The following is a 104,810-nucleotide window of genomic DNA, read 5'->3' on the forward strand; positions in this document are numbered from 1 at the left end:
GTGTGGATTTTCAGCCAGTAAAACCCCTCAGCACGTCATTCTCCATTCCAGGCACACTAATTGCTAATTGTGTGGGCCGTGGGGGCCGTTAACAGCCGCAATAGTTGCTTCTAGACTCTGTTATGTTGGCACACCTACCTGCAGCGTCATCCCCACCCTGGAGCATGGCAATGAAATACGCCACACCGGAGCTGCGGTCAAACACTTCTTTACTCCTCAGCCTACACTCACACTCTGCGCAGTATCTCATACTCAACATTAACCGCACCCTGACACCTCCCCACAGATCCAGAGTCCGCCCGGAGCCGCGAGGGTCCCAGAGCGCATAACGTTAATCTGCTACACTGCCCAGCGCAACTCGTGATGGGGGCCTCAGTATAATGAAGCTGGGTAACAGGGATACATTTTAGCCCCTCTGTGAGATGCAGAGCTTGTTCAGCCAATCCAGAACCGCACAAGGTGGCCATTAACTATTGCCGTGGGCCTGCATTCTGAACCGCCCTTAGCTGACTGAAAGTGCATGTGACATACCGGCTGGGTGCACACGTGGTGCCTGTGTGGAGGTGAGTGGCTAAGAGGAGGGTGCTAGTAAGCTGCTTCACCATATGACGGCGGGCCTTAACTGCTGTTAGATGCCTTTCCCCCTCATTAAGCCCTGACCTCCTCTCAAGCGCATACATTTGGCCTAGCGCTACGGTTTGACGCCATGTGTGGCGGGCGCTATACTATCACACCAGCCTGCAGACTGGAAGTCGTGCTTCGGCCTCACTCTTGTGAGTTCCTCTCCGTCCCAAGGACCGTGGTACCAGGGTGAACTCTCCAGTGACCCCACACGTCCCATTAATAATTTACCCGGGAAGAGGCGCTAGCTGTCAGCTGGGGGATATCTCCCTGGTAACACCGTGCCCCCACTTCCATAAACACATGAAAAGAGATCTCGGCGGAGGCACACATATCTGGGGAGCCAAGGTAGGTACTTCTTATATTTACAGGTTGTTACTGAACTTCAACGATAAATATAATACATTGAATAAAACTACGAACTGGGTACATTACAAAGTCAGATTTAAGGAAGATATTCCACCCTCTGGGAGCAACGACCGCTGGGAATAGCGCTGGAATGGAAGATGTTACCATGAAGGACATCTAGTCTGTGGGACTGTCACAGATCACGGGTGGGGAGAGGGGGTGCAGGGAGCAGTGTATTTTGGGTTCCCCTTGTGAAAGTAGACTTGCTCACGGAGATCTTGGGGCTCCCAGGATGGAGGTGGAAACGGAGATGGGGGGGGTGTGCACTGGTTAATGTAAGTAGAATGGAGAACGAGATGCAGTCCCAGCTCCACACGAGCACTATGAGTGATCTTGGAGTCACGTGCACACGTTTTGTGATGTTAATATGCAGCAGTATGGGCAAACCCCTGTCGTCTCACTGTTTGTGTCCATGCTCGAAATGACCTATTGGAAATGGCTTCCTCCAGGGCTTCAGTGAAAGTCTCCCGATGTCGGGTACCCGAGCCGGGCATTCAAAGGCTAGCATCCCTGAAGGGAACCCACGCGCCAGTCCTCGACGGGCCACTGGAGCTTCGTGGGAGGTCATCCGAGAGGAGCCAGAAACAGCCGAGGATAACATGGTGCTAACGGAGGAGCCGAGACCGGAATATGTGCGTCAGCTCCACAGGTGAGGGGATGTGGGGTCATGGTGTGGAGGGTGTGCGGATGCCCTGGTGGTGGGCAGGGGAGGTGGTGGGGTGGGGGTGGAGGGGTGGTGAAGGGGCTGAGGCTTGGGGTCTGCCAAGGGTCACTCTGTGCCAACCTGAGGGTAACTGCCTGGAACAGTCACTCGGTCGTGTGCCCTTCTGAGAGGCTTTGCGTGTCATCGGGACCTGTGGTAGTGCATGCGATGTGCAGCGCGTGACGTGTCAAAAGACTTGTTCGCAACAGGCCGGTCCCAGCTGGTACAGGGCAACCATTAAGAACCAAGGGAGGTTCGATTGTTCACCCCTATATGTTCACAGTCCATACAGGACCTGAAGGGGTGCGCGTGTGACTGAATGGCTCCCAGCTCGAGCTGCGGCATAACATGAAGTCCCAAGGTTCCAGAGCCAGACCCAACAGTCCCCCCTCTTCAGACCAGTGCATTGTCATATAGAATATTTCTCGAATCTGCTTTCATCTGTGGAATATACAGTCCATGTTCTATTTACAGCTACAGTTAGTTAATGCAAGTACCAAGAGGCTGTGTTCCTGCCTTTTATCGTTGCATTTACTAGAAGGTTCTGCACAGTGCGGCCAACCAGGCTGACCCCACCACAGACTTTATCTACCAGAACTGGTGCTCAGCCGGCCCTCTCCAACACCAAACCCATTGGTGGAAGAACAGAGGGGAGGGGTGGAAGAACAAGGCTGGCACTGTGGTGAGTGCATTGTTCACTTTGTAGCAGGTTAGGAACATTAATTGCCCTTTATTCTTCTTTGAACTCTCACCCGACACGGGGGTCCATAAGTCAGGCAAAGGCCAATAACTAGCCCTTTTCACAAAGGTAAATGTGGTTGTTAACATAAGTTTATGACTGAATTTACCCTTTTGTAAGAATGAATGGAATTCAGAACGAGAGTCTTAGGCATAAAGCCTTTTAGGCGAGACCTGTTGGCTTTACCAATGCTTGATATGGCATATGGTGAGTTATAATTATTTATATAGGGGCAGATTTATGAGCCCCTTGCGCCACTTTTGCGTCACTTTTAACATGGGAAAAGTGACGCAAAAGTGGCGCAAGGGGCTCATAAATCTGCCCCATAGTGTTTACAACAGCTACACTGCTAATGTTATAGAATGGGGAATACCCTTGCCAAGGGGTTAGTGTGTCCAGACTCAGAAGCATTTTAGGAACAGACAAAAACGGTGAAAATGTGCCACGTAAATGCGCAGAATGTAACATCGGCTGTTGGTAGGAATGACAGAGGAGGGTCGCCCCACTGCCCGGAGCCAGCAGATGATACATAAAATGATAATAAAACATTATCCTCATTTTATTTACTGCTGTCCGAGCCGTATAATAATTATTGGGTGCGGCGGGTCGGGCATGGCATGAAGGCGAAGTACTGTGCACTTCTAAGTACACAGGTCTGCTTGTGCCAGCCGTCCAAGGCCGGCCAAACAGACATGCGTACACAGCCGCGGTGCGTCCATTGGGGCGTAGGGGCGTAGCCCCACCAGCCAGCCCTGCTTGGACCCGCAGCTGCAGTGCTCACGTAACTAGCAGTGACGCAGCGCTGTCAGTTTTCCTTTCCTTACAATAGCGTGGGACCGGCCGATGAAGGGGGTGGGGCCGGGGGCGAGCACTCCGTTTGAGTGACAGTGCACACTGAAGGCCAGCGGCGCTTAGGCGCATACTCGAGTTTGGATTATGACCCTGCCAAACATGCGCACTGTCAGCCAGTCAGCCAGTGGCTAGGAGAGCGAGGGAGGGGGACCCGAGAGGCCGAGGGTTGCTTCATGCAGCAGCCCCCGGTCTCTCCTATGGGCGAGCCCTGTCTTTGCCCACGGTGCTGTAGCCAATGCAGGCGCTGCTAATGTTGCAGCGTCTCTGGATTGGCTGAGAGACACCGCGCAGCCTGCAAACCAGGCATTGGGTGCCACGCAGGGTATGGCCAATCACTGTGGCTTATGCGAACAGTGATTGGCCATCATCGTTAGCAGGTGCACACTGACAGTCCGTCGTCACCGCGCCACACACACCTCGCGTGGCGGTGTACTTAAAGGAATCAAACCGGACAACGGATTTCAGCCTCAACGGACTGTGGACGGAGGGAAATTGTGTACACGTGGTCATCCTACGACACGTGTGGCCTGAGGTTTTTCCTGAGGGCGGCCCTTGTACAGGTTGAACCGTAAGACGTGTTGCGTTGTTTTTCATCCATGACTGTCCAAACTAGTGATACCTGTTTTCTTAGCTATGTAATGGTCACAATAATGTATGCCTACAACCCTGCCTGGCATTTCTAAGAGTTCAAACTACAGAGCGCCGCGCGCGTCTTACCTTCCCCGCTGTCTGCCGCAGAGCACAGGCTGCAAAGCAGCGCCAGGAGGAGCGCCGGGGCTTTCATCACCAGTGTACCTGAGGCTTGTCAGTGCAGGAAGCAGGTTCAATGACGCGTTGAGTGTGGTGCGCGAGCCCTCTCGTCTGACTTTTTATAAGGGCTCGGACGGCCCTGCTAGATGTCAAGGTGAGCTCCTCCTCCAGTAGCGGCTATTTCCTCCCCCGCGGCGAGGCCTCCAGCCCCCCCACGGCCGGTGTCCGGTGTGAACATCTCTCAAGGAGCAGCACATCGAGTGTCGCTCGCATTCCTTTCACTTCCGATAAGCACGTATAAATAAATCTATCAGGGCGCTGTCACCTCGTGCCCTGTCAGCCTTGTACTGTACTTGCCAGCGCCGGGAGAGATCTCTGCCACCTTCATGGTTCAAAGACCGAAATACGACATCCCAGGCGTGAGACAGCACCATTAGGAACTTATCTGGGCTCCCAAGACCCTGGGTGACTTTTGTACTACTACTAATAAAAGCTGGCTCCCTCCTTGGAGTTACGTAAATGTTCGTTTCTACATCGTTTGCGTCTCCACTTTGCTGTCACACAGCTTCAAGCGCTTCGTAGCACTGTGAATTAAACATGATACTACTAGCCTGCTCGGTTTATACTTTATAAGGGGTAGGTGGTCGCTATAAGCTTCCAAACCTTATGGCTGACTGGAATCTAAATTCTCAGAATGGCTCAGCGAGTTAAACTCTAGCTGCTGTAGGAGATGAGTTCAAACACTGTGAAAACAAACTCAGCCTTCCATCCTTCTGAGGTCGATAATTTGGGTGTCATGAAATAAGATCCGGCACCTAGAAGAGGCAGAACGGTTGCACGACGCGGTATATAAAAATACCTCATTATTTAGACATTCATATTAATATCAACGACTTTTCTGGTAATCAAGTGTGACTGGGGTTGTCTCTACCTAAATAAAATATCATTTGTAAGTGTTAGGAACCGTGCTTGGAAATGGAGGCAGGCTCAGGCAGCTCAGTGAGTCGATGGTCAGGGTGGAACCGCGGTGTCCGTCTGAGTTTCTTTGGACCGCGGGACGGGAGGGGGCGAGCTCCAGAGGGCCCCCTCCAGCACTGTGCAGGGACGAGCCTGAGAGCTCCTGTTTGGGTCCGGAGCGTGGGGGGGCATCCATGTACTTTGCATACCCCACCCACGTTCGTTACGCCACTGGCGAGAGGGAGACCGGCGCGGGGGGGGGGGGTTCACCCGGATAGGAGGGTCCCCTGCGACCCAGGTGATAGCCGCCCTTCCTTATAATGATTTCATCCTCGGAATGTTTACACTCGCGTTCCTCCGCAGAGGGTGTCTAGTTAGTTAAGATATTTGAAATATCAGAAACTGCCCTGCTCCATATGTTAATAATAACTGTAAACATGCTTTACCAGCGCGGCGCCCGTTTCACGAGCGCCGCGCTGCTTTTACTTTCATTCTCGTGTCTTTTCCCAGCTGCTGCATCCCACTTTCTCTGCTCTCCCTCCCGACTCGAGCCACACCTTTCGTAGCTCATCAAACTGTATTTTTTTAAAATAACTGTGAACATGCTTTACCAGCGCGGCGCCCGTTTCACGAGCAGCACCGTGCCGGTTTTACTTTCATTCTCGCACATACAGACAGGGCAACAAATAAGGTGACAGTAATGTCCACAGCCCCTGGGTGAACCTTGATGCAAAGCTATGGCCACATGAGACCAGCAATCAAAGGGAGTCGGAGCGCTGACCATGTGACAACCCCTTGCAGTGGTTGCTTTCATTTCAAAACAAAGAGCTGACTGCCCATTGTTATGCCTCCGTAATTGAACAGTTACATTCTTAAATCTTATGCATATTTTTATTCCACACGGGTTAAACGAATTCTGTGAGTCATCTATTTTTAATATGGGGAGTAAAGGCACTTTGAAGTTGCTGTAAAGGAACAGGTTTTGGCTATGTAATTATTTCTCGTTCAGCTATGCCCTTTGTTCGTATTAATGGTTTTCCGCCCGTGTTTTACGGCAGAATGTTCTTTGTTCGTAGCTCTCTGAAACTTCCATCAGCCCAAAGAATATTTTTTTTTTCCTGGCCCAGTGAAATTTCTTCCAGCCCAGTGATGCGTATGCCCAGCCCATTGACGTGTATTAATCAGAGTCCAAAATATTTATTATTCTCAACCCAGTGAAGTTTATGTCCCTCCAAGCAACATTATTCACAACCCAGTGGAGCATTTATTTTTATTCCATGCCAGGTGTCGCCGATCCAGTGACTTGTGTCTCTGGGCTAACTAACCGTGTCTATCGACATGTGTTTCCGGTTCAACAACTTGTCTCCCCCATGGCGCATCTATTCGAGGTCCAAGGATGTTTATTCTTGGCCCGGCGAATCTGTTTATGATTTTATTCTTGGTCCGCTGACGTGGGTCTTTTGGTAACATCCTGTTCCTCTGTGATAGCGCGCCTAGAGTGTTGCAATTCCATTTAATTTATTCCTGGCTCAGTGACATTTAATGTTTACTCTGGACCTTGTAAACTTTCTCCTGGCTTGGAGAATTTGTCATATGCTAGCACATGTATTCTCTTCCCAGAGCTGTTAATTACAATCCAGTGATATTTATTACTAGCACAGTTAGGGGCATATTTACAAGGGAATGTCGGAGCGTGGCGTTAAGCACAAAATGCTAATACCACGCTCCGCCACCTGCGGAACGAGCCTGGCAACCATTACACTGCTGTGCAACTTCTTCTACTCTTAGAGCTGAGATTTCCATGAGTCTTATATTCTGAATTCAGCACCTGAGCATAATAGGACAGAATGTATGAAGCTCTGTGGTAATACTGAATAAGCAGCTACCTATGTTATGCCATCTATTAATGTAATAACTGCACTTTCACAATTGCTTTATTAACCTTCCTGCTTTCTCAAATTTGCTTGAAAATGCACGATTTTTCTTCTTTTTTTTCCAAATTTTCTTGGGGGGGGGGGGGTAACCCCCCCAAAACCCCCTTTTGGGGTTCGGGCTCGCTCGCTGCGCTCGCTCGCTACGGTGCTGTATGCGAATTCGTTTGCGCCTCACCACTTTAAAATCTCACCCACCGCCCCTGTGCGTACATATGTTTCTCCAACTCAGCCGTGTTGCACAGCTGGGTTAAAGAAAAGCCACAGGCTCCAAGGAATAGTCTGAGTGTCAAACGAGGCGGCTCAGACCAATCCTGGCGCGGCTCTCATCGTATGAGAGCAGCGCCTGGATTGGGCGGGAAGCCTGTGCCTTGAGGTCCGTCCACATCTGGGTTGTATGAGAGGAGCAACGAGGCGGCCGGAAGAGTCAGCGGGAGTGGAGCAGCAGGTAAGTCTCTTTTTATTCTTATTTTATTGCCAATCCCCTACCCTCTCCCCCACCGCCTGTCCTACCACCCTAGATAGGTGGCGGCCGCCACTGATGTAGACAGAAAAGTCCAATTGGTTACAGCTTTTATTAGAGTGATGCTTTAGTCTAAGTGTTACTTTGGGTGCAATGCTAATAAAAAAAACAAAAAAGCACTCCTGACTGCTTGTTTTGTAGTAACATCTAGCAAAAATTGGTGTTCAATGGGTTTCCTGGAGTTTCAGCCCCTGTGCCACCGCATTTGCTGCACCATTCAAATCATGGCCCTGCTGCCTGCAAGGTAACTGCAGTTGTGATTGCTTGTTTAGTAGTAACATATAGCAATAATCGGTGTTCAGTGGGCTTCCTAGAGCTTTTGTACCCTGCGCCACTGCACCTGCTGCACCATCCAAATCATGGCCCTAGTGCCTGCAAGGCCTGTTGACAGGAAACTAGTTCGTGAAAGAATACAGTGAACACAGCTTTCTCATCAGGCGGGACAAACTGAACCTGGACAACCTAAAGCAAATAAAGCCAGCAAATGGGAAGCAAGAAAATGTGAGTTACACACCACAGAGCCAATGGCAAGCGACGGGCAGACGGCATTCCCAGGTCAACTTTCTGAAACTCCCTAAGATGTCTTTCGCTTACCACACAGCTGTGCTGCATGGTAGGCTGGGACTAAAAATGGGTTACAATCGAGATAAATGTTACAGCACTCTTGCAACATCAAAGTCGGGTGGGGGTATCAATCAAAGAGTGGTGCACCAGGGTTGTTAAAGGGGCAGGCTAAGACGAATGGATGACACCCTGACAGGCTACACAATTTCTTCCAGTGCCAAACTAATTTAATTGATATAACATTTGTTTTAATGGGATGTCATTTTATTTTCCTGCTTCCTCTGATTTCTGCGGGAGTGCGTTGCAGTGACCATGTGACTTACTCCGAAACTCAAAGGAGGGGGATGAAGTTTATTTACACCTGCTTTGACACTGTTAGGGCAGTAGCAACGCAAGAAGTGTAGTTTGTGAAAAACAATGGCCTTTCTCTTTTGTGGGGGTGCGTTTGTAGTAGCGTGCCCATCCATAAGCCCCTCCCCACATTTCCTTAAACTCCTTGGGCCAGATTTACAATAACTGGCGCATCCCTGCATATTAGCAGGGATGCACCAGTTATTTTGCGTGTCTCAGAAAACCTCTTGCGCCACCATGGATGCGACGCATTTACAATGTGGCGCACCGTGGCGCAAGGATAGACAGGTGCGTGACGCATCTGTCGCCGCAAGGGTGACACAGTTCTGGAGTTGTGTCCCAAGTGCGATGCAACTCCAGCACTGCTCAGGGGTGCCCTATACCTCTTATGCTGCGTCACTCCTTACGCCTGTTTCAAGCAGGCGTAAGGATTTGACGCAGCTGGGATGTGAAAGTGACTCAGGGAAATTTTGTAGATTTCTCTGCGTCACATTTACGAGGCTTTCTCACGTCGGAACGACCACCCTGCATACATTTTACCTGACGCAGGTATAATGTAGCGCAGGGCTTTACAACGTGACGCATCTCACTAAATGCGTCACGTTGTAAATATGTCGCATAGTGGGGCATTGTTTACGCCGCCACTGTGTCACAAAAGTGACGCAACAGTGGCGTAAAGGTGTCGCAAGGGGCTTGTAAATCTGCCCCCTTCAATTTAGTAGTACATATTCCCCATTTTGCCACCACTCCCCCTCTTCCCTCCCAGAGATGTCTGTGAATTTGGGCGAGATTTCCGCAGAAAGAAAAGGCAGGTGGAGGTCTTCTGCTGTAGGTTTGTGTATTGCATTTTGTAGTACTTGAGTTGTACAACTGTGGTAGTGCTACAAAACACAGCTCCTCATCTACATTGTACCTGAAAGGGCGCGGTGTTCTCCTCTGAACATTGCATCCAAATAATGTGCCATTCCAAGACCACTTTTGTTTTCTTCATTGACAGACGGTCTCTTACTCTCATTCTTCCTTCTCCAGCATGTTGGGTCCAGAGACGGCAGAATATTTTCTGAACCCCCCACCTCTAGAGATCCGGGCAAGACCAGAGATCCAGAAAATGATAGAAGCCATGGGAGGTAAGGGCGGCCAATGGACAGTTCATTTTTGAAATATACAAGGTGTTTGCAAAAAACCCTTCACCCTCAAATCCCAACACAAATATTAAGTCATTTTCTGTCTCATCTTTTTTTCAAATCGCACTTTAGCAACAAAATACTCCCAACTTCCAAATTAAGGGCCACATGCATCAAAGTAGGCAATTGCGAATCTTTAATAGTGAATATTAAGGAATCGCTATTAGGGAGTCGCAATTACCTATGCATGTAGGTTTCGCAACTAAAATTGCGATTCCTACATATTCCTTAATGGCAAATTGCGATTTGCTATTAAGGAATGTCTTCCCATTCATTCCTATGGGTCTAGAGGCCCATAGGAATGAATGGGAAGGCATTCGAAATTTGCGAATACCAAATAGGTACTCGCAAATTGCGAATGCAATTTTAAGGGTGATAGGGGACCAAAAGGCCACCCTGATGCACCCCCAAAACAGGTAAGTGTGCACATGGGGCGCACATACAGGCCCTAAGGGTATGTGTGTGCGCCACATGGCACTTAGAAAAATGCAAAAAAGTGAATTTTTGTAAGGATTTGCAAGTTACCACCAACTTGAAATTGGTGTTAAATTGCGATTCCTTAATGCAGGGTCGCAATTTTTTCTTGCTCCCTGCATTGCAGTTAGGGAATCGCAAATTGTGATTCCCTAAATGCATTTGCAAAATAGGTAATTGCAAATATTGCAATTCTGTATTTTGCGATTTGCTTTGGGCTTGATGCATCCCAAATGTATATGTATATGTTTGTATGTATATGTTTTGTAAAGCGCACTGCTGCCCTGAGGTGTCCTGGCGCTGTAGACCGCTGGGGAACCCGTCCTGGCTATCCCTGTGAGATGGTACCTCCAGGGTATCTCCAAGGTGAAACCAGGCATCCCCGGTGAATGTGGGGGGCCGTTGTGGAGATGAGGCAAGCTAATGCCCAGAGTTGCCGAGTGTGTTCCTGGTTAGAGTAGGTACCGAGGCGAGAATTATCAAGTCCGTTTTGACCCTGGTCCACGACCCTGCCGCGTCGGGAATTGAACCCTGATCCCTGGCCGATTCTCTGCTTGCGGATCTGCCGCCTCTAACCAGTGAGCCACACCTCTCCACACCTCTGGCAAAATACCGGTCGCAAAGGGGCCGATTCTGCGCATCGGCCCCTTTGCTTGATGCATGTGGACCTAAGCTTCTTAACTAGTTGGAGTAATTATTCACCAAAATACATCTGCTCTTTTTGAGTTTTATGTTTTACTCCATCAGTAGAGTGGAAATTGTTTTGTAAAACTACCAAATTCCCCTCCATAGGCAGATTAGAGAAAAGGGTGTATTCCATACCTGAACACTGAAAATGGCTTGTTTTCAGGCTGCCCACACCACTCTAAAATGTCATCCAGGGAGATGCAAGCTATCCAGAGCTGTTTCAGTCAAAACAGCTGGAAGAGCATGTTGTTCTGTTCAGCAATCTGTTAGGCTGTCTCCACAACCAATCAGAATACAGCAATGTGTTAAGACTAGACTGATGGGTTGCTGCTTGGACTCCACACGGATGCATGGGTATAAATGAAGGCAATTGTCGAATGAGCTCATAGCCAAAGTCCTCTCCAAGGCCTGTTGGATCCCACACATCTTTGCCCATGCTTATTCTTGGAAATATCTTTGTCTTTCCATGTTCAAGATCCTTCTTTGATGGGCATAGCATCATCTTTGGTCTAGATGCACAATGCCGCCTTTGCCACAAGTTGACAGCAGAGGCATCGATTAACACCTTTGTACTACATCTCCGTGGGGCGGCCATGATGGGACTGAGAGTGGTGTCCAGTTGTCCATGCATGGAAGGAAGTATGAATAGATGGCTTTGTACACGTGTTTGTGGAACGATTCGTTCTTTGGAGGGTCTATCACAGAGGCATTACCTCAGTGATAGGGATTTGGAATGCAGAAAAGGGACAATGAGGAAATGCTTAGATTGCGTGCATCTAATGTTCATTATTCTTCGATCTGGCCATGGTCCTGTTCTCTTCCTCCTTTGGTTTATCTTGTCCTTCGGGTTCGATGGCGCTTGGATATTTACCACAGGTTTCTGGACCTGCCGCAAATCTTATAGCATCCATATTGGGCGAGCAGGCAATACATCTAAATAAATTATCTAAAGATTAATTGTATGACCATTTCTCCTGTCTTGGAGATGGGACCTACCTTCTCTAAAAAGGACTGGGGTACTATGAGAGTAGGAGAGAAAGAAACAAAGTTCAGAGACAAATAATGTAGGTGGTGCTTGTTCCCTGAGCCCATCCGCCCAGAAAGGAGCCCCCTGCCCTTAACCTACAGCCACCACTCCCCAGTCCACAAACCCACAAATATGAACCAGATTTCAAATGCGAGATTCAGTTGCCCAATACATGAGTGCGCTGTATTCTAATAGTAAACTTATTTTTTTGCACCATCCCTCTTGTTTCCAGACTCTGTGGGCGCAGAGCTCCTCTGGACAACAATTCGAGCAGAGTCTCACCAGCGACTGCAGGCGATGGAGCCGGCGGGAGAGAAGGTCGGTGACTGTTTAACTTCTAATGCGGAGATGTGGAAACAAGACCCTTTGCATTAAATGGAAAAAGAAGCTCTAGACACAGCCTGGTCCACATTGACACATGTTTCCATCCTAAGTCTGGTAGCTCTACTGATGAAAGGTTAATGGCCAATGGACACACTATTAAAAATAAAGACTGAGGGGCATATCATCAAGGGCCTTATCTCCGCTTTTTTGGCTTTAAAAGCCAGAAAAGCGGAGATAATGTTTTCGCCCTATTAACAAGAGGGTGCTAACATGCATAATCGCATTTTAGCACCCTTTTTCCCTACGCCTCCCTTTGCATCTCTAATGAGATGCAAAGTGGGCGTTCCTTCCCAAAATAACTGGAGAAATGTCGCTAACCGACATTTCTCCAATTATCAATGGGCACGCCAACAAGCATAGCAATAAGAAGAGTAGCGCTAACCGCGGTTATCGCTACTTTCCTTACGCCTGCTTTTAGTTTGACTTAGCCATGATATCCAATGGAAGGTGAATATCATGGTTATGCCCTGCCCTATCAACAACGTAGCGCCAAACGTTGTGCGATTATCGCTGGAATCCCAGCGATAATTGCACATTTGGCAGCTAACTCGGTTATTTTTATCGCTCTGGAGATAAGCGTCGCTGATAGCGCGCTATCTCCGTGATGAAAACAAATGATAGCCGGCGATAATTATCCTAGCACTAAGTGCGCTTAGCGATAATTATCGCCGGTTGTTAATGATATGCCCCTCTAAGAGCAAAGCCACAAACCCGGCCCCTGCTCCCAGTCTAGGAGCATCGAGCACAGCACCTAGGTGTGCCTTGCACTCCCCCAGGGAGTCTTCAGAAGAGCTGACATTCATAAATGGTCACTGGCAAGAAGTCACTGCTCAAGGTTCACCAGTCACTAGGTGCCCCTTCGAGAAGTGACGGATGGTGATCATTGAAAGTGGTAGGGAATAATTCTCACTCCAGTAGGTTTATGGACCCCAATGAGAAACGTTTGAAGAAAATGGGGTCAAATAGTTCATTTTAAGGCACTGTTTTCATATAAACCTGCTTATAAACCTTAGACTCTGAAAGGGCGCTCATGAAATATCGCAATATGTTCTTTATGTGTCAAGGAAGCCTGGTGATCCCCAGAAAGTGGCTCCACTTTTTGACATACATGCTAAGAAATTCCCCAAGTGTGGCAGGCACAGATTTGTGACATAGGAGTTCCCAAATCCTTTAGGGGTCCCCAAATATCAAGAATACCCTCCAGAATGCCAGGGCAGCATTTTGTCAGTGGTGCCCCCCCCCCATATGCATGGGTGCCCCTTAATAAAAAAATTACCTGCAACTTGTCAGGGACAGAATTTCACCCACATGCTTCCCATATACCATGTGTGCGCCATTTGTCAAAGTTCACCATCAGTAGGCCAGGATCAGCATTTTGTTCAGGTCCTGAGAGGCACTCAACTATATGTAAAGATTTACCTCCAGTGTGTCACGACCAGCAGAGTGCCATGTGTGCTGGCTCACCCATATGCCAAGGTTACATTCCTATATGCCAAGAGTTACTTTCAGCGCAACAGGACCTGCTGCACACCCATATGCGTAAGACACCTACACCAACTCCTGCATGCATGCACTCACACTCCTACAGTCACACATACACACACTCGTACAATCATACACACATATTTACGCACACTTTCAAAGAACTTCTCTCTCTCTCACACGCTCACACTGTAACTCTCTGTCACTCTGAAGTACTCACTTATAGACCACTCTCACTCATCAGCTCTTTCACTCTCTCGCATACATTTTCTCACTCCTTGTCACTCATTCACACACACAAACACTCTAACATTCACTCTTCTTACTCATTCTCTCTCACTCACTCTCACTAATTTTCATTCACACACACTGTCTCTCACTTACACAGGACACCATTGTGAACATTGTGTTTACTTACCATGCTTCCTCTACTGGGGGGTGTCTTCTGTTTAAGGGGGTCTCGACTCATCCATGGCAGCAGCAAAGCAGGAATCTGCTGCTGATTCTAGGATCCAGCAGGCCAGGCTTACGTCTCTGCAAATGAGGACAGAGCCACAGGGGCAGAATAAATGAGGGAACGCCCTGCCTCAAGCTCCCTCCGAAAGACCTGGAAGCGCGCCCTTATCAGAAGGTTGGACAGAGCCTGGGGTAGAGTTCAGCTGGCCACACGGATGCGTTAGTTAGAGCCCTGATGGCACCATTTTAGGAGATCTGTCCTCTGCCTCAGACATGCGCAGTATGTCTACTGAACAATAAGGAGTGTACCTGAGTGTGAGGATGTAGTTGCAGTATGGTCTCACACACGCCCAGTCAAACATCATATTGATGAGGGCTCTGTTCTTAATGAGCACTTTGGAAATGGATCCTGGCTCAGACCCCTCATCCTCCTCCATCTGTCATGAGGATCCTTGAGAGGTGTGAAGGGCAGACTCACACTTGGGCAGTGTTTATCACACGTTGTGTTTTTATTAACACTGCTAAATGAAATACTGAGGAAATGTTGGTACGTGCCAGGGGTATTTGTGGAGGCCTGCAGGTGGCCGGACTCTGCCCTAATGCGCATGTAGAAGAACCACCGCTGCAGTCTTGAGCTGTGGAAGGGACTGGAAGGTGCAAATATCTCCAATTTCTCACGACTACATTTCCAGAGTTAAAAAGGCAGCTCAATGAGTTCCCAAAATAGCAAAGCAAGGAAGTTCAAGACAAACCCATGAATTCTTCTGGTGGTCCTTGAGCGACCCACCTCCGGGGAACATGAGGCGCACCTGAGGACTTGAGAAGAAGGCCTCCAGTTTTCCAGGGGCGGTCGGACAGCAGTCCAGTCGCAGCCCCAGTAGCGACCCAAAAGTGACCGTATAGTGTAATAAAGGGGCCCGACAAATGTTCTCTGTGGTGGCCTGGATGAGCCGCAGATGCAACTCCAGTAGGGAGAGGTATTATCTGGCTGAGAAGTAATGGGGAATAACAGATAGTTGTTGGTGCTCACTGTACCAAAAGCTGCATCTCCCAGTAAATAATGGACCTTTCCTCCCATTAAATATGATAATTATTGGGGGCAATAAGAGAGTTGCCAGGGAAGGAAGTGTAAATGTAATGGCAGCTTCTGTGAGTTAAACTCCCAGACTCAACCGACAAGAAGAGGAGCGAGCAGGTTATCAATCTGAGAACAACTGTGCAAGAACATGCCAGTACTAGAACATGTCAGTACTAGAACATGTCAGTACCAGAACATGGCAGTACTAGAACATGTCAGTACTAGAACAACGCAGTACTAGAACATGCCAGTACTAGAACATGTCAGTACTGGAACATGTCAGTACTAGAACATCGCATTACTAGAACATGCCAGTACTAGAACATGTCAGTACCAGAACATGTCAGTACCAGAACATGGCAGTACTAGAACACGTCAGTACTAGAACAACGCAGTACTAGAACATGCCAGTACTAGAACATGTCAGTACTGGAACATGTCAGTACTAGAACATCGCATTACTAGAACATGCCAGTACTAGAACATGTCAGTACCAGAACATGTCAGTACCAGAACATGGCAGTACTAGAACACGTCAGTACTAGAACACGTCAGTACTAGAACATGTCAGTACTAGAACATCGCAGTACTAGAACATGCCAGTACTGGAACATGTCAGTACTAGAACATGTCAGTACTGGAACATGTCAGTACTGGAACATGTCAGTACCAGAACATGGCAGTACTAGAACATCGCAGTACTAGAACATCGCAGTACTAGAACATGCCAGTACTAGAACATGTCAGTACTAGAACATGTCAGTACCAGAACATGGCAGTACTAGAACATGCCAGTACTAGGACATCGCAGTACTCGAACATGCCAGTACTAGAACATGGGAGTACCAGAACATGGCAGTACTAGAACATGTCAGTACTAGAACAACGCAGTACTAGAACATGCCAGTACTAGAACATGTCAGTACTGGGACATGTCAGTACTAGAACATCGCATTACTAGAACATGCCAGTACTAGAACATGTCAGTACCAGAACATGTCAGTACCAGAACATGGCAGTACTAGAACATGTCAGTACTAGAACACGTCAGTACTAGAACATGTCAGTACTAGAATATCGCAGTACTAGAACATGCCAGTACTAGAACATGTCAGTACTGGAACATGTCAGCACTAGAACATGGCAGCACTAGAACATGGCAGTACTAGAACATGGCAGTACTAGAACATGACAGTACTAGAACATGTCAGTACTAGAACATGGCAGTACTAGAACATGGCAGTACTAGAACATGGCAGTACTAGAACATGTCAGTACTAGAACATCGCAGTACTAGAACATGTCAGTACTAGAACATGCCAGTACTAGAACATGCTAATATTAGGATGTCAGTACTAGAACATGGCAGTACTAGAACATGTCAGTACTAGAACATGTGAGTACTAGAACATGTGAGTACTAGAACATGTCAGTACTAGAACATGGCAGTACTAGAACATGGCAGTACTAGAACATGACAGTACTAGAACATGTCAGTACTAGAACATAGCAGTACTAGAACATGCCAGTACTGGAACATGTCAGTACTAGAACATGCCAGCACTAGAACATGTCAGTACTAGAACATGGCAGTACTAGAACATGACAGTACTAGAACATGTCAGTACTAGAACATGGCAGTACTAGAACATGTCAGTACTAGAACATGCCAGTACCAGAACATGCCAGTACTGGAACATGCCAGTACTGGAACATGTCAGTACTGGAACATGTCAGTACTGGAACATGCCAGTACTGGAACATGTCAGTACTAGAACATGCCAGTACTGGAACATGTCGGCACTAGAACATGTCAGCACTAGAACATGGCAGTACTAGAACATGGCAGTACTAGAACATGACAGTACTAGAACATGTCAGTACTAGAACATGTCAGTACTAGAACATGGCAGTACTAGAACATGACAGTACTAGAACATGGCAGTACTAGAACATGTCAGTACTAGAACATGTCAGTACTAGAACATGGCAGTACTAGAACATGTCAGTACTAGAACATGTCAGTACTAGAACATGTCAGTACTAGAACATGGCAGTACTAGAACATGTCAGTACTAGAACATCGCAGTACTAGAACATGGCAGTACTAGAACATGTCAGTACTAGAACATGCCAGTACTAGAACATGCTAATACTAGGATGTCAGTACTAGAACGTGCCAGTACTAGAACATGTCAGTACTAGAACATGTTAGTACTAGAACATGTCAGTACTAGAACATGTCAGTACTAGGACATGGCAGTACTAGAACATGTCAGTACTAGAACATGGCAGTACTAGAACATGTCAGTACTAGAACATGTCAGTACTAGAACATGTCAGTACTAGAACATGTCAGTACTAGAACATGTCAGTACTAGAACATCGCAGTACTAGAACATGTCAGTACTAGAACATGTCAGTACTAGAACATGCCAGTACTAGAACATGCTAATACTTGGACGTCAGTACTAGAACGTGCCAGTACTAGAACATGTCAGTACTAGAACATGCCAGTACTAGAACATGGCAGTACTAGAACATGGCAGTACTAGAACATGGCAGTACTAGAACATGTCAGTACTAGAACATGCCAGTACCAGAACATGCCAGTACTGGAACATGCCAGTACTGGAACATATCAGTACTGGAACATGCCAGTACTGGAACATGTCAGTACTAGAACATCGCAGTACTAGAACATGGCAGTACTTGAACATGTCAGTACTAGAACATGCCAGTACTAGAACATGGTAATACTAGGATGTCAGCACTAGAACGTGCCAGTACTAGAACATGTCAGTACTAGAACATGTGAGTACTAGAACATGTCAGTACTAGAACATGTCAGTACTAGAACATGTCAGTAGTAGAACATCGCAGTACTAGAACATGTCAGTACTAGAGCATGTCAGTACTAGAACATGGCAGTACTAGAACATGACAGTACTAGAACATGGCAGTACTAGAACATGGCAGTACTAGAACATGGCAGTACTAGAACATGTCAGTACTAGAACATGCCAGTACTAGAACATGCTAATACTAGGATGTCAGTACTAGAACGTGCCAGTACTAGAACATGTCAGTACTAGAACATGTGAGTACTAGAACATGTCAGTACTAGAACATGGCAGTACTAGAACATGGCAGTACTAGAACATGACAGTACTAGAACATGGCAGTACTAGAACATGGCAGTACTAGAACATGACAGTACTAGAACATGTCAGTACTAGAACATACCAGTACTGGAACATGCCAGTACTGGAACATGTCAGTACTAGAACATGCCAGCACTAGAACATGTCAGTACTAGAACATGTCAGTACTAGAACATGTCAGTACTAGAAAATGTCAGTACTAGAACATCGCAGTACTAGAACTTGTCAGTACTAGAACATGTCAGTACTAGAACATGCCAGTACTAGAACATGGTAATACTAGGATGTCAGTACTAGAACGTGCCAGTACTAGAACATGTCAGTACTAGAACATGGCAGTACTAGAACATGTCAGTACTAGAACATCGCAGTACTAGAACATGGCAGTACTAGAACATGTCAGTACTAGAACATGCCAGTACTAGAACATGCTAATACTAGGATGTCAGTACTAGAACGTGCCAGTACTAGAACATGTCAGTACTAGAACATGTTAGTACTAGAACATGTCAGTACTAGAACATGTCAGTACTAGGACATGGCAGTACTAGAACATGTCAGTACTAGAACATGGCAGTACTAGAACATGTCAGTACTAGAACATGTCAGTACTAGAACATGTCAGTACTAGAACATGTCAGTACTAGAACATGTCAGTACTAGAACATCGCAGTACTAGAACATGTCAGTACTAGAACATGTCAGTACTAGAACATGCCAGTACTAGAACATGCTAATACTTGGACGTCAGTACTAGAACGTGCCAGTACTAGAACATGTCAGTACTAGAACATGCCAGTACTAGAACATGGCAGTACTAGAACATGGCAGTACTAGAACATGGCAGTACTAGAACATGTCAGTACTAGAACATGCCAGTACCAGAACATGCCAGTACTGGAACATGCCAGTACTGGAACATATCAGTACTGGAACATGCCAGTACTGGAACATGTCAGTACTAGAACATCGCAGTACTAGAACATGGCAGTACTTGAACATGTCAGTACTAGAACATGCCAGTACTAGAACATGGTAATACTAGGATGTCAGCACTAGAACGTGCCAGTACTAGAACATGTCAGTACTAGAACATGTGAGTACTAGAACATGTCAGTACTAGAACATGTCAGTACTAGAACATGTCAGTAGTAGAACATCGCAGTACTAGAACATGTCAGTACTAGAGCATGTCAGTACTAGAACATGGCAGTACTAGAACATGACAGTACTAGAACATGGCAGTACTAGAACATGGCAGTACTAGAACATGGCAGTACTAGAACATGTCAGTACTAGAACATGCCAGTACTAGAACATGCTAATACTAGGATGTCAGTACTAGAACGTGCCAGTACTAGAACATGTCAGTACTAGAACATGTGAGTACTAGAACATGTCAGTACTAGAACATGGCAGTACTAGAACATGGCAGTACTAGAACATGACAGTACTAGAACATGGCAGTACTAGAACATGGCAGTACTAGAACATGACAGTACTAGAACATGTCAGTACTAGAACATACCAGTACTGGAACATGCCAGTACTGGAACATGTCAGTACTAGAACATGCCAGCACTAGAACATGTCAGTACTAGAACATGTCAGTACTAGAACATGTCAGTACTAGAAAATGTCAGTACTAGAACATCGCAGTACTAGAACTTGTCAGTACTAGAACATGTCAGTACTAGAACATGCCAGTACTAGAACATGGTAATACTAGGATGTCAGTACTAGAACGTGCCAGTACTAGAACATGTCAGTACTAGAACATGGCAGTACTAGAACATGGCAGTACTAGAACATGACAGTACTAGAACATGGCAGTACTAGAACATGACAGTACTAGAACATGTCAGTACTAGAACATACCAGTACTGGAACATGCCAGTACTGGAACATGTCAGTACTATTTATTTATTTATTTATTTATTTTACGAATTTGTAGAGCGCGAACTGTCGCCATGGCAGGCATCCTGGCGCTGACAGAGTCTGAAGAGGGAGGGGGGAGTAGACAGGGGGGGCAAGGGCTATCCCGAGAAGAGCCAAGTTTTAATCTTTTTTCTAAAAAGTAGAAGGTCATTGGTATGTCTAATGTCTGCGGGGAGAGAGTTCCAGAGTCTAGCTGCAGTCACCTCAAAGGATCTGCCTCCTGAACGTACCTTCTTGAATCTGGGGATGACCACCAGTTTGGCATCCGAGGAGCGGAGTTTTCTGGTAGGAACGTACAACACAAACTTGGATTGAAGAGGGGCAGGACCGAAACCGTGGAGAGCCCTAAAAACAATACAGAGGGCCTTAAATTGCACTCTCTGTCTAAGGGGAAGCCAGTGTAGTTTTGCCAAGGCGAAAGGTCCATGAGATCTTGACGAGAGCCCCAAAGCAAGTTTTGCAGCCGCAGACTGGACTCTTTGTAGCCTATCTAGTAGATACTCCGGGGCCCCGAGCAGGAGGGCATTGCAGTAGTCCAACCTGCTCAGGGTAGTGCATCTAACTACTTGAGCGCGAGCCTGGGTGGGTAGGAGGGGTAGTACTTTCCTTAAAGAGCGCAAAATGGCGTAACAGCAGGCAGAGGTTTTCTGAACATGGGTCTCCATGCTGAGCTGGTGGTCAAACATGACCCCTAGATTACGGACAGAGACCGCAGGCTGTACCTTAGAAGCTGATTCCAGGGGCCAGAAATTGCTGGGGAATGGGCCGGGAATCCTCGAGCCACTGTTAAAGAGTACCTCGGTTTTCCCTGCGTTAAACTGAAGTGAATTCATCTTCAGACACCTTGATGTCTCCCGCAAGCAATTGTGTAAGGTCTCAATAGAGATAGAGTCCTCACCTTCCAAGGAGAGGATCATCTGTGTGTCATCAGCATAGTTAATGGTTTGGATACCAAAACTATTGATCAAACGAATAAGTGGTCTAAGGTAAATATTAAAAAGTATAGGACTAATGGCCGAGCCCTGAGGGACTCCGTGCGTTACCGGGGAGAAGGTAGATTGGAAAGGAGGAAGAGAGACTGCTTGTTGCCTGTCCTGCAAAAAAGAGTGGAACCACTGCAGTGCCGTATCCCTCACTCCCGCCTCCCAAAGGCGACTCAGTAGGATCTTGTGGTTCACCGTGTCAAAGGCGGCAGACATATCGAGCAGTATCAAAAAGGATGCCTGACTTCTGTCTGCTCGCCTTTGAAGTTCGTTCATGGCCATAATAAGGGCAGTTTCGGTGCCATGAGCAGGCCGGAAACCGAATTGGGCTCCATCCAAAAGTGCGTGCTGTTCCAGGTAGTTGGAGAGGGTGTTGCTGACCACCCGTTCCACTATTTTAGCAGGGAACGGCAGCAATGAGATGGGCCTGTAACTTTTTGAGCAGTCAGGGTCCAGGGAAGGTTTCTTCAGTAGAGGGGAGACTAGCGCTCGTTTCCAATGGCAGGGGACAGAGCCAGTCATCAAGGATTGCTGACAAATTAGATGGAGCGGGGGAAAAAGTTCAGTCTCGAATTCCTTCCAGATTTTCGGGGTTACCGGGTCCAGTGGAGACCCTGACACGATCCCTCTAGCCATCTTAATGAAAAGTTCGAGTGCGAGCGGTGGAAACTTGCAGAGGAACTCTTCAGGAGGCACCCTTAAGGGAGGTGCTGGATTCTCCAGAGTGACAATGTTCGAGGAAAGGGAATATTCAGCATTAAGAGGAGTATCCAGATCCTTAAGGATAAGTTTGATTTTCTCCTTGAAGAAGATGGCCAGATTGTCACAAAGATCTTGGGACGGGATGATCACATTTTTACAGGACTCCGGATTAGTGATGCTATTAAGGATGCTGAAAATGCTCCTAGCATTGTTGGTGGTGTTCCAGATCAGGGAGGCGTAGTGATCAGCTTTGGATTTTTTGATAAGAGTTTTATATGCGTGGATCTTGGTTTTCCATGTGATTTTGCAAGTATTATTGTAATCACGTCTCCACCTTCTCTCTGCTTGTTTGCATTCCAGCTTTAGTAGTTTTAGGTCAGCATTGAACCAGGGGGCAGAGTCTTTGCCCCTACAGGTCCGGTTCTTAAGGGGGGCGTGGATGTCGACCACCCTAGAGATCCTAGAGACAAGAGACTGGTAGTTGTTGGCTGTGCTTTTGTTCACATCAAACAGGTGTTGTAGATGGAACAGTTCACCAGACGGACAAGCACGTGAGAGGGCCCTCCAGTTTCTGCATTTAATTTCTTTGGCTGGGGCTGAGGCCTTGGAAGGGGCATTTGATTTGTGGAGTAGAAATTTAACCAAGGAGTGGTCAGTCCAGTCCATTGGAAGAGTTTCACCCATTACCACCAAGTCAGGTGCCGCAAATAATAGGTCAAGCCTGTGCCCTGCACTATGGGTGGCATTGGGGATCAACTGAGAGAGGCCGAAACTGTCACAGGTCGAAAGTAAGTTATTGAGAGCTGAATCAAGGCAGCCATTTAGCCATAAGTTAAAGTCCCCTAGTATCAGCAGCTTCTGGTGAGATAAGGCGATATTGGTTAGGGTAGTGATGAGTGCTTGTTGCTGTTGAAGGCTGAAAGCCCCTGGTGGACGATAGCACAAGATCCCTGTGACGATGCTACCAGCATGGGTCTGAATTGAGAGTCCTAATAGCTTGGTGCCCAGAATCGGGTCAAGGGTGAGGATTTTAATACTGCACGAGGCTCTAAAAATGACTCCAACGCCTCCGCCTCTGCCAGTGGGCCTAGGAATGTGAATAAACTTAAACCCAGAGGGGCAGGCGAATCCCGGATCGACCAGACAATGAGTACTAGAACATGCCAGCACTAGAACATGTCAGTACTAGAACATGTCAGTACTAGAACATGGCAGTACTAGAACATGTCAGTACTAGAACATCGCAGTACTAGAACATGTCAGTACTAGAACATGCTAATACTAGGACGTCAGTACTAGAGCATGCTAGTACTAGGACATGTCAGTACTAGCCACAGTCTAATCCAGCCCTCAGTCATCCGTGACTGCTGAAGCTCAAAAGAAGGATGATGTGAAACCGTCCCAAGGAATGAAGTTCACATTCCTTAGTTGAACAGCAGAGGACACGGTTCAAGCTTCTAAAGAACCGAGATGGACCACGTGACTCCTGGCCGGGAATGCATGTCAATATTAATAAATGACCAACTCTATCTGCGTGATCATGTCAAAACTAAGAGCGAATTGTGAAAATAAACATACGACCACATTCATAATCCGTACCTGATGAAGAGTCTCGTATGGGCTGAGATAATCTCAGAAGGTATCGTTCGGGGTAAATGTGTTTCTCTCAGGTGCAGACTGGGGGCTCTGTGCAGACACATGATGAAGGAACACCAGCTATTTAAATATAGGAGGGGTCACCAGATGGAAGGGAGTACACAGTGGAACCTCATCATGAGGTTACCGGAAGTAGCTGCAGGGAAACCGGAAAACTGTAATCCCTGAGTCTGGTTCTAATTCCCACACCAATTCCTGAAATTCCAGGTTTTGTCCCAAGACTGGGGAATAGCTACGCGCCCACTGGAATACCGGGTCCTGTACCCTATTGTTTACCCTATTTCAAGAACAAATCCATTTTCCACTGGTGGAAGATGTCAGCAGGAGGGCAGGTGGGGGTCACGAGGTGAAAGCGGGGTTAGGGGTGACGGGGAGAGGCACTGCAGGGCCAGGGGCGCATTCCCTGCTTCCATCTGTGGTACTCTGAATGGAGGAATATTGTAGAGGGTGCATAGACCCCTGGCACTGCCAGCCACACAGAGGCTCTGTTTATGATCGGTGCCTGGTAAGGAGGGAGGGGGACATGATACTGGAATGGTTAGGGTGGGCCTGGAGCTGGGCTCCTGCCCTCAGCCCTCAGCCTGCTGCCCTCAGCCCCTGCCCTGCCTACTGCTGCGCCCCCCCCCTCCCCCCAGGCGCACCCCCACACACAGTGAAACCAGGCCGAGTATATCCTGGTTCAAGGTTTCCGGGTCTGGATTTTGCAAGGTCCAGAATCTCCTGTACCCCCAGGCGCACCCCCACACCCAGTGAAACCAGGCCGAGTATATCCTGTCCAAGGTTTCCCGGTCTGGAGTTTGCAAGGTCCAGATTCTCCTGTACCCCCAGGCGCACCCCCACACCCAGTGAAACCAGGCCGAGTATATCCTGTCCAAGGTTTCCCGGTCTGGAGTTTGCAAGGTCCAGAATCTCCTGTACCCCCAGGCGCACCCCTACACCCAGTGAAACCAGGCCGAGTATATCCTGTCCAAGGTTTCCCGGTCTGGAGTTTGCAAGGTCCAGAATCTCCTGTACCCCCAGGCGCACCCCCACACCCAGTGAAACCAGGCCGAGTATATCCTGTTCGAAGTTTCCGGGTCTGGAGTTTGCAAGGTCCAGAATCTCCTGTACCCCCAGGCGCACCCCCACACCCAGTGAAACCAGGCCGAGTATATCCTGTCCAAGGTTTCCGGGTCTGGAGTTTGCAAGGTCCAGAATCTCCTGTACCCCCAGGCGCACCCCCACACCCAGTGAAACCAGGCCGAGTATATCCTGTCCAAGGTTTCCGGCTCTGGAGTTTGCAAGGTTCAGAATCTCCTGTACCCCCAGGTGCACCCCCACACCCAGTGAAACCAGGCCGAGTATATCCTGTCCAAGGTTTCCGGCTCTGGAGTTTGCAAGGTTCAGAATCTCCTGTAGCCCCAGGCGCACCCCCACACCCAGTGAAACCAGGCCGAGTATATCCTGTCCAAGGTTTCCGGGTCTGGAGTTTGCAAGGTCCAGAATCTCCTGTACCCCCAGGCGCACCCCCACACCCAGTGAAACCAGGCCGAGTGTATCCTGTCCAAGGTTTCCCGGTCTGGAGTTTGCAAGGTCCAGAATCTCCTGTACCCCCAGGCGCACCCCTACACCCAGTGAAACCAGGCCGAGTATATCCTGTCCAAGGTTTCCCGGTCTGGAGTTTGCAAGGTCCAGAATCTCCTGTACCCCCAGGCGCACCCCCACACCCAGTGAAACCAGGCCGAGTATATCCTGGTTCAAGGTTTCCCGGTCTGGAGTTGGCAAGGTCCAGAATCTCCTGTACCCCCAGGCGCACCCCCACACCCAGTGAAACCAGGCCGAGTATATCCTGGTTCAAGGTTTCCGGGTCTGGAGTTTGCAAGGTCCAGAATCTCCTGTACCCCCAGGCGCACCCCCACACCCAGTGAAACCAGGCCGAGTATATCCTGGTTCAAGGTTTCCGGGTCTGGAGTTTGCAAGGTCCAGAATCTCCTGTACCCCCAGGCGCACCCCCACACCCAGTGAAACCAGGCCGAGTATATCCTGTTCGAAGTTTCCGGGTCTGGAGTTTGCAAGGTCCAGAATCTCCTGTATCCCCAGGCGCACCCCCACACCCAGTGAAACCAGGCCGAGTATATCCTGTTCAAGGTTTCCGGGTCTGGAGTTTGCAAGGTCCAGAATCTCCTGTACCCCCAGGCGCACCCCTACACCCAGTGAAACCAGGCCGAGTATATCCTGTCCAAGGTTTCCCGGTCTGGAGTTTGCAAGGTCCAGAATCTCCTGTACCCCCAGGCGCACCCCCACACCCAGTGAAACCAGGCCGAGTGTATCCTGTCCAAGGTTTCCCGGTCTGGAGTTTGCAAGGTCCAGAATCTCCTGTACCCCCAGGCGCACCCCCACACCCAGTGAAACCAGGCCGAGTATATCCTGTCCAAGGTTTCCCGGTCTGGAGTTTGCAAGGTCCAGAATCTCCTGTACCCCCAGGCGCACCCCCACACCCAGTGAAACCAGGCCGAGTATATCCTGTCCAAGGTTTCCCGGTCTGGAGTTTGCAAGGTCCAGAATCTCCTGTACCCCCAGGCGCACCCCCACACCCAGTGAAACCAGGCCGAGTATATCCTGCCCAAGGTTTCCCGGTCTGGAGTTTGCAAGGTCCAGAATCTCCTTGTTGGACAGGCCTCACAGACGGCTTGCTCCCTCCCCGCACGACAGGGCCCGAACTCCGGCCCACCTGGCATATCCCCGCGACAAGCACCCGTACTCCGTCTCCCGACGGACCCTCTGCCCTCGGACCCCTACTCATCACGGGGTCCAGCCCCACCGGCTTCCCCGGCCGGGTCAAGCCGCCCTCTTGGGCCCTGCACCACGCGGCCGCATGGCCTCACCTCGACCCTAACCCCGGGCCTGGCCGGCCCCGACATCCCGGCACCACCATCCACCCAGGAGGTGAGCGGACCACTTGGCAGGTCAATGGGAGAACGAAGTGTCAAGGGCTCTCCCCCGCCAGGTGCCGATCGCCCCCAGCTCCCCCAGGCACTGGCTCCACCCCCTGCTGGGTGTCTGGACACCTTCATCCCGGACCCTCCGACCTCCAAGTGCGAGGGTCCGGACATCAAAGGGCACCAGCCCTATAACTGAGGCAGCTCCGGAGCAGGAAGGCAGTTGTATCCTGGAGTCGAGAGACACCGAGTGAACTCAACCTTGACGGTCTACTGGCGCTGCCGTAGCCGCTCTTGTGAACCATCGTCCTGCCTGCTGGCGCTGCCGCGGCCTTCTGCAACATTCATCTTCCTGGGACCTGCTGGCGCTGCCGCGGCCCGTTGTAACGACCATCCTCACCGGGACCTGCTGGCGCTGCCGCGGCCTTCTGCAACCTTCATCTTCCTGGGACCTGCTGGCGCTGCCGCGGCCCGTTGTAACGACCATCCGCACCGGGACCTGCTGGTGCTGCCGCGGACCGTACATCTTCCGGGGACCTGCTGGCGCTGCCGCGGCCCGTTGTATCGACCACCCGCACCGGGACCTGCTGGCGCTGCCGCGGTCCGTACCACCTAACCACCAAGCTCGAGGATTGTGAGCTCATCATCATCTCATCCGAACTACCTGATTGGTAAATAGACTGTCCCGCTACCCCCTTCCCTACCTTGCGAGACTCTAATCGAGGGGACCCCTGAGTCCAGACCTCCTTGTACCATTCAACCGTATCTTAAATAAGTGCTTATAAAGAACACTGAACCTTATCCGTGTGTGATATCTGTCTGTGGGGGGGAAGTTACTTGTCTGTACGATCGCTGGAGACGGCTCTCCCCGGAGACCTCTCCCCCTGACCCCGGCCGGCCCTCCCGGTCCGTCTACCTTTTCTAACATTGGTGGCCAGCGGCGCGATCCGAATCAACGCGTAATCGTACAGAGAGTAGCTCACCCCACGACATAAGCACGATGTCGACCAAAGATAGCAGCTCCACCGAGAAATTCCAAATGGAGAAATTAGAAGAATACAACCACCGCGAACTGAGACAATTTTGCATAGAACTTGGCATTGCTACCACCGGCCTGAGTACCAAGGATGATCTAAAGCACGCTCTTGAGTCATGGACAGAAACTGGGGTCACAGGACCCTCCGACCAAAGCAGCGTCACACCAGACCAAAACAGCATCACACCAGAGGGGAACGCCACGGCTCCCGAGGAGCGGGGAACGGGCCTCTCGCAAGAGGAGATCCGAGAAAGAGACAGAGTCAGATTACACGAGTTGGAGATGGCACGACTCAAGATGGATGGGGAACTCAAGTTAGCTGAACAGAAACTCAACCTCGAGCATATGCGGCTTCGAGAGGAACGAGAAGAAAAGCAGAGACAGAGAGAGCTGGAAGAGAAAAAAATAACGCTCGAGCACGAGCGCCGACTAGCGGAAATAGAACTGCGCAAACAGAATAAGGAACTGGGGGTGCCTGAGCGACCACACACCCCGGGGCCAAGTGAGAAAAAAGTTCACATACCCAAGGATGTTGTCCGCGAATATGTCCGAGAAGACGACATACAACAGTGGTTTAAAGCCTATGAGATCGCAATGACCTCCCACCGGATCGACCGGAGTGATTGGGGAGCCGGACTTTGGGGGAGATTTATCAACGAGGGTCGCGATGCCCTGCTGCAGCTCCCCGATCACCAAATGTCGTCCTACGACCACATGAAGGCTGCCCTCCTCACCCGCTACGGCCTCACGCCCGAGATGTACCGCCAGAGGTTCAGAGATTGCACCCGGATCCCAGGTACAACTTGGGTAGAATACGTGAACTATTTCAGCCGGGCCTTCGAGGGTTGGATCAAGGGAAGTCAGGTCACCACCTACGAACAACTCTTCAACCTTATGGTATGGGAGCACCTGTCAAACAACTGTTTCGTCGAGCTCAGGCAGCACCTACTCGACAGTAAGCTGACTGACCCCCGGCAGCTCGCCGCCGAAGCTGACCGGTGGGAAAGCACCCGAGTGGGCCGGAGAGGGCCACACGACCAGAACAGAAGCAACCAAGGCCAGCACCGTCCTCGGGGAGGAGGAGGGGGCCAGGGGCGAGGGAGAGACGCCTTACCAGCAACACCCGTGGCCAGCACCCCGCCTCCGGCCGGCCGGGGCAACCCCCCGTTGCGGCCTGGGTACCGAGCCAACGTCACGTGCCACCGGTGCCAGCGACTAGGCCACTACGCCAATGACCCGAACTGCCCGCTAAACCAAACACCCAAGCCCCGCCAGGTAGCTGCCGCTGCCCTAGGGGAAGAGCAATCATCGGAGGGACCCGAAGAGTACGAGCCGGCCCAGCAAGGGTGGGAACCGGCCGCCATGGTCCTGGCGTGCTTAGGGGGAAGAGACATGGTTCCGCGGGCTCCCCTACCCGCCAACACCAGAAAATACGGTCAGTGGGTGACCATTAATGGACAGAGAGCCGAGGCCTTGCGTGACACCGGCGCCAGCGTGACGGCCGTCCGCTGTCATCTGGTGAAGCCCGAGCAGATCCTGCCGAACATTCTCTGCCCCGTCCGCTCGGCAGATAACTCTGAGAGTATGTGTAAGATGGCCTGCGTCCCGTTTGAATGGGGAGGGGTCTCCGGCCTACTGAAGGTGACGGTCCGGGACGATGCCCCCGTGGACTGCCTCCTGGGGAATGACCTCGAGAGTTCCCCGTGGGCCACCGTCGAGAAAAGAGAGCACCTGGGGATGCTGGGCCTCCCGGACTGGGCCTGCATAACCACCCGATCCATGGCCGCCCGTGCCGCCCCCCGATCAGAAGAAACCGAATGGCCAGCACCTCCGCCCCCGGTTGCCCCCGTAGAGGACAACGGCGAGTCCGACCTCCCGGACCCGACTACCGAAGAAGACGCGCAACACCAGGACCTTCCGGATCTGGCTCAGTGGCGTCAAGAAGGGGGGCCCACCCAAGAACAGTTCCGCCAGGAACAAAAGACCTGTCCCTCCCTCGAGGGACTCCGCCAACAAGCCAGTACCCAAAACGCCGGGGACACCACCGGAACCCACTGGGTCTACTGGGATAACGACCTGCTCTACAGCGAGCAAAGAATCGCCGAGCTGGGGGCCGGTCGAGTTCTGGTGGTACCGCTCCGCTTCCGAGACTTTCTGCTCAACCTGGCCCACGATGTCCCCCTGGCTGGACACCTGGGCCAGGACAAAACGTACAGTCGCCTGGTGACCCACTTTTTCTGGCCGAAAATGAGGAATGACGTCCTGAACCACTGCCGATCTTGCCCCACATGCCAAGCCAGCGGGAAGAGTGGTCGGAAGCTGAAGGCCCCTCTGCAACCCTTCCCTGTGGTCACCACCCCGTTCGAGAGGGTGGGGATAGACATTGTGGGGCCTCTGGACCCCCGCACGGCACAAGGACACAGGTTCATCTTGGTACTAGTGGACCATGCCACCCGCTACCCCGAGGCGGTGCCCCTATGGACAGTGACAGCTCCGGTGGTTGGCCGGGCCCTGATGGGGATCTTCTCCCGGGTAGGCTTCCCCCGAGAAGTCGTCAGCGACCGAGGTACGAATTTCATATCTAAATACATGAAGTCCCTCTGGCAACAATGCGGGGTCACCTACAGATTCACGACCCCCTATCACCCCCAAGGGAACGGACTAGTGGAGCGTTTTAACCGCACTCTCAAGGGGATGATTGGGGGATTGGAAGAGCCTCTCCGTCGCCAGTGGGATGTACTGCTCCCGTGCCTCCTCTTCGCCTACCGGGAAGTTCCCCAGAAGTCCCTCGGTTTTAGCCCCTTCGAACTCCTGTACGGGCACCCTGTGCGAGGGCCCCTCAGCCTAGTCAAGGAAGGTTGGGAGATGGCCCCCTTAACGACCCCTCCAGACGTCTTCAAATACATCCTGGCCTTACGAAACCAGACCCGGCGCTTCAGGGAGATGGCCAAGGCGAACCTCGAGGCCAGCCAGGAGGACATGAAGAGGTGGTATGATCACAATGCCTCCTCCGTTGAATTCGAGCCTGGGCAGCAAGTATGGGTGATGTCCCCCACCGAACCATGTGCCCTGCAAGATAAGTGGACGGGGCCCTTCAAAGTGGTCGAGCGTAAAAGCCCCGTCACTTACCTCATCGACATGGGGTCCTCCCGGAACCCCCTTCGGGTCCTCCACACCAACCGGCTCAAACCACACTTTGTGCGCTCCGAACTAAGCCTCTTGATGGCTACAGACAGTGGTACAGAAGAAGACTCCGAGCCCCTCCCGGATCTCCTGAAGACTCAGGAGAAGGACGGCTCCGTGGACGGGGTCCGGCTCTCTGACGCCCTCACTTCGGAGCAACGCCAGGACTGCCGGGACCTCCTGCTGCAGTTCGCTGCCCTGTTCTCCCTCACCCCCGGGGTCACCCCTTGGTGTTTGCACGACGTAGACACCGGGGACAGTCCCCCTGTCCGGCACCGGGCCTACCGCGTACCAGATCGGGTACGGGCCTGCATACAGGAGGAAGTGGCCAAGATGCTCACGATCGGGGTCATCGAGCCCTCGGACAGTCCCTGGGCCAGTCCGGTTGTATTAGTTCCCAAGGCCGCTGCCCCCGGCACCGCAACTGAACTGAGATTCTGCGTCGACTACCGGGGCTTGAACGCTGTCACCCGGACCGACGCTCATCCCATCCCCCGAGCAGACGAGCTGATCGACCGGCTGGGGGCCGCCCGCTACCTTAGTATCTTCGACCTAACGGCGGGCTACTGGCAGATCGGCCTCACACCCAGGGCTCAGGAACGGTCAGCCTTCTCCACCCCCGATGGCCACTATCAATTTAAGGTCATGCCCTTTGGCATGAAGAATGCCCCCGCCACGTTCCAACGCCTTGTGAACCAGGTCTTGGCGGGGCTCGAAGAATTCAGCGCTGCCTACCTGGACGATATCACTGTATACAGCCGCCACTGGTCCGACCACCTCCGTCACCTCCAAGAGGTCCTACAAGCCCTCCAGCGGGCCGGCCTCACCATTAAGGCCGGCAAGTGCCAAATTGGCCAAGGGCCTGTGACCTACCTTGGGCACCAAGTGGGAAGCGGGCTGGTGGCCCCACTACAACTTAAGATTGCGGCCATCCAGTCCTGGCAGCCCCCCGTCACCCAGACCGAGGTCCGAGCCTTCTTGGGGCTCACCGGCTACTACCGGCGGTTCGTGAAGGACTACGGCAGCATCGTGGGGCCCCTCACGGGTCTCACATCCAAGAACCAACCGAAGCGGGTCAACTGGACTCCTGATTGTCAAGCGGCCTTCGAGGAGCTGAAGGCCGCCCTGTGCACCGCCCCTGTGCTCCAGGCCCCCGATTACAGTCGGGAATTTGTGGTGCAGACCGACGCCTCCGACCACGGCATCGGAGCCGTCCTCTCTCAGTTGAACCCCGAAGGTCATGACCAGCCGGTGGCCTTCATCAGTTGACGTCTCCTGGCCCGAGAACAGCGTTGGAGCACCATCGAGAGGGAGGCATTTGCAGTAGTGTGGGCCCTCAAAAAGCTCCGACCCTATCTCTTCGGTACCCACTTCCGGGTACAAACCGACCATCGACCCCTGCAATGGCTGATGCAGATGCGGGGGGAGAACCCAAAACTCTTGCGCTGGTCCATTTCCCTGCAGGGAATGGACTTCACCGTGGAGCACCGACCAGGCCAAGACCACGCCAACGCGGATGGCCTGTCCCGCTTTTTCCGCCTCGACGAAGAGAGTCCCCAAGGAGATGGGTGACTCTCCCCGCCTTCAGCTGGGGGGGACGCATGTTGGACAGGCCTCACAGACGGCTTGCTCCCTCCCCGCACGACAGGGCCCGAACTCCGGCCCACCTGGCATATCCCCGCGACAAGCACCCGTACTCCGTCTCCCGACGGACCCTCTGCCCTCGGACCCCTACTCATCACGGGGTCCAGCCCCACCGGCTTCCCCGGCCGGGTCAAGCCGCCCTCTTGGGCCCTGCACCACGCGGCCGCATGGCCTCACCTCGACCCTAACCCCGGGCCTGGCCGGCCCCGACATCCCGGCACCACCATCCACCCAGGAGGTGAGCGGACCACTTGGCAGGTCAATGGGAGAACAAAGTGTCAAGGGCTCTCCCCCGCCAGGTGCCGATCGCCCCCAGCTCCCCCAGGCACTGGCTCCACCCCCTGCTGGGTGTCTGGACACCTTCATCCCGGACCCTCCGACCTCCAAGTGCGAGGGTCCGGACATCAAAGGGCACCAGCCCTATAACTGAGGCAGCTCCGGAGCAGGAAGGCAGTTGTATCCTGGAGTCGAGAGACACCGAGTGAACTCAACCTTGACGGTCTACTGGCGCTGCCGTAGCCGCTCTTGTGAACCATCGTCCTGCCTGCTGGCGCTGCCGCGGCCTTCTGCAACATTCATCTTCCTGGGACCTGCTGGCGCTGCCGCGGCCCGTTGTAACGACCATCCTCACCGGGACCTGCTGGCGCTGCCGCGGCCTTCTGCAACCTTCATCTTCCTGGGACCTGCTGGCGCTGCCGCGGCCCGTTGTAACGACCATCCGCACCGGGACCTGCTGGCGCTGCCGCGGACCGTACATCTTCCGGGGACCTGCTGGCGCTGCCGCGGCCCGTTGTATCGACCACCCGCACCGGGACCTGCTGGCGCTGCCGCGGTCCGTACCACCTAACCACCAAGCTCGAGGATTGTGAGCTCATCATCATCTCATCCGAACTACCTGATTGGTAAATAGACTGTCCCGCTACCCCCTTCCCTACCTTGCGAGACTCTAATCGAGGGGACCCCTGAGTCCAGACCTCCTTGTACCATTCAACCGTATCTTAAATAAGTGCTTATAAAGAACACTGAACCTTATCCGTGTGTGATATCTGTCTGTGGGGGGGAAGTTACTTGTCTGTACGATCGCTGGAGACGGCTCTCCCCGGAGACCTCTCCCCCTGACCCCGGCCGGCCCTCCCGGTCCGTCTACCTTTTCTAACACTCCTGTACCCCCAGGCGCACCCCCACACCCAGTGAAACCAGGCCGAGTATAGCCTGTCCAAGGTTTCCCGGTCTGGAGTTTGCAAGGTCCAGAATCTCCTGTACCCCCAGGCGCACCCCTACACCCAGTGAAACCAGGCCGAGTATATCCTGTCCAAGGTTTCCCGGTCTGGAGTTTGCAAGGTCCAGAATCTCCTGTACCCCCAGGCGCACCCCTACACCCAGTGAAACCAGGCCGAGTATATCCTGTCCAAGGTTTCCCGGTCTGGAGTTTGCAAGGTCCAGAATCTCCTGTACCCCCAGGCGCACCCCTACACCCAGTGAAACCAGGCCGAGTATATCCTGTCCAAGGTTTCCCGGTCTGGAGTTTGCAAGGTCCAGAATCTCCTGTACCCCCAGGCGCACCCCCACATCCAGTGAAACCAGGCCGAGTATATCCTGTCCAAGGTTTCTGGGTCTGGAGTTTGCAAGGTCCAGAATCTCCTGTACCCCCAGGCGCACCCCCACACCCAGTGAAACCAGGCCGAGTATATCCTGTCCAAGGTTTCCGGGTCTGGAGTTTGCAAGGTCCAGAATCTCCTGTACCCCCAGGTGCACCCCCACACCCAGTGAAACCAGGCCGAGTATATCCTGTCCAAGGTTTCCGGGTCTGGAGTTTGCAAGGTCCAGAATCTCCTGTACCCCCAGGCGCACCCCCACACCCAGTGAAACCAGGCCGAGTATATCCTGTCCAAGGTTTCCGGGTCTGGAGTTTGCAAGGTCCAGAATCTCCTGTACCCCCAGGTGCACCCCTACACCCCGTGAAACCAGGCCGAGTATATCCTGTTCAAGGTTTCCCGGTCTGGAGTTTGCAAGGTCCACAATCTCCTGTACCCCCAGGCGCACCCCCACACCCAGTGAAACCAGGCCGAGTATATCCTGTCCAAGGTTTCCGGGTCTGGAGTTTGCAAGGTCCAGAATCTCCTGTACCCCCAGGCGCACCCCCACACCCAGTGAAACCAGGCCGAGTATATCCTATCCAAGGTTTCCGGGTCTGGAGTTTGCAAGGTCCAGAATCTCCTGTACCCCCAGGCGCACCCCCACACCCAGTGAAACCAGGCCGAGTATATCCTGTCCAAGGTTTCCGGGTCTGGAGTTTGCAAGGTCCAGAATCTCCTGTACCCCCAGGCGCACCCCCACACCCAGTGAAACCAGGCCGAGTATATCCTGTCCAAGGTTTCCCGGTCTGGAGTTTGCAAGGTCCAGAATCTCCTGTACCCCCAGGCGCACCCCCACACCCAGTGAAACCAGGCCGAGTATCTCCTGTCCAAGGTTTCCGGGTCTGGAGTTTGCAAGGTCCAGAATCTCCTGTACCCCCAGGCGCACCCCCACACCCAGTGAAACCAGGCCAAGTATATCCTGTCCAAGGTTTCCGGGTCTGGAGTTTGCAAGGTCCAGAATCCCCTGTACCCCCAGGCGCACCCCCACACCCAGTGAAACCAGGCCGAGTATATCCTGTCCAAGGTTTCCCGGTCTGGAGTTTGCAAGGTCCAGAATCTCCTGTACCCCCAGGCGCACCCCCACACCCAGTGAAACCAGGCCGAGTGTATCCTGTCCAAGGTTTCCCGGTCTGGAGTTTGCAAGGTCCAGAATCTCCTGTACCCCCAGGCGCACCCCCACACCCAGTGAAACCAGGCCGAGTATATCCTGTCCAAGGTTTCCCGGTCTGGAGTTTGCAAGGTCCAGAATCTCCTGTACCCCCAGGCGCACCCCCACACCCAGTGAAACCAGGCCGAGTGTATCCTGGTTCAAGGTTTCCGGCTCTGGAGTTTGCAAGGTCCACAATCTCCTGAACCCCCAGGCGCACCCCCACACTCAGTGAAACCAGGCCGAGTATATCCTGTCCAAGCTTTCCCGGTCTGGAGTTTGCAAGGTCCAGAATCTCCTGTACCCCCAGGCGCACCCCCACACCCAGTGAAACCAGGCCGAGTATATCCTGTTCAAGGTTTCCGGGTCTGGAGTTTGCAAGGTCCAGAATCTCCTGTACCCCCAGGCGCACCCCCACACCCAGTGAAACCAGGCCGAGTATATCCTGTCCAAGGTTTCCGGGTCTGGAGTTTGCAAGGTCCAGAATCTCCTGTACCCCCAGGCGCACCCCCACACCCAGTGAAACCAGGCCGAGTATATCCTGTCCAAGGTTTCCCGGTCTGGAGTTTGCAAGGTCCAGAATCTCCTGTACCCCCAGGTGCACCCCCACACCCAGTGAAACCAGGCCGAGTATATCCTGTCCAAGGTTTCCAGGTCTGGAGTTTGCAAGGTCCAGAATCTCCTGTACCCCCAGGTGCACCCCCACACCCAGTGAAACCAGGCCGAGTATATCCTGTCCAAGGTTTCCGGGTCTGGAGTTTGCAAGGTCCAGAATCTCCTGTACCCCCAGGCGCACCCCCACACCCAGTGAAACCAGGCCGAGTATATCCTGTCCAAGGTTTCCCGGTCTGGAGTTTGCAAGGTCCAGAATCTCCTGTACCCCCAGGCGCACCCCCACACCCAGTGAAACCAGGCCGAGTGTATCCTGTCCAAGGTTTCCCGGTCTGGAGTTTGCAAGGTCCAGAATCTCCTGTACCCCCAGGCGCACCCCCACACCCAGTGAAACCAGCCCGAGTATATCCTGTCCAAGGTTTCCCGGTCTGGAGTTTGCAAGGTCCAGAATCTCCTGTACCCCCAGGGGCACCCCCACACCCAGTGAAACCAGGCCGAGTATATCCTGTCCAAGGTTTCCCGGTCTGGAGTTTGCAAGGTCCAGAATCTCCTGAACCTCTCATTAAGTGGTTCTAAATGAGCATCTCAAGTTATTATATTTAGTGAGCGCTGGAAGCAAAGTATTAATAATAATAAAAGAAAAAAGGCCGCAACCCTATTAGAGCTGTCCAAAAGATGTGGGGATATATGGAAGCGTTCCTTACTATCTACGACATCCTAATACAAAGCAGCTCCTTACACACTTTGCTATATTCCGACCCCGCCTTTCACCATGAGGCGACTGACACAACAATGTGATTAACTTTCAGGACAGTTGGAGAACTCGCTCATTACTCATGAAAGCCTTTCTATTCCTAACTGAACCGTGACTTCAGCCCACCTCTAGGGAGACTTGAAAAAGGTCATTGGCAGATCGGCCTGAGCGAAACACGTGTCAGCTGAAGCGTTTTGACGCTGAAACCAATATAAAGAAATATAACAATCCCAAAGTTATGTTGTATTGGTGTGTCATTCAATAAACCTGTTTGGAGTGTGGGTCCATCCTTACCAATATCATGCACAAACTGTGGAGAAAGGTCCTACCAAGGGATGATATTGGAAGAGGAAGGGTTACATTCTGCTATTTGTGCCAAATGCTTAAAAAACCTGCCTTCTCCTGCAGTGTGTTCAGGAACTGAACTCTGGGACGAGCTCCCTTTCAAAATAAGAGCCTCATCCCTCCCTCCTGAACTCTGGGACGAGCTCCCTTTCAAAATAGGAGCCTCATCCCTCCCTCCTGAACTCTGGGACGAGCTCCCTTTCAAAATAGGAGCCTCATCCCTCCCTCCTGAACTCTGGGACGAGCTCCCTTTCAAAATAGGAGCCTCATCCCTCCCTCCTGAAGTCCAGGAAAGCCCCATGAGTATCACTGGCCTCATAAGACCATGTGTGGAGAGGCAGTGAGTGTGCCTTCCTTCTGTATATATGATGAGTAGTCTTGAATGCAGGATATGTTTTGGATGGACTGTTGGCAAGGATTATCACACACCGATGTCTGTTATGATTCCCTTTGGCCACCGTCTTATAGCAGCCTCAGCACTATTGGTGGTAGTCGGTACCTCATTGAGGGGCACGTGCATCATTGGAAATTGCGCTCGCAAAGGGGCAGATTTGCAGAATCAGCCCCTTTGCGACCGCAGTTTTTGCATTTGGGATGCATCATCCCAAAAGCACAAAATCGTAATTTGCGATTGCATTTAAGGCATCTCAAATTGCGATGCCTTAAATGCAATGCAAGATTGCATTTACAATAGCGGTTTCGCTATTATGGACCGCTAAATATCGATCCTTTCAACCTGATGGGATGTAGCGGAAAATTTGAAAAATGCACTAAAGTGCATTTTTCAAAGTTTGAGGTTACACACACACATGCCCTTGGGGCATGTGTGTGCGCAACATGGGTGCACATCACTATTTCAGGGGTGCAACAGGGTGTCCTTTTGACACCCTTGCACCCTTGAAATTGCATGCGCAATTTGCGAGTACCTATTGGTACTCGCAAATTGCGCATACAATTTCCCATTCATTCCTATGGACCTGTAGGCCGATAGGGATGGATGGGAAGCCATTCCTTAATTGCGACTCACAATTTGCAATTCGCAATTAAGGGATGTTTAGGAATCGCTATTTTAATAGTGATTCCCAGATGCATAGGCTTTTGCGAGTCCTTAATTGCGATTCCTTAATGATCGCAATTAAGGACTCGCAAAAGCCTACTTTGATGCATGTGTCTCTGAATTCTGCCGTGGTTGCATCTCTATCGTCACTTGGCTCAGACATTATAGGCCTCATTTATGAAAAGTGTTGCATCGCTGCAGTGAAACAGTGATGTAGCACTTTTCAGTGCACCCTCGTTGCGACACCATGGAAGCGCCGTATTTATTGTACGGCGCTCCATGTTGCAAGGATTGACAGATACGTCAGGAATCTTGACGAATCTGTTGGCGCAACAATGGCGCATTGCGATGTGTGTCTGGAAACAGACCCAGCTCCAGCAATGTGTCATTTCACATGAGGCAAGCCCCATGTGAAAAGGCCTGCGTGACCTCATACGCCTGCTTCAAGCACAGTAAGGATTTGATGGAGTGGGGCCGTAGAAGTGCCTCAATGAAATGTCATAGATTTCACTGCGTCACTTCTACAAGCCTTTTCTGCACCGGAACGCCCACCCTGCATACATTATACCTGTCGCAGGTAAAATGTAGCACAGGGGTTTACAAAGTGATGCATCTGCCTAGAGGTGCCACTTTCATAATATGGAGCAAGGTGGCGCATATTTTATGCTGCCGCAGCATCACAAGAAATGACGCAACAGCGGCGTAAGGGCCTCATAAATACAGCAGCCTGTGGCATATAACCCTGTTCTTTACTTGCATTCTGCCACACCTCCATTGAAATCATTTACAGTATGGTATGGCATATAAACCTGTACTTTACCTTCATGCTACCACCCGTGCACAGCATGGTTGTCATTTAAACCTGTTGTTTACCTACATTCTAACACACCCCCATTGAAATCATTTTCAGAGTGGGATGGCTTATAGGCTGTTCTTTACCCCATGCTTCTTCGAATCTACAGCATGGTTGACATACAAACCTGTTCTCTACCTGCATTGTGTCCCACCATCATTGGAACCATTTACAGTGTGGTAGGGCATTTAAACCTGTTCTTTACCTGCATTCTACTACGCCTCCATTAACATAATTTACAGTGTAGTTTGGCAAATACACCTGCTCTTAACCTACATTCTACCAGGTCTTCATTGAAATCATTTACAGTGTAGTTTGGCATCTCAGCCGACTCTCGAGAGCAGTGCCAGGGCTGGACCAAGCCACTATTGAAGATCAGCCGACTCTCTACTCTCAAGAGCAGTGCCAGGGTTGGACCAAGCCACTATTGAAGATCAGCCGACTCTCTACTCTCGAGAGCAGTGCCAGGGTTGGACCAAGCCACTATTGAAGATCAGCCGACTCTCTACTCTCAAGAGCAGTGCCAGGGTTGGACCAAGCCACTATTGAAGATCAGCCGACTCTCTACTCTCAAGAGCAGTGCCAGGGCTGGACCAAGCCACTATTGAAGATCAGCCGACTCTCTACTCTCGAGAGCAGTGCCAGGATTGGACCAAGCCACTATTGAAGATCAGCCGACTCTCTACTCACAAGAGCAGTGCCAGGATTGGACCAAGCCACTATTGAAGATCAGCCGACTCTCTACTCACAAGAGCAGTGCCAGGATTGGACCAAGCCACTATTGAAGATCAGCCGACTCTCTACTCACAAGAGCAGTGCCAGGGTTGGACCAAGCCACTATTGAAGATCAGCTGACTCTCTACTCTCAAGAGCAGTGCCAGGGTTGGACCAAGCCACTATTGAAGATCAGCCGACTCTCTACTCTCGAGAGCAGTGCCAGGGTGTGGACCAAGCCACTATTGAAGATCAGCTGACTCTCTACTCTCGAGAGCAGTGCCAGGGTTGGACCAAGCCACTATTGAAGATCAGCCGACTCTCTACTCTCGAGAGCAGTGCCAGGGCTGGACCAAGCCACTATTGAAGGTCTGGGTCTGAAAGGGATGTGCAGTTGCAGACACCTGAGCATTGATCCTTTTGAACTTCATCTGCAGGAAATAAGGACGGATTTGAACATTTCTCTCATCTCATAATCATTAACTGTTGAACTGTAAATGCCAATCCTGTCAATACTCCTGTAGGGCTTGGAAAACGTAAAGTAAATCATATTCCCACATTGCTTCTCTCTCTCGTCGGCTTACAATCAGAGCCTCCTTGTGGTACTTTAATGTGCTTTCATATTGACATATGGAGATCAGAGGCTGTGCTCAGTAATCACAAAGTCGAATGCACTCACAGTTCAAGCCCTTTCTTTTCTTCCATCCCTGGTTCTTTCTCCCAGAATGCCTTTCTCCTGGATCCTGTTGGCCACAGTCAATGGATGGAGAAGGCGGCCGAGAGGAGGCACCTCGTACGCCTGATTGGATGGTCTGCTCAGCGCCAGCAGGACAGGACCAGTCTCCTGCTAGCCAACAACACCTGCCCTAGCCTCCCAGAGAGCTGTGGGGAGGACTGCCCGGCCAGGTTCTTCCCTGGGGCACTTTGAGTCAACGGTGAGTAGCTGCCCTGACAGATGGAGTCATGAGCTTTATAACTTTATATGAGTCTCTTTTTTCATGTTGTTTAAAATCCCTCTGTCAGAATATAGCAGAGCCCTTCAAAAAAGCAAACAGTCAGGTCAGTGTGAGGGGTGGTGCATGACTAGATGCTTTCTGATCATGTAGTTATGGGAGTCTACGCTAGTGCTTTAGATATTACACTCACTCATCTCTTAATGGAAAAAGGCCATTTGTATCAAGTGATTTTTCACTGTATACCCTTTTGGTTACCCCGATCTCATTTGCTGCCACCAAACATACATCGACACAGTTCCCTCACTATGTCCCATGTTTTAATGAGATAGAGTGATCTCTGTTCCTGGGCTTGTGCCCCATATCATATAATATTCATTCTTTGTGCCCACTCATGCCATTTTCTATGCCTGTTAATCAGCATTATTTAGTGTTTTCTTTGTGACCTCCTACTTCTCCTACATGTTAAAACCATCTAAAAAACCCTATACTTTAAACTCATAAATGCATATAAAGATCCTCGTCGGAGTTGAGTCCAAACGGGATTTTGGTGTTGAAAAGTATTATGTACCTAGATTCAAGTTGGCGTAGTCTTCTCTCCCGATTACCACCCCTCCTATTCTTGGGTACCTAGTCAATTACACAGTAGGTTAGATCCTGGATGTTGCCATTATGGGCCTCATTGACATGTCTTGCTGCCGGGTCAGCTTTTGTCTTTATTAGTGACAGCCCACATATGTTGAAGTATTCGAACATATGTCATATGGATCAGTCAGTTCTGCAGGTCAAGTGGTTTCACATTGTCCAAGGGCATTTGCATAGTGGGGACATCATCTGCTTTGTATTCTGTCCTATTGTGCAGGCTTTGCATTTTGTGCATTTGTAAAATCCTGCATGTGCCTGCAACCACCCCTCTGTTGTCTTTAACTCTGGACTACTATTGACCAGATCCTGTCTCATTGACCGTGCTGTGGAAATTTAGCGTGCAAACTGAACATTATCTGCGCCATCTTGCCTCTCCCCAGCGCCACGCATAGCAAATGCACGGCCGCCATTTTAGGCACCCCACTCTCTCTCCCCGCTCACTCTCGATCGCCAGCGCTTTCCCCCGGCGCTGCGAGCATCCCCCGCGCGCCGGCCACCCCCGCTCTCTCATACAGGCCATAAACCCTCTCCTTCTGCGCGACCCTGCTACGGAGCCACATCCGACCGACATCCCATACATGGTCATGCCTCTCCTTTGATAACCCCCTTCCTCTGCGCCCCATTGTCCGAACTGGTCCCAGGCCATCACCTAGCCCTGCGGATGCAGTTTATTGCCCCTACTGTAAGGGAAACACCCCGCATCAAAGGGATTACAGTAGATCAAAGCCCCTGCCCCCTGAGACCCGGCCGGTTGCACACAATTAGCGGAATTCCCTGCTGCGTGATAGCCATCTCCCACTGCGGGTAGGGTGGGAACCTCTACTGTAACCATGTGTGGGATCGGATCTGAGCCGGGGCTTCAGGGGATGTTCTTTCAGGTATCAAGAGAATCTCAAGAATGTACTATATGTAATAAAGCAATAAACCAGTGTATAAGAGACCAGGTCTCAGAGATGCGGTTAGAGCACCTCGTGACGATACCTTGCTGTCTGATCTGATGTGTTCTGCTCCGACGGAATAAAACTTTGTTTACTGCCTTACAGTCTCCGGCGCCTGCCTCTTTATTGGTAAATTATCGAGTGGTATGAGAGGCGATTACCGCCGGGCAAATACTTGAAAGGTTATCGACTGAAACTGCCGCTACCATTTAACAATTGGCGTCCCAAACGTGGGGCCCATCAGCGACACGTGGATCCAGTGGGAGAGGTCCCGACGACAGAGTGAACGACTGCAACGATCGGGAGAGCTCCTGCCCAATAGACCCTCGTCTGGCAGCCGATCATCCGAACTTCACTGGTTCCGAGCAGACCTCTCTCGAGTGATCTACGGTCCTGACTGGGAACCATCAGGAGTGCCGCGGCAAATACGGAGAGTAGAGGACGATCGGGCGCTGGAGGCGGAAGACGAGAAACTGTCCACGCGGTCCGGGTAAGGTCGTGATACACGACAAATTGAGAAATAATTGATTGATTGTTTGATGCTTTGGAAATACTAGTATTGCTCATTGATTGTGCTCATTGATTGTTCTCTTTGAGATATTCGCTGCCTACAAACGGGGAGGAGTAGAAATACTCTCTCTCTCTCTCCCTTTGCAGATAGTGAAGGGTAGGTAACGCAGACTTTTGTCCCCGTTGAAACCCGTCGTGCCTATCTTTATCTCCCCATTGATTGATTGTCCGAACATTGATAGTTTTGGAGAATAGTGCTTTTTGAGATATTCTCTGTTTGCAAATAACGTAGAATAGGAATATTCTGTCTAGTCTTTGCAAATAGTGAAGGGTAGGTAATGCTGACTTTTGTCCCCGTTGAAACCCGTCATGCCTATCTTTATCTCCCATTGATTGATTGATTGATTGATTGTCCGAACACTAGTTGTTCGATATTGGTTCTTTGGAGGTATTCTCTGCTTGCAAATAACGAAGAATAGAGATATTCTGTCTAGTCTTTGCAAGCAGTGAAAAGATAGGTAGTGCTGACTTTTGTCCCCGTTGAAACCCGTCATGCCTATCTTCTCCCCACTGATTGGTAGTTGGTTCTGCCCGGACCGCTTATTAGAGGTGAACCATCCGGCTCCACTGGAGGGCACCCCTAATAAGGACATGTTCACTAAATATGGACTAGTCGCCGTAGCTTATACCAAGCTATGGCATAAATATACAAAGAAGGACCCCGAGAGTCAGTGGCCACTGATGGGATCCTTCGACGACCATAAGATAGAGGTGCTAGAAATAGCTCTGCGTAGCAATAAGACGACGCCTACTATGCTTGACAGTATCGGCATGTGGCGCAAAGAAGCGACGCAACGGAAAAAGAGGGAAGAAGTAAAAGCAGAAAAGGAATTACGAAAGGCAGCTCACCTTGCCGCTAGAAAGTTAGAAGAAGACATAAAGGAGAGAAGGGAAACTAAACTGAGACAGGAGCCCGAAACCTCAGGCCAGTACGCTGTTAGGACCCCTTCTTTGCTCTACCCTGAGTTGTCCTCCAAGCAGCGAACGAATGACGAGTTACTGTTAGGTCCCCCGATCATTTACATGCCCCCTCCGTATGCACCCTCCCAATCAATAGTGCAACACCCACACCCCCCGAACACGAGCGAAAGCAGTACAGGGGCCTCGGCCCTCACGGCCTCCGCGCCGGCTGAGCCTCTTGTGCCGAACCCAACGTCGACTACAACGCCAGGCGACCATGAGATAGGAAAGAAAGAGTCCACCAGAATGAATCGATTAACTAAGGATGAACAAGCAGGAATTGACAAGATAGTAGGGACGCTAGTGGAACGAAAAGAAAGTGAGGAGTATATAACAGACGTGTATAACTCGTATGCCGACAGCCGCAGACGACACTTCGTCGTACGGCTCTGTTATCACGCCCTGAATGCATATGAGGATAGGTACCACGATAAAGGTCCCGAAGGCTTAGCGGCCCTATATAGGAAGGTAGACATTGGGGAAGAAAGAGAGGGCGATGTAACGAACCTCTTCACTCGTACACTCGAGGTCTACCGACACCTTAAAGAACATGGACAGACCACCAAAACAGAAACCCCCATAGCAACTAATCCCCAGGGGGGAAGGGCCGATGCCATGATGCCCATTAAAGAAGCTGCCCCCTACTGGGTCCCCCCACGGGGTCAGGGAACACATGACGACATCAACAACCCAGATGCGAAGGGAAGGGTTGTATATAACTGGGTCTATCAGCCGTGGGACCGACAAGATATTTTGACTTTTAGAAAGACTCTACCCGACTTAAGAAAGAACCCGACTGCCTTCTACACGGAATTGGGTACAGCCTTAGGCTCAACGATAATGACGTTAGCAGATATCGACTTGTTCTTTGGGCTATGTCTGCCGGCTGATGTGTGGAAACAAATCCGGAAAGTTGACCACGCTGAGCCGTTCGGATATACCTGGGTACAACTCGATACCATAGATAAACAGCGAGAGCCAGGACAGAAACCCCCGAAAGCCATCTTAGAGCTCCCAGACAAGATTGTACAAAAGCTGAAGACTCTAATCCCAGAAAGAAAGGTAGACTGGTCGATAGTGACGGCTTGCCGTCAGAAACCCCAGGAAGATGTGTCTGAATACTTCTCCCGATTCGAGACTGTGTTTTCCGATTACAGTGGCCAAGACATGACCACCGCAACCGGACACCACCTCTTTGTCCAGAATTATGTAAAGGGTCTGTCACAAGAAGTTTCCCAGAAGCTACAGACCAGCGAGAGTAGTTGGGCAGCCTCCAAACCCGCAGCAATTCTCCAGATGGCCCAATACTACGAAAACCAGAAGAACGAGAACGATAGGGCGTCAGAGAAGAAGAAAAAGGAACTAAAGGAGAGGGTAATGATAGCACAGTTGCAAGGGGTGACCATAGGAAGAGAACCTCCAAAAGAGAATTACCAACCAACCGCCCCTAGAAAGCTACCCCCTAGAGACCATACACCTACACCCTACAACGGACGGAGGGACTTAGATGGGAATCAATGCGCGTTCTGTAGAGGGTTCGGACACTGGAAATCCCAGTGCCCGGTCCTTCTGGAAATGAACAAGAATAGGGACCCCAGAGACACAGCATATGACCCCAGAAATAGAGGACAGGGACGAGGGCACACGAACAACACCATCAACGACAGGCCAGGCAGACCAAACACCTTTGATCGCCCCCGACAAACCCAGTGTCAGCAGTCCGACTATGAAAGCACCCATGACTTCGCATAGGACCGCCAGGGGCAAGGGAGGGATCCAGTCGAACTCCGTGTTGACCAGCAAGGCCCTTACGTCACTGCTAAGGTCTTGGGCACAAAATCCCCATTCCTGGTAGACACTGGGGCGACACGTAGTGCGTTATCCAAACGACTGATCCCTAGGGCACCCTTGTCTGGCTCACATGTAACCTCAATAGGCTTCGATGGAACGCCCTCCACTAACCCCTTATCAGCACCAATCTCCTTTGACTTAGACGATAACACCACTGACACGACCTTTCTGCTCTCCTCCAACACCCCCGATGCTATTATGGGACTTGATTTGCTAAAACATTTTCGAGCTACCATCAGATGCTCCCCAGACGGAGTTCGAGTCATCCTACACGATAACCCAGATCTATCCAGACCCTGTCACACACGGCGTATGCTCTCTATAACCGATGCTGACATGTCCCTACTCGACACATTACCTTCACATCTATGGGCTAAAACCGACTCAGATGTAGGGCGCATGGTGATCGACCCGGTACACATAACCGTCCGACCGGACGCAGTGCTCCCAAAGCTTCCACAGTATCGGATATCACCCGAAGGCGAGAAGGCATTGGTGGAAATCATCGAGTCCCTAGTCGAGGCAGGAGTGGTAGAAGAAGTAGTGAGTAATGTTTGCAACAGCCCTATCCTACCCATTGTAAAGAAGCAAGGCGAGGGGGATGAGAAAGCCTACCGTTTCATTGTTGACTTGCGAGAGGTTAACAAAGTAGTCATACCCCAGTACCCCGTGGTCTCAGACATCACCACCATCCTCACCCTGATCCCATCCACTGCCACCATCTTTACTGTTATTGATCTCAAGAACGCATTCTTTTCCATCCCCATCCACCCAGACAGCCGCTACCTGTTCGGATTCACTTTAAAAGCCCGTTCATACAGATTCTGCAGGGCACCCCAAGGCTACACTGAGAGTCCCAGTATTTACAGCCAAGCCCTCAAGAGGCAACTGGATGCAGTCCAACTACCCGATGGAGTGGTGTTGATACAGTACGTCGATGACATTCTTTTGGCGGCCGACACCGCTCCACTTGCCGTCACAGCCACCATTCACCTCCTCCACTTCCTTGCGGAGAACGGTCACAAGGTCTCCAGAAAGAAATTGCAATTCTGCCAGCCCCAAGTAACGTATCTAGGCCACCTACTATCCAAAGACGGGAGGAAACTTACCCCTGACCGAATTCAAACCATTCTAGAAACCCCTGTTCCCAAAACTCAGAAGCAAGTGCGGTCCCTAGTGGGCCTCACCTCCTTTTGTCGACAGTGGTTGCCAAATTTCAGTCTTATCGTAAAACCTCTGCTTTCCCTGCTGGCTAAAGATACCCCCTTCCCCCTCCCCTGGACACCCGAATGCCAATCCTCCTTCAAAGAATTACGAGACGCCCTCTGCTCGGCCCCAGTCCTAGGAACCCCAGACGACACTAAACCTTTCTCCCTCTACACCCACGAAAGGGAGGGATGTGCGTTGTCTGTCCTAACCCAGTCCATAGGCCCTAAGCAACGCCCTTGTGCCTACTTCTCTGCCACTCTTGACCCCGTAGCCAGAGCTTTGCCCGCCTGCCTTCGAGCAGTAGCCGCCGCTGCTGTCTCTATCCGACAAAGTGAGGGGATCGTGCTCTCGAACCCCCTCACAGTATTGGTACCCCATGCTGTTGATACCCTCCTGAACCAAACCAAGACTCAACACCTGACTAGCGCACGACTGACTGGGTATGAACTGACTCTGCTTGCACCCCATATCACATTGAAATGATGCACCACTCTGAATCCAGCTACTCTACTACCTCTCCCTGACGCTGACCCCAATGCATCCCCTATACATGATTGCGTGACCCTCACCGACAAACAAACCAAGAGTAGGGTTGACCTCCGGGATACTGCCTTCCCGGACCCTGACGGAGAACTATGGGTGGATGGCTCATGCATCAAGCTCCCTGATGGCACCACCTCAGCTGCCTATGCAGTCACCACAGCTCGAACAGTTGTTGAGACAGCCCGCATCACACAGCGATCCGCACAGGCGGCTGAACTAATTGCCCTCACACGAGCCTGCACCCTGGCAGCAGGGACAACCGCAAACATTTACACAGACAGTCAGTATGCCTTTGGGGTAGTTCACCACTTCGGGCTCTTATGGAAAGAGAGGGGATTCTTGACTTCTCATGGCACACCCATCCTGCATGGAGATCTAGTCTCTGCCCTGACCGAAGCAGTCCTCCTCCCCACACGGTTAGCTGTGATCAAATGCCAGGCACACAAGAAGGTGACAGACATTATAGGACAGGGAAATGCACTGGCTGACATTACTGCCCGAACCACAGCCGAAAATAGGTCCACGACCCGTATGTACGTGACCAGGTCACAAACTGAGAAATGGAAGGATACTAGGGAAACAATTAGGGATATCCAACTAGCCAGCACACCACACGAGTTAACTAAATGGGCCCGGGTGGGATTGAAGGACGATGACGGTTGCTGGCGAACCAAAGACTTGAACAAATGGTTGTTACCAGATTCCTACTTGATCCCCATGCTGACCATGGCACACTCCCCCGCACACATAGGGTCTGCCCCCATGATCGAACTCATCTCCAAAGTCTGGCACAACGACAGAATACCAGACTCAGCCAAACGTCTGGTCCAACAATGCCTAGTATGCCTCCAACACAACCATGGGAAAGGAACTGCTGTACCCCGGGGAGGGTTTGGGGTCCCCAATCACCCCTTTGAAGTCCTACAAATGGACTATGTCCAGCTAGAAAGGTGCCAAGGTTTAAAGTATGTACTTGTCGTTGTGTGTGCCTTCAGCAAGTGGGTGGAAGCCTACCCAACCCATGACAACACCGCTATGACTACCGCAAAAGTACTGCTGAAGGAATTCTTCCCCCGATACGGCCTTTGTCGAATTTTGTGGAGCGACAATGGCCCCCACTTCGTAGCCGAAGTTATCCAACTCATCCTAAAAGGGTTGGGTGTAAAACAGAAGTTCCATGCGGTCTTCCATCCCCAATCTGCAGGCCTGGTTGAGCAACACAATGCCACATTGAAGCTTAAGATAGCAAAAATAGTCGCCACCACAGGACTAAGATGGCCAGACGCTCTCCCACTAGCATTGCTATCAATGCGTTCCACCCCCACCAAACACCACTTAACCCCCTACGAGGTCGTCTTTGGGCGGCCCATGAACCTTTGGACTGCACCAAAACCAACATCCATCCACGACGTCCCGGACGTCCTCATGTCTGACTATTTGTATAACCTAACTAAGACGTTGTCTGTTATCCATCAGCAGGTGCTGCACGCCATTCCCGATGTTTCCAGGGGCCCGGGACACGACATCCAACCCGGTGACTTCGTCTTAGTGCGTAACTTCCAGCGAACCAAGAGTCTGGAGCCCCGGTGGACGGGCCCCCTGCAAGTCCTGATCACCACCCGAACAGCTCTTCGAGTGGAGGGGAAACGCAATTGGCTGCATGCACACCACTGCAAGAAGGTATCACCGACCCTGACAACCACGGACAACGTCACCGCCCAAAAGGAACTTCTGGACAAAGACCGACCATCCCTGAGCCGCTGCCCGGATACAGAGACACTTGAATTGATTGAATATCCAGATCCCACTGTGCCATCCAAAGAAGGGTATAACTTGCGACGAAAGGAGAGAACTTCGGCTAAGCAGACCACAGGCTGAGTGGAAATCTCAGAACGGTAGCCTAGTCACCTCAAAGGCCACCAGGAGAGAAACTAAAACAAAGTCTGTGGTTCTGCCCGCTACCGAGTCTCTTGAAGGTGATGGAAGCGCCCGACATGAAGATGATGGAAGCAACCGGACGTCCGAAGATCCACTACAAAAACCCAAAGACTGACAGAATGCACAGCTCAAAGACTATTGCACTTTTCATTACCCTTCTCTTTTGCCTTCTCCTCGTGATCACCTTCTGGATCATGGAGGAGAGCACACCCGCTCATAAGACATTGCTGACTACCGTTCAACCTACCACCACGAAAGAACACCATCTGATCTCGCTTTCACCCCAACTCCGAGAAAGGCGTAAGGAGTTCTGGAATAACTCTTTTGTGCAGTTGCTCCACCAACACAATCTTGCCACCAACGCCACTAACTGCTGGATCTGTGGATTGCTGCCCCATGCCACTGGGCACTCAATCCCCTTCATTCCTTCACCTTTTTCTGTCCATGGTTCCTGCCTCGCCTGGCTGATCCTCCTGCAGGAGAGCTACAAGGACAATGCCACTTCCGGCAGAACCATGTCACACTTCTACCATGGGTTCTGGCTGAACAAAACTGGTAGAACCTCTGCCCTCTTCTGCCCTCTGAGATCGAACACTTCCTTTCACATGGACATCCCCGCCAAAGAACGAATTGAAATGCAAGTGTTCAACAATCCAGCCAGACCCACCTTCTCTTACCTCCGAAAACGGACAGCCGCCACCCTAACAGTGGCCCTGTCCGTCATCAACATCACTGGATCTGTATGCCTCGAAGGCCTGGGGGCACAGCTGGTGGGCCACAGCTCCTGCCTCATCACCCGAACATTGGACTCAGTTGACCCACCCTCCTTTGTTGCCTCCCCGAATATGTACTTCGTCTGTGGTACTAAGGCCTACACCTGGCTCCCGAAAGGTTGGGGAGGCACCTGCTACATCGCCTTTGTCCTTCCTCCGACGTATGTGGCTCCAGCAAACCATCACCGACAGAAACGTGCCAAAGACATTGTACAAACCGACTCCACCGGAGCACAGTTCATGGACGCAGTAAAGGGTCTTGTTCCGCTCTGGGGTCCGATGGCAAACAGCCGTGCCATCCGCCACTTAACCCAGGCAGTCGAAACAGCAATGAACATTACAGCTGGCGCCCTCGCCAACAACACCGCTGAGCTTCAGGCCGTCCGCCTGGTGGCTCTCCAGAACCGCCTTGTTCTAGATGTGGTTCTGGCTGATCGCGGAGGAGCATGCCACATCATTGGGTCCAGCTGTTGTACCTACGTACCGGATAACTCACCCTCAGTCTACAAAGCAATTGAACACCTCCACAGACTGTCCACAGAGGTCCATCAAGAGCAAGAAGAATGGTCACTGGGGAGTTGGTTTTGGGACACTATTAAAGGTGGGGGATGGAGGCTGTTTTCATTTATCCTCATACCAATCATGATACTATGTGGATGTTGCTTGGGGATTCAGTGTCTGCCACCTTTATGTTCGCTTTTTATGAACTGCATCTGCCCTAAGACTTTGGACTTTGAAACTGAGCGGATGAAAGCTCTGAATGAGGTGGAGGTACGGGGTATTATGGGGATAGATCCAAACTAGGCAAGCTGGCGAGACATGTTAAAAGGGAGGACTGTGGAAATTTAGCGTGCAAACTGAACATTATCTGCGCCATCTTGCCTCTCCCCAGCGCCACGCATAGCAAATGCACGGCCGCCATTTTAGGCACCCCACTCTCTCTCCCCGCTCACTCTCGATCGCCAGCGCTTTCCCCCGTTGCTGCGAGCATCCCCCGCGCGCCGGCCACCCCGCTCTCTCATACAGGCCATAAACCCTCTCCTTCTGCGCGACCCTGCTACGGAGCCACATCCGACCGACATCCCATACATGGTCATGCCTCTCCTTTGATAACCCCCTTCCTCTGCGCCCCATTGTCCGAACTGGTCCCAGGCCATCACCTAGCCCTGCGGATGCAGTTTATTGCCCCTACTGTAAGGGAAACACCCCGCATCAAAGGGATTACAGTAGATCAAAGCCCCTGCCCCCTGAGACCCGGCCGGTTGCACACACCCCCGGGAATTAGCGGAATTCCCTGCTGCGTGATAGCCATCTCCCACTGCGGGTAGGGTGGGAACCTCTACTGTAACCATGTGTGGGATCGGATCTGAGCCGGGGCTTCAGGGGATGTTCTTTCAGGTATCAAGAGAATCTCAAGAATGTACTATATGTAATAAAGCAATAAACCGGTGTATAAGAGACCAGGTCTCAGAGATGCGGTTAGAGCACCTCGTGACGATACCTTGCTGTCTGATCTGATGTGTTCTGCTCCGACGGAATAAAACTTTGTTTCCTGCCTTCCAGTCTCCGGCGCCTGCCTCTTTATTGGTAAATTATCGAGTGGTATGAGAGGCGATTACCGCCGGGCAAATACTTGAAAGGTAATCGACTGAAACTAGGGGTCTCCGAGAGACCACTTTTCTCAGTATGGGATCCTTCCTTACCAAGTACCAATGCCTATTCAGGCAGTCTCTCACCCTGCTCTGATAGGCATTGTAGGTGGTAATCATCCTAGTTTTGTCTTTGTTCTCCCTTGTCCGCAATGGGAAGACTCCTCGTTTAGTGTGGGATTCGAGGTGTTGAACTCAATCACACCAGGACTTAGATAACTGAGTCTCTCACTATTCCTGTTCCTCTGTGAGGCGTATTTTTGCCGTATGATGTAACAGGGACATTTTAAGGATTTTGGGGGCCGTGGGCTGAGTGTATTTTGGGGGCCCCTGTTCGGAACAGCTTTTAGTTTATAATCCAATTTCTGCTCTTTCATGCCCTCTTTAGCCACGTCACTGAGGGGCTTATTTATGAGGCCTTGCGTCACTTTTGTGCAGCCAGTGCGTCACTTTTTGTGATTGTGAGAAGTTCGCCTTGCATATGCTGGTCACTAGTTATAGTGGCCACCTTGCACCAGTCCAATTCGACTCTTATGGTAGATAGGTTTAAGACAACCTTTTAAAGAAAGCTATCCTAGTGGTAGCTGTGGAGAGCAGCCTTCAGGCTAAGTCTCTGAGGAATATAAAGCAGCTTGGTTTACCTTATAATCTCTTGAATTACCAAATGAAAGGACACCACACAGGTATATATATCAAATATATATGTATTTATTTCTAGATACACTCTACTAATCTCTTTATGAGATTAGAACCCAGATACACATTCAAATATCAACAGTTCTCAATAAATTAAGCACAAATATGGCTGGAGCCCTAAGGGCGTACCAGACCATATACTATAATAATGATTTAACAAAGTCGACTTGAAAAATGACAAAGCCTAGGGCCTTGGAAATCGCTGGGGCTTCACTACTGCAGTGTTAGCAGGTAAGTAACAAGCCCACGGGTGACGCGTGCAGTGTCTAAACACAGCCGCGGGTTTCCTATAGGTTACAATGGAGCAAGTCGCGGTTTGTATTTTAAAGTTTTAGGGCACTTCGAAGAAGTCAACAAGCAAGCCACTTACAAGGTAAGTATTTCGAGGGCCAACACACACTTTAGCACCAGAGTGCATGAGTTACCTCACCCAGGGAAGCCGGGTGCATAGGTGTCTTTTGGTGTCGAGTCGCGATGCTGTTTTCATTGGAGACCAATGAAGACTTGCTGCTTGGGACGACTGAAGATGTGTCCGCTGGAATCCGAAGGTGGATTGAAGATGAAGAGGACCTGAAGATTGAAGGGACAGTGTTCAAGGTCACTTGCCAGTGACCGGTGGCCAGCAAGATGGATGACCACAGATGTTGTGTCGCTTGAGGTTGTCGATGGTGTTTTGTCTCTTTGCTCACAAGGTCCAGGAGGGATCGACGATAACCAGCAGCTGGATTCTGAGTGTGCCACAACGTCTGCAGCTGTTGACGGTGTCGGCAACCGGATTGGAGCCAACAAGCCTTGGCAAATGCAAGTCTTGTGTAGACTGAAGATAGTCGATGATGCAGACCAGCAAGGTCTGATGGACTCACCCCTCGAAGGTGAGTGAGGGCAAGTCCGGAGCAACCAGGATAGCCCTTTGAATTGTTGAAAAAGTCTTTGGGGGACCCACTAGCCAACGGGCAAGTGATTGCAAAGATGCCGCCACAGGAAAAGTTTCACAGGAGCCCACGGTCACTCAGGATGGGGTAGGCTGCTGATTTTTGGGACACAAATGGTCCAAAGCACAAGTTTGTAGAACGTTGTTTAGGGTTTGCACTTGAAATTAGTGCGTGGTTCCCAGGTATTGCAGTTCCTCGTCACTCGTGGGGTCCAGATGCCACAGCTTTGCTGGGGACGCAAAATGGCTGTCGAGAGGTCAGGAAATCTACTTCTGGGGCTGCAGGGACTTCGGACTCCGGCGGGAGCTGTGAAGTTTGCAACCGTTGATTGAGGTTTTTGGTGCCTGCCAAGCAGGGGAGTCACTCCTTGACTCCAAGGGAGATTCTTCAGTCTTCAGTCTTCCAAAGGTAGTGGAACGTTGAAGGGCCTGGATTCTTCTTTGTAGAGCGTCGTCCAGGGTTATCTGAATTGCATTGGCAATGCTTGCTATCTTATAGTGAAGATAGGGGAGGGACTAGCTCTATGACCACTCCTCTAGGAGGGTCAGGGTAGTGGGTGGTTACACCCACTTCCCTTTGTCCAGTTTCGCGCCAGAGCAGGGGCAGGTAGCCCCTGAACCGGTTTGAGCTGGCATATGCACAGAGGAGCCTACTGCTCCCCCAGTGCAGGACTTCAAAGCACTCCAAGAGTGCACCCACCCAGCTCCAATACACTAAATCCTGTCTGGGAGGTGGTGACACCTCCCTGTGACAGGATGCCTTTTGTTGGGCTTCCTCCACTGCGAGTTTCGGTCAACAGCGGAGGGCAGCCCAGTGTCTGCATTGGTGGCATCCATTGTTTGATGCCAGGGCTCTTGGAGATTTCTACCGTTTAGTACAGTGGGTACATGTCATCCCCTCTAGAAGGGTGGGATCATACTCCCACGCCAGTTACTGGTGTGGAGGTATGATTCCAAGTTGTTTGACACCAAACACGACCTGTTTTGAAGCAGTCATTCCAAAGTTAGCACCCTGCTCTCAGGATTGATAGGGCCTGCAATAGGGGTGGCTGATAGGTTTATATGTGTGTGTATGGTGAGATATAGGAACCTATACCTCAGTGAGGAGTGATAACACTACCTCACACAGGCTGCAGTAGCAGGCCTGTGGTGTCAGATTGATAATGCTTCCCAGGGGCGGCATAATACATGCTGCAGCCCCTGGTAGGCCTGTGAAGTACCAATGCCCTAGGTACCTAAGGTACAATATACTAGGGGATCACAGTATCCAATCACTAGTGCATCTAATATGCACACCAAGTTGTTTAGACAGATCAGTGAGACTGGGGCCCTGATTAGCAGGGACCCAGCTAGACTATAGCCAGAAACCAGTGTATACATCAGAAAAAAGTGGGGGCAACATAAGTGCAGATCCTACTCTCCTACACAACCCCCCCCCCCAAACGCAGGGACATTAAACTAACCTTGACCAGTTGAGTCTTCATGTTCTAAGTGGAAATACCTTGAGAGTCCATCTGCATTGGCATGTTGGGTCCCAGGTCTATGTTCCACTGTACCACCTGAGCAGTTTAGGATTTTCACCTTTCATCTGTTTGAGCCATAGGAGGGGCTTATGGTCAGTCTGAACTATGAAGTGAGTGCCAAACAAGTATGGCCTCAGCTTCTTCAGGGCCCACACCACAGCAAAGGCCCCCCTCTCAATATCTGACCAACGTTTCTCTCTAGGGGGCAGCCTTCTGCTTATGAAAGCTACTGGCTGGTCTTGACCTTCATCATTAAGTTGAGACAGTACAGCTCCCACACCCAGCTCTGAAGCATCTGTTTGAACAATGAACTTCTTTTTGTAATCTGGACGCTGCAAGATGGGGGCAGTGCACATTGCCTGCTTGAGGTCATCAAATGCCTTTTGACAGCTACCTGTCCACTGAACCTTTTTTGGGATTTTCTTGGAGGTCAGATCATTTGAGGGGGTCAGTATAGATCCATATCCCTTAACAAACCTCCTGTAATACCCAGTCAGGCCCAAGAAGGCTCTCACCTGTGTCTGGGTGGTTGGAGCTACCCATTCCATTATTGTCTGGATCTTGCTCTGCAATGGTTGAACCTGGCCTCCACCTACAAAGTGGCCCAGGTACACAACCTGACTCTGCCCTATCTGGCACTTAGTGGCCTTGATAGTGAGGCCTGCTTTCTGCAGGGCCTCCAGTGCATTCCTGAGGTGGACCAGGTGAACCTGCCACGTGGAACTAAAGACAGCAATATCATCAAGATAAGCTGAGCAATAGGTTTCCATACCAGTCAGAACTTTATTCACCAACCTCTGAAATGTGGCAGGTGCAGTCTTCAAACCAAAGGGCATTACCACAAAGTGATAGTGCCCACCAGGGGTCGGAAATGCTGTTTTAGCCTTGGCATCATCAGCTAACTTGATTTGCCAATAGCCAGCTGTAAGGTCAAATGTACTGAGATACTTGGCTGAGGCCAAAGTGTCTATTAGTCCATCTGCCCTTGGTATTGGGTAGGCATCAGTACTGGTGACTGCATTGAGGCCCCTGTAGTCAAAACAAAACCTCATCTCTTTCTTACCACCCTGGGTGTGAGGTTTTGGCACAAGGATTACTGGGCTAGCCCAAGGGCTATCTGAGGGCTCAATAACACCTAGCTCTAACATTTTCTGGACTTCAGTCCTGATACAATCCCTGACATGGTCAGGTTGCCGGTAGATTTTACTCTTTACAGGCAGACTGTCTCCAGTGTACACCTCATGGGTGCACCAGGAAGTCTGACTTGGGGTCAGGCTAAACATATGTCGAAACTGTTGCAGAACTTGCCTGCATTCAGTTTGCTGATGGTCAGTGAGGCTGCTTGCCAAAGCAACACCATCAACTGACCCATCATCAGGGTTCTGTGAGAGCAGGTCAGGGAGAGGGTCACTCTCCTCCTCCTGGTCCTCATCAGTTGCCATGAGCAAGCTCATGTCAGCCCTGTCCACATATGGCTTAAGTCTGTTGACATGGAGCACCCAAAGGGGGCTCCTGGGAGTGCCAAGATCTACCAAGTAGGTGACCTCCCCCTTTTTCTCAACAATTGTATGGGGCCACTCCATTTGTCTTGGAGAGCTGCTGGGGCCACAGGCTCCAACACCCACACTTTCTGGCCTGGCTGATAAAGAGTCAGGACAGCCTTTTGGTCATGCCAAGCTTTTTGTAATTCTTGGCTTGCCTCCAGGTTTTTAGTGGCCTTCTTCATATACTCTGCCATCCGGGTGCGGAGACCAAGTACATAGTCCATCACATCTTGTTTGGGAGGTTTGAGAGGTAACTCCCACCCCTCCCAAACATAATGGTACTCTAACAGGGTGCCCAAACAGAAGTTCAAAAGGGCTGTAGCCAACCCCCTTCTGTGGGACCTCCCTGTATGCAAACAAAAGGCAGGGAAGTAAAAGGTCCCATTTTCGCCTAAGCTTTTCTGGGAGGCCTTTAATCATTCCCTTTAGGATTTTGTTGAATCTCTCAACTAACCCATTGCATTGTGGGTGATAGGGAGTAGTGAATTTGTAGTTGACACCACTCTCCTTCCACATTGCAGTTAGATATCCTGACATGAAGTTAGAACCTCTGTCAGAAATGACCTTCTTAGGAAACCCACTCTGCAGAAGACTCCAATGAGGGCTCTTGCTACCACAGGAGCTGTGGTAGTCCTTAGGGGTATCGCTTCTGGATACCTGGTGGCATGATCCACTACCACCAGTATAAATCTGTGCCCAGATGCAGTTGGTCGGTCAAGGGGACCAACAATGTCAATCCCTACCCTTTCAAAGGGAACCCCCACCACAGGAAGTGGTATCAGGGGGGCCTTTGTTGTGCCACCTGACTTGCCACTGGCTTGGCAAGTGACACAGGAGCAACAAAACTCCTTGGTGTCCTCATACATGTGTGGCCAATGAAAATGTGGTACAAGCCTGTCCCAGGTCTTGTTTTGGCCCAAGTGTCCTGCTAATGGGATGTCATGTGCTAGGGTCAAGAGGAAACCCCTAAACTTCTGAGGAATTACCAACCTCCTGGTGGCTCCAGGGGTAGGATCTCTAGCCTCAGAATATAGGAGCCCCTCATCCCAATAAACCTTATGGGACCCACTAGCACTCCCAGCAGCCTCAGCAGCAGCCTGCTGTCTGAGGGGTTCAAGAGTGGGGCAGCACTGTTACTCTTTGCTCAGATCTTCCCTGGAAGGTCCCCTGCCCCCAAGAACTCAACCTGACCAGGCTCAAGTTCCTCTGGGGCAGTTCCTTCTTCAGGATCTACTTCTCCTCCCTCAGGAGGGGAATCTGAGATCTGAGCCAGAGGGGAAGGCCCAGCCTTAACCCTACTACTCCTCCTCTTGGGTAGCATCTGGTCCATAGTTTCAGGATCCAGAGCTGGTTCAGCTTTATGCATTTTGGCTTGTGACCTGGTCACAGCAAATACCTCTGCAGGTATGCCCAACATCTCAGCATGAGTCCATAATTCTACTTCAGACCAGGCTGAAGTCTCCAGGTCATTGCCCAACAAACATTCGACAGGGAGGTCTGCACTGACTACTACCTTTTTGAGGCCAGTTACCCCTCCCCAGGAGAAATTCACAACTGCCAGGCTATGGTTGGTCCTGGTGTTGCTTGCATTGGTTACCTGGTACATTTCACCTAGGATAACCTGTGTAGGGTCCACTAGGTCCTCTGCCACCTTGGTGACACTAGCACCTGTGTCCCTAAATGCCAATGCCTGTTTGCCATTTATGATAGGCTGCTGTTTGTACTTGCCCAGATTACTGGGGCTCACTAGGAAGGACATATCAAGGTCTCCCTCACAAACTAGCAATGCCTGTGTTGGTACTCTGACTAGGCCAGAGTCCACATCAGAACCCAGGGTCAACCCTACTACACCCTTATTCTGAGTATTACCTCCACCAATGACTGCACTAGGGGGAACAGGCGCCTTAGGGGCTGGAGTGGTGGTGGTTTGGTCTTTGGACTTGGTACAAACAGAAGTCCAGTGCCCATTCTGTTTACAGAATTTGCACCAGCAGATGCAGATTTTTGGGGCCCTTGTGAAGACTTCTGGTCTTTAGATTTATCCCCACCTTTATCTGAGCCTTTAGGATCTTGCTTCTTAGTGTCACCACCATGGTTCTGGGTTTTCTGCCTCACACTGGTTCTGACCCATTTGTCTGCCTTCTTTCCCAATTCTGGGGGAGAGGTCAGATCAGAGTCCACCAAGTACTGATGCAACAACTGGTTCCGGCAATTATTAAGGATCTGTTCTCTCATTATAAGACTATACAATCCCTTAAAGTCAGTTACTCTACTACCAACGAGCCAACCTTCTAGAGCTTTGGTTGCACAATCAACAAAGTTAGTCCAATCCTGAGTCTGTGCTTTCTGGGTGTCTCTGAACTTCAACCTGTACTGTTCAGTGGTTAAGCCAAACCCATCTATCAAAGCACTCTTCAGGGCTTCATAATCATTAGCATCCTCTTCTCTAACAGCGAGGAGCTTGTCTCTACCTTTGTCTGAAAAGGAGAGCCACAAGATTGCTGCCCACTGTGTCTGGGGGACCTGTTGAACTCTACAGGCCCTCTCCATAGCAGTTATCCATTTGTGGATATCATCCCCACTCTGGTAGGGAGGAACAACCTTGGACAGGTTCCTATGGTCTGGAATGTAATCTCTGCCTCTAGGGACACTGTTGCTGCCACCAGGGGTATCTAACCCCTCCTTCTTAGAAGCTCTTTGGAGCTCGAAGGCTTCCCTATCTAAGGCCAATTGCTTGGTTCTGAGGGCAAGCCTAGCTTCCTCATACTGGAGCATCTTGAACCTTCTGTCAGAGGAGGTCTCTCTGGGATATTTTGAGTTCCTCTGCTGAACAGATTCTCTTCCAGAGTGATTTGAATGGACAGAGTCCCTTGAGAGGGACCTAGGCCTTTCTTCCACTCTGTCAGTTCTCTTAAGGAGAATTCCTCTGTTCTGTTCAGACCTTTCTGGCTCTGGCCCTTCAACCAAAGATTCCAGGTCATCTTGATTTTTATCATCAGACCCAGAGACTATGGTTGACCCACCCCCTGATCCAGATCCACTAGCTCCTAGAGCTAGATGTCTTTCAAAGCATAAGGCCTTCAGGTCAGTGTAGGCCATGTCTTTGTACTGAGGTGGGGTGGACCCACTGGCTCCACCTTGGTAGGCCATACTAGTGTTGTGCAGTGTTGCACTACCTACACTAGTTGAGGCCTACTGAACCTAGCTTGAGCTGTAGCAAGGGTGTGCTTATCCCTTCACAAACAGCTCTAAGTTCAGTAGAACTTATTGATACTAGCTTGACTTTATATGTACCTTGAGTACCTTTAGTGGTTTTCAGTTAGTAATTCAAATAGAGATTTTCTGGTAAAACAATGGCAAGCTGGAATCCCACACGCTGCCCACAAATGTGAGAAGTTGGCCTGGCATATGCTGGTCACTATTTATAGTGGCCACCTTGCACCAGTCCAATTCGACTCTTATGGTAGATAGGTTTTAGACAATCTTTTAAAGAAAGCTATCCTAGTGGTAGCTGTGGAGAGCAGCCTTCAGGCTAAGTCTCTGAGGAATGTAAAGCAGTTTGTTTTACCTTATAATCTCTTGAATTACCAAATGAAAGGACACCACACAGGTATATATATCAAATATATATGTATTTATTTCTAGATACACTCTACTAATCTCTTTATGAGATTAGAACCCAGATACACATTCAAATGTCAACAGTTCTCAATAAATTAAGCACAAATATGGCTGGAGCCCTAGGGGCATACCAGACCATATACTAAAAAAATGGTTTAACAAAGTCGACTTGCAAAATTACAAAGCCTAGGGCCTTTGGAATCGCTGGGGCTTCACTACTGCAGTGTTAGCAGGTAAGTAACAAGCCCACGGGAGACGTGTGCAGTGTCTAAACACAGCCTCAGGTTTCCTATAGGTTACAATGGAGCAAGTCACGGTTTGTATTTTAAAGTTTTAGGGCACTTCGAAGAAGTCAACAAGCAAGCCACTTACAAGGTAAGTATTTCGAGGGCCAACACACACTTGGGCACCGGAGTGCACGAGTTACCTCACCCAGGGAAGCCGGGTGCATAGGTGTCTTTTGGTGTCGGGTCGCGATGCTGTTTTCAATGGAGACCAATGAAGACTTGCTGCTTGGGACGACTGAAGAGGTGTCCGCTGGAATCCGAAGGTGGATTGAAGATGAAGAGGACCTGAAAATTGAAGGGACAGTGTTCAAGGTCACTTGCCAGTGACCGGTGGCCAGCAAGATGGATGACCACAGATGTCGCGTCGCTTCAGGTCGTCAATGGTGTTTTGTCTCTTCGCTCGCGAGGTCCAGGAGGGATCGATGATGACCAGCAGCTGGACTGGGAGTGTCCCATAATGTCTGCAGCTGTTGACGGTGTCGGCAACCGGATTGGAGCCAACAAGCCTTGGCAACTGCAAGTCTTGTGCAGACTAAAGATAGAATATGATGCAGACCAGCAAGATCTGATGGACTCACCCCTCAAGGGTGAGTGAGGGCAGGCCGGGAGCGACCAGGAGAGCCCTTTGAATTGTTAAAAAAGTCTTCAGGGGACCCACTAGCCAATGGGCAAGTGATTGCAAAGATGCCGCCACAAGAAAAGTTTCACAGGAGCCCACGGTCACTCGGGATGGGGTAGGCCGCTGATTTTTGGAAAAACACCTGCTGGGGACTTGGGCCACAAATGGTTCAAAGTACAAGTTTGTAGAACATTGTTTAGGGTTTGCACTTGAAATTAGTGTACGGTTCACAGGTATTGCAGTTCCTCGTCACTCGTAGGGTCCAGATGCCACAGCTTCACTGGGGACTCAAAATGGCCATTGAGAGGTCAGGAAATTTGCTTCTGGGGCCACAGGGACTTCGGACTCCGGCAGGAGTGGTGACGTTTGCAACCGTTGATTGAGGTTTTTGGTGCCTGCCAAGCAGGGGAGTCACTCCTTGACTCCAAGGGAGATTCTTCAGTCTTCCAAAGGTAGTGGAACGTCGAAGGGCCTGGATTCTTCTTTGTAGAGCGTCGTCCAGGGTTATCTGAATTGCATTGGCAATGCTTGCTATCTTATAGTGAAGATAGGGGAGGGACTAGCTCTATGACCACTCCTCTAGGAGGGTCAGGGTAGTGGGTGGTTACACCCACTTCCCTTTGTCCAGTTTCACGCCAGAGCAGGGGCAGGTAGCCCCTGAACCGGTTTGAGCTGGCATATGCACAGAGGAGCCTATTGCTCCCCCAGTGCAGGACTTCAAAGCACTCTAAGAGTGCACCCACCCAGCTCCAATACACTAAATCCTGTCTGGGAGGTGGTGACACCTCCCTGTGACAGGTTGCCTTTTGTTGGGCTTCCTCCACTGCGAGTTTCGGTCAGCAGCAGGAGGGCAGCCCAGTGTCTGTGCTGGTTGCATCCATTTTGTGATGCCAGGGCTCTTGGAGATTTCTACCGTTTAGTACAGTGGGTTCATGTCATCCCCTCTAGAAGGGTTGGATCATACTCCCACACCAGTTACTGCTGTGGGGGTAAGATTCCAAGTTGTTTGACACCAAACACGACATGTTTTGGTGCAGTCATTCCAAAGTTAGCATTTACCGCGAGGTTATAATGCACTTAAGAGTATATGGTTTAACCGCATCCACAAACAGCAGCAGAGAATAGACTCTGCCAGCTGCAGAGGGGTCCTGCTCATGCAGAAGCACCCCCTCACATAGTAAACCAAGCACCCTGCCCTCAGGATTGATAGGGCCTGCAATAGGGGTGGCTGATAGGTTTATATATGTGTGTGTATGGTGAGATATAGGAACCTATACCTCAGTATGGAGTGCTAACACTACCTGACAGGCTGCAGTAGCAGGCCTGTGGTGTCAGATTGATAATGCTTCCCAGGGGTGGCATAATACATGCTGCAGCCCCTGGTAGGCCTGTGAAGTACCAATGCCCTAGGTACCTAAGGTACCATATACTAGGGGCTCATAAGGTACCACAGTATCCAATCACTAGTGCATCTAATATGCACACCAAGTTGTTTAGAGAGATCAGTGAGACTGGGGCCCTGATTAGCAGGGACCCAGCCAGACTATAGCCAGAAACCAGTGTATACATCAGAAAAAAAGTGGGGGCAACATAAGTGCAGATCCTACTCTGCTACAGTGATGCACCAGCTGCGTAAACAATGTGCCATGTTGCGCCATATTTACAAAGTGACGCATCTATGTAGATGCGTCACTTCGTAAACCCCTGCGCCACATTATACCTGCGCCAGGTATAATGTATGCAGAGTGGGCGTTCCGACGCAAGTAAACCTTGTAGAAGTGACGCAGTGAAACCTATAAGATTTCACTGCGCAACTTCTAGGACGCAAATGCGACAATATCTTATGCCTGCCTCATTGCAGGCATAAGACTGACGCAGGCACATTTCACATGGGACTTGCCCATGTGATGACCCATTGCTGGAGTTGCATCACTTTTCTGACACACTCCAGCAATGTGCCATTTTTACAGATACATCAGAAATACTGACGTATCTGTAACTCTTTGTGACATGATGCGTCATACTGTAAATATGACGCATCATTGGTGTCGCAAGGAGGGCGCAATGAAAAGTGATGCAACGTTATTTTCTCACAGCGATGCGTCACTTTTCATAAATGAGGGGCTGAGAACGCAAAGGTACACTCGTCCAAATTCTAAATGTGTTTACATCTAATATTTAAGGAGGTGAAAATATTGTAACACAGCATCAGTTCACTAATATTACTGCATGTAATCTCAGTGACACCCTCCCATTTCTCACATGAGAGGTCATGTTTTGATCTAAAAGAAACTTTTTTGCATAAAACATAAACACATTTCTCTGCATAATGTCTGTAATAGACTCTCACACAGAACCCATATTAAAAATAAATCAAAGAAAAACGATATTTAAAACAATCTGTTTAAGAATTATTCAATATCAACAGGGCAAGACTCTCTACAGAACAGAGGTGGGTCTAACAGCCCCATCCCCGAAAGGCTGGGACCCTGGCCTAGAGCTCACTTTGTCCATGCCTTAAAACGTCTCTGTGATGTACCCTTCCTGAATACTTCCATTTTTAAGTGTGCACTTTAATTTTAACTCTTCACAGCACATTGATGTGCACCTGGAGGTGGGTGTGTCAGCTTCACATTAGGGTGAAGATAATAGGGTCCTCCCCCCATCCAAGAGGGTGTGTGGATGGAGCACAAAGGATATTTAAACTAGCGGCCCTTGTCCTCCCTATGGCACACTCTATCAAGTTCCTCTGTTTACGTGCCCCACCATCCCACTGATTGGTCTCTTTCACTATGGCGCCCGGCACCGATTGGTTGAAATTACCTCATCCCCTAAACTCCAACCTATGTATCTTGGAGCACTTTAATGTGTCCGGCTGCCTGTACCCATTTCTCAAAGACTAGCACCAGGGCGTCCCGGTTAGTCTCTCACTCACCGTTAAGAAATAACAATATTGTAACAACAAAGAGTTGCTTACTTACGCGTACAGGTGCTTTCTTACTCCTTACATGCAGGAGTAGCACTGTCTGTACCCGCTGTCAGTCCTCAGGCCCATCATGGTGCTGAGCCTTCTGTTTAAGTAAATCCAGGGCCCTACAAACAATAGGGGATTCTTTAATTGCCTCCAATATAACCATCCAGTCCAGATGGTAGGGACTACTACCAACTATTACCCCAGTCCAATTAATGCATCCACTTAACACATCCGAAGGTCTAAGAAGGTGTAGGGAACTGCATGGGTACTCTGAGTCCTTCTGGTTCATGAGTCTGCATATGGCCCTGCCCCATCATTTAAAGAAAAGACCATAGTGGGACTCCTAGAATCCTGTTGTTCCTCCTCCATCATGAAAATGTATTAATTTTTACAACAAAAGGCATGCATGTAACTATGACGAATTTACGATTGTGCCTTTTTTTTTGCAGGATTCCCAAGGAGGAAGGTTGACACAAAGTCCCAATTGAAACATCTCTCCATTGGCCTCACTGTCCATGTGTGATCTGTGGCACCAGGGTGATCCTCCCCACTGAGCTGGAACTAGCTTTCATCTTGACGTCTGATGTCTGTATGAGTGATCGACGCTCTCTATCTCCCATTAGTTCTCTGGACCCCACATGCGCACTGTATGTCTTCAGACAGCACCGAGCCTGGTGATGGACTAGCGAAGGAACTGCGCAGTCGGTACCAGCAAGCAATAGCGGAAGCATAAGGCGCTGCCCCGTGCCTTTTTTAGGTCTACTATACCTCTCCGCAGCACTGGACATGTTACTGCGGTACTCTAGCTGTCACATCAGTACAGTACCTACCCCATCATTACCCTGAGTCTTGCTTGAAGTGTCACATACATATTCTTGATCACACATCAGTACTATAGGTCTCAGTTCTGTACGCTAGATGTGACATCAGTACAGTAACAACTGCAGACTCCTGCGTCGCCAGGGTCCCAGGAAAGTAATATTAATGCAACAAATTACTGGATCATTCCGGTTCATAAAAGCAATCATTTCAATATTAATAATTCAAGTTTCAATCAGTCAGTATATCATTCATCATAAAACTAATCGTTCTGAATTATTCAAAATCACACAATAATTTTAAAATACATATCCAATGGTAGCACCACCACAAGTACAAATCCCATTGCAGCAATAATGCTTCTATTGGTTTGGCTCTTTAACAATTGCTGTAAGCTGGGCTTTAAGTGGGATGAAAAAACTGGGGGGTTTCATAAAGGTGCGTGGCTAATGTAATTAAGGGCGTGGCTTAAAACATGTAAGCTAAAAATCTGTGTTTTGCATAGTGTGCCGCCCGACTTGTATTTTGCTGTTTCTGTCATAGCATCCAGATAGGATACAACAAGTAACATCATATCTACAACACCTCAGGGCTATTGGCTTTGTCAATGGTTGTTAGTTGCATAAGATAAATAAGCAGCAACTATGTATATAATATTGGAAAAGCTTCCACTTACAGCCCTGGCACCACAACAATGTTGCTGCTCTTGAGTTTTTAAAAAGAGAAGAGAAATCCAGAGAGAAAATGAGTCTTTAAAGGATTTCCCTTCCCCTAGAACTTTCACCTGGCATGACGTCATGCTGTAGCTTCTCTACTAGTGAGAAGTGAGCAGTGTGAATACGCGCACATCGATGTGCCTACTGTCACTGCAGTCCGGACACAAACAGACCACTGTGCCAGGGCACAAAACAGAGCCCAATAAAGACACGTTTCGAGGCCCCCTGTAACAAGCTGCCAGTGCTCAGCACCGGCGAGACCCGGCCCACTTTAAGCCCTGACTGCAAGTAGATTCGACGCACGTTTAAATATTTTAGAGAAGGAAGTAAAATATGGGTCAACCAAATCAGTCCTTACATTGGAGAAACACAGAAACCCTAATACTATTCCAGATCTTATCACAATAGATGGCTAAACCCATTCATGTTCTTGAAAAATACCCTCTAATCCCTCGGTCCAGAGATACCAGTAAATGCCAAACACATTTTTACCAACCAGTTACATTTTAATGCTTTTTTGTCTTGACATAATCACACCCAGCTTAGTTAATGTAAGAATTGCATTTTCCTTCAATTTAGATTTTGTTACCCAAAATAGCGTTTGCCATTCTGAGCATATTGTAGTGGAAGCGTTCATATTCAAATGTAATTCAAATATTGTACCTTGGGTCCCTGCTGTTACATTGAGGCCCCGATTCACAAAGGTAAACTTAGACCTGAAGCCTAAGTTTAGACCTAAAGTCTATCTTTACACATGAAGCCTAAGTTTAGACCTAAAGTCTAATTTTAGACCTAAAGTCTAACTTTACACCTGAAGCCTAAGTTTAGACCTGAAGTCTAAGTTTAGACCTAAAGTCTAAGTTTAGACCTAAAGTCTAACTTTACACCTGAAGCCTAAGTTTAGACCTGAAGTCTAAGTTTAGACCTAAGGTCTAATTTTAGACCTAAAGTCTAAGTTTAGACCTAAAGTCTAACTTTACACCTGAAGCCTAAGTTTAGACCTAAAGTCTAAGTTTAGACCTAAAGTCTAACTTTACACCTGAAGCCTAAGTTTAGACCTAAAGTCAAAGTTTAGAGTAGACCTAAAGTCTAACTTTACACCTGAAGCCTAAGTTTAGACCTAAAGTCTAAATTTAGACCTAAAGTCTAAGTTTAGACCTACAGTCTAACTTTACACCTGAAGTCTACGTTTAGACCTAAAGTCTAAGTTTAGACCTAAAGTCTAACTTTACACCTGAAGTGTAAGTTTAGACCTAAAGTCTAACTTTACACCTGAAGTGTAAGTTTAGACCTAAAGTCTAACTTTACACCTGAAGCCTAAGTTTAGACCTAAAGTCTAAGTTTAGACTTAAAATCTAACTTTACACCTGAAGCCTAAGTTTAGACCTAAAGTCTAAGTTTAGACCTAAAGTCTAACTTTACACCTGAAGTGTAAGTTTATACCTAAAGTCTAACTTTACACCTGAAGCCTAAGTTTAGACCTAAAGTCTAAGTTTAGACTTAAAATCTAACTTTACACCTGAAGCCTAAGTTTAGACCTAAAGTCTAAGTTTAGACCTAAAGTCTAACTTTACAACTGAAATCTAAGTTTAGACCTAAAGTCTAACTTTACAACTGAAGTCTATGTTTAGACCTAAAGTCTAAGTTTAGACCTAAAGTCTAACTTTACAACTGAAGTCTAAGTTTAGACCTAAAGTCTGTTTAGACCTAAAGTCTAACTTTACACCTGAAGTCTAAGTTTTGACCTAAAGTTTAACTTTACACCTGAAGTCTAAGTTTAGACCTAAAGTCTAAGGGCCCAATTCACAAAGGTAAAGTTAAACCAAAAGTCTAACTTCTTTTGGTATTCACAAAGGTAAAGTTACTACTAGTACCAGTTACTAGTAGTAACCTTTGTGAAAACTGAAAAGTAGTAAAGTTAGACTTTTGGTCTAAGATAGACTTTTGGTCTAACTTTGCCTTTGTGAATGGGGCCCTGAGTTACTATAATCCCAGTTCTACACCTAGCACTTGATCACCTTTTGCCACGGGCTGGATGTTTCTTTCAGGTTCGCTTTAAGAAGACCCTTCCACTACCAAGGGGCCACCGAGCAGAGTACAAATACCCAGGAGGTGACCACAGCTTTCCAGAATGAGCTCCAAAGGAGTTAAAAAGTCAGTGGCAGTGAAACCTCCTAGACAGGCTTGACATCTTCATTGGTGAGAGATGAGGATGGCTTACAGAAGCTTTGAAATGTTTGATGCAATTGGAGACAGAAGAAAGCTGGAATAAACAATGGACTGAAAAAATGAAAAAAGCAGCTAGTATATGTGTTCCAATAAACAATGGTCGATGAACATGTTGGTAAAATGCTCTGAATGTGTTGCAACACGTGGGTGTCTTCTAGGCTTGGGTAGAATCACGATTCCACTGGAATAATCTGAGTCATTTTGGTAACTTCGCATTACGCTTTGACACAGAATTACCAATAATTACACAATTACTCCTGCTTGCGTGATTGAGTAATTTGGGGGGGGGAAAATCCTACTGCGAGAGCACATTTGATGAGTGCAAGCAGCCGTTTGCATGCTCTATTTCTGTTCTGTTACATTTAGCACTGTTTCTTAGCACAAAATGCCTCCTTGGGTCCATTTTGGATGTGAGGGTGCATTTTGTGCTATGAAAATAGAGCTAAATGTGGTAGTAAATTGAGAGACAATCCTACACCAAGAGCACATTTCGTGAGTGCGAGCGGCTGCTCGCTATTTGTGTTCTGTTGTATTTAGCCCTATTTCTTAGCGCAAAATGCATCCTTCCATCCATTTTGGATGTGAGGGGGCAGTTATTTCCTAAGAAATAGCTCTAAATGCAGAATTACTCTTCTAGAGTAGTTCAGGCGTAATCTTTGGGAATGCTTAGAATTCCACATGATGACGCTACACGGAATATTGCAAGTTATACCCACCCCTAATGTCTTCTAGCTGCTGGAGGGTGGAATGAGGTGCCACTGAACAGGCCCAAGGCACTACATGACACAAAAAACAGGATATAATGGCTACAGAGTCTCTTTTTGGACCTGACACGGTGGCATCCGGATCCCTTCCTGCCCCCCGATGTCTCTACGTGGGGCGCGTGCGTCTCTGCCCATGGCACCCACAATGACTGCATAAGAAGAATGGGCAAATGCTCTTATTAATATGCCGCCTGCCCCAATTTTCCAGAATTATAATTTGAATGTAGATTAGTCAAGTGGTGACCATGAATCACAACATGCACTGTTTTTTGCATTATATGATCTCAAGAATTGAGTCAAAGTAACCCCCCATATTAGGCATCATATCTTAATTGGCCGCCAAAAGCAGGCTCCGCTTTACCAAGTGTTGCTTGCTGTGGGTCTTCTACGTCAAAGATCTCAGAAGACTAACCCGAGTATTTATATTCCTGGACCATTTCCAATTTTTCACTATCCAGGCACTCGCTTTCATTCATCTTAGTATTTCGACAAATAAAAGTGTTTATTTTGTCTATTCATTTCTAGCCCACCGGTAGCCAATAGCGTGACGTGGGTGGTGGAGTCTTGCAAGATGCGCCTCCCCCTGTTTGCCGCCTTTATAATCCACTCCCAGTGATGAAAGCCCTCTTGGAAGCAAAAGGCAAAAGTAAAACATTCAATTGGCCTGAAAGTCAAATGTCTGGGTGGGAATTTTGACTGCAGGCTCTTTCTGGAAAATGAGAACCTTCTGCCTTAGCTGGATACTACACAAAAGGATGTCTGGAGTAAACGTATCTAATGTGGTCTGCATTGGCCTCTTTGGCTGTTCGATCTATACCTTACGGAATGTCCTGAATGAGTTTCTAAAAGTCCGAGGGCCATATTATCAAAAACGGCGTTAAAATTATCGCCGCTTTATGGGTACCCCGCCTGTGCACCCACACCCCCCCAACACATTAGGAGCCCGCAATGGGCCCCCAGATACATTCTCGGCATGCTTTTCCATGGCGGTTCCACCGCCGCGGAAAGGCTGGCTACCGACGGCATCATAATCATGCCGGTGGAGCCTGGCCCTTCACCGGCATCATTGTAGCGGTCCAGTTCCGCCCGCTAGGCATGCGTGCGGACTGGTACCGGCAGAAAAGTGGCAGGTGGAGATTCTCACCACCGCGGTCGTCACTGCCATGCTAATGGGACCGGCGGTTTTCAGGGTTGCGATCACGGGCGGATGTCCGCCGCGGTCCGGCGGCTGCCACCGCAGGCCCGGCAGCGGCCATCCGTCCGCCATCCTAATAGACCCCTAAGTTTGCCCCCCCTCTTTGTTTCGTTCTAAATGTTTTTTTAAAGAGATTCCACCCATTTCTTTAGATAAAGCAAGCTGTCAGAAATACATGTAAATTCAATTGCGATTTTATGCTCCAATGATATATTGAAAAACTATAGTAGTTTAACTTTTGTAACAATGGTTTTACTCTTTTACCTTATTTTTATCATACCCAGCATAAAGTGTATTTCCAATTGTAATGATTTTTTAATAATAAAACAATAAAGTTTATATTAGGTAAATATTTAACTTGCTTATTTTCTACAACAATCTCAATTTATTATTACTATTTATTTATTATTAATTAATATTTACTAATTTATTATTAATACTATTGGTAGAGGCACTAGGTCTCACCTTTAGAAAGTGAAGGCGGACCTTTTGGCTTTGCCAGTGCTGGTTTTTATTGGTGTACTCAGTCTTGGCACATGGTTTATGATGCAATTGTTGCATGTGTCATGACGTGCGCATAGGATGGACATCGTATAAGCTTTCCAAGTTTACCTGTGTGCACACATGTGCACACTTGTGCCAAGATGCCCATCTTAGGACATTAACTGAAAAGGAACAAGCATTGGCATAGCCAATAGGCGGACCGTATAAGTGTTTAGCCATACAGCACATAATCCTAGGTGCTGTACCGCCAGGGATTGAGGAGCTATACAAATCTCATGTTTTAAGGTAGAATAGACATAACACAACATTGAACAGCATTTTATTTATCTATTCTAGAGATCGGTTAAAAGAGAGTGGGGTATATTCTCAAGGAGCCATTGCAGAGTTAACGGCACTTTATCGCAGCCAAAGTTGCGATAAATTTGTCTCCCCATTCACAAGCTGGTGTTAACAGCCCACAGCACCAGTTCAAAAAACATTGCCACAGAAGACCCCCACAACTATCGCTAAGGATATGCAGAGTAGGCGTTCCCGTGCCCAAATCCATGACAACACCACTCCACAACATTCACAACGACCAGACAGAACTGCGATAAGAACACAAAACAGGCGATAAGGCACGTTAGCAGCAGGAAAATAACACCTGCCCTGACCTGGTGCAAAGTTGGACCACAGCCTGCACCACAAAAGAGAGCACGACCCACAGCCACATCGGAAGGGCAACAGATGCCATGGAGCCACTGGTCATGCGGCCCGGACACCCAAGAGGGCCACAACACCCACCGCCACCACCCCAGGACCCCAACGCCCACCCGGACCCCCCCCCCCCAGACCACCACAGAGGCAGCGCAGACAAAACAGCGGACCCCCAGGAAATGCACCAGCCTCACAGACCCAACATCTGACAATGTCATTGCCCACTACAGACCCAAAAGGACAACCATCCTACGCATCTTGACCAACAACGCCCAACAGTCCGACTGAACCAACACAGCAGACAACCAACATCCCACCCCACACAAAGCTGCTGGCTGTGCTGTACCTGTTGGCCCCTGGTACCCCCCAACCAACACCCACCAGATTCGAGGAGTCACACAGCCAGCAACATCCAAGTCCCTCACACTTGTCCTGGACATCACCACAGCTTGGTACCCCAGTCCCCATACATCCAACACAATGCGTAGGATCCCCTGGTCACCAAGCAGGCACCATATGCCATAGCTGGATGCACGCATGTATCGGGGCAATCCACAGCACACATGTCATACCTGTGCCCCCTGCCGACACAGCACACAATCGCTGCAACAGAAAGCACACGTCTCACATCAATATGCAGGCAACAACCGAACACTGTGGCACCTCCACCAATGTCGCCTCCAAATACCCAGCCAGTGTACATGATTCCTCCATCCTCTGACAGTCCATCAGCAACCAGCGTTCCCAGGATGGCACCAAGGGAAATGCACAGCCCCTTGGCAAGTTCCAAATGAACAACCCACTCACCTCAACTCCACAACCATGCAACTCACAACACTGGCAATGCACATGTCACAAATTCACAACCAACATGCAAAACAACATGCCCACCCACTAGATACGACAGAACAACTCACAATGGTAACCTGGGCAAGCCCTGCACATGAGCAACCAACGGCATGGCACCTCAGCCACACACTAGCCGATTGTGGGGAGAGGTGGCAACCAGGCATGTGTGAAGGAGGCAGGAGAACCATGATTGGGAAAGTACACAATGCCAAGTTTGGTGGAGATGTGCTGGACAGACCGCAGTATGCAGAACACACCCATATCCATGTCGACATACACCTCTGTTGTATGGAGTGTAGTGTACAGTGGATGCAACCATGTCACCCCAGCCAGTGGGGAAGTTCGCGGAAATGTTGCCTATTATGTCCCCCTCGTAAGTGTGCGCGGAGTGGGATGGCCCGGCGTACGCCAGGCCAGCGTAGGGGTGTGAATAAAAAGCACGTAGCCCTGGGTGTGGTCCTCTTCCGGAAAGCCCAACGTCTCTGCCAGGGTGGCGCCTCTCACCACGCCACGAGGCCGACGCTGTCCACGTGAGCGGAGTTGTCTACGATCATGTGCACCTGCCGTACAGCGGCCAGCTGGACCCCGAACCCGTCAGGCCCGCCCCTGCGCAGCCAGGCCACATTGATCACCTGCTGACACCTGCATGTGTCACCAAAGGCCCACCACGTGCAGGCGCAAGCTCCAAGCCCGAGGGCTGCGACCCTGGCAGCCTCTCAGACCATCGCTGGCCCCCTGACGCTGGCCCACATCCATCCTCATACATCCATCCTCATTGGCCCACATCCATCCTCATACATCCATCCGCATTCACATACTACACTGGCATCATCTCAGGCCCAGTAGGTCCTATATCTGAAACTGTGTCCTGAATGGCATTGATCACAAAGGCGGGGCAGCGACCACATCACCAGACCCCCCCCCCCCCCCCCCTCAGTGAGGCTGTTCAAGGCAACACAGTGCTACTAACTAGGCCTGGGCAATGAATTCCAGTTATCAACACATTCCAAGAAAACATCCTCACTAGGCCTGGACAATGAATTCCAGTTATGTACACATTCCATGAAAACATCCTCCACATAGCGGAGTCTGCTGTTAAACTGCACCCGCAAATGCTATGATAAAGCAACTTTACATGCTAAAAAGCATACAACCAATTCACAAAAGTGAACTTTGAAAATGAAAAATATTAGGCAATGAGAGAGGTGATGACATTGGAGTCCCCCCTAACCTAGGGAGAGGACCAAGCAGATGCCTCGAACACAAAGAGCATATCATGCTGAACGATTCAGTGGCGGACCCATCCTCTTAGGACCACCCCAAGCACAGTTATGGGCAAAAATACAATCCCAACCAAAGGCCCTGCAAAGCATTATGGGACAAGATTAGCAGTGGGCAGTGAATATTGTAGTATCCAATATCAAAATAATTCTACAAAGAGCTGCAGTTCAACTAGTCGTTACTTGGTGTCCTTAACGAGTCAAATGCAAAAGCATTGAAATTATTACATCAAGCTGCAGTTCAACTAGTCGTTGCTAGGTGTCCCTCAAGTCAAATGCTTTTGCATTTGACTCATGAGGGACACCTAGTGACGACTAGTGGAACTGCAGCTTCATGAAAGGGTTTCAATGCTTTTTCATTTGACTCGTGAGGGACACCTGGTAACGACTAGTGGAACTGAAGCTTGATGTAATAATTTCAATGCTTTTGCATTTGACTCGTGAGGGACACCTAGTAACGACTAGTTGAACTGCAGCTCAATGTAATAATTTCAATGCTTTAATAGTTTACAATACTTTTATCACCTCTCTACACGTTGGTGGTACTCGACAGAGACCTCACCAACAAACACAAACTGCAGTAAGAACACCACACCAACTCTATTTTTCATATAAACAGTAAAAGCAAAATGCCATGAGTGCTCAGATAATCATGTGGAGCCCACGGGTCATAGGTCTGATTCTTAACTAGGCCAGCACAGCCCTTCATCCTTCAGAGGTTGATGAAATAAGTTAACATGAGTTTTGAAGTAATAGCCTGTGCTGCGTACTCTATGTACCAGATGAGGGGCTGGAGCACACTGGGATGTGGGGGTAACTCTGGCCTCCTCACCTCGAGAACTAAACCACTTTGCAAAAAGCTACGTTTTTTAGCTACTCATTTAATATGATTTATCTGAAAAGTATTAACATCTTTACCCCCATGAGGACATAATTCACCAGGGGGCATATTCACAATGAAGTGATGGAGTGCGGCGTTAGTTTTCCTGGCTTAACGCCGCCCTCCACCACTTCAGAAACGCAGGGCTACACCATATTTACAAGAATATGGTGCAGCCCTGCGTTTTCCCCTGCGCTGGTGCTAAACTTAGCAGCCTAGCGCCAACGCAGGCACCCCTGCACAATAGTACAAGGGTGTCAGTGTTGAGGGGAAGATTGTTTATGCGCAAGAAGGGCTCCTTTCTTACACATAAACAATCTTTAAATGACGTTGTGTAAATGTTATGTGTGTTGCTTAATGCAGCACAGATGGAAACAGCAAAAATGAGGAGAAATTAAACATTTTTCGTTGTTTCGCCTGTTTAAGAGCAGGTTTTCCCTGGTATTAATTTTGCCGCTGCCCCATATTTATGCTTCCCTTGTAAATATGGGGCAGTGTCAAAATCAATGGGTGTTGCGGTGAAATGCCAGTTTCCCACCCCTTTCACGTTAAGTATAGCGTGAAAGGGGGCCTTATTTACCAATCAGCGTTAAGCCACATTAAGTGGCTTAACGCCGCCTTGTAAATAAGGTAAAGTACATATCGCCACAGGAACGTCACTAAAAGTGACGTTCCTGTGGCAATAGGGGCTTCTAAATATGCCCCCTTATAATATGTACCTTCTGCAAAGGTGAATGTAGAACCGGCATGTACTTCGTAGGGTCAGCTTCAGGTAGGCATACTCCTGCCTTTAGTCACACTGTTCTGCAGAACCTCATGCTTTGACGCAGGTACCCGTTCACTACACTATGATGGGAATGTAAGTGCTTTGCCGCCCTTGTCCGCTTTACAACAAGCACTATATAAACTGTACAGTAAAAGGTTGACTTGGGCTGTCATAGTCGAAACATGGAGTACATGCATCACTGCTGGGTGACCACACATGGCATGTACAGTAAAACCCACTCCTGAAGTACTGCTCTGAAATGGCCCGCAAAAGGGATATAGCACTTGAAGACTCATTGCAACATACAAAATATTATTAATGTCATTGAAGCCTCCGTGAAATGAATTGCAACGTATCATGTGATGATGACAAGGCGCTATAAATGAAGATAAGGCATTGCAGACACACATTCTGGTTTGGAGGGTTTGTTTGTGGCAGTTCCACGGATCAGAGAACAGCCCTCACCACCCCCCACAACCACCTGCAAGATGTATGTGCACAATGGAGTACCAATGAATGGCTGCTGCAGCCTGTGAGCCAAGCCACTCATTAAAATCCAAAAGGCTTTTTCATGCAAATCAGGAGACCTCTGCCACAAAACACACAGCTATCATTTTAGGGTCTGCTTTTAGGATGCCAGCGTCACCCCACCCGCTGTCTCACTTAAGCAACTTAAATAACAAGCAGAAACCTGCTGGTAGGAGGCAGTCAAACTGTGTTGTGGAAGGGGGTTGCGAAGCCGGGTAAAGGTGCCGCGCTGGGGCAGGAACAATATACCGCAACGGAGCTCAAAACAGAGTGACTGAAAGAATAAAAGAGTTCCTGAAAAACAACCAATAGGGATGAAAGCGTAAAGATATGGGCAGTCATATGCTGCTCCGTGGGAGGATACAAATGACAAGAAGGTGGGAAAAAAGAAGAAGGATTAACCATTAGCAAGGAAGACTTTTTGAAGGGCAGTGGAAGTGAGGAATAAAAAGTCAATGAGCGGGTTGTAAGCCCACAGAGTGAATACAGCACGTCTCAAGAGACAGTGCATGTGCTGCCTAGGCTCGACCTAAAAAGGAAAAGCAGGGGTGAAAGTGAAGTAAGGGATCCAGTAGCACTACCATTACTAGGCCCTGGAAGAAAAAGAAATGTGAATAAAAAAGTAAATGTTGTGCAGGGGAACATGGGACGAAGAAGGGCAAGTGGGGACAGAAAAAGAGCGTGAGTGTACAAAGAGTTGGTCTAGCACCGAGACAATACATGGTTGGTGGGGGACCTTCAAAACAAATATATTAATAATTAAAAAAGAATGAATAATGAAATTAAGTAATTGTATTTTTTAACTATTTTGTTTTAAAAGTTAAATACCGTGGGCTGATACCAGCAATGATGGACAACTCTGTTAGCCAATGCCAAACGTCAGCTGAATGACTGACGCCAGCGGCTGAACGGGGTTATCCAAAAGCCCCTTTCTGTATCTTAGTGCGTGTGTGTTGCGTGTAGTATTCGCGAGTGTGTGCGATGACAGGAGCTCCCATCAGACAGCTAAAGTTGTAATATTAGTGAACTTGCAAAAAAAACAAGTCACCAAATGAATGAAAGAAATGGAAGACATCAGTTATGATACTGGCTCAAAGTTTTCTTAAGAGGAAAAGCAGCTAACCACAAATATGATCACACTGTAGGTGATATCAGAAGTCTTTAGTATCTTGTTCAGCTAAGAGTCAATAGACAGAACCTGTCATCATCGATAAAGGCTGGAAGGAAAGTGGAATATTTCTCACCACAGTGAAGAGCTATTTTGCTGTGAAAACAATTGTGCTATGCGTGACTCCACTCAGAGGTGGTACCTGTCCTGTAGTGTCTGTCAACTTTACATTCAGTTGGCACGGGTGAGTTCTTCATTCTAAAGAAATATAAGAATGTTTTTCTGTCTATAAACGTAGACGTGAAAGAAAACCCATTCCAAGATGGCTGCCAATGAGTATATATGAGCATCATGAAGCATGTGCATTCCTGGATCGTGACTCATCTGTGAGTGCAGTGTGACACAAGGAGGCCATTTTATTACATTTACCATTCTGACATGATGGATGGACATTTTAGAACAGTAAATTAAACGAAAAAAATGAAAGTGCATGTGAGTACAAAAAGAAGGAAGCAAACAGCCCAGAGCACTTTGTAGCTGCCTGACCTCTCCAAAAACAAATGAATAAATTAAAATAAATAAGTAATTTTTTTAAATGGGAAAGTAATTGTGAAGTTATAAGGGGTATCGCTCACTGAGGGAGGGTAAGGGAAGTAAAAATAGAGCACACAATGAAACCAAGGAAGTCAGAGAAAGGACACACGTGCATACCCAGGAGTGCTAAATGCTACTTTAAAAAAAAGGTCCAAAAAGACAGAAGCAAAAGGGAACAACTCATCCAATCAGAACACCGTGAGAATAAAATACTTTTGGGCCAGATAAACACAAGTACAGGGAGGAAAGCCACTGAATCAGAAGTAGGCAACTTAGACAACCTTGCCGTCCAATCTTGCGTAAGGGCTGTCACAAAAACATGGCACAAGATGCTGGACGCCGATGGGATAGGACGCATACTGCAGGAGTCCGCAACAGGGCTCCTGCATCCGTCCTCATCGCAACTAAAGAGCCATTCCTGCCGCCAGTGGGACCCCTGGAGCTGATCACCATCTCCTTGCGAGTACCCTGTTTGGTGGAGGAGCGAATGTAAGGCCTTTTTCTGCTTTGCTACGAGGTCCATCCTTGGCTCTGCTGCAAGTTAAGATGGCGGCTCCTGGGCTGACTCTCCCGGTGTTGCCGATGCCCGTACTCTGACCTGGGGGAAGCCGCTGGGGCCTCGCCAGTTGGGGTAAGAGAATACCCCCCTACACAACCCCAGGGTAGGGCACATCAATGAGGCCTGGGTGGCTGATGTATGGGGGGTTCGATAGTCGGTCCAAGCAGGGCACGCTCTTCCGACCAGCATCCGTCCTGCGGCCTACTGAGCCTCACATCTCACTAATGAGATTTGGGGAGGAGTTACCTGCGGCGAACGAGTCCTTGAGGCCTAGAGTGAGAGGCTCCTGTCACCTACCACTATTGCGGAACCCCGAGGATATTAATTGGAGCCTACGAGGGGTGATTAGCAGTGCAGCCTCTGTCACGAGGCGCCGCACTAAACCACACGCAACATCTACCAAGGGGAGTAACCCCTCTTGAGTCTGTGACAATGCAGGGCTCCCGCTACCAGCGGACGCCTGTGCCACAGTGAGACCCCAAAACCAGCAACAGATGTCCAGCGAGGTGTGGGCTCAAGGAGTCCTCAGCAACTGGAGGGCACACTGCTAGAGGTTGTGCTGCAAGGACCCACCCCGAGTACTGCCAGCAGAAGGCCTAGGCCAAGGCAGCTGCTTTGAGGAGGACTGACGCCCATTTCATTTTGCTAGGGCCCAGCTGGTAACCGACCATCCCAACAAGGGTCCCAACATCACCAGCTCGGGGATCCCCCCAGGGACAAGATTACCGCCAGCTGGTACAACAACACCCTGAAGGCCAGCCTGAAAGCAAGAACCCCAGCAATGGAAAGAAGATCATGCTGTGTAAATATACAACATATATATATATATACTATACTATATACTATATACTATATATACTATATCTACTGGCGGTCACCAGTAGATAGTCATAGTTAGGACCGAGTTCCCATAGGAAATCTGAAAATTCTATTTTGAATAACTTTGGCGCCGGTTGACGAATCCTCACGAAATTTTCAAACTAATGGGGCGCTCCGCTCAGCTCCTACCCTGAAAGTCTCGGGGTGATTCGTCAAGCGGGGGCTGAGAAAAAAGGGGGGTCCCAAAACGCATTTTCCCCATGCAATTTCCCATAGGACCTTTAGTCGAAGGTACAGCCCGAATGGCTGAACAGAATTACTTGAAATTTGGCAAAGAGGTAGTCCTCAGGTCAGGCATGTGCCTTTTGCATATATGGTGTCAATCTGTTCAGTAGTTCCTGAGAAAATTGCAGTTAAAAGTACATATATATCTATATGCGCGCACACGGTGCGCGCACCCTAACATGCGCGAGCGTAATTCTGATTGGTGGTTACATGTCAGTCAACATTCGAATCAGTCGAAATAAGGAAGTGTCGGCCGCCATTTTGTGTGTTTGGTGTGTGACAGTGAAAAAGAAAGGTGGAAACGTGAAAAGGGGGCAGGGTACAGAGTTCCTGACCCCCTAGCCTTTGTCAGGGGGTCCCTGAAGGATCCCGAAGGGTGAAAAAAACGTTTTATTTTTTTTTCAAAAAATCACGAGGTGCGCGCACGGTGCGCTCACGGTGCGCGCACGGTGTGCGCACGGCGGCAAAAAATTTGTAAAAAAATAGAATTAAAAATCAAGTTTAAGTGTTTAGATGTTAGGTGGCTCTAAAAAGAGCCGTTGTGTTATTTGAGGGACAGAGGAACAAAAAAATGAAAAAAATCATGGGTTGGAGCATGTGTGCTGCTGTATCTTCGTCTCTATTAGGTTAATGCTGGTGTCAGCATAAGAGAGAAGAGCATTGCACAGATTGCACCGTATATGAACCCTCTTGAACTGAGGGTGCACATCCAGAGGTCGAGAAGCAGGTGAAGCTGCGGCCGCAGATGAAGTGCTCGGCTGAGCTGCCGATGATGTGCTCAGCTGAGCTGCTGCGGATGTGCTCGGCTGAGCTGCTGGAGGGTTGTCTCTAGCAGCTCGAGTAGACTCCCGAGCATAAGCCACAGGATGTACTCCTTTAACGTGCCTTATCATACAGAAAATACTAAAAGAGTATTTTTTTTTAGGATCTCCTCTTGATAAGACCACTCCACAAACAGTGCAGGTGACTTTAGGAGCATTCACCTTTTTCTGGCCCTCTGGAAAAGTAAAACATTTCCAAATAAATTACTCCTTCTGTTTCCTCTGCCTTGGTGGCACAAAGGTCTCCTCCTCACTCCCAGAAGATGACTGCTGCTCTGCCATTTTCAAGTACCGGAGTACTAGAAAAGCTGCTCAGCACCTTCTCCCAGGAAATCAGAAGAAATAATGAGGGGAGTGGGTGTGCTGTTGGAAGATTCTGGAACTGAAACTACTATGAATCAATGAAAAGTGTTGTTTCGTAATCACATGATTTGCGGTGCGCACGCGCATGCGCGTACAGAGCACGTGCGCACGGAGCACGCACGCACGCATGCACGCACGGAGCACGCGCGCATGCGCGTATGGAGCACACGCGCACGGAGCACGCGCACATGCGCGTATGGAGCACGCGTGCACGGAGCACGCACGACGTACGCATGCGCACACGGAGCACGTACGCATGCCCACACCGTGCGCGCACCTTCAAAAACCCTAAAAAAAAAAAAAAAAAATTCAACTGTTTATAAGTTTATAGAAGATATTAACTATGCTGTTCAACTTTATCCAAATTAAAAAAAAATAAGAGCTGAGCCATTCCATATTACAGGATACAGTCAATCTATAACTATATACATAGGTAGCTTATTGTAAAATAAATATTTAAAAAATATAATAATACATTCATAAATTAGCATTTAAAAAACCTTTGAAATTCACTGAAAAAACCATATGTTTCACACAAGTTATAGTTAGGAATTAGCATTTAAAAAACCTTTGAAATTCACTGAAAAAACCATATGTTTCACACAAGTTATAGTTAGGAATTAGCATTTAAAAAACCTTGCAAATTCACTGAAAAAACCATAGGTTTCACACACGTCATAGTTAGGAATTAGCATTTAAAAAACCTTGCAAATTCACTGAAAAAACCATAGGTTTCACACACGTTATAGTTAGGAATTAACATTTAAAAAACCTTGCAAATTCACTGAAAAAAACATAGATTTCACACATGTTATAGTTAGCTGGACATTTCACTCGTACAAAACCATTGAAATTCCCCCGTTATAGTTAGTTCAGCTAACTATAACTCGCGCGCTCGCAATCCACTGCTGAGGACGTCACATATTACATCACTCATGACATGGTCAGTGACATCACTCATGACATCACTGATGACATCTCAAATGACATCACTGATGACATCATCCTTGTGTAAGAGTGGCAGACCTCCTCTGATCCTAATATAAACTTGGATACTCACATTGAAAAATACAAACTAAAGTTTTGAAAACTATAGAGATACCAATACCAGTTAGAACAACCTATTCAGTAATTCCACAATCTACATACGCATCCACACATTTATCAACACTTCTATATAGTCACTCATACATGTACTCAGTCATCATATGTACTCATACACCTATACATCCTGTTACACACCTACACTCATACATAGAGTTACTCACACACATACTCACACATGCAAATAAACATCCATTTACTTGCATGTACAGCTATACACACACCAGTACACTTACTTCTACAGAAACGTACACATACTTACTCTCTAAAACAATCACTTATAGAAACACATACTTATTTATACAGGAACTCTTCCAATCTCTCACTCTCATATATCCTCACTTATATACATCAATACTCACATATACTAGTTCAAAACATATGGACTTACTCATAAAGACACTATTGAGACAGTTATTCACTCTCTTACTCACCCATACACACACTCATCCACCCATACTGTCCTGCTCACATACTGTCTTCAAAATACATACAGTGAGTCACTCATTCATGCGTCCATACGCTTAGTAACATCCCCCACTGAACCATACAGACACTCATACTGATACTCTAAAAACAAACTAATAACCCATATACACACTCATGTAGCTACTCACCAACCCATGCAGCCACTTATCCACAAAGTGAGACACTGATACAGATATTTAAATATTTAAACATTACTCACTAATGCTTGTATGCACTAAGATACTGTTAATAAGTCAGTTATACAATTAATTTTACACAAAAAAACCATCCATTTAGACACTTATTTACCCATTTTTTCTTCCATTAACCTTTAGATATACATATATAAAAAATATTTATTTTTCAGAAAGACACATATTCACTGGATGATGTCATCAGTGATGTCATCAGTGATGTCATTTGAGATGTCATGAGTGATGTCATGAGTGATGTCACTGACCATGTCATGAGTGATGTAATATGTGACGTCATCAGCAGTGGATTGCGGGCGCGCGAGTTATAGTTAGCTGAACTAACTATAACGGGGGAATTTCAATGGTTTTGTACGAGTGAAATGTCCAGCTAACTATAACATGTGTGAAACCTATGGTTTTTTCAGTGAATATATATATATATATGAAATAAACAAATAGTCCTTGCGGGGGCAGCACTCGATAGCTGGTGCCGGCCGTGGGGTAAGGACAGACCCCACACGTATTTGAAAAGCAAAATTTCGATTCGATAGATGTAAACTTTAATGACCTTCTCTCCACCTAGGTGGAGAGAAGGTCATTAAAGTTTACATCTATCGAATCTAGGAAGAGTGCGGCTTTTCATTTTGCTTTTCATATATATATATATATATACACATACACACCGTCACACTTAGAGTTAGCGCGCTCTCAGAAAATCGCAGAACTCCGGGAGAATGATTGATCACCATTTATTTCACAACGCGTTTCGATTCCAAGAACCTTGATCACGTGAAATGTAACACCCAATCACGAGACAATATATTCTCCAATGCAAACAGTGAAAAAGGACCAACCAAGTTTCTGTGTCGGACATCTTAGAATGGTAAAAGTAAATGTAATCCTGTACTTAGCATTGCATGTGCCAACAGCTTACTGTATACATTGCTTGCATAAATGCTATTTGCATAAAACTTTGCATAAATAATATCATGTTCGACCAACAATTGAATAATCCCATTGACTGTCATATGAAATGCCCAAGATCTTCATCAATAAAGTTTATCAATAAGACTCCATCAGTCCCTGATGCAAACCATATTATTGTGTTCAGTTAGAAAGTGTAAATCTGGTATGCACATCTTCTTTAAACAACATGTTAGACAAATATGGATCATTCCAAACGTCTAAGAGTACCGGGTCGTAATCGCTATCCAAGTGGATCCTGTCATCGTGATGCGGAACATATCATCCGCATTCACCTATGTACTCTAAACAGTTGTAATTAATCAACATGTGCGCCATAAACATCAGGGGCAGAACCGAAGAAACAAGAACACGAGCAAGTGCCCACAGTCCTCTATACACCAGTGTATCTACATTTATAGTGGAAACTAAGAAAAGGGTCCTCTTACAATAAATGCTAATAACTCAACTCATGTGTGCTTGAGAGAAGTCTTGTGTGGGTTCTGAGGTGCCGCACAGGACACAAAGGAAAGTAGAATAGCAAAAACAACAATGATCAATAAAATTATATGGATGTCTCTATAAACTGTTGTGGAGGAAGAACACTCATGTATGGGGTAAAGATCACAAGAAGGAATTCACATAATCATACATTGCGTGCTCAAACAATCTATACATGTACTTGTACTGCCCAGCCTCATTACAATTCAATTATAGAAGGAAACAGATAAGATATCAGGATAATCAATGAAATCGGAATAGATGCTAACAACATACTACTCTTTCAGATGTACCGCTAATTCTTCATCTTGGTTCAGGCCAGCAGGGGCCCTTGTTTGAAAATTAATAATATGTCTTGACTCCTTTTGCCTGAGTGTCAAAACACTATTTCCTCCTCGAGGTCCTTTGTTGACTTGTTCCAGGATCAAAAAACTGAGGCCCATCACATTGGAGAAATGTTTATCCTGAAAATGACGGGCTACAGGGTATTTTTGGTCGCACTGTAAAATGGCCCTATAATGTTCTAAAATACGTTTCTTGGCCATCAAAGTTGTATACCACAAATTGCATTCACAGACAATCGCATAAATGACAAAGATGGAACTGCAAGTAAGAAATTGCGTAATTTCTTTGCGTACACCATTGTGTTCTACATGGTTACAAAATGTGCTATTTCTACAAGCTTTACAATGCCCACAAGGAAAGAAACCTTGTAGGCCATGTAGATTCCTATATGGATAGATGGTGACATCACTGTGCACTAACTGATCCCTAATACTCCTACCCCTTCTGTAGGTTATATTGGGTCTGTCAGCCACAGTATTACCAATGATGCTGTCCGATTTGAGTATGTACAATTTATCAATGGGGGGAGGGAAAAAGAAGCAGTGATCCATTCAGCTTCCAATGGTTAGTACAACAATATCAAGGTGGGGGGAGAATGGACCACTTGTCCTGTGCACCAGGGTCTTAGGTTAACGTGGTTGGTCATCGTTAAAAAACCCTCATATACGTACACAGGCGTTTAGGCGGTATATCTTGATTCTCCGTCTTCGTGTATCGTCATAGCATGATCATTGGGCTTTTATTTGTCCATATGCTAACCTCCCCATGGAGGAAGACCAACTGGTTGTGCAGTAGTGGTCAGAGATATTAAGACGAGGGTGTGCTCGTGCTCTGTGAATCGTGATAATTTAAAATTCCTAATGTCAAATCCCGTGTCCTTTATTCCTGAGATGTATGACAGAGGGAAACTAAAAAATAATGGGTGACCCAGGGTACAGCGTCAGAGTCAGAACAAGCGATTCTGTCAGAGTAACCACAAAAGGTTCTCATTTAACTGACGGACACCCTGAAGGAAGATGTCCCATTTGCTAAGAAAGGAACAGATACTATTGGTCTGACTCCTTACAACAAAGGTGGTGAGTACAAATATCCACCCCCAGAATTCATGTGGTGAGCTAGAAATTGCTCCCCCATAACCCTTTTGGTCCTGACGAAAGCCTCTAGACCCTGCACAAGGCTGAAACATGTAGACCAGATCATTTCAGACTCTTACCAGTGCATTAAACCAATAATCAGGTTTATCTACATGCACGACCATTATTTTTTAGTTTCCCTCTGTCATACATCTCAGGAATAAAGGACACGGGATTTGACATTAGGAATTTTAAATTATCACGATTCACTGAGCACGAGCACACCCTCGTCTTAATATCTCTGACCACTACTGCACAACCAGTTGGTCTTCCTCCATGGGGAGGTTAGCATATGGACAAATAAAAGCCCAATGATCATGCTATGACGATACACGAAGGCGGAGAATCAAGATATACCGCCTAAACGCCTGTGTACGTATATGAGGGTTTTTTAACGATGACCAACGACGTTAACCTAAGACCCAGGTACACAGGACAAGTGGTCCATTCTCCCCCCACCTTGATATTGCTCGATTTGAGTATGTTCCAGTTGCGGGTCAAAATGCGTTTAATGTTGTTAGAGTCTTGACTCATGGTCATGATGATCCTCGTGCTATCACAATCATTATTGCTATCATTAACAATTGTCTCTGAAATCGTCGAAGATCTTTCAATACTCTCAGTTCTATCCCTGGCTTTCTTGAGCACCCAGTTAGGATAGCCTCTTTCTCTAAAGCGTGCACACATCAGATCCCTTTCTTTGTGATACCCCTCCTCAGAATTACAGTTCCTTTTTACCCTGAGCAGCTCTCCATACGGAATACTCCACTTAAGTGCTTTGGGATGGCTACGCAGGGCATGAAGTACACTGTTCCCCGCAGAGGACTTCCTGAATTGGGATGTATGTATCTGATTATTCTTGATGTCCAGTCTGACATCTAGATACTCAGCAGTTGAGTTGTTGATATTACCACTCAATTTTATATTTTGCTCATTGATATTGAGCTTGTCAATGAATCGTTGGGCCTCGTGTTGATTGCCTACCCAAACGATAAAGAGGTCATCGATGTAGCGTAGCCATATCGAGACGTGTGTAATATCTTCATGAAACTCTGGATCTGAAAAAATCTTCTCCCCCCAGTTTCCCATAAATAGATTGGCAAAACTGGGAGCAAAGCAAGATCCCATCGCAGTCCCGGTGGTTTGGCGATAGAGTATGCCATCAAAGATAAAAATATTATTGTATAAGCATCATCTGCGTTAGCATCTTGCTATGCTCACGGAATCTAACAGGTCTATTCTCCAAATAATGTGAGCACGCTGCCAGTCCCTGTTTGTGGTCAATAATGGTATACAAACTGTGCACATCAAGGGTAATGAACCAATGATCATCACCCCATTCCATATTATTGATTTTTGAAAGAAAATCCTTAGTATCCCTGATGTAACTGGGTAGTGCACAGACATACTCCGTAAGAAAATGGTCCACATATTTGGAGATATGTTCTGCCACGCTACCGCGAGAGGAAACAATGGATCGCCCTGGTGGGTTAAGGGGATCCTTATGCACCTTGGGTAGGAGGTACAAAACAGGAAGTATGGGATAATCCTTTTTGAGATAACAAAATTCCTCCCATTCGAGGATACCCTTGTCCTTCCAATTGCCCAAGAGGTCCCAAATGGTGGTAATACTCTTGGAGTATTCCTCTAGACCAATGGGGATGTAATACCTCATATCATCTAGTTGCCTGTGTGCTTCATTTAGATATGTTTCCCTGTCAAGAATAACAACATTACCGCCTTTATCAGCGGGGCGAATGACAACACTTCCATCTTCTGCCAAAGACTTGAGAATTTGTCTTTGAGCATAGCTGAGATTATTATCATTGCCGCTGTTGCATCATTTGCTTTTGTGTCTGTAGCTATTGAATTCTTTGCCAACAACATCCTGGAATGTATCGATGTTATCATAAGAAAGACAAGGTACGAAAGTAGATTTGGGTTTAAAGCCAGAAAGAGTCGAAGCATCCGTAGTAATCCCACATTCAGCCAGACATTGTGTGGTCTCAATAGATGAACTCAACGCTCCACCCTCCTGATCTAGTTCAATCATAGTAATCAAAGTGTCACTGTCACCTATGTGTAACTCTGGTTGATCTGTCTGTACCACAGTTGTACAAGAGTTGGTTGTCTTTCTAGTTTCGGTTCTTTTAAGCATATGACATTTTTTAAGTTTCAATTTGCGTGCAAATCTGAACAAATCTATTCTGGCATTGGCATAATCAAAGGGGTAAGAGGGACAAAATGAAAGACTCACACAAAGCACTTGTTTCTCAACATAACCCATAGATCTTTTGGAAAGATTAATAATAGTTCTATTTACCATATCAGGTTCCATTAGAAGGCTTTTCTGCCGCGCGTCTGTCTTGTTCCCATGCCGCCACGTCCCCTGCCTCTTCTGCCACCGTTGTCGTATCCTTGTTAGTCTGTTCCTGTGTCTCCGCAGCCCCTGCCTCGTCCACGGCCCCTCTGTCCTGGTGTCTTTGGAATATCTCGTATAGTCTGACGACCCCGACGTAGGGTCCGATATTCGTCTAAAAAAAAATTCTTACGTATGTTACCTTCTCTGTGGAAGTATTGTTGGCTGATACGTCAGATTCACTCTCACTTGTCGTGACCACAGCCATTGTTGTAGACTCGATATTGGTAGTAGTATTCTCTTCACCTGCCATTTGCTGATTATACAAGTGATCGTATTTTCTGCTAAATGTCATAATTCTACCACTTTCGTAATCGCCGTAGTCACGATTGAGCCTCCTTTGTTTCCTGTTCTTAATATCTTCCTCATATTTTTTTAGACGTTCCTTCATGCTTCCAAGTAAATTACTTAGTGTCTCTTTGTCAGCTATTCTGTTTAAATCCTCCACGAGATTTTTAATGGATTCTAGGATATCTTCCCGGTCAAGCCACGCATATTTTATTAAGATTACCAACATTCTCTTGGAACTATGCGCAGAATTCTCAGACCATTCATCTAGCATAAGGGGATTAGGTGTCTCATATGTCGGCATTGTAAAAATCCTCAGACCTCGTGGTACCATGGCTTGGTCCACATAGTTTTGCAATGAGGTCGCTTCCCACCATTTTGAGATGTCTGCCCTTTTGAGTTTCTCCAATGTCCGCAGCTTTTCATCTAAGGGCTGTATAGGCTTAAATGTAATATCATGTTTTGAAATAGGTATTGTCTTTCTAGTAAAGATAGCTCTCGCCGCTACCCTGCGTTCCTCCTCTTCCTCCATGTTGCACCTAAACGGTGTACAGTCTGCACCCTCCCAGAGTGGCGCGACCTTCCCCTGTTAAATGACAGGTTCCCTCTGCTTCCACTTGACACGCCTTACAGTTTTCATGGGCGTGATACCGCTACAATCCCGGCGTACCGGTGGGGGGTAGACGACAGGAAATCCCTGTTAGCGAGAAGAAGGAAGGCCAGTGCCAAGGATAGCGATTACGACCCGGTACTCTTAGACGTTTGGAATGATCCATATTTGTCTAACATGTTGTTTAACCCCTTCAGTGCCCATGACGAGCTGGACTCGTCATGGGCCGCGGTGGCGCTGTGCCCATGACGAGTCCAGCTCGTCATAGACCCCGCCCGCTAATGCAACGGCCGGCACTGGGCGGGGAAAGGGGCGGGCACTGAAGGGGTTAAAGAAGATGTGCATACCAGATTTACACTTTCTAACTGAACACAATAATATGGTTTGCATCAGGGACTGATGGAGTTTTATTGATAAACTTTATTGATGAAGATCTTGGGCATTTCATATGACAGTCAATGGGATTATTCAATTGTTGGTCGAATATGATATTATTTATGCAAAGTTTTATGCAAAAAGCATTTATGCAAGCAATGTATACAGTAAGCTGTTGGCACATGCAATGCTAAGTACAGGATTACATTTACTTTTACCATTCTAAGATGTCCGACACAGAAACTTGGTTGGTCCTTTTTCACTGTTTGCATTGGAGAATATATTGTCTAGTGATTGGGTGTTACATTTCACGTGATCAAGGTTCTTGGAATCGAAACGCGTTGTGAAATAAATGGTGATCAATCATTCTCCCGGAGTTCTGCGATTTTCTGAGAGTGCGCTAACTCTAAGTGTGACGGTGTGGATATTGAATGCCGGTGTGCTCCGCCGGCGTGCGCGCCACCCTCCGAGGGGCCCAGACAGTCCGGAAGGAGCAGTTTTGTGGACATATATATATATATATGTCCAACTCGAAACGCTTCTATCTTTCTTAAACTGTAACCTTGAGTGAATTTGCAACTTGTAGATATGTAACTCTGACTACTAGTATCTGTGGTAACTTATGTACTTACTACTATTCTTATGTCAATTTAGAGTGTATCTGTTTGTATCTTTTATGTAATTCATGTACTCTGAAGTCCTTATGTAATGTAACTGGTTCTATTGTAGAGCGCTTTGATACCTGCGGATAAAGTTTGTGCTATATGTTATATTTTAAGAACAATAGGTCTGCTCAAGCACCGCTAAGACTGTCTGTGGCCAAGACGTAAAAAGGAAGAGGACGAAGAAAGCCAGGATCGCCCTCACATAGCAGTATTCTAAAAAACCCAGTGATCCTGAGAAAACCCACCCCAAATTACTCCTGAATTATTCCTATAGCTATTCCATAGAAAGCGCATTACCAAGAAATAGATTTCTAATGGTATACCTTGCAGGGGTGTCACTGACCATGAGACCAACTTCACACAATGACAGAACTCGCAGAAGACCCAAATAGGAAGAGGGGAAAGAGACACCTCCTGAAAACACCAACGGGAGGGCTCCAAGAACCCACCCCGGAGGGAGAATTTGCCCTTGATCTAAGCCCTACTGCTTTTCTGTACTGCATTAGTGAAAGTTGATGCATGGATTCAAACCTAACCCTACCTGTGAGTTAATGGTGTCTCTGAGGCAGGAGGTGAATTTGCAATCAAAACATAACACCACTGCATCAAGTTGTGGAATCAAAAAAACAAGAAATCTTTGTTGCTGGAGTCAACTTTTTCCTCCTGTGCGTGAATGTCCTACATAGGGGATCAAAAAAAAAAAACACTGCGCCCTGGACATTTTAAGTGTGAAAAGTGATATAAGAGATTAATACGTAATAGCATCTACATCAGTTTCTAATAGATATTTAAAATTAGAATTACACTGCCATTTTCAATGAAATATAAAAAAGGCACCCCCCTACTAAATAAGTTTGGGAGAAGGGGGAAACAAGGAAGAAATATGGGGGCATATTATCAAGACAGGCAATAAAATTATCGCCGCTGTAGCAGCAGAAAACTGCCACTAAAACGGCGATAATGGGCTTGATAATATGCTCTATGGAATTCCAATTGAAGCTCAGGTTAGATTTCCTTCACATCTAACATGGGCTTCAATTGGAATCCCATAGAGCATATTATCAAGCCTATTATCGCCGTTTTAGCGGCAATTTTCTGCCGCTAAAGCGCCGATAATTTTATCGCCTGTCTTGATAGTATGCCCCATAATTGCATAAACAATCTCCAAACGACCTCTATTTCTTTAAAGGTGGCTTTCTCGAGCTCAAAAATGGGGCATGCTGAGATACTACTCTCCACACAACAACTCTGTTTACTGATATTTCATATTTTATTATGTTTTTCTTTTTTTTAACAACATATTTATCAAAATTAGAAAATTGACACTAACAACATTTCATTTCTTGCAACAATTATGATTCAATGTTTTATCTGTATTCAGAATATATAGGCTGTTGGTATAAAATTAGAATAGAAAAGAGAAACACATTCCCCTGCATTCACACCTCATTCAAATGACCCACAATCATATCACTGGCATACTCACCCTCGCATACTACACCCCAGACCAACACCGCGTGCACAGATGGTTAAAACACGGGGCGGCGGCATGATTGTTGCAAGAAATGAAATGTTGCTAATGTCAATTTTCAAATTTTGATAACTATGTTATTAAAAAAAAATAATAATAAAATATGAAATATCAGTAACCAAAGTTGCTGTGTGGAGAGTAGTAACTCGGCATGCCCCATTTTTGAGCTTGAGAAAGCCACCATTAAAGAAATAGAGGTAGTGTGGGAGATTGTTTATGCATTTATATCACTGCCATTTTCAAGGACAGACCAAATGCACCAGGGGAAGCTAAAGAAAATCAAATACCCCTGGTTAGAAATGCGGCTGAAATAATATTCAAGCAGCAACCCTGTGTCAAAGAAACATGTCACTGGGTCAGTATTTGTATCTTAAATAGGCGGCTCCTATATAAGGCACAGGCAACCCTAATATTATATTGATGTTATGAAAATTGTTACAGATCCTATACATTTCACATACAACAAGCTTTAGCATAAGCAATCTACCTTGCATTCTTACTGAATGCCTATAACACCCAAATTCTGCCACTTGGTGGTGCCATTAATCCACGCATCTTAAATTATAAGCACTGCTTTATGTCATAACACACCTATAACACACTTCAGTAGCGCAGTGTGTAACCCTGAAAATATCCACAATCTGGCATTTACGTGTCTGGATGATTCGTGACATTAGCATTTGGCAACAGACAGCTAATGCGATCTGTAGCCAGATGTTAAAAACAGTAAATAGTGCAGTAGTTTTAGAATTCTACTATCTGGCCAGTAGGTGGTGCTTAAAAGGTGCCCCTGGCGTTCTGCCTTTATTTCTGAATTAAAGTACCTACACTTCGACCCCTTGCATGACCCCCATATACTCAGTCACAATCCTGCCATTATATCTCCAGCTCTGCTCTTTGAATTCTGTTTCCATTGCTACTTGATACCAGTTTCGTGGTCTGATGAGTTATTTGTATCTGTTTTCTGTCTTGTTTATCCCGCCTCTTTCTGCCTGTGATTGCCTTGTTCCTAATTGTATAACAACAACAAAAGAGCGTGAGCAATCAAATGGTCGGATGTACCTTAGTACACCATGTGCTTGGAAAAAGGTGTGAAGGAAACAAAATCAATCTGATGAAAAAATAAAACCCTCACTCACCAACATAGTTGGTGACATGCTTCATCATAGGGTTTTAGCCAGAGTAGCCTTATGCATCTCTGGTGTGCTTCGACGCTTCAAATTAAGGCGGAGCAACAATTTCAGACTAAAATAAAGTGAAGTGATAAGTGTGAAAAAAGTGAAGAGCTTTTAATAAAAAACCATGTGTCGTACACCAAAACACTTTAATAGTGACGAGACAGGCATATGTTAAAAACTGTGAAGGATAATTCCTTCTGACATTTAATTTGGTCAGATGTATCCTATGGGTGGTCAGGCGGTCGACATGTTTCAGCTTATAAGGTGTTTATTCACTAAGCTTTCATCAGGACCTAAGTATACAACAGAAAAAAGCACCTTGGCGGTATAGGCTCGCTAAGGCCTACCCTAACCTCAGGTGCAGAGAACCGATAGACTCACGGTTCCAGCGGAGGTCTCCCACAGTTCTGGAAACAGACCTCGTATTTCTGAAAAAAATGGATTTCATTAAGGAGACACATAATAGTTGTCTTATATTCATCAGATATACACGAAGCCAAGCCTAGGAGACCGAATCAGTCCCCACGTTATTGACATAATCTGTATAAATTTGTAGCCATATTCTGTATTACAATCAGAACAAAAAGATCACTGGAATTACCAGGCTTTTTAAACGTGCCAAAATCCATATAATCAAAACGGAATATGGATAGAGTATTTCCACACTTTGATCGATACTCTGGCCAAACGAGAATTTTAGTATTGATAGAGATCACATATATCGTGGACACTATTAAAAAATGCTTAACAACTTCAAAAGAAGAAAGCAAAATTTGAAATGGTAAAAACACTGGCAGCTTACGTATAGGAGAGTGGGTGTGCGCTCCTTGGGCAAGAGGCGGATTGCGGGACTACAGAACAGCTGTGGCAACAGAAGGAGAAATGCGGGGTAAGAGTTAGATATAGCATCGCACCGTCCCTTACATAGGTTGTTTACCACAATATTCTGTATAGTATAATTCTGAGGGATCGCATCTAGTGGGAGGATAGTACTTACATCATCCAAGTCCACAGCCAGCAGTCTGCACCTATAAGGTCCGCCGAGCCCGGAGGTAAAGGCGTAATGACGGGCTCAAGTTTAAATGCAGTTAGTGAGCCGCTGCCGACCCGGAAGTGAATGTGTCAATCTCTCCCAACACGTCTCCGAGCTTGAGACAGAGAAGAAGGACTATATGGATGCAATCTACTGAAAACGCTAGAGCGCTAAAGACTCCTTTCAACCTACAACTTTATTCAACTCGCAAACGCCGGGCAGCGGCCACTCGATGTTTTAAAACCGACTGCCGACTATCATTTATTTTCCAAAGCGGTTACGGAGATTCAGTTATTTGGTAAATTCAATCCCCCAGGGTTTCTGCAAAATCTTGAATTTTTTTGATCTGTGTATCTACTCTGGACTATGTCCATTCTGGGTCTTTGATCATCTGTGGTATTTTGCACTTTGTAAATCCTGTGGATGAGTCTGATCATCTTCACCGTATAGATCAGGTTTAATAAGGTTTTGATTTCCTATGAAATTCAAGATTTTGCAGAAACCCTGGGGGATTGAATTTACCAAATAACTGAATCTCCGTAACCGCTTTGGAAAATAAATGATAGTCGGCAGTCGGTTTTAAAACATCGAGTGGCCGCTGCCCGGCGTTTGCGAGTTGAATAAAGTTGTAGGTTGAAAGGAGTCTTTAGCGCTCTAGCGTTTTCAGTAGATTGCATCCATATAGTCCTTCTTCTCTGTCTCAAGCTCGGAGACGTGTTGGGAGAGATTGACACATTCACTTCCGGGTCGGCAGCGGCTCACTAACTGCATTTAAACTTGAGCCCGTCATTACGCCTTTACCTCCGGGCTCGGCGGACCTTATAGGTGCAGACTGCTGGCTGTGGACTTGGATGATGTAAGTACTATCCTCCCACTAGATGCGATCCCTCAGAATTATACTATACAGAATATTGTGGTAAACAACCTATGTAAGGGACGGTGCGATGCTATATCTAACTCTTACCCCGCATTTCTCCTTCTGTTGCCACAGCTGTTCTGTAGTCCCGCAATCCGCCTCTTGCCCAAGGAGCGCACACCCACTCTCCTATACGTAAGCTGCCAGTGTTTTTACCATTTCAAATTTTGCTTTCTTCTTTTGAAGTTGTTAAGCATTTTTTAATAGTGTCCACGATATATGTGATCTCTATCAATACTAAAATTCTCGTTTGGCCAGAGTATCGATCAAAGTGTGGAAATACTCTATCCATATTCCGTTTTGATTATATGGATTTTGGCACGTTTAAAAAGCCTGGTAATTCCAGTGATCTTTTTGTTCTGATTGTAATACAGAATATGGCTACAAATTTATACAGATTATGTCAATAACGTGGGGACTGATTCGGTCTCCTAGGCTTGGCTTCGTGTATATCTGATGAATATAAGACAACTATTATGTGTCTCCTTAATGAAATCCATTTTTTTCAGAAATACGAGGTCTGTTTCCAGAACTGTGGGAGACCTCCGCTGGAACCGTGAGTCTATCGGTTCTCTGCACCTGAGGTTAGGGTAGGCCTTAGCGAGCCTATACCGCCAAGGTGCTTTTTTCTGTTGTATACTTAGGTCCTGATGAAAGCTTAGTGAATAAACACCTTATAAGCTGAAACATGTCGACCGCCTGACCACCCATAGGATACATCTGACCAAATTAAATGTCAGAAGGAATTATCCTTCACAGTTTTTAACATATGCCTGTCTCGTCACTATTAAAGTGTTTTGGTGTACGACACATGGTTTTTTATTAAAAGCTCTTCACTTTTTTCACACTTATCACTTCACTTTATTTTAGTCTGAAATTGTTGCTCCGCCTTAATTTGAAGCGTCGAAGCACACCAGAGATGCATAAGGCTACTCTGGCTAAAACCCTATGATGAAGCATGTCACCAACTATGTTGGTGAGTGAGGGTTTTATTTTTTCATCAGATTGATTTTGTTTCCTTCACACCTTTTTCCAAGCACATGGTGTACTAAGGTACATCCGACCATTTGATTGCTCACGCTCTTTTGTTGTTGTTATATTGTTCCTGGGGGACCAAGAGTGTGGATATACCCTCTCTCTCCTGTTGTTTATTGTTGTATTCAGGCAGCGCACAGCTGCGAGAGACTACCTGATTTTAGTTTAGTGTGATCACATATACTTTATCCTATTGGCACTAAAATGGAGAACCCGGGGCTTACGTATACAGATGCAGAGGTGGATGCCCTCCTGGCTGACTCTTCCCTTTTCGCGGACTCCTCAATAGCTCAAACAATTTCCCAGACTAGTGAGTGGGACAAATTAACTGAACAAAAACGATGTCGGATTCGTACCATTTTACATGGTACCATATTAACTGAGTATCTAAGAAATGATGTGGCACCAAAGGGCCTTTTGGTCACCAATGCTCCACGTATTTTTCTTGAAGATCCAGTTTTCCGTAGGGATTGGGCACAGATCGCGTGGCACTGTACCCGAGATTGGCTTGTCCTAATTATTAAAAAAGCCCTTAGACTCTCAGAAGCACTTATGGTTGAAATACAACTAACAGAAACGCATTTTCGTACAACACTGACCGGTTACAAAAAGAAACTGGATGAGCTTAATAAGGAAATGAACGAATATAAAGATTCTTTAACACAATCTAAGGCTCAAAAATTTCAAAAAGATCTGAAACGTTTCTCGTTCACCAAAGTATATCCCTACTCCGATCCTGACTATGTCCCTCCAACTGATAAGAATGATCAGGCAGATACCACAGATGACAATGATTCCTTCTCTAGTGGTTCCAGTAATGAGAGCACAAGATCCAGACAGCGAGGTAGAGGGAAGAATAGACCCTACCAATACCAATCTAATTGGCAACCCTTTCCTAACCCAATGAACTCAGGCTACCCTGGTCAGTTCCAACAACCGCAATTTCCAATGATGGGTTGGAACCCGGGTTTTGCTCCGATGCCTTCTTTTCAATCTAATACGTTCCGCCCTCCTTTTTTAGGCAGAGGCAGGCGAGGACGTGGGCGAAGAAGGGGAAACAACCAAGTACATTGGGAACAGGAGGAGGGGGCAGGGCACAACACACGCAGCAAAGCAGGAACCAGCAACCAGAGAGTTTAGTCCTGAATCTTTCTTCACACATTTTGACACAGGCAGAAAGTGAAGTACTCGAGAAAGGACTGGGCTTTGTGCCCACTGCACGGCTGGATCGCTTCCGATTACACTGTGAATTATCCGATTTTTTCAGAAAATTGAAATTAAAATTTTTCTTTGCGAACAATAAATCGGACGTTCCTGCAGAGCATCTTAGTGACACAACGTTACGTCTAAAATCTACATTTACACCTCCCCCTCACTTGATTCCAGCGGGGATCATTGCATTTGAACAAGCTGTTTTCAATGATGTAGAAGCATTTCAAGACCAAGGAGCCTATAAAAACATGAGTGCCCTTGAATTTCAAGCTCTCGAATCATTACAAACTAATCCATCTATTGTGATAAAACCAGCTGATAAGGGGGGAGGTATTGTCATCCAGAATGTTGGAGATTATGATTCAGAATGCAGACGTCTTCTGGACAATCGGAAGAACTACACTCCTCTCGCCACCGACCCCTCTTCAGAATTGAAAATCACAATATGTAATCTTGTAGAACATGCTGAAAGCAGTGGATTCATTAGTAAGCATGAAGCGGATTTCATGACGAAAGGAAAAGGTGTGATCCCATACTTTTACACACTGCCGAAGATCCACAAAAATAAATCTCCACCTCCGGGCCGCCCAATTGTATCGGGCATAGGCTCCCTTTTGGAACCTCTCTCGATTTTTTGTGACTTCTTTTTGAAACCTATAATCCAGGATACCCCCACATATCTCAGAGACACCAAAAGTTTTTTGGCTTCCTTACAAGATCTGAGAGTGGATCATAACAATACCATCCTTGTCTCTCTTGACATTGAGAGTCTTTACACGAGCATTCCCCAGGATGATACCATCAAGGTCATTGGGGAAGCTCTGGATTCCATCACCTGGTCCTTTCAGACCCCTAAGGGTTTCATCATTGATTGTGCCACCTTGGCACTTAAAAAAAACTTTTTTGAATATCAAGGTGCCCTGTACCTACAGTCCACCGGTACTTCGATGGGCAGCACTTTTGCGCCCAGTGTGGCAGGGCTCTATGTTTCAAATTTTGAACACAAATTCATTCTGAGTCAGGATAATCCCTTTTTCCTTTACCTCTCCTATTGGAAGAGGTATATTGATGATATTTTTATCATCTGGGAGGGTCCGGAGATTGTTTTACTTGAATTTTTGACATGGATCAACACGCGTGATCCCCACCTTTTGTTCACTCACACTTACCATACTGATGAAATGATTTTTCTGGACGTAACCGTGACCAAAATTGAGGGAACTCTTGTGACTAAAACTCATTACAAACCGACAGCCAAAAATAACCTTTTGGCCTTTTCCAGTTTTCATCCTCGGCCACTACGCGAAAACCTCCCTTATGGCCAGTATTTGCGAATCAGACGCAACTGCAGCCATTTGGATGACTTTCGTAGACAATCAAAAGACCTTACGTGTAAATTGAAACAGAGAGGCTATCCCGACACTATCTTGAATAAGAGCTGTAAACGAGCAAGAAACCAACCTAGGGAGATCCTCTTACAAGATCCTCCTAGACAGCTCACTGAGATTCCACTCACGTGTGTCACTACTTTCAATACTGCGTCCAATGCAATTTCCAAATCGATTAAGAAACATTGGCGTATTTTAGAAAGTAACAATATTAAGTGGGACAAACCTCTATTCTCTTACAGGAAGGCTAGGAGTATTAAGGACTCACTAGTACACACGAGACCGAGAATTTGTAACACACCGACTACTGTTTCAGTTTTAGCCACCTGGGGCTTGCCACCTGTTCTTGGGCATTACCCCTGTGGGTCCTGCAGCATCTGTCATCTCACGTCTCCCACAAAGACTTTGTCTTTGGAGATTGGGAAAACTTGGATTCAACGCAGCCACACGAACTGCAATACTGCTGATGTGATCTATCTTATTACATGCCCATGTAACCTAAAATATGTGGGCATGACTACAAGAAAGATTAAACTACGGATCGGTGAACACCGGAGTAATGTCCGATGTAAAAGAAGTACAACTAAATTGACTGAACACTTCCTGCGTCAGAATCACACTGCAGACGATCTACACTGGACCATTATCGAACAGGTGAAATCAACTTCTCTGTTCGAAAAAGAACAACGCTGGGTCTATAGGTTGTCTACACATCTGTCAGGACTCAATGACAATATTCCCTGGGGCACAGTGCTAAGACGCTAAAACAAGAGCCTTCAAATTACATATCCAGGTTCATCACAACGGGTGTAAACCCCCCCCCCCCCCTTTTTTTGATCTGTGTATCTACTCTGGACTATGTCCATTCTGGGTCTTTGATCATCTGTGGTATTTTGCACTTTGTAAATCCTGTGGATGAGTCTGATCATCTTCACCGTATAGATCAGGTTTAATAAGGTTTTGATTTCCTATGAAATTCAAGATTTTGCAGAAACCCTGGGGGATTGAATTTACCAAATAACTGAATCTCCGTAACCGCTTTGGAAAATAAATGATAGTCGGCAGTCGGTTTTAAAACATCGAGTGGCCGCTGCCCGGCGTTTGCGAGTTGAATAAAGTTGTAGGTTGAAAGGAGTCTTTAGCGCTCTAGCGTTTTCAGTAGATTGCATCCATATAGTCCTTCTTCTCTGTCTCAAGCTCGGAGACGTGTTGGGAGAGATTGACACATTCACTTCCGGGTCGGCAGCGGCTCACTAACTGCATTTAAACTTGAGCCCGTCATTACGCCTTTACCTCCGGGCTCGGCGGACCTTATAGGTGCAGACTGCTGGCTGTGGACTTGGATGATGTAAGTACTATCCTCCCACTAGATGCGATCCCTCAGAATTATACTATACAGAATATTGTGGTAAACAACCTATGTAAGGGACGGTGCGATGCTATATCTAACTCTTACCCCGCATTTCTCCTTCTGTTGCCACAGCTGTTCTGTAGTCCCGCAATCCGCCTCTTGCCCAAGGAGCGCACACCCACTCTCCTATACGTAAGCTGCCAGTGTTTTTACCATTTCAAATTTTGCTTTCTTCTTTTGAAGTTGTTAAGCATTTTTTAATAGTGTCCACGATATATGTGATCTCTATCAATACTAAAATTCTCGTTTGGCCAGAGTATCGATCAAAGTGTGGAAATACTCTATCCATATTCCGTTTTGATTATATGGATTTTGGCACGTTTAAAAAGCCTGGTAATTCCAGTGATCTTTTTGTTCTGATTGTAATACAGAATATGGCTACAAATTTATACAGATTATGTCAATAACGTGGGGACTGATTCGGTCTCCTAGGCTTGGCTTCGTGTATATCTGATGAATATAAGACAACTATTATGTGTCTCCTTAATGAAATCCATTTTTTTCAGAAATACGAGGTCTGTTTCCAGAACTGTGGGAGACCTCCGCTGGAACCGTGAGTCTATCGGTTCTCTGCACCTGAGGTTAGGGTAGGCCTTAGCGAGCCTATACCGCCAAGGTGCTTTTTTCTGTTGTATACTTAGGTCCTGATGAAAGCTTAGTGAATAAACACCTTATAAGCTGAAACATGTCGACCGCCTGACCACCCATAGGATACATCTGACCAAATTAAATGTCAGAAGGAATTATCCTTCACAGTTTTTAACATATGCCTGTCTCGTCACTATTAAAGTGTTTTGGTGTACGACACATGGTTTTTTATTAAAAGCCCTTCACTTTTTTCACACTTATCACTTCACTTTATTTTAGTCTGAAATTGTTGCTCCGCCTTAATTTGAAGCGTCGAAGCACACCAGAGATGCATAAGGCTACTCTGGCTAAAACCCTATGATGAAGCATGTCACCAACTATGTTGGTGAGTGAGGGTTTTATTTTTTCATCAGATTGATTTTGTTTCCTTCACACCTTTTTCCAAGCACATGGTGTACTAAGGTACATCCGACCATTTGATTGCTCACGCTCTTTTGTTGTTGTTATATTGTTCCTGGGGGACCAAGAGTGTGGATATACCCTCTCTCTCCTGTTGTTTATTGTTGTTCCTAATTGTGACTGCTCACTTGTACATGCCGATTCCTTGCCTTGTAATCCGTGTTCCTGTTCTGTCTGCATATGTCTGTCCTGTCCTAGGTAGAGTGCAGGTTTCTATTCTTTGTTCCTGAATTCATGGTTCTGTGCGTTCTATTCCTGTTACTGATTTTCATTCCAATCCTGTCCTTGATTCTAGTCCTGTTTTTCCCTGAGCCTTGTTCCTGTCTCCCCCGCTCTGTTCCCTGTTCCTTTCTTGTGTTTCGATTATAATCCTGATTATCAGTGGTACCCAGGGCGCCAATGATATCCTGACGTCTGTGCCTCTGGCACTGAGGCCCATGCAGCGCTCAGTTCTCTGTAAGAGCTGCTGTGTGCCTCCCTGGACTCTGAGATTAACCTGCTTCCTGCCGCCTTGTAAGAACTCTTCACCTCACAGAGAGATCACTTTCCGAGGAGCGCACAAACTATCTTTCACCAAAGTTTGTCTGTCTTTCACCCTTGTACCCTTTGGTTTTTGTACTAAAACTCCTTCTCCTGAATTCCCTTCTCCATGATGAGAGAAAGCATTCCTGTTACCTAGTCTTGTCCTGAACTCATCTAGAGGCATATCAAATTATCGTCTGTTTTCGGGCGAAAAGCGGCGATAATTTTATCGCATTATCGGCAAGGTCATGCTATCACGTGAATCCTTGCCTTAGCGCTCTTTCCCTCAACGCCCAGCTGTGCATCTCTAATGAGATGCAAAGTGGGCGTTCCGCACAAAAATAACGTGAGAAATGTCGCTAACCGACATTTCTCCTATCAACAAACCTCCCGCTGACTTGCATGGCGATAAGAAAAGTAGCGCTAACCGCGCATATCTCTACTTTTCTTACGCCTGCTTTCAATCTGACTTAGCCATTATATGCAATGGAAGGTGGTTATAATGGCTAAGTCTGCCCTGCCCTATCAACAACGTATCGCCAATCGTTGTGCGATTATCGCTGGATTTCCAGCGATAATCGCACATTTGGCAGCTAACTCTGGAATTTTTATCGCTTAGGAGAAAACCGTCACTGATAGCGCGCTATCTCTGCGATACAATCCAGCGATAGCCAGCGATAATTATCCTAGCGCTAAGCGCGCTTAGCGATAATTATCGCCGGTTGTTGCTGATATGCCCCCTAGATCCCTGACAGATATGAATGCTTACCACAACAGGGAGAGGATGTGGCCTAACGACCAGAGCCTCCAACCTTGGAGCCGGGTAGCCAGTTTGGAATTTCGGCTCACCCAGTTTGGAATCTCGGCTCACCATCCTGTGATTCTTGGCAAATCACGTAATCTCCCCGTACCTACCAAAAAATGAATGTGTCCTTGTGCCGTGTAACTGGTGCTCATGTAAAGCACTCCAATACCTTTGGGTCGAGTTTGCGCTATATAAAACAGCAACAACATAAAAAGAAAATGTTCATTTCTGTGCATTCCAAACACTCATGTTTCTGGTGGAACTATAATCCCCAAATACAGTGTGAAGGCAACAGCATTTAAACTGTAAAATATATATGGAAAAAGGACTGTATATTGTTTGAGACTGTTGACAAATATTGACAATTATCATTTGAAAGGCAGATGCCAAAAAATGCTGAAAAGCACTCACCGAAGAATGATGTCCTTCAATGAAGAAAGAAAAGGATGAAAATATGCGGAGGTGGAACGTTAATTAAAAACAACCCGCATATTTTCATGGTAAAAAAACACATATTTGAACTCCTCAAAATATATATGCCCAAATTTGGTGCTTGGTGGTAACCATGGATGTGCCCAGGACTTACCAAAAGAGTTGGTCTTCAAGTGAAAAAGTTTCTTGTTGAAGCCAAGCTATGCACAATTATCTCTGCCTTCAGCGCAGCCGTCTGTCTGTCTTGTTAAGGCATAGAGGGGTATATTCACAAGAACATGCGATAACTACCGCAAGAGTAGCCTAACGCAAATCTCAACACCGCAGCCCAACGCTGGAAAATTACACCATGCCAACCAAGTATTCACAACGCGGAGGTAGCATGCGATAGTCACCAGATAATGCATTAAATGGCCGAGCAAAATCCAACGCCACGCTGCAAAAATGCGAAACACGAACGCTCAAAAACATGCGATGAGGCCAATTGCGGTACAAAAAGTCGCGAAAACCAGCCACAGGCCTGCAAATACAACGCGTCTGGCGGGAAAATGCACCATTAAAAACACAGAAACAACACACCAGAAACAAGCCAAAGCACATAGGAACATGGATGCAACTTGACCCAGCGCAGAGGCCAATGCGAACCCCACAATCCCCACAGCCCAACAGCAAGGAACAACGTGGTCGGGGAAAGCCAAGGAGAAGAGGGAGAGGAAGACGGGGTGCAGACCACAGGAAAACAAGACCAGCGTCACGGAGGTGACAGAACACTACCAGCAACAGACCCACAAGCAGACCATCTGGAATGCAGTCGGAGTGCCGAGGAGGCCAATCCAGGAGGTCAAGAGGCGCCGGCATGACGTGACAACCGAAACCAGCCACAAACCCGCCTCCAACAGGAAGGCAGCAACGGCGACAGGAGGTGGCAGTCCTGCCCCACAGGAGGAGCTGGAGGAAACGGAGGCCACAGTCATCAGTGTGGAGACAGTGCAAGGAGTAGGGAGTACGAACACAGCTCGAGAGGGCCTGACACAACATCAACGGGGAGAGTAATCAAGAGGGACGGGGGAGATGGGCACAATGGCACACATGCACAATGAGGCGTAGCACACCGCATACCCACAATTACCCAGGATCATGTCCCTGATCCCCTTGGCACACTACAGCACACACACATAGCAAGAACAGCACACCTACATTGATGACAACGTGGTACAATGCGCATAGCCGACACTGCAGAACAGAGGACACAACTGGATCCGCACATGCACAGAAACATGCCTACTACATCTGACAAAGCAGGAAACTGTGAAATGGAGATGTACGCTTACAACCTCACATCCATCATGTAGTCCAAATGTACACTGTCCCGCTGCAGAATTCAGCACCTCACGAACAATCGCAATGTACATTGTCATACAGTCTGCATGAAGACCAGAACAATGCGCAAACATACATGTCAACACACCATCAACATGCATCTCCCCTTCACATTGCAGAGGGGCACACAACACCTCCAGCAGAGCACAGAAGACAACACATCGGTGATGCCAGAGAGGACCACCACGCCTTCGACAATGACTCCCTGCAACAGACCATGGACTTCCCACGCAACCCACAACCAGGACCCGGGCAGCCAAGCTACTCAGAGGACACAGAGCCTACAACAGACCACACAGCAGGAAGCACCCGCAAGCACAGCTGTCTCATGACACTTCGCTCACCCACACATGGCACCCCGTTTCCATGTGTCAGCACGCCAAAAGGATGGGTGGGATCCGAACCCATGGAAGGTGAACTAGATCACATATGTTTGTGTCCATTACACTTCAGGGACCACCCACACCCCACAAAGGAGACCCACACAGCCATAGAGACACATGCAGATGCACATTCACAGAACAGAACCACGCCAAGGGGCACGCAAATAGCAGTCACATGCCCACGTTAGCTCTGCCTACGACAGCCCAGCCCACTCCCCTTACGAATTGAGTGGGTGATAACAAAACTACATGTCCAAGCTCCAACCCGCTGCCTGTGGTGACATGTCTGCATCCGCTGTACACAGCACAATGTAATGTCATAGGGCCCAGGGCCCTCGTGCATACAACAAGATCACAGGGACACACACAGATATCCTGTGGTACTGGCTACGGGCACGTGCGCCCGGCCCCATTATTGCCAGGGCCACATGTACAGTGACACCTGTGCTGGATGTGTGTGGGGTGAGTGTAAGCCAGCACGCACGGAGTGCTTGGTGCTGGCAACCACTTGAACAGTGGACACCAGTGCAATGGGAATAGAAAACACCTGCATAACAGAGGGAGCCGGAGAAAGTCCAGAGGACACACAACATGCAAACAGAAGTGTCCGTGAGTTGGAGTGCACTGTGGTTGGGGCACTAGAGATGAGCGCGCTCATGTGAAGAAAAAATCTCGGATTGTGTCCCTTCGAGATATTCCTGATGCAGATGCAGTGGGGTGTGTTAGACCTGCATCTGCTTCCTCAACAACGTCCCAGGTCTCCCACACTGCTTGAGATGACATTGCTGCGCAGCCTCTACACAGCACAAAACAATATCAGTAACAGACGATGGCTTGCGTGCACTGAGTTAGTGGCACCTGGAGTGCTGAGCAGGGTATCAGTCTGATGATGGCATCCATGACAGGTGTTTAGCAACTCTGTAGGTTTGTCAGGACCACCGTTTCGACTCTGGCAGATGAGGTTGGCCTGGCAGAGGTGGTGTGTGCCTTCTGCGGTGATGCGACGTCCGAGCCGGTCAGGAGTCGATTTCATGTGTGAGCCCTGGTGGACCGCAGTTGAGGCCGGAGGCAGCAGACAGCGCAGAGGCCACAGACACATGGCGTTGATGACACTAAGGCCATCTCCTCAGAGGCCATCCAATACCCCAGAAAAAGGGGTCCCGGACATGACCAGCACAGAGTTAGTGGCCCCGGATGCACAGCGGCCGTACATAGGCACCCTACCACGGGACGGTGACTTGCGGTGCAGTCAGATGGGCCATGCGACCTGAGTGGATCCTCATCAATGTCCGAGGTGTATGTTGCGGAGTGTTGCGGAAGACAGTGGAAGGTGTCCTCCAGGGCATGAGGCAAAAGGTCTGATGTTATTCGTAAGCAGCAAATTGTGGAGTGGAATGCCACGGCCTCGTTTTTGCCACAAAGTCAGTATCACCGCCATGATGGCGACGACAACCCCAAGTCCATGGACTCAGTCTCCCCCAAAGTCCAACCAGTGTTCAATCACATCCGTAACGATGATCCAATTCCCTCAGGGCTGCAATGCATCATCCTCTCACACCTCTCCTTGCGTGCGAAGATATGTAATCTGCTGTTGAAAAATCGATTTTTAGTTCCAATTCTGTGACCTACTCGTGCGCAGCGTATGCCAAGGGCAATAGTCCACATAGGCCCACAGACACGTGTGGTTGTGATGCTATGCACAGAGTTGGTGGCACCACGTCAAAGGGAATACACTAATGTAATCTCTGCAATGAACATATGTACTCTGCCATTGTGTAATCAAGACTCAGTCCCAAATGTGTGACCTGCATGACCATGGTGTAGGCCGGAGGCGGCAATAGATACGTCACCGTGAAAGGACTACAGCGGGCCTGTGTCGTGGAGGCCGTGATGGTCTGAGAGGCTGCCAAGGACGTGGCCCTCGGGCTTGGAGCTTGCACAGGCACGTGGTGGGCCCTT

The 104,810-nt window shown here is 47.9% G+C and overlaps 1 protein-coding gene across 1 annotated transcript; it reads left to right on the top strand.

Annotated features, from left to right (window-relative positions):
• The first annotated feature begins 1,482 nt into the window (after positions 1 to 1,482).
• Positions 1,483 to 69,653, top strand: LOC146797318 (uncharacterized). The gene is made up of 4 exons (XM_085624318.1): positions 1,483 to 1,678; positions 9,429 to 9,526; positions 12,004 to 12,089; positions 64,188 to 69,653. Exons 1-4 carry the CDS (start codon positions 1,500 to 1,502, stop codon positions 64,224 to 64,226), a joined length of 402 nt encoding a protein of 133 aa, XP_085480444.1. The 5' UTR covers positions 1,483 to 1,499; the 3' UTR covers positions 64,227 to 69,653.
• The last annotated feature ends 35,157 nt before the right edge of the window (positions 69,654 to 104,810 follow it).

The sequence above is a fragment of the Triturus cristatus genome, chromosome 9 (assembly GCF_964204655.1).
Source record: "Triturus cristatus chromosome 9, aTriCri1.1, whole genome shotgun sequence".
Taxonomy (NCBI): Eukaryota; Metazoa; Chordata; class Amphibia; order Caudata; family Salamandridae; genus Triturus; species Triturus cristatus.

Bases quoted from the DNA above. Each gene is read 5' to 3' on its own strand.
- LOC146797318 (XM_085624318.1), top strand. From the start codon at position 1,500: ATGTCGGGTACCCGAGCCGGGCATTCAAAGGCTAGCATCCCTGAAGGG. The intron at 1,679-9,428 runs GTGAGGGGATGT...TTCCTTCTCCAG, and splicing joins TATGTGCGTCAGCTCCACAG to CATGTTGGGTCCAGAGACGG. The intron at 9,527-12,003 runs GTAAGGGCGGCC...TCTTGTTTCCAG, and splicing joins AATGATAGAAGCCATGGGAG to ACTCTGTGGGCGCAGAGCTC.